Source organism: Carcharhinus amblyrhynchos, chromosome 1, assembly GCF_965287045.1.
Source record: "Carcharhinus amblyrhynchos chromosome 1, sCarAmb.v2.hapA, whole genome shotgun sequence".
NCBI classification, from domain to species: domain Eukaryota; kingdom Metazoa; phylum Chordata; class Chondrichthyes; order Carcharhiniformes; family Carcharhinidae; genus Carcharhinus; species Carcharhinus amblyrhynchos.
In genome coordinates, this window is record NC_137324.1 from 107,974,139 (window position 1) to 108,118,317 (window position 144,179).

The following is a 144,179-nucleotide window of genomic DNA, read 5'->3' on the forward strand; positions in this document are numbered from 1 at the left end:
CCCTCTACCTGGGGTTGGAAATATATCAGGGTTTTGCGGTCTTCTGTATCGATGATTGGCAGGGGTATAGGGGGTGAGTTTCCCAATTCCCTGTTTCCACCTCCCTCTTCATTACGCCAAACCAGGTCTGGGTCCGTGTGGATCGGGTTCATCATTCTGTGTTTTGAGGGCTTGGGGGTGTCTGTTCATCTGAATTCCCGTTCCCACACGCGAGCCATTTTGCGGATGGCCCAGGCTTATCATCAGGGTCAAAATTCTCACAGGCTTTCCGTCTCCCCTCGGTGGCGTGTGCTATCAGGGTCTGAATCCATGTGGACCGGTGGTGTGCATTTAATTGGACTCAATTTAATTGGCCAAAAACCACAACAAATTGGTTCCATAGTCAACTAGCATAGGCTGTTGGGTGCTCCCTTCTCTTTTGTTGGCAGTTGTTTAAGCCTTGTACCGGGTCATCCCTATTGTAGCATATGGCAGCCAGAACGGTCTTCATTTCTGGTAGAGTTCCCCCAGCCACGTTCTGGGGTTCGGGTAGGGCGGAACGGATGGCAGGACTTAAACATAACTGAATGAGTTTAACTTCTTCTGCCTCATCTAGGCCGTTTAAAACACGATATTGGGTGACCTGGTCAAAGAGAGCATGTGGATCCCCGGAGGCTTCAGATACTCCAATCACTTAAGCTATGTCAGTGAGCTGTGTCATGGTGTATGAAGTTACATAAGTTACATTGTGGTTTTGTCCATCCTGTCGACTGGTGGTGACCTGATTCATCAGTACAGGAACCGGATTAGTGACTGGGCTTATTGGGAAGGTAATAGGACTAGGAGTTGAGACTGAGTTTTCCGAGATGGGGGCTGGATTAGGTGGTGCCATTGGTTTAATTACTGGGAAGGGAGATGGGAGTCCCCAGTGACGCTAGTTGTTGTGTGACTGCAGGCATCCTCTGCTAAATCCCCCCATTCTACCCCTGGGTCACTATCACCAGTTTCAGTGGTGTATGCACACGTTACACCCCTTTTTATGGCTAGTTGTGATTTTAAATCTTCCATCTCGTGCAAGCATTTGGAGTGGTCTGTTGCGCGGGCTGTATTTGCTTTTCCCGCTTGGTGCAAAATTTTTACTACAGCCTGCAAGTCGCTGTATTTACGTTTAACTTCCTCTACCTGTTGCAGCGCAGCCTCTCTCTCACTGGCACCGCGCTGTGCCTTTTGGTAGGCTTTATCACATTGAGCCTGGAACTGGCTCACGTGTATCATATTAATCTGGTTCCTTTCCTGTGCCAACGTCTGCTTCCAATTGTTGTACGCACGTGGTAGCACTCATTGAATCCTGCTTAGTTGGGTTACCCAGGCTTCTCTGTCCCGTTTAACCTGGATAATCTCTGCTTCTCTACCAAGGAGCTGTTCAAGACAACCAGCAATTGCAATCGCCTTCCTAAGCTTGGGAGCCTTTTACCCATTTCCTTATGGGCATGATTCCAACAATTCTCTCCCAGATCCAGTTGTGGGGCGTTACCCCACTGTACACATTTGGGCCACTTATGGTTCAAATATGAACGGAGAACTTCCTCCCATTCGACATGACTGGCCGTAATTATTTCCTTTCAGGATTCACCACTTGAGTGTAGGTAAGCAATCGGGGTAGGGGTCCGGTTTTCAGTAAATTCCCTCCCATAGATTTTACCCAAATTCTCTTGACTATCTCAGTTCTAACTACACAGTTTGTCCACCTTGTATTACAGACACTGGGTTATTAGTCGAATCTGTATTAGTCCTTCACTCACTTAAGACTGGCCATCACATGGGGCAGCCTCCCCTCTTAATTCAGGCTCAGATGGAGTGTTGGAGAATACCAGGTTGAAGGTTCGACTTCAGAGAAATGTATCACTCCTTATCGAAGGACCGTCTGGGGTGCCAAATGTTGTACCTGTTAATTCTCAGATACTTTCAATCAGTTTGCTTACTCCAAGGTTTTATCCTGGTGCCCTTATTTGCAAGATGGACTAAGGACAAACACAAGTAAAGGTTCAACAAGTTTATTAAAAAATAACACTAATAACCCTTAAATTACCCACATAAAACAAGAGGCTACCCCAGATTCAAGTATACTACCTGCCAAAATGGTTTGGTTAAAACTGCAGGCTCGATTCTCTGAGTCCCTCTAGTCCGTCATCATGAAGGTGAGTCTCAATGGCAGCTTCTTCCTTCCTTCATTCTCTAGTCAGTCTTCCAAAAGGTCAAGGTCGTCTCCCTCGTCGAGTCTTCGCTGCTGGTGTGTCTGAAAATGTGTGTTACTTTTCCAGCAACTTCTCTAGCTTCTGGCCAATGAGGTCCCAGGAGGGGGTTCCAATACCAGTGGGTTTCTTGATGTCTGACTGACAGGACACGAGGGTCCGCCACCAGGTGTCCATCTCCATGCTGTTGCTTACATGTAACCTGTTATCAGATAAGCTAACTGCAGGAACTCGCGGTTACAGAAAGTGCATTTCAATGGGGTGCAATGATCTCCTGCTAAGCATCAGTAGGGTGCAATGACCTTTGATGGGTGATTGATGGGTCAAGCCCAGACATGTTTGTGCATTTGTGCAATTGGCCTGCCTGAGGTTTGACTGTGTTTGATTTTTAATATGCCCAATTCTTTAATTTAGGATATCCAATTTTATCAGCCTTAACACTAGGCCCTGTTTATATTACCACACACTGGGTTCAAAAAGGCAACTCATCACTTTTCAAGGATAACTATGAATGAGCAACAATGCTGCCCAAGCCGGTGACGCTCACATCCCATGGAAAGAAACACAAAAAGATTTGATGTCTCTAATGTATTAATTTGTTACATAAATAACCTCTCTGTTGTGCAAAGTAAAACTGTAACCCAGCAACTCCTAACTCTTCCATTCCACTTGGAATTAGTTTCACAATGATTCCAACTGACCGATGGTTTATTCTGTTACTAATTTTAATCTTCCCCAGAGTAAGCAGCAATTAGATTTTGCCTGTTCTCAGAATAAGTGCCATCAACATTTGTTCAATGAAGTAGTATTCTTTTTCAATACCTGCATTATGCTCTTTCAATAATGACTAATAACTTAATTCCCTCTGAATAGTGATAGCTTACCCAAAGCTGTATACAGGCAATAATGGCATAGCATGGTTTATTGCACATTGAGACACTTTAACGTTGCTTGCATAAACATGTGCATTAATGCTACCATAGTTTAACACCATATTGTGCTTTCTTCTTACATTTCAACATGACTTCCTTTCTAAAATACTTCATTGGATGTAAAACACTTTGGGATATCCTGAGGTTGTAAAAGGTATTGTTATATAAATACAATTTTTTTTGCTTTTATGCAAAATATTTTTATGTTATTTAGTGTCCTCTTTCCAAAATTATGAGTTCAGAGCTTCTTTGCAACAAGGAGTTGTTCTGATTTAGGTACCCAGAGTCATAGAGGTTTACAGCATGAAAACAGGCCCTTTGGCCCAACTGTCCATGCCACCTTTTTTTAAAACCCCTAAGCTAATCCCAATTGCCCACATTTGGCCCATACCCCTCTATACCCATCATACCCATATAACTATCTAAATGCTTTATAAAAGACAAAATTGTACTCACCTCTACTGCTACCTCTGGCAGCTCATTCCAGACCCTCACCACCCTCTATATGAAAAAATTGCCCCTCCGGACACTTTTGTATTTCTCCCCTCTCACCTTAAACCTATGCCTTCTAGTTTTAGACTCCCCTACTTTTGGGAAAAGATATTGACTATCTATCTTGTCTATACCCTTCATTATTTTATAGACCTTTATCAAGCCACCCCTCAGCCTCCTACGGCTCCAGAGAAAAAAATCCCAGTCTATTCAGCCTCAAGAATAATTTACAAAGCCCTCAACTGGTGCTTGGTTGATTGCTAATTTGCAATCCAAAATAAGCTAATTTCATTTTTGATGCTAAAAAAAAGTAACTGATATTGTCATGGTCAGATTTTAATTCTCATGTTATATGCCTTTATATACCCTGCCTTTGTTGGTAAATTGGCAAGATGCAGAGCAGAACCATGCAACTGTTTTATTTTCTTGTAGTAAATAATTTACCTCTTTGGTACTGAATGGTAGTATAGGTTTGTCAGGTAAGTGTACATGTCAGGTTTATTTGCCTGTACTGTGAGTCTTTTCTACTGAAATTAGTGCCTGTGGCTAAAATGGTGTCACCATATCCTTTGCCTAATTAGCAATTTCTGACACAAAGCACAATTTTACTATAGAAAGCTTTCATTCATTGAGAATTTTTGCAGCTCTGCAAGTTAAAAGAGGCAGAAGAGCCCTACCAATCAAGACCTTGTGTAAGTTTTAGGCCTCATTCAGACAGGGCGAGGTTTACCAACACTGGTTACAGACCTTCCTGGATGTTTGATCATGTGATCCTGCAATGACATCTGCTCAAGGGCTAGTCTCCAATGCTTTTCTCAACCTTCTCTATCACTTATCCCTGGGCCCCATTCCCAATGTTCCTCTGTGCTCTAGCTCTCAAACCCCTAATTGCTGATTCCCTTGCTGATTAATCAGTCATCAATTATCTCATATTGGTTTTATAAGACCAGCAAAACCAAATTCTAATTATTTACCATTTTGCCAGAGTTAGCCCACAGAGGAGATCTTCACTTTTATTTGGAAAGTAGTAAGGAATTGGTACACTAAAGGCAGGACACCTGACCCCCACCAACCCTACTGTGCCTTCAAATAAAATCTTTAACTTTTGACAATTTATAATGCACTTTGCTCATTAAAGCACTAGCCATCATGATTTTTTTCAACTATTTATCAATGATTGGAAAACTGCACACAGCAGTTGCCTGAAATCCCAATCCATCCATCGGATGGGTAAGGCTCCCTGTGGCAGTTGGAAAATGATCCATTTAGCATGAGTTTCGGGATTCACTGAACACAGCCAGAGTAAAGCTTCTTTAAATCATAAATCTCAACCCCAACCAAATAAAGAACACTTTTTGTAGCAGAATTCTTTTATCAGGTATGTCCAAAGTAAAATTGTAATTTAGTACTCATCAGTACCAAGCTGAGTCATTTTGCCTGCTGGTCTATATCTATTTGATTTGGTTTGTTTTATTGTCACATATACTAGTACACAGTGAAAAGTATTGTTTCTTGTGCACTATACAGATAAAGTATACTGTTCATAGAGAAGGAAACGAGAGAGTGCAAAATGTAGTGTTACAGCCACAGCTAGGGTGTAGAGAAAGATCAACTTAATATGAGGTAGATCCACTCAAAAGTCTGACGGCAACAGGGCAAAAGCTGTTCTTGAGTCTGTATGATCTCAGACTTTTGTATCTTCTTCCCAATGGAAGAAGCTGGAAGAGAGAATGTCCGGGTGCGTGGGGTCCTTAATTATGCTGGCTGCTTTTCCGAGGCGGCGGGAAGTGTAGACAGAGTCAATGGATTGGAGGCTGGTTTGAGTGATGGACTGGGCTTTGTTCATGACCCTTTACAGTTTCTTGTGGTCTTGGTCAGAGCAGGAGCCATAGCAAGCTGTGATACAACCAGAAATAATTTCTATGGTGTATCTGTAGAAGTTGATAATAATTGTAATGGACGGCTAATTTTCCTTAGTCTCCTGAGAAAGTCGAGGTGCTGGTGGGCTTTCTTGACTATAGCATCCACATGGAGGGACCAGGACAGGTTGTTAGTGATCTGGGCACCTAAAAACTTGAAGCTTTTGATCATTTCTACTTCGGCTGCATTGACGTAGACAGGGATATGCTCTCTACTACGCTTCCTGAAGTCAATGACTATTTCCTTTGTTTTGTAGACATTAAGGGAGAGATTATTGTTGTTACACCAGTTCATCAGATTCTCTATCTCTTTCCTGTACTGTGTCTCGTCATTGTTTGAGATCCGATCTACAGCGGTGATGTCATCAGGAAACATTAAAATCGAGTTGGAGGGGAATTTGGCCACACAGTCAATGTTATATAAGGAGTACAGCAGGGGACTGAGGACAGAGCCTTGTGGGGCACCGGTGTTGAGGATGATCATGAAGGAGGTGTTGTTGCCTATCTTTACTGACTGTGGTCTGTGGGTTAGGAAGTCTAGGATCCCGTTGCAGAGGGAGGAGCCAAGCCCCAGGCCATGAAGTTTGGAGATGAGCTTCTAGGAATAATGGTGTTAAAGGTTGAGCTCTTGTCTACGAGTAGGAGTTTGACATAGGAGTCTTTGTTATCTAGGTGTTCCAGGGTTGAGTGTACTGCCATGGGGATGGCATCTGCTGTGGACCTGTTGCGGCAATAAGCGAACTGTAATGGACCCAGGCAGTCTGGATGGCAGGATTCGTGCCATGACTAACCTTTTGAAGCACTTCATAATGACAAATGTCAGAGCCACTGGATGATAGTCATTAATGCACGCTGCCTGGTAGTGGGATGATGGTCATCTTCTTAAAGCAGGTAGGGACCTCAGATCAGTGTGAAGAGAGGCTGAAGATGTCAGCAAATACCCCACCAGCTGGACTGCATGGGACCTGGGTGCTCATCCGGGTACCCCATCTGGGCCAGTTGCTTTAGTGAGAAAGGTGCTCTGAGGTCGGCAATGGTGACCTCCGATACCGGTTTGTACAAGGCTTCCGGGATGGAGGGTGCGCTCTCACTGACCTCTTGCTCAAAACGGGCGTAGAATGCATTGAGCTCATCGGAGAGGGGTTCATTGGAACCAGCGATTTTACCTGCCTTCATCCTGTAGCCTGTTATTTCTTGCAGACCTTGCCTTAGTTGGCAGGAGTTTATGTGGCTAGCCTGGGATTCTAGCTTGGTCCAGTACTTGGTCATCCTTGATGGATCTCCTTAGATCATATCTGGCTTTCTTGTATAGGTCAGAGTCGCCTGACTTGAATGTCTCAGACCTGGACTTCAGCAGGCAGTGGATATCCCTGTTCATCCATGGTTTCCAGTTGGGAAACATGTGGATTTGCTCCTTTGGCACAGTCTTCTTCAAATTTACTCATGAAGTCAGTATATACTAGAAATGGGTCAATATTCTCAAAACCTGCTTCACTTTGGATTAGGTCCCTTTCCCCTAATAGCTCTATTAGTTGCAACTACTGGAGAAACTGTTGGATGACAATCTTCAGTTCGCCTGTTTCTATTCTAACTCAGTTGGCTAGATGACAGACATGTGATGAAAAATGTTAATGGAACAGGGTTGATTCCTATTCTGGCTGAGGTAGTTTTGGGGCCAGCCTCCTTGTCCTGCTGTGAAGTTGCTGGTGTTGGACTGGGGCTAACACAATAAGAAGTCTCACAACACCAGGTTAAAGTCCAACAGATTTATTTAGTAGCAAAATCCACTAGCTTTTGGAGAGCTGCTCCTTCATCAGGTAAGTAGGAGTTCTGTTCACAAACAGCATATAAAGACATGAACTCAATTTACAAAATAATGGTTGGAACGTGAGTCTTTACAGGTAACCAAGTTTTAAAAGTAAAGAAAATGTGAGTGGAGAGAGCATCAAGCACAGGTTAAAGAGATGTGTATTGTCTCCAGACAGGACAGTTAGTGAGATTTTGCAAGCCCAGGCAAGTCATGGCGGTTACAGATAATGTGACATGAACCCAAGATCCTGGTTGAGGCCATCCTCATGTGTGCAGAACTTGGCTATCAGTCTCTGCTCAACAACTCTGCGTTGCCGTGTGTCGTGAAGGCCGCCTTGGAGAACGCTTACCTGAAGATCAGAGGCCGAATGCCTGTGACCGCTGAAGTATTTCCCAACAGGGAGAGAACAGTCTTGCCTGGTGATTGTTGAGCAGTATTCATTCATCTGTTGTCGTAGCGTCTGCATTGTCTCCCCAATGTTCCATGCCTCAGGACATCCTTTCCTGCAGCGTATCAGGTAGACAACGTTGGCCTGGTTGCAAGAGTATGTACCGTGTACCTGGTGGATGGTGTGCTCACACGAGATGATGGCATCAGTGTCAATGATCCGGCACGTCTTGCAGAGGTTGCTGTGGCAGGGTTGTGTGATGTCATGGTCACTGTTCTCCTGAAGGCTGGGTAGTTTGCTGTGGACAATGGTCTGTTTGAGGTTATGCAGTTATTTGGAGGCAAGAAGTGGGGGTGTGGGATTGGCGGGATGGCTTTGGTGAGATGTTCGTCTTCAATGACATGTTGAAGGCTCCAGAGAAGATATCGTAGCTTCTCCGCTCCAGCAAAGTACTGGACGACGAAGGATACTCTGTCCTTGTCCCATGTTTGTCTTCTGAGGAGGTTGGTGCGGTTTTTCATTGTGGCGCATTGGAATTGTCGATCGATGAGTCGAGCGCCATATCCTGTTCTCATGAGGGAATCTTTCAGCATCTGGAGGTGTCTGTTGCGATCCTCATCTAAGCAGATCCTGTGTACGTGGAGGGCTTGTCCATAGGGGCTGGCTTCTTTAACGTTTTTAGGGTGGAAGCTGGAGAAGTGGAAGTGAAGTGCTGAGGTGACCATGCTTGATGGAGATGCGTGTGTCCAAGAGTGTAACTGATTCTGGAGAGTAGTCCATGGTGAGTCTGATGGTGGGATGGAACTTGTCAATGTCATCATATAGTTGTTTCAGTGATTGTTCACCATGAGGCCAAAGAACGAAAATGTCATCGATGTATCTATTGAATAGTACAGGACCTTCAAACGATGTAGTGGATGCCTTGGTGGTTATTTTCCAGACGTCGCTGGATTCCGGGGAAGTGCCGGAAGATTGGAAAACGGCTAATGTTACGCCGTTGTTTAAGAAGGGTGCCAGGCAAAAGGCAGGGAATTATAGGCCGGATAGTTTAACGTCTGTTGTAGGTAAAATGTTAGAATCCGTCATCAAGGAGGAAATAGCAAGGCATCTTGAGGGGAATTGCTTGATAGAGCAGACGCAGCACGGTTTTGTTAAAGGGAAGTCGTGTCTGACAAGTTTACTGGAGTTCTATGAGGATGTGTCTAGGGCGGTGGATAAAGGAGAGCCGGTGGATGTGGTCTTTCTTGATTTTCAGAAGGCGTTTGACAAGGTACCTCACAAGAGGTTATTGCACAAGGTCAGGGGACATGGAGTTGGGGGTAGGGTGTTAGCGTGGATAGAGGATTGGTTGTCAAATAGGAGGCAGAGAGTGGGGGTCAATGGGTGCTATTCGGATTGGTGGTTGGTGACTAGTGGAGTGCCCCAGGGGTCGGTGCTGGGGCCTCAGCTTTTTACCATTTATATAGATGATCTGGAGGAGGGAACCGAGTGTATGGTGTCGAAATTTGCTGATGACACCAAGATTGGTGGAACGGCAAATTGTGCGGAGGGTGTGGAGAGTCTACAGAAGGATCTAGATAGGCTGGGCGAATGGGCCAGGAAATGGCAAATGGAATTTAATGTTGGCAAGTGTGAGGTGGTCCACTTTGGTAGGAATAATGGTAGGAAGGATTATTACTTATGTGGCGAAAAACTGCAGCAGGCGACGGTGCAGAGGGACCTTGGGGTCCTTGTGCATGAGTCGCAAAAACCCAGCTTGCAGGTGCAGCAGGTGGTCAGGAAGGCGAATGGGATGCTGGCCTTCATAGCGAGGGGGATTGAATATAAAAGTAGGGAGGTCTTGCTGCAGCTGTATAGGGCATTGGTGAGGCCACAGCTGGAGTACTGTGTGCAGTTTTGGGCACCGTACTTACGCAAGGATATTTTGGCCTTGGAGGGAGTGCAGAGGAGGTTCACTAGGCTGATGCCGGAGTTGGGGGGGTTGAGCTATGAGGAGGCTGAATAAACTAGGCTTGTACTCGTTAGAGTTTAGAAGAATGAGGGGAGATCTCGTTGAGACGTATAAGATGATGAATGGGATGGATAGGATAGAGGTGGAGAGACTCTTCCCGCTCAGAAAGGACAGTAGGACTAGGGGGCACAGCCTCAAGATAAAGGGGGGGCGGTTTAGAACGGAGTTGAGGAAGAATTTCTTCACTCAAAGGGTGGTGAATCTCTGGAATTCTCTGCCCGTTGAAGTGGTGGAGGCTGCCTCGCTAAATATTTTTAAGAAGCGGGTTGATGGGTTTTTGATAAGAGAGGGGATTAAGGGTTATGGGGAGAGGGCGGGAATGTGGAACTGAGCCACAACAGATCAGCCATGATCTTATTGAATGGCGGGGCAGGCTCGAAGGGCTGGATGGCCTACTCCTGCTCCTATTTCTTATGTTCAATACACTAGATACATCAATGATATTTTCTTCCTTTGGAAGAATGAACACCACTCGACAATCACCAGGCAAGAGTGTTCTCTTCCTGTTGGGGAATACTTCAGTGGTCACGGGCATTCGGCCTCTGATCTGATTGGTTCCACTGGTCGGCACAACATCGAGGGCCGAAGGGCCTGTACTGCGCTGTAATGTACTATCTTCAGGTAAGCGTTCTCCAAGGCAGCCTTCTCGACACACGACAATGCAGAGTCACTGAGCAGAGACTGATAGCCAAATTCCGTACACGAGGACGGCCTCAACGGGGATCTTGGGTTCATATCACATAATCTGTAACCGCCACGACTTGCCTGGGCTTGCAAAATCTCATTAACTGTCCTGTCTGGAGACAATACACATCTCTTTAACCTGTACTTAACCCTCTCTCCACTCACATTGTCTGTACCTTTTAGACTTGATTACCTGTAGATTCGTATTCCAACAATTATTTTGTAAATTGAATTTGTGTCTTTATATGCCCTGTTTGTAAACAGAACTCCAACTTACCTGACAAAGGAGCAGTGCTCCGAAAGCTAGTGGATTTTGCTACCAAATAAACCTGTTGGACTTTAACCTGGTATTGTGATACTTCTTACTGTTTTTGCCCTGCCCCAGAGAGTGGAAGGTGATGATAAACCACCACTAGGAAAAAAAAACAGCCAAGTTCAGATGGCTCAGATTAAAACTTCAGTGGGCAACAAGCCAACGACCTGCCTCTGGACAATACAAACATAAGAGAATGATGAAATAGAACTGTACACAAATTGTGGTGTGTCAGTCAGTCACAGTTCGTTTAATGGCATTGTAGGCAGCAGATACATGGGAACACCAACACCTGAGAGTTCCCCTCCAAGCCACTCACCATCCTACTTTTGAAATGTATCACCATTCCTTCCCTGTTGCTGGGTCAAAATCCTGGAATTTTCTCCCTAGCAGCACTGTAGGTGTACCTACAAATGCAGAGACTGCAATGATTCAAGAAGGCAGCTCACACCACCTTTTCAAGAACAATTAGGGGTGGACAATAAATGGGAGAGAGGACCTGGGTAAGAGACTGTGTCAGAGTCAGCAGTGCAGAATGGCCTCTATGATTCTATTATTAAATCATCCTAGCCCACACATCTTTGGCCTCTTTGAAGGTCAAACCAAATAAACAAACTCAAGTTTAATAAGGACAAAATAAAAGGGGCAGCTCCCCAAACGGAAGGGGAACAGCCCGAACAAAATCAAAATTCAAAGGAAACTTGAAAACATCAAATTAAGATGTGATTAAGGTCAATAATGCACCACAGCCCCGGCGGTGCCTACAGGCACGGGAGGCATCAGCTGTGCCTGTGGACACCACATGCTCCCGCTCTAGGGACACCTGGCCGCAAATGTAGCTGTGGTAGAGGGGCAGACAGTCAGGATGGATAGGCCCCTTGATCGCCTGCTGCCTGGATCTGTAAATGGCACGTTTCACCAGGTCCAGGAGCAGGTTCACGAGGAGGTCACCGTCCCTCCCCTTCCCTTCTCCGCACCAGGTGCCCATAGATCAGAAGCGTGGGACTGAAGTGCAAACAAAACATCAAAAGAGGGTTCTTCAAGAAAACAAAAAGTGAGTGCAACCTAAGACACAAAACATAGACATGGTCCATGGACTCCACAAGGCCACAGAAGGGGCAAGCTTCCAAGCCCGTGAACCCTACGATTGTGTGGAACTGCTGCATGCATCACCCTCCATTCCAGGTCCCCGAAGTAATTGGGGGAGATTTCTCCATAAAGGGACCTCCACCACCTGACGGCAACAAGGCCTGCCAAGGTGTATCCGGGCTACAGGCGAGGATGCCGTAGTGGAAGGACTGTGGGAGGAAACTGGAGCATCGGGGGGCAATCCAGGGAGACATGGGGGCAATGTGCAAACTCCACAGAGTCACCCGATTCTGGAATTGAACCTGGGTTGCTGGCATTGAGCAGCAGTGTGAAACTTGAAAACATCAAATTAAGATGTGATTAAGGTCAATAATGCACCACAGCCCCGGCGGTGCCTACAGGCACGGGAGGCATCAGCTGTGCCTGTGGACACCACATGCTCCCGCTCTAGGGACACCTGGCCGCAAATGTAGCTGTGGTAGAGGGGCAGACAGTCAGGATGGATAGGCCCCTTGATCGCCTGCTGCCTGGATCTGTAAATGGCACGTTTCACCAGGTCCAGGAGCAGGTTCACGAGGAGGTCACCGTCCCTCCCCTTCCCTTCTCCGCACCAGGTGCCCATAGATCAGAAGCTGTGGGACTGAAGTGCAAACAAAACATCAAAAGAGGGTTCTTCAAGAAAACAAAAAGTGAGTGCAACCTAAGACACAAAACATAGACATGGTCCATGGACTCCACAAGGCCACAGAAGGGGCAAGCTTCCAAGCCCGTGAACCCTACGATTGTGTGGATTCACTGTGCCGCCCAATGTTGGGATTACACGCATTGAATATGTGAGGACAACTTTGTGCATACAAAAGGAGGATGGTCTATATAAGATTTACATATATGCCTTAGCAGTCAAATATAAAGTTCACAACTTCTAAAGAAAATATAGATTTCAAAGGGCCTTTATTTACCCGACCTCTGATGGTAGAAGTTTGTCATACAATATGTATAAACTGGAAATATACAATAAATTAATATCTACAGAGAATTTGTACACAATGCCAAAGGAACAGACAGTGCTACATACAGTACTTTTCATAAGTGCGTTGCTTGCTTTCATACCTGAATGGAGGAAAAAATAAGTGCACTTGTTTCTGTACAATTAAGTTACACTATTACTACATATTTTTGTAAACTAGGACTTCGCCTCCATACTTCTACATCACACAGAAGTTATAGGAAACAACTTCTACTTCAAGTATTAAACTAGGAGCAAGCGCATTCATTATCAGTCATATCAACTAGTACATCACTAATCGCACAGTAAAATTCTCAAAAATATTTGATTGGCACTTGAGCCACCAAAAGCTTGTACAAAAACAAGTTATTGTACCAAAGAATCCTGTTTGAGGTAATTGCTGCTAAAAAGTAAGAGCACAGCGGTTCTGAAAGAATACAAGCATAAAACCTGTAATATTTATAAATTTTAAAAGTATACTTCCTCAGTTGGCACTTTTTTCTTTTAAAAAGCTCTTTTAAATATACATTTTGATAATGTAACTTAACTGATTTAGACACTCTCCAATCAGCTGGAGTGACATATGAAAAATTGCTGATAACTATGAGTGCTAACACATCTGTTACTCTCACACAGCTTTGTGAAGATTGGAGACGAGGGAGGGGGTGGAATTGGCAATGGACGGGAAAATATAATCAGTGAGAGCAGCAGACTATTTTAACACTGAAAATTGATGATATTAGGAATCCCAATACCTGAGGTTTAAAGCTCAGTCCTCTAAATCTGAAATCCCTTAAATGATCATCTGTTCACTGAAATTAAAACTGTGCACCACAAGAAACCCCTGTGACAGTCAACTAAACTTAACTAGTGAATAATTTAAACTTTGGAGCAAAAAATAAATTTACAGGGCTTTCCAACTCTGAATTAAAAAAACTGCTATTCTAGCACTGTAGATAAAGGTGAGTAACTTGGATGCATTCCTAATAATGACATCCACTTCCATCTTTCCCTTTTTTACAAATAACTTCTACTTTCCCCAGATATTTTATCAATATTTTACAATCAAAAGAATGGATATTAAAGAATTTAATTTCCAGAGACTATGAAAGCTAGTTTTGAAATATCAGCAATTTTTGATAAAAAGACATGGTTATTGTCAATCATGCGAAAGAGCTGTGTGGACATTTTTTTATATATAATTTCAACTTAAATTGAGGGCAAATAAATTTTTAAAAGGAATTTTTAAACTTCCAACAAGAAAAACTGACATTAGAGCAGTCAATTTATTGATTCTGCACTTTGAGCTGAGGGAGCCATACTTAATGTACCAATTCTCTAACCTGTGCTTCTTTCGAGTGCACCAACATTGAATTTATCCTCATATTTCTGCCAATGAATATGGATAGCATGCAAATGTTCCATTTTTAGCAATGAATAGTCAAAACAAGCTTCATAAAAAACACACACTATCTAGCCTTACAATAGTTGTGTTGCACAAAGGGAAGTACAGAGCATCCCTCAACCATCTGAATTTGATTACAGAGGGCTCTGCAGTTCATCTGGTCAATCACAAACTGCTTTTGAATGTGTTGAAGGAATTTAAGTGACTGTTTTCAGTCTTTGAAACAGAACATGCAAATGCAGATTTTCATCTCTCAAAAAGATGCTAGGTGATTTATATTACCACATCATGCAATTAATTTCAATGCTAATAGAACTAGCTCTAACAAATAGAAAATTGCGACAAGTTTTGAATGACAAGTACTTACTCCAAAGGAATTTTTCTCTGACATTGGGTGAAGGTACTAGTAAGAATAATGCCAAATTACAATTTTGAGGGAGGGGGAAGCAATACCTCCAAGTTATATTACAATGCAATACCCCTGTAGCTTATAAATTAACTTGAGACTTTGCTTTTAAAATGACCTCAATTTGGGCCAGCTAAAAGCACAAACATATATTAAAAAAAAAGTCACAGTTCTAAAATGGGGATTGAGTTTGAAAACAGAAATTTTGCCACTTGGACTGATGCAAGACGTCTTGAGGGAAGAATTCTCCTTCTATGTCACTCTGTGGGGAATTGCTTAGGCCATCTTCACAACAGCTCATTTCTTCACATGAATCCTCACTTTAAAAAAAAAGTGAATAATAGAAAAAATTCAGAAGATAATCAAATTCAGTATTGTAAGCTATCTTTCTAGATATAAAAGAAAATAATATATTTTAGCACAAAAATGTTTCAATATCAGTAAACCACAGCAATTTACCTTTCAGTTTCATTGAAGCAACCAGCTTCTGGGATAGTTGGTAGTTCAGGAACACTATAATAACTATTCTGTAAATGACGGGCTGTACGTCGAGAAACAATCCATACTAGCTTCTTGTTATCAGGTTTGCAGCATTCAGGTGAAGAGTAGTCAGCCAAGCATTTTGATACCAATTCACACCAATACATTAGGTCAGAATGACTAATCTGAAAGACAATATTACTATCATCAATTTTATTTGTCAATGTTTTTAAGATGGCAGCAGTTTGAGAGGATGCATCATGTGGACAGAAAAATTAAGCCTCTTCAGTAGTGATTGGCAGTGCAAGAGCATCCTGGTTCAGTATAGTTATATCAGAGGAAGTGGTGGCTTAGTGATACTGTCACTGGACTAGTAATCCCAAGTTCAAAGCTCACCACGGCAGATGGTGAAATTTAAATTCAACAAAAAGTCTGGAATTGAAAGTCTACTGATGACCATGAAACCATTGTTGATTATAAAAGCCAATCTGGTTCACTGGTGCCTTTGACTCCAAATCCACAGCAATGTGGTTGACTTTTAAATCGCTTAGCAAACCACTCAGTTCAAAGGCAATTAGGGGTGGCCACAAATAGTGGCCCAGTCAGAGATAATCAATACCTCACTCCCTTCTCCGAACGAATAAAAAAGGCTGGCACTTGAGGGCATCCTGTGCATTGGTTATTTCCCCCCCTCCTATGGATTGGTTCATCTGCCAGTACTGTACTTGTGAGCACATGTCCCAGGAGATGAGCAATGCCAAGTTGGAAATGTTTGCCTGCATTTGCTGGCCAATCTCCTTGACCTAGAGCATACCAGAGTAGAGGAAAAGCAGATACCAAGATTGCATTTTGCCTCAGCTACCTTGCCAAAACACTACTAATGCCTGATAGAGGAGACATTTTAGAGGACATAGTTATCTTACATATCTGTGCAGGAGAGGGAGCAGTCTTTAGCTGTGATGCTGTTGCTGCACTGACATAATATGGATTGTAGTCTTATTGATGTAATTCTCTTTTTTTGGTTTGGTTATGTACAAACAATTGTGTCGCTACAAGTTTCCATCAGGACAATAAGTCTATTAATTACTTGATAATGGATCTCACTGGAAATAATGCCCCATTTGTTCCATGTTGCATTGATTTGTGCATTAGAATCACAATACACAGGTTATTGCCCTTAAACAAATTGAAAAGAACTCCCGAATATATTGTGATTCAGTGGCATTATATAATTGGATCCAAATGGTTGAGTAAATGCGGTTTAACAAATATTTTACACTTGTAGCAAAATTGCCTACCACAGGTTTAAATTGATGATAAATTAAAACCATTGCCTACATAATCATATTGCAGTGCATTTTTCTTTAGACATAGTAACGTAATACTGTCATGACTCTGAATCAGACAATTGTGATTTTTCCACAATGAAATTTATAAATGCAATGGGATGAGGGAAGAAATAATACATTGGTTTTCATGTCTTTACTTAGCAGTTTCTGCAGATGGTAGCAGCTCTCACCTCCAGCCTACTTAACTAATCAAAATGACAGTGTTCTAAACAAAGGAAACATGCTAACCCAATTAACAGAGAGAAAGAGTGTAATTCTGAAAAACACATCTCCCAATATACCTACTTTGGAGTGCTTTTGAATGCGTAGTATGATTTCAAACAAGTCACTAGATTTCAGGTTTTCAACTTCAAGGGTCAGAAGGGACAAGGCCAATACAGATGGCTGCAAAGGAAAGGAAATTTTAGTCTAAACTTATCTTTACAACACAACAGAAGATACTTCAAGTGAGCTTGAAACTGGGATTACACATTGCATTTTTAATAGTATTACAACAACCATTAAACTTACTTTAGCCCTAGTAAACACAAATCGACAGTTGCAGGCTTTTAGTTGTGCTTCCAATCTGTCAAGGATTAGAAATTTTATCCTACAGAAAGAAAAATAGAAATATTAAAAATACATAATAAAACCCTAAAGATCTACTTCGTCAATCATGATCTTCAGCCATCTTTGAAATGTGTGGTCATATTCAGACACTAACAAACAAGCTTTGTTCTAACATACATGTCAGAAAATTGGAGCTGCAATCTTTTGTACACATACATGAATGTGCACAAAAGATCACATTCCAATTTTAATGATACACACTGCTACAAACCAAGCTTTTAAACAAAAGCAGAAACTTTGACAATGAGTATGGTGTGAGAATTTTAAGAAAGTAAATTAAGTTTTGGTTGAATATATTACAGGCTAATCCTATTATTAAAGATCAGATACTAACCCTTCAGTTACATGGCAGTGTGCCAGGGCATGATACAGGTGTAGAAAATGCAAGGCGGTGACAGCCTTAAATTCCCCTTTTAGTTTTTCATTAACAATCTTTTCCATCCGCTTGAGATCCGACACTGTAAACTTGCAGTGGCTAATCCGGAGTAAGTCATGGGCTGAAGGGATATTACATTCTTCTTCAATGGTCTTTGCTGCGATATGGAAGACACTTATTCCTAGACATGGTAGGTGTTTTGGTCGCACCTATAGAAACAAAAAACAGGCAATTTTTTAAAAAAGATTTTAAAAATATGAAAGCAACTTAAAAGCTTAGGAGCTTATGAGATTAAATCAATTTTAGTCAAAAATACACATCCAAATGTTTAAAATTCTCACCTTCATCAATGACAAAAATCTATCCAGTAGGTTAACTGCTAAAACAAAGGTTTCAGTACTACAGCCGAAGAATCTGGTCAAACTCCGGAGATCTTCCACCTTGGCATCTCTTAACTTTGGGGAGACACAATCATCATTCTGTGAACCAAAAAAAATTCAATGGTCTCATCTGTCATTCAATCAGAATCAGACTTAGGAACAGATAAAATTTCTGGTGTTTTTTTTAGGTCAGATTTGAATGGAAGTTAAATGCAGTACTCCAAAACAATTGAAGTATTATTTCTGCTGATAGAACAATTATTACCGAGTATATACTGATTTAAAGTTTTGAATCAGGAAAAAAAAAGACTGACAGATACCAGGTCTGAACACAATAGTGAAGCAACTGCACAACAATTAATCATATTCTTAAGTTTAAAGTTTATTTATTAGTGTCACAAGTAGGTTTACATTAACACTGCAATGAAGTTACTGTGAAAATCCCCTAGTCGCCACCCTGCGACGCCTGTTCGGGTACACCACGGGAGAATTTAGCATGACCAATGTACCTAACCAGCATATCTTTTGGACTATGGAAGGAAACCCACACAAACACGGGGAGAACATGCAAACTCCACACGTGACCCAAGGCAGGAATCAAACCTGGGGCCCTGGTGCTGAGAAGCAGCAGAGCTACTTAAAGCTTTCAATCTTTCACCAACTCTACATTTTTTGGTTTTAAACTCCTATGTTAAATTCTAGATAAGTGGGTGAAACATCAGCAACAGTGGACTTAAAGGATGCATCCTTGCTTCATGGCACACCATGGTCTAGCAGGATACTGCACCCTCCCAAAATCAAAGGCAAACTAACTTAGATTTACCATGTATCCGCAAAGTATTTATTTTCTTTTCCACGCTATGGCAGGCCAAAGGAAAAAAACATCAATGCTCAAGAAGATAAATAAACGGCGGAAAAAATTTCCTTCTAATGTGCATATTCGTTACCTCCAAGGTTGCTTCGATTGCATCAAGTCCACTGGCCCTTGGTAGGAACTTGGATTCCTGCTCCAAGTACTGATTTATCTGTTTCAGTAGCTTACGAGCTTCGTTGTTTTGCTCATAGGATACCAAGTCTTTCATCTTTAACAAAAAATAAAAACATGGAATTACCAATGCTTAGAAGTTTACACAGTAGCTGTAGCTTTTTTGAAAGACGTCTAGGAGTGGCAGAAATTGGTCATTGAAAATTAAGCTTATAAATATTAACAGCTTTTCTTTGAGCACAGCAAGTTTATTCAGTAACTAAACCACAGACACCAGTTATGATATTTGCTCAGCTGACATGATCCATTAAACAGCAACAGCAGTTAAAAGGCTTTACAATTTACTCGCGGGGCTCCTCATTCAGTTCATTATAAACAAACTCCCAGACCCCCCCCCCCACCCCCTTCCCCCCTTTATCAGTGTAAAGAGCCAGATCATTCTCACTTTCCCCCTCAGACCCCTCTCCCTCAACATCAATGTAATTCTCAGATCCCTGACTCTCCCCAGTTGATCAAATGTAAACACTCACATTTCCTCCTATTTGAACTCACCGTTGGGCCGATTAAAGCAGCTCTCGGATACCGTTAAAATCCGGAGTGAGGATCGGACAGATCATCCGCCCTCTCCCTCAGGTTCCCCCTCGCTCTCTATCCTCCTCTCTCTCTGTTTCTCTCTCCCCTCTCTCTGTTTTTCCTCTATCCTTCTGGTTTTTTTTCTATTTTCTTTCCCTCTGTTTCTCTCTCGCTCTGTTGTCTTTTTCCTCAGTTTCTCTTTTTTTCCCCAAACTCTGATTTCTCTCGCTGTTTTTCTTTGTGTTTCTTTCTCTCTATTTTCTCTTTCTCTCTTTGCTCCTTCCTCTGTTCCTCTTTCAATGTCGGATATTTACTGTTGTCAATGACATCACTGAGGCGGAGGTATTTTTCTGACTCAGTAAAATGGTTCTGCCCCTTTGCTCTGTTGTTTTCAGATTGACTCACACCGCACTCTCCGGCAGCTCCTGAGAGGGCGGGGGGGGCGGGGCTTAACTTCCCTCACTCACTCACAGGCGATTACGCTGCGGGACTATTTTGTTGATTATGTGCTGCGGAGGCGCACTCCACTGGCGGCGCCTCACTTCGGTTAAATGTCCAGCTCTGATTGGTCCATTCGAAAAGGCCGCCCAAATTACAGCGTTCCCATTGGGCGGACAGTGCGAAACCCGATTGGCTGGCATTAACTAGGCAGCGTTCCGCCATTGGCTGGAGGTATCACAGACATAGCGCTGATTGGTGGAGCCTGAAAGAGCTGCGGCTTGCTGATTGGTGGAGAAGGTCTTTTCCCAGGGTGTGTTGGTGGGCAGAATCCAATTCTGAATGGAGGGAAGAACCAGACCCAAAACCCAACACTGAGATTTCAGAGAGCAGCAGACACAAAATCTAACACTGAGTCTCCAGAGTGCAGTCATGATGTGGAGATGCTGGTGTTGGACTGGGGTAAACACTGTAAGAAGTCTGACAACACCCGGTTTAAGTCCAACCGGTTTATTTAATAGTAAACTCACTATTTTTCGAGGTTTCCCTCTTCGTCAGGTGAATGGAGAGTTCTGGCCTCAGACAGAGCATATAAAGCACAGACAGTTTACAGATTACTGATTAGAATGCGAATCTTTACACCTAACCTGCTGTTCAAGTCCTAAAGTGGCCGACAATGTGAGTGGAAGGAGCGCTGATCACAAGTGAAAGAGATGTGTATTGTCTCCAGACAGTACAGTAAGTGAGGTTTTGTAAACCCAGGCAAGTCACGGGGGTTACAGATAGTACGACATGAAACCAAGATCCCTGTTGAGACCATCCTCGTGTGCGGAACTTGGCTATCAGTCTCTGCTCAGCGACTCTGCGCTGTCGTGTGTCATGAAGGCCGCCTTGGAGAATGCTTACCCGAAGGTCAGAGGCTGAATGCCCATGACCACTGAAGTGTTCGCCAACAGGAAGGGAACAGTCTTGCCTGGTGATTGTCAAGCGATGTTCATTCATCCGTTGTCGTAGCGTCTGCATGGTCTCCCCAGTGTACCATGCTTCGGGACATCCTTTCTTGCAACGTATCAGGTAGACAACGTTGGCCGAGTTGCAAGAGTATTTACCATGTAGCTGGTGGATGGTATTCTCACGTGTGATGATGGTATCCATGTCAATGATCCGGCATGTCTTGCAGAGGTTGCTCTGGCAAGGTTGTGTGGTGTTGTGGTCACTGTTCTCCTGAAGGCTGGGTAGTTTGCTGCAAACAATGGTCTGTTTGAGGTTGCGTGGTTGTCTGAAGGTTGCCAATGTTGTCTACCTGATACGTTGCAAGAAAGGATGTCCCGACGCATGGTACATTGGGGAGACCGTGCAGACGCTACGACAACGGATGAATGAACATCGCTCGACAATCACCAGGCAAGACTGTTCCCTTCCTGTTGGCGAACACTTCAGTGGTCATGGGCATTCAGCCTCTGACCTTCGGGTAAGCATTCTCCAAGGCGGACTTCACGACACACGACAGCGCAGAGTCACTGAGCAGAGACTGATAGCCAAGTTCCGCACACATGAGGGTGGTCTCAACAGGGATCTTGGGGTTGTGTTGCACTATCTGTAACCCCCGTGACTTGCCTGGGTTTACAAAACCTCACTTACTGTACTGTCTGGAGACAATACACATCTCTTTAACCTGTGATCAGTGCTCCTTCCACTCACATTGTTGGCCACTTTAGGGCTTGAAGAGCAGGTTAGGTGTAAAGATTCGCATTCTAATCAGTAATCTGTAAACTGTCTGTGCTTTATATGCTCTGTCTGAGGCCAGAACTCTTCATTCACCTGACGAAGAGGGAAACCTCGAAAGCTAGTGAGTTTACTATCAAATAAATTGATTGGACTTAAACCGGGTGTTGTCAGACTTTTCACTGTTTTCAGAGTGCAGCAGATACAAAACCCAACAGAGATTTCAGAGTGCAGCAGATACAAAACCCAGTACTGAGATTTCAAAGTGCAGCAGACACAGGTCCCAACAGTGAGATTTCAGAGTGCAGCAGACACAAAACCCAACAGAGATTTCAGAGTGCAGCAGACACAAAACCTATCACTGAGATTTGAGTGCAGCAGGCACAGGACCCAACACAGATTTCAGAGTGCAGCAGATGCAAAGCCCAATACTGAGATTTCAAAGTGCAGCAGACACAGATCCCAACACTGAGATTTCAGAGTGCAACAGATACAAAACCCAACACTGAGATTTCAGAGGGGAGCAGATAGAAAACCCAACACTGAGATTTCAGAGTGCAGCAGACACAAAACCTTTCATTGAGACTTGAGAGTGCAGCAGGCCCAAAACCTATCACTGAGATTTGGGTGTGCATCAGACACCAAACCTGTTACTGAGATTTGAGAGTGCATCAGGCACAAAACCGAACACAGATTTGAGAGTGAAGCAGGCACAAAACCTGATACTGACATTTGAAAGCGCAGCAGACCCAAAACCTGTCATTAAGATTTGAGAGTGCAGCAGACACAAAATCTGTCACTGAGATTTGAGAGTGCAGCAGACAAAGAACGTATTACTGAGATTTAAGAGTGCATCACACACAAAATACTCACAACCCACACCCTAATATAAGATTACTGAGTTACACATTGTGACATCCCTTGTAAAGTGAAGGGAGTTGGAACTAGAATTTTGAGATGATTTCTGAGGCAATACATTTATTATGGGCAATATATGCTATCTATTCATTTACACAATGAAAACAGAAACTGCTGGAAAACTCAGCTGACTTAGCAATGTCTGTGGGGAGAGAGATAACATTTTGAGTCCAAAGGGTATCTTTGGGAGTCTATTCTATGGACTCATTTTGCCAGTCTTCACAGTATTTTGCTTTTGTCTATCTATCTAATCATTTAATTGGTTTACAATGACTTCCCTAGCATTTGGGTCACCAACACTTCAATATAACTCTGGAATCTTCAGGATTTAAAAATAATCATAGAATCCCCACAGTGCAAAATGAGGTCATTGGCCCATTGAGCCTACATCAACTCAATCCCACCCAGGCTCTATCCCCATAACCCCATGTACCTTAAAAGAGGCCATAACCCCATGTATTAACCCTGCTAATCCCCCTGATACTAAGGGGCAATTTAGCATGGCCAATCAATCTAACCTGCACATCTTTGGACTGTGGGAGGAAACTGAAGCACCCGGAGGAAACACACATAGACCTTGGGTGAATGTACAAATTCCACAAAAACAGTGACCTGAGGCTGGAATTGAACTTCAGTGAGACAGGAGCGCTAACCACTTGTATTAATCTCTAGAGAGAAATAGGGCTATTTTTTTCAATCAAGTGTTTTTATAATTTTCCTTTAACATTTTTGCTTATTATAGAAATATTGATGATGGGGTATTAACTGTTTAGCTTTGCAGGACGGTGGGAGACAGTAGATTGTATGATATGTTCCACCAGGGTTTCTTTGTCAACAAGATAAAAAGGAACAACTTAAACCCAAACTAAAAATAATATGGAGAGCATGTTCATTTTTCTTTTGTCATTTGCAGGATGTGGGCATCACTGTCAAGGCCAGCATTTATTGCTCATCCCTAACTGCCCCTAAGAAGGTGGTGGTGAACTGCCTCCTTGAACCTCGACAGTCCTTACGGTGTAAGTGCACCACAGTGCTGTTAGGGAGGGAGATTACCCCAGTGGGCAGCAATCCTCCCAGTGGACAGTGATCCTCTGCTGTCAACAATAAACCCCATTAGACAATAATTCTTACCAGTGGTCAGTAACACCCAACAGTGGTCAATTTTATTTTTGCAAAAATATACTTTATACACAGGATATCTGAAACATACATTACAAAACATTTCAAATTGACATGACAAGAAAGTGGAATGATATTGACATTTTGTCCAGAGTTCAAGATGCTTTCAGAGGTGAGGGATGAAATTGCTGGGCCTCTGACGCAAATCTTTGTCTCTTCTTTGGACACAGGTGAGGTCCCAGAGGATTGGCGCATTGCAAATGTAGTACCGTTGTTTAAGAAGGGTCAGAGGGATAACCCAGGGAATTATAGGCCGGTGAGCTTGACTTCAGTTATAGGCAAGCTAATGGAGAGGATCTTCAAGGATAGGATGTATGAACATCTGGAGCGCTGCAATCTGATCAGGGATACGCAGCATGGCTTCGTTACAGGGAGGTCGTGCCTTACTAATCTAGTGGAATTTTTTGAAGAGGTGACAAAAACGGTTGACGAAGGACAAGCCGTTGATGTCGTCTATATGGATTTCAGTAAGGCGTTTGACAAGGTCCCTCATGGTAGGCTGATAGAAAAGGTGAAGGCTCATGGGATACAAGGCCAGGTATGTAGATGGGTGGAGAACTGGCTTGGGAGGAGGAGACAGCGAGTAGTAGTGGAAGGCTCCTTTTCCAATTGGAGGTCTGTCACCAGTGGTGTGCCGCAGGGCTCGGTACTAGGACCTCTTCTATTTGTGGTATATATTAATGACTTGGAAGAGGGGGTAGGTGGTGTGATCAGCAAATTTGCTGATGACACTAAGATGGTTGGATTGGCGGGTACTGAGGAGCAGTGCCTGGCAATGCAACAGGACATAGACAGGCTGGTAGATTGGGCAGATAGATGGCAAATGGAATTTAATCCGGAGAAATGCGAGGTGATGCACTTTGGCCGGAATAATGTGGAGGGGAGTTATACGATAAAAGGTAGAACTATCCGGAGTATAGATACGCAGAGAGACCTGGGGGTGCAAGTGCACAAGTCCCTGAAGGTGTCGGCGCAGGTGCAGAATGTGATGAGGAAAGCGTATGGTATGTTAGCCTTCATAGGAAGAGGTATAGAATATAAGAGTAGGAGTCTGATGTTGCAGTTGTATAGAACGTTGGTTAGGCCTCACTTGGAGTACTGCGTCCAGTTCTGGTCGCCGTACTACCGGAAGGATGTAGAGATCCTGGAGAGAGTGCAGAGGAGATTTACCAGGATGCTGCCTGGTATGGAAGGGCTGTCTTACGAGGAAAGATTGAATGAACTTGGGCTGTTTTCCCTTGAGAGACGTCGGCTGAGGGGGGATCTAATAGAGGTTTATAAGATTATGAAGGGGATAGATAGAGTAAACGGTGGTAAGCTTTTTCCGCGATTAGAAATGGATAGAACGAGGGGTCACGGGCTTAGGGTGAGGGGGGCTAGGTATAAGACAAATATTAGAGGGCAGTTTTTCACGCAAAGGGTAGTGGGGGTGTGGAATGCACTGCCGAGTAAGGTGGTGGAAGCGGGCACGCTAGGGTTGTTTAAGAGTCACTTAGACAGCCACATGAGCGAGCTACATATAGGGGGATATAGTAGGCCTTACTAAACATTGCAGGCTTGGGAATACGTTTTGCCTCAGGGATGTTAGTCTTTGCCTGTTTAATAATGAATTTTTTTGTCTCCACAGGCATTTAAGTCCAGCAAGGGGCATGCATACGGCAGGTTGTAGTGGGCTGCTCTTGGATGTTGCTTCGGGAGTTGCCTATTGCTTCATGTCGTTAGTGTGCTTAAACTGGACCATCTCGAGGGCAACATGACAGCTCAGAGACTATCTCTGTTACTGTGCGGACACATGGATTTGGGCCTGTGTCTGTGGGAGTTTGCACGTTCTCCCCGTGGTTGCGTGGGTTTCCTCCGGGTGCTCCGGTTTCCTCCCACATCCCCAAAGATGTGCTTTTAGGCTGATTGATTGGGTACTAAATTGTCCCTAAATTGGACCTCCCTGATCCTCGCACATTAGGCGTAGACTAAAATCATGAATAGGTCACTGAGACAGTGGGACGGCGGCGCGGGCTCGTTGGGCCGAAGGGCCTGTTTCCCGTGCTGTGTTGTTCTTTGTTCTTTGTGCTCCAATTCAGTAATGAGAACAGTACAAACATTTCAATATTTTTGTTACAGAGTACAATTCTGCTCAAACTATATACATTGGTCATGTTGCATTCAGAGCTACTTCAATACAGTTAGATATGGTTAGGATTAAGTTCACAGTCCAAGGGTTTACTTGGTTACTAATCCCTTGCCCTTACAGAGTGGTTTTTCCCAGTTGAGCAATTGTGGCGGCTGCCCCAAGTTTGAGTGCATCCCTCAGCATGTAATCCTGGGCCTTGGAATATGCCAGCCTGTAACACTCGGTCGAGGACAATTTTTTGCACTGTAAGATCAACAAGTTTCAGGCAGACCAAAATGCGCCTTTCATTAAGTTAATGATCCTCCAAAAGCATCTGATGTTTGTCTCGGTATTTGTCCATGGGAACAGCCCATAGAATACAAAGCCCAGTATCACAGAGCTGCACAGGATGAACTTTGACTAATGCCACTGCATCTCTCCAGACATCCCCAGTCGACAATCAGGCCCTAGTGTATATGATCGCCCCCTCACCTCCAGCTGATAGTGACACCAGTGTATATGACCCCCACAGGATAGTGACACCCTGTGTATACACCACCCCGAAGTGGACAGTGACACCCAGCATACATGACCCCCAGTGGATAGTGACACCCAGTATATACCACCCAAATGGAAGTGACACCCAGTGGATAGTGACACCCAGTGTATACAACTCCCCAGTGGACAGTGATACCCAGTGTATATGCCCCTGTGGATAGTGATACCCAGTGTATATGCCCTCCCAGTGGATAGTGATACCCAGTGTATATGCCCTCCCAGTGGATAGTGATACCCAGTGTATATGTCCTCCCAGTGGATAGTGATACCCAGTGTATATGCCCCAGTGGATAGTGATACCCAGTGTATATGCCCACCCCCAGTGGATAGTGATACCCAGTGTATATGCCCACCCCCAGTGGATAGTGATACCCAGTGTATATGCCCACCCCCAGTGGATAGTGATACCCAGTGTATATGCCCACCCCCAGTGGATAGTGATACCCAGTGTATTATGCCCTCCCAGTGGACAGTGACCCCCACTGGCCTGGACTTTACTTGTTTACAGATATCGCATTGCATTATGGGAGCTCAGACCTCAGAACTCCCCCATTGAGTCTGTGTCCTGGTGCCGGGCTAAAGTAGCGCCAGTGAATATTTCGCCTTCCCGGCTGTCGGTGTCGGCTGCCGGCTGCAGTAGCCTGTCCCTGGGGTTTGGGGCGATGTTGGGGTGGGCGATGGCGGGAGGGACAGGTGTTTTGTTGGTTTTGGAGGTGTGCGCGGATGTATGCGGGCGGGTGAGGCGGTGGGTCCGGCTCTTTTTGCGGGTCTCGGCCTGGCGGGGAAGCGGCTCCCGGGCGGAGCGGAGCCCGATGTGAGGAGCGGGGCGGCACCGAGCGCAGCCCAGGCCCGGCACACAACACCTTCCTGCTGCCGCCGCCACCCAGCACCGACATGGAGCAGTGAAGCGAGGGGCGGGCAGCGGGTTCATGGACCAGATGATCCAGTCCGACTGTCAACATCGCAGCTTCGCAGGAGAGGTGAGAGAGAGAGAGGGGGGAGGGGAATCGGGAATGGGGAATTCGGGGGGGAGGAGAGGAGGAGGAGGAGAGGAGGAGGAGGAAGGGGGCGGGGAGGAGAGGGTGGGGGGGGCGGGGAGGAGAGGGTGGGGGGGGGCGGGGAGGAGAGGGTGGGGGGGGAGCGGGGAGGAGAGGGTGGGGGGGGAGCGGGGAGGAGAGGGTGGGGGGGGAGCGGGAGTGGGGAGAGGGGGGAGTGGGGAGGAGAGGGTGGGGGGGGAGCGGGAGTGGGGAGAGGGGGGAGTGGGGAGGGGGGAGGGGGGGAGCGGGGAGGGGGGGAGGGGGGAGGCGGGGGGAGGGGGGAGGCGGGGAGGGGGGGAGGGGGGGGGAGCGGGGGGGGGGCGGGAGGAGTGGGAGCGGGGGGGAGGGGGGGGGAGCGGGGGGAGCGGGGAGGGGGGGAGGGGGGGGAGCGGGGAGGGGGGGGAGCGGGGGGAGCGGGGAGGGGGGGGAGCGGGGAGGGGGGGAGGGGGGGAGCGGGGAGGGGGGGAGCGGGGGGAGCGGGGAGCGGGGGGAGCGGGGAGGGGGGGAGCGGGGGGAGCGGGGAGGGGGGGAGCGGGGGGAGCGGGGAGGGGGGGGAGTGGGGAGGGGGGGGAGCGGGGAGGGGGGGGAGCGGGAGTGGGGGGGAGGGGGGAGGGGGGGGAGCGGGAGGGGGGGAGAGGGGGGAGCGGGAGTGGGGGAGAGGGGGGAGCGGGAGGGGGGGGGAGGGGGGGAGCGGGAGGAGTGGGAGCGGGAGGGGGGGAGCGGGAGGGGGGGAGTGGGAGCGGGAGGGGGGGAGCGGGGGGAGTGGGAGCGGGGAGGGGGGGGGAGCGGGGGGAGTGGGAGCGGGGAGGGGGGGGGAGCGGGGGGAGTGGGAGGGGGGAGCGGGGGGAGTGGGAGCGGGGAGGGGGGGAGCGGGGGGAGTGGGAGCGGGGAGGGGGGGAGCAGGGAGGGGGGGAGCAGGGAGGGGGGGAGCGGGGGAGGGAGGGGGGAGGGAGGGGGGGAGCGGGGGAGGGAGGGGGGGAGGGAGGGGGGGAGCGGGGGAGCGGGGGAGGGAGGGGGGGGAGCGGGAGAGAGGAGAGAGTGGGGGGGAGGAGAGAGTGGGGGGGGGGCGGCGGGGGGAGGAGAGAGTGGGGGGGCGGGCGGCGGGGGGAGGAGAGAGTGGGGGGGCGGGCGGCGGGGGGGGAGGAGAGAGTGGGGAATTCGGGGGGGGCGGAGAGGGGGGGGAATTAGAGGAACTGAGGAGGGGGCTGGGGGTAGTGAGAAAGGGAGAAGGGGGGTGGAGGAGGAGGGAAAGGGATAGTGGGTGATCGGAGGGATGGTGGGGTGAAAGGAGGTAATGTGGGGGAATTGGGGGGAGGAGGGATAGAGAGGAATGGGAGTGGATGGAGGGTTTGTGGGAATGGGAAGTGGGTTAGGAGGGGATACTAGCAGGGGTATAGGAGTGAGGGGAGAGGGAATAGGAAAGGAATGGGGGAGTAACTTAGTAGGAGTCAAGGAAATGAGGGGATGGTGAGGAAGGGGGGTGGAGGTGGATGGAGGGGTGGAGAGAGGCAGGGAGGGGAGGGGAATGAGTGGGGAGTGGGAGGTGAAGGGGAAGGAATGGGAGGAGCGGATGAAGGAAAATGGGCAAGGGGAGAGCAAATGAAAAGCGGTGAGGGAGGAAGGGGATGTGGAGAGTTTGAGGAAGAATGGTGGGTGAGAGGGAGGGGGAATGGGTAGGGGGGAAATGGGTTTAAGGGATGTATGGAGAACACATGGGTAGAGTGGTAGTGCGTGGAAGGTGGAGGGGACAGGGAGAGCAGTGTGGGTGGGTGGTGCGAGGAGGAGGAAGTGGAGGGTGATGGAGAGAAGTTCACGGGCAAGAGGAAGAAACCATGGAGGGGGTCGTGCTTTGGGAGGGGGAAGTGGAGTTGTGCAAAATGAGGGACTGAGTGAAGAGGGAATATGGTGGCGTGGATGAAGAGAGTGGTGGGGTGTGGAGGGGGGAAACAAGGGAGACAAAGGAGCTGGGGGGAATTGAGAAAGGGTAAAATCAAAACGCTGCAAGAGCTGGAGGATGGAGACAGTGCTGGGGAAGAGAGCAGAAGTGAGATGGTGGCACACTGGATTGAAGTGGGAGATAAGGGTTGAAGGTATGGTGAGAGTGGAATGGAAGTAAGGATGGTTGGAAAATTCTGTGTCTGAAAAGGTGTAACTGTGCCTTGATTTGTAGTTTAATATAGATTGCACAAGAACTTTGGAAAGATTCAATCAATCATTTGTTAGAATCCAGTATTAGTTGAGCCACAGCTTCCAATTTAACATTTTGAGAACCAAAGCATTTGTCTATCCCTTACCTATCTATGCTGTTGATGAAATTTCTCTCTCCCCAGGTACTCTTTCAGGCTGGACCAGCCTTATCATGACCATGGTGCCTTTTTTAGTTTTAAGCTGATTAGCAGACCACACACCCTTTCCGTTACAAACGTTGCTTACTTTCACCTCTGCTGATGAAATCTTTATAATTGCCTTTGTTATTGCTAGGATCAGTGATTTCAATGGATTCCTCCTATGTTCCTAAAACTCTTGCATGTATCTTGTTTTGTATTAAATCCTGTTTGTTATGTTACCTTTTTCCATCTCGCCCACATTCTGGTCTTTTGTGCATTGCTCTCTCCTCAACTGCGGAGGAGGGTGGAGTTGGTCTTCAGCTGACTTGATGCTGTTGTCTGGACCTTTTGTTCTTTTAAAACCTCCTCATACAACTCATCTCTAAGCCAGCCTTAGGCATTTTATAAATAAGAACATAAGAAATAGGAGCAGGAGTAGGCCATCTAGCCCTTCGAGCCTGCCCCGCCATTCAATAAGATCATGGCTGATCTGTCGTGGCTCAGTTCCACTTTCCCGCCCTCTCCCCATAACCCTTAATCCCCTCTCTTATCAAGAACCCATCAACCCGCTTCTTAAAAATATTTAGCGAGGCAGCCTCCACCACTTCAACGGGCAGAGAATTCCAGAGATTCACCACCCTTTGAGTGAAGAAGTTCCTCCTCAACTCCGTTCTAAACCGCCTCCCCTTTATCTTGAGGCTGTGCCCCCTAGTCCTACTGTCTTTTTTGAGCGGGAAGAGTCTCTCCACCTCTATCCTATCCATCCCATTCATCATCTTATACGTCTCAATGAGATCTCCCCTCATTCTTCTAAACTCTAACGAGTACAAGCCTAGTTTATTCAGCCTCTCCTCATAGCTCAATCCCCTCAACTCCGGTATCAGCCTAGTAAACCTCCTCTGCACTCCCTCCAGGGCCAAAATATCCTTGCGCAGGTGCGGCGCCCAAAACTGCACACAGTACTCCAGCTGCGGCCTCACCAATGCCCTATACAGCTGCAGCAAGACCTCCCTACTTTTAAATTCAATCCCCCTCGCTATGAAGGCCAGCATCCCATTCGCCTTCCTGACCACCTGCTGCACCTGCAAGCTGGGTTTTTGCGACTCATGCACAAGGACCCCGATGTCCCTCTGCACCGTCGCCTGCTGCAGTTTTTCGCCTCGTAAGTAATAATCCTTCCTACCATTCTTCCTACCAAAGTGGACCACCTCACACTTGCCAACATTAAATTCCATTTGCCATTTCCTGGCCCATTCGCCCAGCCTATCTAGATCCTTCTGCAGACTCTCCACACCCTCCGCACAATTTGCCGTTCCCCCAATCTTGGTGTCATCAGCAAATTTCGACACCATACACTCGGTTCCCTCCTCCGGATCATCTATATAAATGGTAAATAGCTGAGGCCCATGCAAATTCTTATTCCACTTCTCAGTTGCCCTTTACACCAGCCCTCCGAGCTCTTCCCTGAAAATTTGTCCAAAGCCTTGTCATCCTTCCCATCCTCAAACTAAATCCTGCTTGTCCATCATCCTTGCTTTCACTGACTTCTACTGTCTTTGTGCTTCCAGTTCAAAATCTGCAGTTTCCTCCAGTCTGAGCTTATAGCCATCGAACTTGAACCTCTTGTCATGTATCCTCCTCCAATTCATATTTGTAGATTCTGCTCTCTCTGAAATTCCACTTCCAAATCTCTTCATCTTGACAACCATCTTCTGTCTGTTCACCCTTGCATGAAGCACCTTGGATTATTTCTTATATTAGAAGATGCTATGCAGATGCTGTTTTTTTTTCCCTTCTGTATTGTGATCAGATCTTGGCGGCGAGAATGCAAGTGCTTGAGTAGACTGGAATTCTAAGAAAGAATGTCATTGATTATCTTTAACTGTGTGCCCCATGGCTCATGAGCAGTCTGGGGGAGTCACCCTGTATTGTTTCATGAGTTTGTGGGTGATGTCTAGGTAACATGCATTGCAATTATTTACTTATGCAAATAATTGCAGAGGCAACCTAAGCGATGCTCCAACATTCTGCACCTACCTTCTTTGCCAAGATCAGGAGAAATGCTTTTAAGATGGCATAACTTTTTCATTTCACCTTTTTTAGACAAAAACAAATATTGCAGATCTGGTTTTAGTGACCAGCAACCAGTTAGAGAGAATTGCTAACAAAAGATAATGTGTACAAATCTACTGTATAAATTACCGTAACAGTTTTGGTAGTACTATTGAAACATAGAAACTAGAAGCAAGGATAGGCCATTCAGCCCTTTGCGTCTGCTCCACCATTCATGATCATGGCTGATCGTATTCCCCCCATATCACTTGATCCCTTTAGCCCCAAGAGCAATATCTAATTTCTTCATCAAATCAGACAATGTTTTCGCCTCAACTACTTTGTGGTAGTGAATTTCACGCATTCACCACAGGTAAGGCAGGGAATTATAGGCCGGTTAGTTTAACGTCTGTTGTAGGTAAAATGTTAGAATCCGTCATCAAGGAGGAAATAGCGAGGCATCTTGAGGGGAATTGCTTGATAGAGCAGACGCAGCACGGTTGTGTTAAGGGGAAGTCGTGTCTGACAAATTTATTGGAGTTCTATGAGGATGTGTCTAGGGCGGTGGATAAAGGAGAGCCGGTGGATGTGGTCTTTCTTGATTTTTCAGAAGGCGTTTGACAAGGTACCTCACAAGAGGTTATTGCAGAAGGTAAGGGGGCATGGAGTTGGGGGTAGGGTGTTAGCGTGGATAGAGGATTGGCTGTCAAATAGGAGGCAGAGAGTGGGGGTTAATGGGTGCTATTCGGATTGGCGGTTGGTGACTAGTGGAGTGCCCCAGGGGTCGGTGCTGGGGCCTCAGCTTTTTACCATTTATATAGATGATCTGGAGGAGGGAACCGAGTGTATGGTGTTGAAATTTGCTGATGACACCAAGATTGGTGGAACGGCAAATTGTGCGGAGGGTGTGGAGAGTCTGCAGAATGATCTAGATAGGCTGGGCGTATGGGCCAGGAACTGGCAAATGGAATTTAATGTTGGCAAGTGCGAGGTGGTCCACTTTGGTAGGAATAATGGTAGGAAGGACTATTATTTACGTGGCGAAAAACTGCAGCAGGCGACGGTGCAGAGGGACATCGGGGTCCTTGTGCATGAGTCGCAAAAACCCAGCCTGCAGGTGCAGCAGGTGGTCAGGAAGGCGAATGGGAAGCTGGCCTTCATAGCGAGGGGGATTGAATATAAAAGTAGGGAGGTCTTGCTGCGGCTGTATAGGGCATTGGTGAGGCTGCAGCTGGAGTACTGTGTGCAGTTTTGGTCACTGCACTTACGCAAGGATATCTTGGCCTTGGAGGGAGTGCAGAGGAAGTTTACTAGGCTGATACCAGAGTTGAGGGGGTTGAGCTATGAGGAGAAGCTGAATAAACTAGGCTTGTACTCATTAGAGTTTAGAAGAATGAGGGGAGATCTCATTGAGACATATAAGATGATGAATGGGATGGATAGGATAGAGGTGGAGAGACTCTTCCAGCTCAGAAAGGACAGTAGGACTAGGGGGCACAGCCTCAAGATAAAGGGGGGGCGGTATAGAACGGAGTTGAGGAGGAACTTCTTCACTCAAAGGGTGGTGAATCTCTGGAATTCTCTGCCCGTTGAAGTGGTGGAGGCTGCCTCGCTAAATATTTTTAAGACGCGGGTTGATGGGTTTTTGATAAGAGAGGGGATTAAGGGTTATGGGGAGAGGGCGGGAATGTGGAACTGAGCCACGACAGATCAGCCATGATCTTATTGAATGGCGGGGCAGACTCGAAGGGCTGGATGGCCTACTCCTGCTCCTATTTCTTATGTTCTTATGTGAAGAAATTCCTCCTCACCGCAGTTCTAAAAGGTTTCCCTCATATCCTCAAACTATGACCCCTTGTTCTGGACTCCCCCACCATTTGGAACATTCTTCCTGAATCTACCCTGTCTAACCTTATTAGAATTTTATAAGTTTCTATGAGATCCCCTCTCACTCTTCTGAACTCCAATGAATATAATCCTAACTGATTTAGTCTCTCCTTATATGACAGACCTGCCATCCCAGGAATCAGCCTGGTAAATCTTAGCTATACTCCCTCTATAGCAAGGAAATCCTTCCTCAGATAAGGACACCAAAACTGCATACAGTACTCCAGAGGTGGCTTCACCAACACCCTATACAACTGCAGCAAAATATATTGTTCTGTAACGTAATCTATAATGCTGTCAGGTGCCATATCAGTAATTGTCAAAACTTCTTGTTGTAACAGAACCTCCTTTATCACTGGATTAACTTTTCAGCTATGTTTTTCCAATTTTCTTCTGGTGTCATTGGCTACTATTTCTTCTGTATTGAGCAGGCTGAGCACAGAGCAGCAAAGTGGTTTGTAACTTGCTGCCATGTATAGACCTCCATCATCCATCGGAAAGCTAGTTTGCCAGAAATGAAAATCTCAGTTCAGATGAGGCAGGCTTCACAGTACAACTGACAAGACAATTACAGACCTGTCGGGTAGAAAGCTCCCCTAATGGCTGTGAGTAGCTGACATCCACATGAGTGCTTACAACAGTAGTTACTGGAGCCAATGGTTATATTTTGCATTGTTAGTATTCTTGTTAAGAAATTAAAAATCTTGCAGCATAATGGTTGCTGTAGCAGCACTAAAGTCACGTTTAACCCTGGTGTCTGATCAAACCACATCTTGTGTAAAACACAATTCGATATTTGCACGTTATGTTTAGCAGACATAATTAGAGTTTGTCGTAGCGGTTTCTGAATGCTGACAAGTCTTCACTATTAGCTGTCCCATGGAGCTGTTTTTAAAATAGAATTGAACCACCTAAAGTGCAAAAAGAATTTGGCATACAGATTTATTAAGGGGATTTCTAATTTCTCAATTCATGCCAAACCATCTTTAAAATCTGGCAATCAGTGATATTAACAAATATTATCCAAGATATGCAAACATGATGGCATTGCTACTAGCTGTACTTTGTTAACTTGCATTAAACATTGTCTATTATGATAGCTTGTTTATGGAGATTGTAACTCACTCCATGCCCTAAATAAAGTTGAAAATCTTATTTTGCAACAAAAATGTGAACATGCTAATTCGTTTTTGCATAGTTTTTTTCTTTCTAGAGAGACATCATTTAAATCAGGGCAAAGTATTTTTAATCTGATGTTAAACTGGACTGTGGAAACTTGGTGCAATAGGGTTGACCAGTTTAAAAGCAAACTACCTGCAGAAAGCTGAATGAAGGAATTGAAATAGTTTCCTCACTTGCTTAGTAAATATTAGCTGGTGTGGCATAATAGTGGTAGGCAGACTAGATATTCCAAGGTTTGATAAACAGAAATTGCTGCTCTGAAATTAATCTTGGTTATCTAGAGCTGGGGGAGGGTAAACCTATGTCTTTTTGGGGCTATTGATTGAGATCTGTATATACATTTTAGGCTTGACTGGGATGCATTTAATCATCACCTTACCCAACAACATTTCCTGTCTACACCAAAACATGCCTCTAAGTCAAATTTCTCCTTTGATAATTGCACACAAAGCTAAATCTGGTGAAATGAAATTGGGGAGAGAGTCCACCTGTAATAATTCAGTCCCCAATTCAAAGTTGTCAATTCTAATGCTTATTTTTGCATTTCCATTGTAAATTCCTATTTTCGTGCTTCCAGTCTAAGTAAACATTTAACACATTGATTACATGTATAATAGAAATGTAGGAATTTAAAATGGAAAAAAGTTATCAAGTCATACAGGTATAAGAAATCATACTTGCTGTTAAGTTTCCATTGTAGAACCACTTCTTGCAACAGGCTACAAGCCATCTCCCATAAAAGCTGGAGTTTTGACTCTTTATACTGCTGAGAGATCCTGCAAAGATGGAAGTGCTGGGAAAGTCAACCTCTTTAGTTGAGTTTTGGGAACTACTTGTGGTAGTTATGCTGCCTGGTTTACCTTGGGAGCACAGCTGTCAGAATTTGGGACTGTCCCAGCAATGAGTAGGGAAGGTGGGTAATTTTAGTTGACTATAATTCACCAAGCAAGGAGATTGTTGTGGATGCTCATTTGTGTTTTCACTTTGTTGTGGATCACTTCTTTGCTCACTGTCCCACCAAATTTCACATTTTATACTTAAATTTCCAGAAGGCAGTTGATAAGGTACCACATCAAAGGTTATAGCGGAAAATAAAAGCTCCTGGTGTAGGGGTAACATATTGGCACGAATTGAAAATTGACCAGCTAACAGGCTTTTAGAATAGAATTCCCACAGTATAGAAGAAGGCCATTCAGCCCATTGAGCCTTTACTGACAGCAATCCCATCCAGGCCCTATCCCTGTTACCACACACATTTATCCTGTTAATCCCCTTGATACTAAGGGTCAATTTACTGTGGCCAATCAACCTGACCCGCATATCTTTGGACTGGAAGGAAACCGGAGCACCCAGAGGAAACCTAAGCAGACATGAGGAGAATGTGCAGACTCCACATAGACAGTGACCTGAGGCTGGAATTGAACCCAGGTCCCTGGTGCTGTGAAGCCTCCATGCCAGCCACTGGTGCTGCCTCTGGTTATCGTGTGCCACAGAGTTCAATTTATATAAATGACTTGGATGAAGGAATTGAAGGTATCACTGCTAAGATTGCTGACAGTGCTAAGATTGGTAGGAAGATAAATTATGAAGAGACTATAAAGAAATTACAAAGGTACGTAGGTTAAGTGAGTGGTCAAAAACGTGGCAAATGGAGTATAATATGGGCAAATGTCAAATTTGGCAAGAAGAATAGAAAAGCTCTATCTGAATGGTGAGAGATTTCAGAGTTCTGAGGTACAGTGGGATCTGGGTATCCTGGTGCGTGAATCACAAGGTCTGATGTATAGGTACAGTAAGTAATTAGGAAAGGTAATAGGATGTTAATGAGAATGGAATTGATGACAAAAGTAGGGAGGTTGTATTTCAATAATACAGGGCATTGGTGAGACCACATCTGGAATATTCTGTACAGTACTGGTCTCCTTATCGAAGGAAAGGTGTAACTGTGTTAGAAGCAGTTCAGAAAGGATGCACTAGACTAAAACCAGGAATGGGCAGATTGTCTTATGTAGAAAGGTTGAAGAAGTTACGTTTGTATCTACTAGAGTTTAGAAGAGCAAGAGGCAACTTGATCAAAACCTTCTTGTGGGAAATAGTTAAGGTGGATGTGCAGCAGAAGTCTCCTCCTGTTGGAGACTCTAGAACTGGGGCTCACCCTTTTAAAAATAAGGGATCGTACGTTTAAGATGGTGATGAGAATTTTTTTGTGTTGTGAGACTCTCACTCTTCCTCAAAAGGCAGTGGAAGCTGGATCTTTGAATATAAGGTAGAACTAGATAGATTCTTAATTAACAATGGGGTGAAAAGTTATTGGGTGTGGACAGGAACGTGAGGTTGAGGTTATGGTCAGATCGGCTATGATCTTATTGAATGGCAGACTGCTCAGGGGCCAAGTGGCCTACACTTGCTCCTAATACGTATCATAAAAAGGCTAGGATCCCATCTCCTGACTCAGCCTGTCTGCCTGTTTACAAGGCACAAGTCAGGAATGTGATGGAAAAGAAGAATGGGTCAGGTGACCTGGGACGTTGGATGGCGCTTGCCTGGAGTCTCTTATGCAGACTTTGCTCGGATTAAGACATGATGATAAATTGTTCGTTAGTTTACCACCACTGACCTTGTGGTTATTATTAGTCCCAATAACAGACCACATATCTAATATCTGTTGACGGGATGGAGTCATGGCCCACAGACTGCAATTCACAAGAGAGGGAGAAAGATTGACAATGTCGCCTTGGATTCCAAAAATAGTGGGAAATGCCAGGGTATGAGGGCAAAATCAAGGGAACAGGCTAGTCATCAAGAAGGAGTAGCCGCAGAGGGGCTCAGACAGCATTTAGCGTTGCAGCAGTACTGCCAGGAAGGCTGAAGGCAGTGGTCACAAAGGGATCTTGCCAAAAGGAGCACCGAGACTATTGGAGGAAAAACAGTCGCAAGGGGACTCAGATGTAGGGGAGTATATAACATATGCCAATATGAAATTCTATAAAATTGGATTCTAAATAATTTGTTGGAATTTGTGTACATTAAGAAAGTTCCATTGCAAATTTATTTGGCTTACAATTCTCAAATGACTTGCATTTTGCCAATGAGTAAGTTGTGAGAATTTACAATTGAACATAATTGAGTATAAATTAATACAACAGGAAATACATTATGAAACTGTCTTATGGTAAATAACATAAGAAATAGGAGCAGGAGTAGGCCATCTCGTCCTTCGAGCCTGCCCTGCCATTCATTAAGATCATGGCTGATCTGAAGTGGATCAGTTCCACTTTCTTGCTTTCTCCCCATAACCCTTAATTCCCTTGTCTGTCAAAAACCTATCTACCCGTGACTTAAATATATTCAGCGAGGTAGCCTCCACTGCTTCAACGGGCAGAGATTCACCACCCTTTGAGTGAAGAAGTTCCTCCTCAACTCCAATCTAAACTGCACCCCCCCCCCCCCCCAACTCCAGTTGAGGCTGTGCCCTCTAGTCCTGCTATTCTTTCTAAGCGGGAAGAATCTCTCTACCTCTACCCTATCCATCCCCTTCATTATCTTATACGTCTTTATAAGATCCCCTCTCATCCTTCTAAACTCCAACGATACAGACCCAGTCTGTTTAGTCTCTCTTCATAGTCCAACCCCGTCATCTCCAGTATCAGCCTAGTGTACCTCCTCTGCACTCCCTCCAGGGCCAAAATATCCTTGCGCAAGTGCGGTGACCAAAACTGCACACAGTACTCCAGCTGCGGCCTCACCAGTACCCTGTACAGTTGCAGCAAGAGTTCCCTGCTTTTATATTCTATCCCCCTCGCTTTAAAGGCCAGCATTCCATTCGCCTTCTTGATCACTTGCAGACTGGGTTTTTGTGACTCATGCACAAGGACCCCCAGGTCCCTCTGCACCGAAGCATGCTGCAGCTTTTCGCCCTTTAAATAGTAATCCCTCCTACTATTATTTCTGCCAGAGTGGATAACCTCACACTTGCTAACATTATACTCCATCTGCCAGGTCCTTGCCCGCTCGCTCAGCCTATCCAGATCCCTCTGCAGACTTCCCACACCCTCCACGCAATTTGCTTTACCACTCATCTTCGTGTCATCAGCAAATTTCGTCACCCTACAGTCAGCCCCCTCCTCCAGATCACCTATGTAAATGGTAAATAGCTGAGGCCCCAGCGCCGATCCCTGCGGGACTCCACTAGTCACCAACCGCCAATCAGAATAGCACCCATTGACACCAACTCTCTGCTTCCTATTAGACAACCAATCCTCTATCCACGCTAACACCTTACCCCCAACTCCATGCACCCTGACATTCTGTAGCAACCTTTTATGAGGCACCTTATCAAACGCCTTTTGAAAATCTAAAAACCCCACATCCACCAGTTCCCCTGTCTACTGCACTAGTCACATCCTCATAGGAATCCAATAAATTTGTCAAACATGACTTCCCCTTAACGAATCCGTGCTGTGTCTGCTCTATCAAACCATTCCTTTCTAGGTGCCTCGCTATTTCTTCTTTGATGACGGATTCAAGCATTTTTCCAACTACAGATGTTAAACTAACTGGCCTATAATTCCCTGCCTTTTGTCTGCTGCCTTTTTTAAACAATGGTGTAACATTAGCTGTTTTCCAATCTTCCAGCACTTCCCTGGAATCCAGCGAATTTTGGTAAATAATTATTAAGGCACCCACTATCACCTCTGCCATTTCCTTCAGAACCCTGGGATGCATTCCATCCAGTCCTGGGGACTTGTCCACCTTCAGTCCCATTAGTCTATCAAGCGCTACCTCTCTAGTGACAGTAATCGCATGCAGGTCCTCAACTCCTACCATTCTTCTATCTTTAATATCCGGCAAACTATTCGTGTCCTCCTCCGTGAAGACCGAGGCAAAAAACTTATTTAAGGCCTCAGCCATTTCCTCATCTCCCACCACTAAATCCCCCCCTCTCATCCTCTAAGGGTCCAACATTCACTCTAGTCAGCCTTCTCCTCTTTATATATTTGTAAAAACTCTTACTGTCCTTTTTTATATTTAGTACTAGTTTAGCTTCATAGTCTATCCTTCCTTTCATTATCAACTTCTTACTCATTCTTTGTTGATTTTTTAAACCTTTCCCAATCTTGTAATTGCCCACTACTTTTAGCCACTCTGAACGCATCAGCTTTTAATTTAATACTCTCCTTTATTTAGTTCGATAACCACGGCTGGTTATCCCTTCTCCTACATTCCTTCTTTACCATCGGAATATATTTCTGCTGAGCATCGAAAAAGATCTCCTTAATAATCCTCCACTGTTCCTTACCAACCAATCTGTGCGCCCAATCTACATTTGCCAATTCCTGTCTCATCCTATTGTACTCCCCTCTGTTCAAACAGAGGACACAGGTTCGGGACCCTACTTTCTCATCCTCTATCTGCATCAAAAACCATACAATGATTGCTTGTCCCAAGAGGATCCCTCACAATAAGATCACTAATTCTTCCTGCCTTGTTACACAACACCAGATCTAAGATAGCTCACTCCCTCGTAGGTTCCGTCACACACTGTTCAAGGAAACTATCCCGACAGCATTCCAAGAACTCTTCCTCAAGCATCCGACTTGGGTCAACCAATCAATATGCAGATTAAAATCCCCATAATTATCGCCATTCCATTTTTGCACGCATCATTTATTTGCTTGTTTATAGCCCGCCCCACCTCTAAGTTGTTATTTGGGGGCCTATAGACCACACCCACCAGCGTCTTCCCTTACTATTCCAAAGTAATAGTATGGTCTCCTAGCTTAGAGGACTGGCAAAGGCTGTGCCCTCACTGAGTAAATTTAAACTACTACTGGTAGAGCCTTTATTACATTCCTGACTAAAGAAGTACATGAAAGCTGCAAGCAGCGTCACATTGGACAGTTTTAGGATTGGTGCAATTGTGGAAAATGATTGTCCACTATAGTATACTGAAAATCAGCCATTTATTTAAGATTATAAAGAATCAAGATTGGAACAATGAATTACATATCCACCTATGGCAACGGTAGACTACAAACAATAGAACAAAGGAATTTGTGACTTTGGTGCAGTACCCATATTAGACAAACATTCCTCACTTTCAGTGGCGATTGAGGAAGAAGGACAGCCCATTCACGATTTGAAAGCTCCCCCCATTATTTGCTTGCTCCGATGGTGGATGGCGGGGCGGGGGGCGTCTCCTGCATTTTAACTAGAGCAGATTCTAAACCATGAACAGCTAAAGGCATTGTGTTGTCTATGTATGTGCAGTTCACAATGGGCAATGTTGGAAAATACTTCTACCTGAGCTATGAAGCATTTTATTCTCATTGCAGAATTTAGTGTTTCAATATGGAATGTGATTTATAAATTGATTGCTTAATTAGTCTTAATTTTATTTTCCCTGGTTAAAAATTACATTGAGCAGAATGTACTTTTGGATGTAGAGTGAAGCCTGTATAGACAGACACGCTCCAAGACAGGTTGCATAAACAGAAAATGCTGGAAATACTCAGCAGGTCTGGCGAGTTGTGACTTTTCTTTCGTCTGTTCTGACCTGATTTGTTTTTCTCCTCGTGTGCTGCCAGACTGGTTAAATATTTCTATCAACTTCTGCTTTCATTTCAGATTTCCAGCATCCACAGTGTTGTGTTTTTGTTATTGAAGAAGTCGTCCAGTTTTATAGCACAAAAGAGGCTCTTCGGCCTGTCATGGAGCAGTGCTCCGAAAGCTTGTGGCTTGTGCTACCAAATAAACCTGTTGGACTTCAACCTGGTGTTGTGAGACTTCTTGCTGTGCTTACTCCAGTCCAACGCCAGCATCTCCACATCATGTCTGCACACCTGACCATAAAGAACTTATCTATTCTAATCCCATTTTTTGGCACTTGATCCATAGCCTTGCATGCTATGGCATTTAAAGTGTTCATCTAAATGCATCTTGATGTTGAGGGTTCCTGCCTCTACCACCCCTTTTTTTTGGGCGGGGAGATCACATTCCCACCACCCTCTAGATAAAAAAAGATTTTTGTCACTTGCCTCTTACTTTAAATCTATTCCCCCCCCCCCCCCAATTATTAAGAGGAAAAATTCCTTCCTATACCTCATAATTTTGCACACCTTAATCAGGTTCACCTCACTTCTGTCTTTGCTCGAAGGAAAACTTAGCCAGCCTCTCTCCAAAGCTGAAAACAGTCCAGCCCAGCCAACATCCCGGAGAATCTCCTCTGCACCCTCTCCAGTGCAATCGCATCCTTCCTATAGTGTGCTGACCTGAACTACCCACAGAAATCTAACTGTGGCCTAATGTGTGTTTTATACAGCTCCACCATAACCTCCCTGCTGTTGTATTTAATGCCTTGGTGAATAAAAACAAATATCCCACATACCTTCATAACCTCCTTATCTACCTGCCGTGCTGCCTTTAGGGATCTGCATCAAAAGCTAAGGACTAATTGTCATGATATAAATAATGGGTGCTGCATTACAGTCACGTGCTAAGCATCAATGTATCAATCTATGAACTACGTGAGAACGGCAAGAAGTACATTCAGTGAAATAATTATTTCTAACTTATGGGAACCAGAAAAATAAAATGCAGTATTTTGCTTTTGGAACGCAATAAACGCATACTTGAATAATGATGAAACAAGATGCATCAAAGTTTCTTGTCTTGCACTCATCAGGACGCTAACCAGTATAAGGGGAAAACAATTGTATGAAAGAGAATGCAAATTCATAAACGGGCTGAATGTCATCACTGTAGCTGTTTTAGGCTGCTACTATGCAGTAGAAAAATGAGTAGTGTTCACTACTAACGGGATGTTGCCAATGACATTTTGCCTATCTCATGAGTGATGTGGCATATGAATTTCAGTCCTGGTGTGATGCTGGGTATTTTGCTAAACATCCCAAAGACTGCTAGATTGTATCAAGCAAAAATGTACCAGCTATTGTTCGCAATAGATAAGGTACAGGCACATCCAGTGAATCCATGCTTCCAAAACTCAAAACAGTGATGGAAACATTTGCTAAGTAATTCTCAGTCTGCTAAGAATTATGCTGACAACCAATTTAAGATTCAGTTGGGCTTGCATGTGCTGAAGCTGCATATATTAATAAGGGCGGCACGTAGCACAGTGGTTAGCACTGCTGCCTCACAGCACCAAGGACCCAGGTTCAAATCTGGCCTCAGTCACTGTGTGGAATTTGCACTTTCTCCTCATGTCTGCTTGGGTTTCCTCCCACAGTCCAAAGATGTGCGGGATTGGTTGATTGGCCATGGTAAATTGACCCTTAGTGTCAGGGGGGTTAGCAGGGTAAATGTGTGGAGTTATGGGGATAGGGCTGGGTGGGACTGCAATCAGTACAGACTCGATGGGCCAAAGGCCACCTTTTGTATAGTAGGGATTCTATTCTGTGATTCTAGTACGCAGCGCCCTACTCTTTGCAGACAGAAACGTACACGCGTTGCACCTGTTTGAGCTAAACAAAGTAAGTGACAGCCACTTCCTGAAACATTCCTGATAAATCAGTGCGTGCCTTACCAGGGTCAAACTGCCTGGTTTTAAAATTTCAAACAATGCTTGGCAGTTAACTGTCAGTCACCATTTAATTGATGCATTCTCCATACCAATGCCCATTTCTGCCAATCCATTTCCACTTGCCAACCAGTCAGCATTCTCTTCTATAGTTTAAATTGTTGTTTTCACCTTTTACTGGTATTCTTGCAAAGTGTCCTGATGGTTACAAGCCAAAATGCTCTATGTGTCTCTTTTCAGCAATACTCAAGTTCTACACTGCCAAACAACCAAAGGTATACTTATTGAGTGACCCAAATAAGATTCATGATAAATTTGAGAGAACTCTGAATCCATGGACAAAAGAAATTACAATGTCTGAACAGCCTTCAAAGCACCAAGCCCTTCAAGTCTATATGCAGCACTGCTTGAGGCAAAACAGTTTACTATATTTGGAACTTGCACTGATTCAGCACCACAGGTGCTTGCCCTTCCTTTCTGAATCATTGGGATCAAATGCCTCTTGAGGGATAGAGTGCTTTCTCTGCCACTATAGAGTGTCAGTCCCCAAAATGTAGACAATTTCTGGGGTTTCACTGTCTACCTTAAATTTGTTTGTATTTAAGTTTATTTTGTTTTATATTTTTCTTCACAATGTTTTGCCCTAACCACCTTCCACCACTTGGAGATCATGACTTTCTATGTGAATCTGGACTAAGTTTATTTAATGATCAAAACAATCTCAAGTGAGTTGTTGATCCTGTCCTTGCTTATATTTTCGAATGGGGTCACTGGATAGCACAGTTAGGAACAGGTTTCCTCTTCCCTTTGCACCCAGACATGTTGGCTGAGTAGTGTTGAGGCCAGTCATGTTACTGCCTGCATGGGTTAATGACTTTTCTTTAAAGATAGATACATACATTTAGATTTTTGTGAACTAAATGGCTCAATAGTTTATAATTATTCATAATGAGGAAATGCTCTAAGACTATAGTAGAGGATGGCACTATGGTTAGCACTGCTACCTTATGGCGCCAGGGACCTGGATTCGATTCCCGGTTTGGGTCACTGTTCTGCAGAGTCTGCAGGTTCTCCCAGTATCAGTGTGGGTTTCCTCTGCGTGTTCCAGTTTCTTCCCACGGTATGAAAAACATGCTGGTTAGTTGCATTGGCCATGGTATATTCTCCCTCAGTGTACACGAACAGGCACTGGAGTGTGGCAACTAGGGGATTTTCACAGTAACTTCATTGCAGTGTTAGCGTAAGCCTACTTGTGACACTAAATAAATTAAGTCAAATATAAAAATGTTTTTCTACTCACTTTTGTGGTTACTATCTTAATTTTAAAATCTATCGCTGCAACTTGGAGAGCATAGTAACCTAGAAGGTTGTAAGCTTGAGTCCCAGGAATATTAGAGAGTTTTTGTGATTCTTTTTGTTTAAGCAATTAAATGAAATAGTATGTAGAGCTGATTTAATTGTTGGTAGAAAATCACTAACTAAAGTCATGATTGGCAGGTTTGCTCCCTGGATAGGATTACCGGTCCAATCCTGGTCTTTGTGGAGTTAGCTGATCTTGACTGGGATGGTATGAGGGATATTCCTTTTGTCCTCTTTTTTGGAAGATAATTAAGAACAAGGAAAGGGTGGATTTTTCCTTTCTGCACCTCTAGCATCAGCTGAGGATGGATCAGTATTATATAGGGGACCTATTGCGTTCAGTTGTAATTCAGTAATGGATTGCTGATGGTGGAGTAATTTGGTCATGCTCTGGTACTAGTAGATTTTGTTTCTGTAGCTTCAGGGAAGCAGGAAGAGAAAAAAGTGTTCCCATAAATTATTATTGGGCTATATCTATCGCAACTATTTTTAAACACACTGAGATAATGGTTCGTCATTTATCATTTGTGTCAACTGTGTTTCAGTTGGTAATACTGGGATGCTGGCCTTCATAGCGAGGGGGATTGAATATAAAAGTAGGGAGGTCTTGCTGCGGCTGTATAGGGCATTGGTGAGGCCGCAGCTGGAGTACTGTGTGCAGTTTTGGGCGCTGTACTTACGCAAGGATGTCTTGGCCTTGGAGGGAGTGCAGAGGAGGTTTACTAGGCTGATGCCGGAGTTGAGGGGGTTGAGCTATGAGGACAGGCTGAATAAACTAGGCTTGTACTCGTTAGAGTTTAGAAGAATGAGGGGAGATCTCATTGAGACGTATAAGATGATGAATGGGATGGATAGGATAGAGGTGGAGAGACTCTTCCCGCTCAGAAAGGACAGTAGGCCTAGGGGGCACAGCCTCAAGATAAAGGGGGGGTGGTTTAGAACGGAGTTGAGGAAGAATTTCTTCACTCAAAGGGTGGTGAATCTCTGGAATTCTCTGCCCGTTGAAGTGGTGGAGGCTACCTCGCTAAATATTTTTAAGACGCGGGTTGATGGGTTTTTGATAAGAGAGGGGATTAAGGGTTATGGGGAGAGGGCGGGAATGTGGAACTGAGCCACGACAGATCAGCCATGATCTTATTGAATGGTGGGGCAGGCTCGAAGGGCTAGATGGCCTACTCCTGCTCCTATTTCTTATGTTCTTGCCTCTAATGCAGAAGGGTCTGGGTTCCTCATTCCAGGACTTGAACATAGTCAGCAAGGTGGCTGCTCCAGAACAATACTGAAGCCTACTCGTGACACTAAATAAATTAAGTCAAATATAAAAATGTTTTTCTTGGTGGTGCCATCTTTCAGATGAGAGGTTAAGTCAAGGTCCCATCTCCTCTTTCAGGAGAACTTAAAGCATTCTGGCATTATTTCAAAGAAGAGCAGGTGAGTTATCCCCAGTGTTCAGACTGATGTTTATCTCTCCATCAATATTGCAATAACAGATTATTTGGTAATTGTCACCTTTGTTTAGCAGGAGCTTACTGTGTGCACATTGCTTCATTTCCTACAGTACAATAGTGACTATGCTTCAAAAGTGCTTTTTTGGCTGTAAAGCATTCAGGGAGTCTTATGGTTGTAGGAAGTGATCTATAAATGCAAGTTCAGTGCACATCAGTTCAAAACGTGTGTAGTCATTTTTATATTGATTTAACTTTTGCTCTTAATTTGCAGGTAGCTGTATCCATTTGGGAGGTTGGCAAATCCAAGGGGTATCATGAAGTTTTCAGGACCCTTGGAGAGCCAGAGGCTGTCCGTCCTTTTGGAGAAAGCAGTCTCTAGGGAAGAACAGATGTGGAAGGTGTATGTGCCAAAATACCTAACCAATCCGGTAACTATTACGTTGTTGAATTAGCTTTATGTAATATGAAGCTCTTGGGAATGCGTGTTTTTAAAAACAAAAGTGTATTTGGTAGGATAAAGCAAGAATGAATGTGGGTGTGTTCTTTAAATATCATAAGCAGTTAATTGCTAGTATAAATCCTGCTTGACTATTAGCAAAAACCAGCTGAGTTCTCCGTGTAAAACTATTTTCCAAAAATAGCTTTTCATAATTTCATGAGGGGATATGTTTACCTACTCTGCAATATATTTCAAGGTTGTTTTAAAATTAAGAATGCCAAAGAATATTGTTTTCTAGGGGTGGTGATGTGCCATAATGCTCTAGTAATGATAGTATTCCAGTTGCATTGACACTTTAAAGCGTTTAAGTGTTAGACTCATTTCATTTTCAATATAGCTGGGACACTGCAAGTTTCCATCTCTCAACAATCTGACTAATTCACAGGCTGCACCTAACATTTTGGGAATTCACATTCACTTCTTTCCTAGTACTTATTGCCCATCTCTTGTTGCCCTTCAGAAGGTGGTGATGCCCACCTTGCTGCTGGAGAGGGAGTTTCAGGAATTTGACCTAGTGACAGTTAAGGAGAGGATCTAACCATCACCCATGACATTCAGTGGCATTACGATGGCTGAATCCCCCACTATCAATATGCTGCAGACTACCACTGACCAGAAATTGAACTCGACTAACCTGGTGGTGACATTCCGGGTATTTGTCCTTCTAGATGGTAATTGTTGGGGGTTTGGAAGGTGCTGCCTAAGGAACCTTGGCGAGTTCCTGCAGTGCATCTTGTAGATGGTACATGCGGCTACCATTGTTTGTCAGTGGTAGAGGAATTAAATATTTGTGAAGGGGTAACAATCAAGCAGGCTGCTTTGTCTTGGGTGGTATTGACCTGGTTGAGTGTTGTTGGAGATGCACTCGTCCAGGTAAGTGGACAGTATTCAGTTACACTCCTGATTGGGCCTTTTGGTGATGAAGTTTTGGGGAGAGTCAGGGTCATAGAATCATAGAATGTACAGTGCAGAAGGAGGCCATTTGGCCTATTGAGCCTGCAGCGACAACAATCCCACCCAAGTCCTGTCCTATCCCTGTACCCCACATATTTATCCACCTAATCTCATTGACATTTATCTGCAATTTAGCATAGTCAATCAACCTAACCCTCACATCATTGGGAGGAAACCAGAGCACCCAGACACAAGTAGAACCTGCAAACTTCACACAGACAGTGACTGAGGCCGGAATTGAACCTGGGTCCTTGGTGCTGCGAGGCAGTAGTTGGTAGCCAGAAAAGGTGAGTTAATGCTGCAGGATTCCTAGCCTTTGACCTGCTCTGTAAGCCGCAGTATTTATGTGGCTAGTCCAGTTCAATTTCTGGTCAGTGGTGGTCTACAGGATGTTGATGCTGGGGGATCCAGCAATGATAATACCATTGAATGTCATGGGATGATGGTTAGATCCTCTCCTGTTGGAGATAGGCATTGCGTGGCATGAATGCTATTTGCTACTTGTCAACCCAAGCATGGATATTGTCCAAATGCAGCAAGATCTGGACATGAACTGCTTCAGTATCTGAGAAGTCCTGAATGGGGCTGAACATTGTGCAGTCATCAGTGAAAATCCCCACATCTGACCTTACGATGGAAGGAAGGTCATTGATGAAGCAGCTGAAGATGGTTGGGCCAAGAACACTACCTTGAGGTACTCCTGCAGTGATGTGCCAGAGCTGAGATTATTGACTTCCAATTGCAACAGCCATCTTCCTTTGTGCCAGGTATGACTCCAACCAGCAGAGAGTTTGCCCCTGGGTTCCCATTGATTCCAGTTTTGCTAGGGCTCCTTGATGCCACACTTGGGCAAATGCTGCTTCGATTTCATATTCGGCTCTTGTTCATATTTGAACCAAGGCTGTTATATGGTCAGTGTGACATGAACCCACTATTTGTAATCTCCACGACTTGCCTGGGCTTGCAACGTCTCATTTACTGTCCAGTCTGGAGACAATACACATCTCTTTAACCTATGCTTAATGCTATCTCCGCTCACATTGTCTGCACCTTTAAGATTTGATTAGCTGTAAAAACTCACATCCTAATCAGTATTCCGTAAACTGCGTGTCTTTACATCCCCTGTTTGTGATTAGAACTCTCCACTCACCTGACAAAGGGTCAGAGGCCCGAAAGCTAGTGGCTTTTGCTACCAAATAAACCTGTTGGACTTCAACCTGGTGTTGTGAAACTTCTTACTGTCTTTACCCCAGTCCAACACTGGCATCTCCACATCATATATTCCTGGAGCCCTTGAAATGCCCTGATCACTTCTAGAGGCTTTCCTGTCCCTGGAAATGCTGGCTGTTACAGTTGCTGCACAGATTTCTAGCTTTCAGGTCTTTTTAAATTCTTGTCACCATTGCTGCTAGGCAAATCCTTGACACCATACCCATATTAACTTCAGTGCTCCCTCTGGGTGGTATTACTGATTTATGAAGGGGGAGGGGGAATCTGCTCTGCTGAACTAATTCTTACTCAATATGTCGACTTACTCTCTGTCCAAAGATGGTGTCAGACCTGTTGAGATTTTCCAACATTTTCTATTTTTACTTCAGAATCCAGCATCTGCAATATTTTGCCTTTATCTTTGCCTGCAAATCTGACATTTATAATCCTCCACTCCAACCCCCTCCCACCACCCATTCCAGCACATCCCTGCATTGTGTAAACTAAAGCAGGTGCTTTTAAGAATTGGGAGGTGAAGAGAACTCTTAGAGAAGTGTAAAATGGATAATGGTAATTGTTGTGTTGCGACTATGGGGTACTTTTGGACAGATGAGTTAGATTGAATGGCTTCCTCATTTACATTTATTTTTGACATGCTTTACCTATATGTTGGGCTTAATCTTGGTTTCAACCTAATCTTGGTTTCAACTCTCTAAAGTTTTGCCTCGCCTCAGATTTCACCCAACAGTTGATGGGATTATTGTGAGCTGCTGTAATGAGGTGGTTTATCTGGCCACAAATTATATTCCATGAGCATTGCCTGTGCTCCTCTATTTTGTGTAACAGGAGCTTTGCCTTTCATGTGACAAGGATCCTACAGTGATGCTCTATCCCCAGATTGAACACTGCATCTTGCGATCTGGCTGGACACAAAATAGTTTCCTGTGTTTTTTTTTTAAACCTTATAAATTACGCTCAAGTAATCTTTTGCTTAAATGCAAACTCTGGTCTATCATTTCTGCCGAAGTGAAACTTTCAAGGGATAAGATATTTTACAATGTTCAGGTTGGTTCCAAGGGCAGTATATTGTTGGATGATCTTTTGAAACCTTTCTTAAAGATCAGAAATGTAAATTAATAGCAGCTTCTTTTTTCGTGCAGCTTAGAGTTGTGATCTTTGAATTCAGAATTTTGTAATTGACTTCAATCACAGACTAAATCACATTCCTGAGTAGCAGTAGGAGTTGTATATAGATTTTCAGCTGATATTGTTTTGGATTCAGTCTGGTGATTAAGTTGAAGTTTCAATGGAAACTGGTTAACTATTTTATTCCAAAAAGTATAATTTGGGATTTTAAGTACTGAGATGAAAAGATCGCAGAAAAATGATTTAATAATCTCATATACTTGTTAGTACTCCACTTTCCCTCCTTAGATTAGTGTTGATAGGCTGACAATAGGTTGATAAGCAGACAAAAGGCAGGGAATTATAGGCTGGTTAGTTTAATGTCTGTAGTTGGAAAAATGCTAGAATCAGTCATCAAAGAAGAAATAGCGAGGCACCTAGAAAAGAATGGTTCGATCGAGCAGACGCAGCACGGATTTGTTAAGGGGAAGTCGTGTTTGACGAATTTATTGGATTTCTATGAGGATGTGACTAGTGTGGGAACCGGTGGAAGTGGTGTTTTTAGATTTCCAAAAGGTGTTTGATAAGGTGCCTCACAAAAGGTTGCTACAGAAGGTTAGGGTGCACGGAGTTGGGGGTAAGGTGTTAGCATGGATAGAGGATTGGTTGTCTAATAGGAAGCAGAGAGTTGTTATCAATGGGTGCTGTTCTGGTTGGCAGTTGATGACTAGTGGAGTGCCGCAGGTGCTGGGGCCTCAACTGTTTACCATTTATATAGATGATCTGGAGGAGGGGGCTGAGTGTAGGGTGACGAAATTTGCTGATGACACGAAGATGAGTGGAAAAGCAAATTGCGTGGAGGGTGTGGAAAGTCTGCAGAGAGATCTGAATAGGCTGAGCGAGTGGGTGAGGACCTGGCAGATGGTTATCCACTTTGGCAGAAATAATAGTAGGAGGGATTATTATTTAAAAAGCGAAAAGCTGCAGCATGCTACGGTGCAGAGGGACCTGGGGGTCCTTATGCACGAGTCGCAAAAACCCAGTCTGCAGGTGCAGCAGGTGATCAAGAAGGCGAATGGAATGTTGGCCTTTATAGCGAGGGGGATAGAATATAAAAGTAGGGAGGTCTTGCTGCAACTGTACAAGGTACTGGTGAGGCCGCAGCTGGAGTACTGTGTGCAGTTTTGGTCGCCGCACTTGCAGAAGGATATATTGGCCTTGGAGGGAGTGCAGAGAAGGTTCACTACGCTGATACCGGAGATGAGGGGGTTAGCCTGTGAAGAGAGACTGAATAGACTGGGTCTGTACTCGTTGCGGTTTAGAAGGCTGAGGGGGGATCTTATAGAGACGTATAAGATAATGGAGGGGATGGATAGGGTAGAGGTAGAGAGATTCTTCCCGTTTAGAAAGGATAGCAGGACTAGAGGACACAGCCTCAAGATAAGGTGGGGGGGGGGGGGACAGCTTAGATCAGAGTTGAGGAGGAACTTCTTCACTCAAAAGGTGGTGAATCTCTGGAATCCTATGCCCGTTAAGTGCTGGAGGCTACCTAGCTGAATATATTTAAGTCATGGGTAGATAGGTTTCTGATGGGGGAATTCAGGGTTATGGGGAGAAAGCGGGCAAGTGGAACTGATACACTTCAGATCAGCCGTGATCTTATTGAATGGTGGCGCAGGCTAGATGGCCTACTCCTGCTCCTATTTCTTATGTTCTTATGAAATGGCCAGTGGATTGTTTATTGTAATGAATATTAGCATTTTCAATGCAGTCTCCTTTTTTGATGTGCATTTATGCCTTACTTGAAGGAATGGGTGATTAGGGATGGAAATATACTTCAAGGTGATAGATTTCAAGAGGACCTAGACAAGATACTATAATGGGAGACATGGCAGTTTAAACTTAACACAGTGCAAAATGACATGTTTTAATGGGAAGAGGAGAAGCAGTGTATGTTACAGGGTACAATTGTAAAGAGGTATCGGAACAGAGAGAAATCTGTGTGCATAAATCATCAAAGTTAATAGGGTAGATTAAAAATGCATACTGAAAGCATGAAAGTTATAAAGAACCCTTTGTAAAATATTGGGGTCATTTCTGGCCACCGCTATTTAGGGACAATCTGAAGGCCTTGGATAGGTGCAGAAAAGATTTTAAAAAATGTTTCTGTGCCTGGGGTAGTCCTCAAAGCAAAGAGGTTTGAGAGGAGATTTAATACAGGTACTCAATCATGAAGAGTCTAAACAGTGTCGATGGAGAGAAATTATTCCCATTGACAGTTGGGTAGAGAACTCGAGGGGACAAATTTAAGGTAGCTGGCAAACAGAACCAATGCTGGCATGAAGAAAACAGTTTGAAACAGAGAGTGGTTATAATCTGGAATGAAGGATAGTGGAAACCTTCAACAAGGAAGTCAATAAATACTTCAAGGAAAAATATATTACAAGGTGACTGGGAAAAGATGGGAGATGTACATACCTGGATTGCTTTTGCAGAAAACCAGCATGAACTCAGTTGGCTGAATGGCCTCCTATGTTGTAACCATAAGAATAAGAAGAAATAGGAGCAGGAGTAGGCCATCCAGCCCTTCGAGCCTGCCCCGCCATTCAATAAGATCATGGCTGATCAGTTCCACTTTCCCACCCTCTCCCCATAACCCTTAATCCCCTCTCCTATCAAAAACCCATCAACCCGCGTTATATCTTATTGGACAATAACTTGGCAATATTTGAAAACTCACTTAGTGGATGGAAATAATTTAGTGCAGCATAAAATCTGTCATTTTTGCTCAACTAGAAATATTGTATTTTCTTTTGGACATTTGAATGACTGTTTTAAAAGAAAACTTAAATGGTCTTTTGCTTTCCAAATTTACTCTATATAATCTAAACTTCACCTGTAGGTAACTGGAGAATTGAAGGTCATGTACTTTCACTTTCAAATGCCGCTTTAAAACTCGCCTCTCCAGTTACACTAGTGATCGTTTCCCCCGCCTTCCTCCCATACTTGTACTGTGTTCAGTTAATCTTCATTCTTTATAAAGTGCCTTGTGGTATTTAGCTACATTTAAAGGCATGAGGCTGTGGCAGATTAAATGGAAAAACGGTATATACGAAAATCTTGTGTGCTCATGTTGGGAACCTAGCCTGGACTACCTATTGATCTTGGCCACAGGACGTACATAATTAGCCAGTGGTGTTTAATATCTTGTTTTGTAGTAGTAAATATTGTCCCAAAAATTCTGTTTCTTAATGTAAATGTAATGCCAAAATTAATTGTGTTTTTTATTCAATTTGAAAATTAAGAGCCATGAGGTGAGCATTTGTCCTCTTCCAAAAGCTTGGTAAATCTTCTCTTGCTTGTTTTACCTCTTTGGTACTGCCTGAGTTACTGGAATTGCTTATTGATACTTTGACTTTGATATTTAGATATATCTTTGGGCGTGCCTGACAGCAAGGAAAGAAGATTGCGATGAGTTTAATGGTAGAAGCTGATTAAAATGTTTTAACTCAATTTCCTGGTAATATTGAAGGCTGACAGGTGGAAAGGGTTGTGATATAAGGAAACAGTTCAGGGGCTGCTGGGAAGACTGTAGGAATGTTTGTGGTGCTTGAGAAAGTGGTAGGTAGGGGAGGGGGATGCAGTTTGCAGCTGCTAATGCTGGGCTACTGAGGAAAGCACTTTTCCCCAAGTGCTGAATCTGGCTGCTCCCACCTTCCTTTATTTACTAGGCTTCCCTGAGTCCTGTGAAACCTTTCCGCCCCAGAATACTGGGGAGGCTCAGTCATTGAGTATGTTCAAGACTGAGATTGATAGATTTGTAGATGTTAAAATAATCAAGGGATGTTGTATGAAAATGGTGCTGAGATAAAAGATCAACCATGATCTAATTGAATTGAAGAGCAGACTGAAGGGGCCAAATGGCCTACTGCTATTTCCTATGTTCCATCTTGGAAATGTTGAATTTGATTTGCTGGCAAAATCTTTAGGCACAAAATCTTGTTCAAACACCATAATTTCAGTCCTGCATGTTTAACTCCTAAAGCTGCTATAGTTAAACTGTAAGTAGATCCATTTGCAGTGGCTTGGGTTCAGGTCTCATCCCTCCACTTGACACATGCTCATCCCATTTGTGGTGGACAAATATTTGATAGTAACAGTGATTCTGTATAATATGGCTAAGAAGCAGATATCCTTCAAGAATGGCTTCATAATCTGAAGCATAGCCTTTTTTGAAGATACGATCCAGTGTCCCTAGCAGTATGCTACCTCCCTGCTACCGGGGTAAAGGACATTGGAATTGGTGGGGGAAAAGAATACTTCGGAAAGGGAAGATTGATTGAGGCTCATAAGATTGAGGGGTCTGACCTGGGTGAGTAGAAGCAGCTGTTCCCCTTGGTTGAGGGATCATAGTTTTAGCACAAGGTGCGGGAGATTTGAGAAAAAAGATTCACCGAAGTTGGTAAAAATCTGAAATGCACTCCCTGGGAAGGTAGGAGAAACCTTACAACCTTCAAAAAAAAAATTTGGATGAGCACTTGAAACATCATAACACTTAAAGATATGGGACAAGTGTGGAAAAATGGGATTAGCGTGCCTTTAGTGGTATTTATTGTTGGTGCAGACTCAATGAGCCAAAGAGCCTTTTCTGTGCTGTCTGACTATGACTCTAAAGACTATCCAAAAATCAAAGCCAATGAATTAGATAGTGGAGTTCAGAAGAATCTCCCATACTCTGTGCACTGCTGAGAGCCTCGGTGTGAATAGCATAAGAAGTCGGTGGGTGGGGCCTACTCCTGCCTGGGAGGCTGGCAGCACAGTGCTGAGTGGGCTACTGCACATGCACCCATCTGCCAGTACCCAGATTGGCACATTCACAGTGGCCCATCTGTTGGCCTCCCGATCACCGGAACCCATACCCGCCTCGGCCCAATCTCAACCCCCGTCCTCCCCAATGGCCAGCTCCAATTGCATCCCTCCCTTCCCCATTGATTCTGATAGCAGAGTGGCAGTGGGATACCTGTCCCCTTGGCGCTGCCCTACACCTACTGGACAGTGCCAAGATACTCCTGAGCATAGGCACTTTGCCCCTTGGGCAGTGTTGGGGCAGGCTTGCAGTACAAAGGGGCAAATGTTTTGGGGGGGGGGGGCACCCACGCTACCTGACTTTCTGGGGGGCCCCCTGATTGCTCCCCCCCGCCCCCTTTACTCCAGTGGGGTTGAGTCACTACTAATCCCTGCTGGAGTAAAATATTCCTGGCAGGGGTGAGATGCTAGTGCGCCCAAAAATTTCAGTCCCGGACCCTTTAATTATGTTTAAATGATTCCTTGAATACCTAATGCTGAACTGACAGTGCTGGAGGATGCGCTCAGAGCCGGATGCCCAGCAGATTGCGCTAACTAGGCGCTGCTTAAATTCTTGGCCCGCTGAACTAAAAAAGATTAGCGCAGTGGGATGAGAGAATCACCTTAACCGTGTAGGTAGATAAGCCTTTAAAAAGAATAGCAACTGGGTTTAATAAATACAGGGTGCAAGATCAAAGATTATTTTGGTATAATTGTAATGTATAGGTTATATTTATTAAATATAGAATGCAGTTTGGGTGTTTTGTTACAGAAATTGTATTAAAACTGTAGGGCATATATAGCATTGTTCCACCAGAATTTGAGGGATAATCACCTAGAAGGGACTTGGTGACTTATTTCTGCTGGAGTTCAGAGAGCAAAATGGATGTTTTTAAAATTGTGAAAAAAACTTTGATAAAGCAGGGAATTTCTTATTTCTGTTGGGCAGTAAATAACAAGATTGATTTCAGATTACCACTGAGATTGAGGTTAAGGTTTGTGAGAAACTTTGCACAGGATTGTTTAACATTAAATACTTTGCCACAAAATGATTGTGACAATTGTCATTGTGTCAAGTGGAAATAGATAAATATTTGGACAGTAAGATGTGTGGTTATGGTGAGAGATCAGGTTGATGGGATTAGCTTTTGCTTGTTCCAACAAAGAGGCCGCTACTGCTCTGTAAACTATGGTTATACCCATTGCTTATGAGAAGCACAAGTGTTTTAATGTGATATATACAGTGAATGGTAAAACTTGAGTTAAGTAATCAACATCTTTAATCTTGTTTAGCACTGCCTCCCCTAATTGTTAGCTATTGCATTCATACTAAATCAGTCTCACTTTTAATGAGGTATGTGCAGTTGATTTGAACTTGCTTGAGGACCTGGTATTACCTGAAATCAGGAAAGCCTTTTAGATTATAAGTGCCTGGAATAGTCACTGCACTGAAGTTATAATGTAGTTGATTATTAACTGACTTTCTGAAATAGCCTAGCAAGCCATTCAGTTCAAGGGGCAATTGGGGACAGGCAATAAATGCTGACCCAGCCAGCGATGCCCACATTTGATAAATGTATTTAAAAAAAAGTGCCTTTGTAATACCGCGATAGGAAATGTAATTTGCCTGATGTGCGGTGAGCATGGCATACGTAACTGGGAATTCTCAATGCACTGAATTATATTGTCAACTACTCTTAATAATTTGTGACAGAAAAGAAAGACTTGCATTTATATAGTGCTTTGCACAACAACTGGATATCGCAAAGGCTTTACAGTTGGTATTTTCAATGTTGTAATGCAGAAACATGACAGCTAATTTGCACAAGACAAACTGTCAAATGGCAATGTCATAATGACAAGATGAACATTTTTTGTGTGCATTTAGAGAGATATTGGCCAGAACATTAGGGTAACTCCTTGCTGTTTGAAATAATATTGTGGGATCTTTTACAACTATTTGAGCTGGTAGGTGGGGCCCTTAGTTCAATATCTCCTCTGAAGAATTGACATCTCCAACAGTGAAGCATTCCCTCAGTACTGCACTGAAGCTTCAACCTTAATTATTGTGTCCAACCCGTGCAGTGGGACTTGAAGCTTATGACTCAATGAACTCATGGTGGACAAAATAAACAGCAGTGTAAGTTATATTCCAGAGCATCTGTTTGCCATTCTGAAGAAATTTATTATTTTGAGGGAAGTGGATTCATTTGGGTGTTGGAGAAAATTATGCCATGTCCCAGTACTGCTTGTATATTTGATGTCATAATGTGTGAAATGTCTTATCAATCCTAGTCTAATTAAATTCCTTTTAGTTACAAATACATTTTGTAAACCAGCATCTGTATGGAAATCCTCTTAACTGGTTTCTGTTTGCTTCTGCAGGATACAGATGTCTCTCCAGCACAGCGGGATGAGGTGATTCAATGGCTGGCTGACTTGAACAGCAAATTTCACTTTTATCCAGAAACCCTCTCTCTTGCCATCACTATTTTGGACAGGTTTTTAGCTCTGGTAAAGGTAAGGACCTTGTATATCATTATGAAAGCTTTTTCTTGCTTTCTGTTTATTTCTAGAAGGAAAATGATTAGATTTTGTTTTCAATAATTAGTGTTCAGCTTTAGTTCATGCTGTTACGACCATCCCCAGGTGAGATTCCCCAATTTGTCACCATCCAGCAGGGACACCCCTAATCGTTACAAACCCAATGAGATAACCAACAGAAATAATCTTGTCCCAGTTTTCCACTGGGAACCTTTCATAATACGAGTCCCTCTTCAGAACTATACATACAAACCCAGCAAATCTTCAACGAAGTCCATCTTAATAAAATTGCAACTTAGTGGAGAAACCGAGGTGGCAGCCCATAGTATGTCCAAACATGGATGTGTTTATATTGCCATCTCTTTTTAAAGTTAGTGGTTGTGCTTTTTATTTTAGCTCTTTATAAACTTACCTTTTTAAGTTGTCGTAGGCCCAGCTGACCATAGGCACTGACTGGTGGTGATTTAACCTGAGGATCACCACACCTCTGGGTGAGGAGCAAGGTTGAGAGGGTGGGCCTTCATGAATAACCTCAGCCAGTACGGAAATTGAACCTGTGCTGTTGGCGTTGCTAACCAGCCAACTAAGCTAAACCAACCCCCATAGATGTATTATGGGGAACTATGAAGGAGAAAGGAAGAAAAGCTTATGCTAATTATGTTAGATGAAGAGGAGCTTATGTAGAACATAAATACTGGTACAGTGCATGTGGCCCAAATGGCCTGGCTGTGCTATAGCTCCTATGTGGTAACGATGTGCTGTTGCAGAACTTTTTAAATGCCTTTGTTGAATTTTTCTAAATGTTACATGGGCAGTGGCATTTATGTAAACATAGGGTATTAAAGCATAAAACTTCAGCCATTGCCATATATGTTAATTGTCGTGAACCACCCTGGTTTTATTTCTAGTTTTACTTGGTGTTCTGGATGATCTGTTGACTGCACTGTAGTGAGCAATTGAAAATGTAAATTAGATTCCTGACACAGCTCACGTAACCACAGTGTAGTTTGTTAGTTCTTGGCTTTGAACATACAAAATGTAATTTGTGACTTCAACCACAGAGAAAAATACATGACTGGTGTACTGTTTAATTCCTTAGAATTAAGAATTTGAAATAAGTACTCTTTAGAGTTTTGAAGAATTAATTTTACCCTTGATTTTCAAGGCACGTCCAAAGTATCTGTGGTGCATAGCCATCAGTTGTTTCTTCCTGGCAGCTAAAACCAATGAAGAAGATGAGGTTGGTAAACTACTTATTATTTTTAAATTGGCAAAATTTATTTTATTTCTTTTTACCCTGCTGTCCCTTCTATTGTTCCCAAACCATTCAAAAAAATGTTGTATGCATTCAGAAGCCTTGTGTTTTTTTATTGACTGTGCAGCTGAGATTGGGAATTTACTATTTGCAATGCAGCAGGTCATATCTTACTATTTTATGGCAGATCAAATTGAAATCCATGCATTTTAGTACCTAAAGACTGTTCTGTGTAAACAGTTAAATGAAAATGATTTAAGCAAGCTTTTGAAGACGGATTATTCTACCTTGATCTGTAGCTAATGCTCTGAAGCCAGGCTTGAAGGTACAGCTTACAAATCTAACCCTGAATCTCTTCTAAGAGTATCGCTCCTAGAAAATGTCTTTTGTAACATTAAAACTAAAGGCCATTGATGCTTATGTTGTCGTTGTTTATGTTGTTTCATAATGATGCTGTGTAATGTTTGTTTTCATTGATCACAGAAATCATAGAAACCCTACAGTACAGAAAGAGGCCATTTGGCCCATCGAATCTGCACCAACCACAATCCCACCCAGGCCCTACCCCATATCCCTACATATTTTACCCACTAATCCCTCTAACCTAAGCATCGTAGGACACTAAGGGGGAATTTTAGCATGGCCAATCAACCTCACCCACACATCTTTGGACTGTGGGAGGAAACCAGAGCACCTGGAGGAAACCCACGCAGACATGAGGAGAATGTGCAGACTCCACACACAGTGACCCAAGCTGGGAATCAAACCCAGGTCCGTGGAGCTATGAAGCTGCGGTGCTAACCACTGTGCTACTGTGCTGTCCAAATTTTAATTATCGTTACCTTAACTTTGCAGTATAACAAAGTATTCAGTATTGTTTTTACATTTGTGACTAGACCAAAAACCTGTACCATTGTGACAGCTTAAAAATGTGAAATTGACCTTCAGAGATGCCTCAAGATGCGTAGAAAAATCCTACAGGCTTATACTGAGCAGTGAAGTGGATTTCTAATGCTTTGCAGGAATTGGAAGATACAAATGTTGTATTATTTTCATCTGCATCTGTTTATTCTGGTTTGATGCATACTTGGTATTTATAAAATCATTCTCTTGTACTTCTCTTCTACAGATCATTCCACCTCTAAAGGATTTGGTAAAGAACAGCAGTTGTGGTTGTTCATCTGCAGATATTCTGAGAATGGAGAGGATTGTATTGGATAAACTGAACTGGGATCTGCACACAGCAACACCTTTGGATTTCCTTCATATTGTAAGTATGTAAGACTTTGGGTAAATGCATTTGAGTAATTATTCCAAAACTCCATCAATTTCATACAAATACTTTGTGACTGTTTAGGCAATTTATCTACAAGAACACCATTCCCCACATTGAGGAGGAGGTTGGACAAACTTCAGCTGTACCCATAGTGTGTGTAAACTGGTTTAGTGTGCGTATGCCTGTTGTTGTCATAGAAATATACTTTCTCCACTAAAAGTGACTTCACAACTTGGAAAGTAATCTAGAATGAAGCCATGCTGTGCTGCTGCATGATCTAACGTGCTACAAGTTTGTTTTCATATGTCTACCATGTACACTTATTTCAAAATAAGTATCTTAGAAAATTGCTGCATTGTCCACAGGTAATTTGGTCATAGTCTTGTGCTGCTGCAAAATGGTATATTAAGCTGCAAGTGCCAACTTTCCTGCCAACAACACAACTTCTAAACTATAGACTGAGGGATGAAACATTCATCAACATTAAAATTACCACTGAGGCATTACCTCAGTAACTGTTTACCTAAATGCACAATAATGGTTCATACTGCACCATAAAGGAATAGTACAAGAGACATTTGTTCCACCCCGTCCTTGCTTCCATGTATTAAAAGGACTAGTTTCTGCTTAACATTACATGGATATATGACACAAACAGGCCACTCAGCCCAGCCAGTTTATGCTGGTGTTTAGGTACCACGTGAACCTTCCTCTGACTTTCCACTCCCAAGGATGAGATTTTCTGGCCTTTCCTGCTGATGGGATTTTGCAGTCCTGTCGGTGGAGAGTGCAAATAATGGGAAATCCTGTTGACAGCAGCAGGACCATAAGATGCCACCGCTGGCCAAAGGTGGGCTGCCTCAGCCACTGCAAAACACATCGCAGAGGGTGTCAAAAATCATGCCCTAAATCTATCATCATCTACCTCCCTTCTCCTTCATGTATTTATCTAGATTCCCCTTACCTACATGGGAATTACTTACTTCAACCCCTCTGTGGTTGCACATTAAAGTAACAATTGCATTGTTGGAGTGATTGGGCAAAATGTTTTGATTTTGATTTATTATTGTCACATGTATTAGTATACAGTGAAAAATATTGTTCCTTGCGTGCTGTACAGGCAAAGCATACCGCACTTAGAGAAGGAAACGAGAGAATGCGGAATGTAGTGTTACAGTCATAGCTAGGGTGTAGAGGAAGATCAACTTAATGCAAGGTAGGTCCATTCAGGAGTCTGATAGCAGCAGGGAGAAGCTGTTCTTCAGTTGGTTGGTACGTGACATCAGATTTTTGAATCTTTTTCCTGATGGAAGAAGGTGGAAGAGAGAATGTTTAGGGTGCATGATGAGGTCCTTAATTATGCTGGCTGTTTTGCCGAGACAGCAGGAAGTGTAGACAGAGTCAATGGATGGAAAGCTGGTTTGTGTGATGGATTGGGCTATGTTCACAACCTTTTGTAGTTTCTTGCGGTCTAGGGCAGAGCAGGAGCCATACCAAGCTGTGATACAACCAGATACATGGTGAGAGTCATAGCTGACATGCCAAATTTCTTCAGTCATCTGAGAAAGTAGAGGCGTTGGTGGGCTTTTTTAACTATAGTATCGGCCTGGGGGGACCAGGACAGGTGGTTGTTGAGCTGGACACCTGAAAAACACTTGAAGCTCTCTACCATTTCTACTTGGTCCCCATTGATGTAGACAAGGGCATGTTCTCCTTTAGGTTTCCTGAAGTCAATGACAATCTCCTTCGATTTGTTGACATCAAGGGAGTGATTATTGTCACCAGTTCATCAGGTTGTCTCTCATTCCTGTACGCTGTCTCATCATTGTTTGAGATCTGACCCACTACGGTGGTGTCGTCGGGAAATTTGTGGAGGGGAATTTGGCCGCAGTCATGGGTGTATAAGGACTATAAGGGGGCTGAGCCTGGTGGGGCACCAGTGTTTAGGATGATCGTGTGTACTACTTCTAGATCCTGTAAATTACAACTGATGGTAAGGATCCTATTTCCGTGATGAGTTAAGCACCAGGATTTAAATACTGTCTTCTGTTGGGTTTAGGTGCCTATCCATAAAACTTGGAAATATTTATGTATTAATACTTGAATTTCATTGTTGGTTGTGGGGGGGGCGCGGTTGCGTTGTGGGGCTCATTTCTGTTCCCTTAACTTACTATGCCAAGCAGCTGAAAGAGAGCACAGCAGGCAAGGGAATGACCTGGCTTTCCAAAGTCTGTTCCACCCGCTTCCCTCTCAGTATTCCTACAGATGTTATTTATAGAATGTTTATCTTATGTGTTTATTTTCTCTGCCATTCTTCCTGGTGCATTTTGACCACAGGAGAGCTTGTAGAACTGATAGTAGCTAAGTCGTGCAGAACGTGAAAGGCCTAGTTTTAATTGGTATTGAATCAGCTAATCTAAAGACGGGTAGCACAAAAATCTAACAGCATCAGTGCCCTGCGATGAGGGGAAAATATGTCTCTCTGGCAAGTGGAGGATCTATGATACTTGAAATCTGTGCATTTTCAAGTTTATTTCTTGCTTGAGTATCTTGTAACAATGTTTTCTTTGTCACTGTGATCTTTTTAAATGTTTGTTTAGTTTCATGCAATGGTGATATCCAGCTGTCCCCAGTTACTCAGCAACCCGCCTAAGATGACCCCATCCCAACATATTGCACTCCTTATCAGGCAGCTACAACAGTGTGTGGCCTGTCACCAGCTTCTGCAGTTCAAGGGCTCTACACTTGCACTGGCGATCATCAGTCTCAAGCTGGAAACATCAATTCCTGATTGGCTAGCTCTCACTATTGATCTGCTGAAAAGGGCGCAGGTATGAATTAATTTCTTCACTTAAGAGATCATGAATCTTTCGAATTCTCACTAAGCTGTGAATTCTTGGTTGTTGTGTATATTCAAGACTGGTTGATATGTTTTTGGATACTTAGAGATATGGCGATAATGCAGGAAAGTGGAAAATCAGCCGTGATCTTATAGAATGACAATGCAGGCTTGAAGGGTCAACTGGCCTTCCCCTGCTCTGATTTCCTTGTTCTTATCCTCCCTGTGGAATGCAAGAAAGGGAACGTAGAATTTACTATTGACTGCAACTAGTTCAGTACAGAACTATTCAATTGCTTCAGCACACAGGACCATTACAGTTAAGTGTAATCGCCAAACAATTTTGGATAAAATCCTAAAATGTCTGCTAAAGCTAGATGCACTTTATTAGAATATTAAATGTACTGGGATTAAGAGTTTTAAGGTGTGTTCATTGCTGCAACTGCCTGGAAATGGAACTCCTTTTGAGAGGGCGGAAAGCAATGTTTAAGGTTTCAAATATCTAAAATTATTGTGGATTGATTTTTATGTGACAGTAATGTACCAATTAATTATGGGCCTCTTGGCTTTTTTAACATTGATATTCAAATAACTTTTTCAGATCGATAGCTTACAGCTAATTCGTTGTCGTGAGCTTGTGGCTGGACACCTATCCACATTTCAGGCTTCTCTACCACCCAATGCGGTGTACATCTACAACCCCTGCAAGCAAACCATGGTGCTATGTGCTAGGGGAGCACATAGATTATATTCCTCTCCTACCACAGAGCCAGCGTTGGTTGTCAAGGACGCCACCAAGAGAATTGGCAGTACAGCAGCACCCTGCCGACGCCTGCCTGTTTCCTACAGCTTCAAGCAGGCCTCGGCAAAACGTAAAGTAGAAGAGATGGAAGTGGATGACTTCTATGATGGCATAAAGCGTTTGTACAATGAGGACGGCAGTCAAGAAATTGTGGGGATGGATACTGTAACCTCTAGCTGTGGCACAAATCTACAGATTAAAGAGAGCAGTATCTCTCCATGTCCTCCACTTCAGCCAGTTACAGTCATCTAACTGGCCAAAGTGGCAAAAGTTTAAGACTTGTGCTACTTTTAGATGGAAGAAGACAGTGTTGAAGGGCATACCTTACCAGGCTGAAATGAAGTGAGCCAAACATTTTCATGCTGCTAATTTTAGTCTAACCATTTATTCAAGCACTCAAAAAGTATGAAAAAGAATATACTAAAAAAATTTAAAAGACCCAAAAACTTGAACAAAAAAAGTTGTAGCAATTTTAAAGTTTTCTCTCGTGTTGTCAGTATAATTGCATCTATCTCTAAATCTTTTCTGTTCTTGTGCCGTCTGTTCTCCCTGTTCCCAGCCCACAATTCGCTGTGACCTATTCAAATTTTACAGCCTAGTTGTTGTTTACTTACCGTCCAATTTCATCCTGTAGTTCCTTGTGCTTAAATATGTTTGTGCATGTTGTCTTACATACACTGACCTTTGCTGAAGAGGATTTTTGGAGGGGGAGGTGGTATTTTTGTAACTCTTCAGGAGATGTGATGTGAAGCAAAAATTGTTAAGTAAGCAAATTTTCTTGAGTGGCCAAGCTTCCCTTAACTGCCCAAAAGCTGAAATTGCTGGAAGGTTTTGGTTATGAATGAGAGGTTTTTAACATGGCTGAATAGCTCTGTAAATTTGTTTTATAATGGAAACAGCACTTTTGAGTTTTATTTCCTTTAATTTGGAAGATCTTTTGGGTCTCCAGGAAATGTATTTTTTTAAGGATTGATTTTATGTGAATTCTGAGCATTTTGTAAATTAATACTCTAATCAGTTAAGTGAAGTGGTGCATCACCATCTAGAAGATGCCTATTTATTTTCCTTTAATTGAGTTGTGCCATTTTTGGGAAACCATGAACTTGCCATAAATCTGCATCAGTTTAGTTTACATAAACCTGAGTTTTAAACTTTTATACAAAACAAACTTCAGTTCACATCAGAGTGGGTTTTATTACCAGGAATTCACATAAGATCAAAAATTCTAAATGGGCAGTTATTTAAAATTAAACCTATTTTAGCTCCACTATGCTTTAACTGATTCTGAATGTGGAAAAAAAGTAATCGTTATTTTTTCCCTACCTGTTTCTTAAATCATCTGACTCTGGGCACAGTGCTCTCTCTCTGTAGTCTGAATAAGGTACTGCATTCTTTGAAAAAGTGCGGTTGTACTGCTGAGGTGCTTCTGGCAGCAATAAAGTTGTCCTTGATTCAATATTTTTTTTTGCTTTCTTTTCAAATACAGAATTCTGTTTCTAAAGTCTTGTATTTAAACCTTTTACATAACTACTTTTAGTCACATTCATCTCCGTGCTCACTTCTTTGCACAGGAGTCCATTCCCTACTCAATGGATCCTTTCAATCTTCCTCTAGCCTGCTACCTGCTGCTGATCTTATTGAGAATTGTTGGCATAACCTCAGTCGCCTCAGTTTCTCTCTCCTCTCCAACCTGTCTCCTTCTGAACTTGCTGCACTCCATTATCTCTAGTCTAACTGTGCCTTAATCAAACCTGTTGACAAGGGTGGTGCTGTTGTTGTCTGGTGTATTGATCTTTACCTTGCAAAGGCTCAGCTCCAAATCAAACACTTCCTCCTATCTCCATGTGGGCATGACTCCATTACTGAGCATCAATTTTTTGTTTGTTACACCCTGATCAACTCCATTTTCCCAAACCCTTCAACCCCCTCCCACAGCACTTTCCTATGCAGTTGCAGAAGATGCATTTGCTGCCCCTTTACCTCCTCACCATCAAGGGACTTGCTACTTTCATGTTAAGCAGCATTTCACTTGCACCTTCAATTTGGTCTGTTCTACTCACTGTTCTTAATGTGGCCGTCTCACTTTGGGGAGACTAAGTGCAGACTGGACGACCACTTTGCAGAACACAGAAGACCGCCAACCTTCTTAGTCACTTGCCCTTTCAACTCAGCATCTTGCTTTCGGGCCGTGGCCCTCCTTGGTCTTCTGTAATGCTCCAGTGATGCCTAATGCAAACTGGAAGAATGTTGACTCCACGGATGCTACCAATCCAGCTTTTTTTTTGTATTATGTTGATTATTCTCAAAGAAATGTACCAATAGTTAACTGACATGAAGCAACTGCATTGTCTACTTTTGGCCTACGTTGATAGCAGATATCTTTCCCTATTTCTGAGCAAAATACTGTTAAACTCAGGCAGCTGTGTCTAATGTGATTTATACACAAAACTTGTCATGCAGATACACATCAATGAAGTAAGCCAGTTCCTTTGAACAGAACATCTGCCACCACAGACATCGTGGTATGCACCACCTACATTGGTCACTAAAACACAACGGATTCTGAAAAAAAAATCCAGTCACGAACCTTGTGGCTGAAAGGTATTGAACGTTAACTAAAATACTGAGTATTTCCAGCATTTCCTATAGCTCTGTCCATAAGGGAAATTCAAAGATCCTCTTAACTGGTACATGTGAGTATTTAGTTAAAGTGGGAATTTGTTCATTTGACAATGAATTCCCTTCTGTGAGGACTTTTTGTTGAGTACTTACTGTAAACAGAAAATAATGGCTACAAAATTTTACTGCCACCCACAGGAAATTTAACAAATAGAGCAATTCTAAATCTTAGTGTTGGGAATTAGACATCCATGGTTCAGCTTTTGGCATATGATTGCTACTTAGTTAAAGGAACTAATACGCATGTTTCTAAGGGAAGGGCTCTAGCGACTAAACTCTGGAGTTTGTGCATCACCTGGGGGGGGGAATAAGGAGAGTAATACATTCAAGGTAATTAAATGGAGAATATAAGTTTAACCAATTTATTGGAGTTCTTTGAAGAAGTATTTCCTTTGTAGATAAAGGGGAACTGACGGATGTACTGTATTTAAATTTCCAGAAGGCACTTAATAAGTTGCCACATCAAAGGTTTTTGTGGGAAATAAAAACTCATGGTCTCGGGGTGTTGTTCGCCCATCATCATCGATGAGGACCTCGACACCATTAGTCATTTTGAGGCTGAATGTGGTGTGTCCGAAGATGACTGATCAGGCCAGTTTGGGCATGGAATGTCCTGGCACATATTGGACAAACTTGTGTAGGCACTGTACTTGTTACGCTGGTGGCTCTGGACTTGCGCAGCTCGCACTTAAGTTGTGCTTCAGCAGTACACCTTGCTTCGTAAGCTTGATAGCCTTTGCGAATGAGGCAGCGCCAGGTAGGGCAGTCTTGTGCCAGCATTTCCCAAGTGGTCGTGTCTATGTTAAGTGACTTCACGGAGGCCTTGAGTGTGTCTTTGAAATATTTCTTCTGCCCTCCATATGAGCATCTTCCAGCAGAGTTCCCCAAAAAGGAGCTGCTTGGGTATGCACTCGTCTGCCATACGGATGACATGACCAGCCCACCGGATCTGCGCTCTCATCAGCAGTCTGTGGACTGATGGTAGACTTGCTGTAGAGAGAACTTCAGTGTCTGGTACTTTGTCTTGCCATTCTGCAAAGACAAGTCATTTGGAAATGATTGAGTTGTCTTGCATGCCTTCGATACTCAGTCCACATTTCATGGGCGTACAGGAAGGTAGTGAGCACCGCGGCACTGTAGATGTTCAGTTTTGTGCTGATTCCTCGACGTACCCATACAGTGGAGCACAGTCTACTGAAAGCAGAACTTGCCTTTGCTATTCTGCAGTTAACTTCTGTATCAATAGTCACTGCTTGGGACAGGGTAGTGCCAAGGTAAGTGAACTGATTCATTGCCTGTAGTTTCTGCCCTTTGTGATGATGGGTTCTGTGTACGGTGCATGAAGAGCAGGCTGGTGCATGACTTTGGTCTTTTTAATGTTGATGGTGAGTCCAAAGTTGTCACACGCTGTGGAAAATCCGTCCGTACTGACTTGCATCTCTGGCTCCGAGCCATCATATAGGACGCAGTCATCGGCAAGGAGAAAGTCTCAGAACAGTCTCCTTCACTTTGGAAATAGCTTAAAGTCTCGTCAGGTTGAAGAGCTTCCCATCCACTCTGTATTTGAGGCTGATGCAGCAACACTGTCCTGGAAGGCATCAATCAATGGCAGTAAACATGTTGAACAGTGTGGGTGCGAGCACACAGCCATGTTTGACGCCATTGGTGACTGGCATTGTCTCAGAGGATTCTCCGCCATCCAGTACTCTGGCCATCATGCCATCATGGAACTGGCGTACCATCTGAATTTGGGGGGCAGCCGAACTTTGACATGATCCTCCGCAGGCCTTGTTGGCTTAGTGTCGAAGGCTTTTGTGAGGTCAACAAAGGTTGTGCACAGCTTGCGATTTTGCTCCTGACACTTCTGAAGTTGGCGTGCAGCAAAAATCATGTCAATAGTCCCGTGACCTTTGCAGAAGCCGCACTGTAACTCTGGAAGCAGGCCCAGCTCCAGATGAGTGACCAGATGATTTAGCAGGACTCATGCGAGGGTTTTTCCTGTGATGGAGAGCAGTGAGATTCCTTGGTGGTTGTCGCATACTTGCCGATTGCCCTTCCTGGAAGATCAGAAGGATTTTGGGGTCCGAGTTCATAGGATGCTCAAAGCAGCTGCACAGGTTGAAGCTGTGGTTAACAAGGCATATGGTGTACTGGCCGCCTTCAATTGAGGAATTGAGTTTAGGAGTCAAGGGATAATATTGCAGCTATATAAGATCCTGGTCAGACCTGACTTGGAGTACTGTGCTAAGTGCTAGTTGCCTCATTACAGGAAGGATATGGAAGCCATTAGAAAGAGTGCAGAGGAAATTTACAAGGATGTTGCCTGGATTGGGGAGCATGCCTTATGAGGATAGGTTGAGGGAGCTCATCCTTTTCTCAAGGGTGAAACTCAGTGAGTTTCTCTGAGTACAGGACCAGCAGCCTTGTAGATCTCTGTGGGTATGGCATCTGTCCCCTGGGGCTTTGCTACTGGATAGCTGGCTGACAGCTTTCGTGACTTTGGCTGCTACCGTTGGGTCATCTACGGCGCTGTTGATATCGACCTGGGGAATCCTGTCTATTGCCTCATCGTTAGTAGATGACGGTCGGTTGGGGACGGCTTCAAAGTGTTCAGCCCGTCTCTTCAGGATCTGAGCCCTGTATGTAATGAGTTGTACCATCTGTACTCAGGGGGGAACTCCCGAGAGATTGAGGTCCATAGAGAGTATTAAAGGCTTCATAGAACCATTCCAAGTTGTTTCTGTCAGCATATCCCTGCATTTCATTTGCCTTGTCACTCAGCCAGGCATCCTGCATTTTACGCAGTTTATTCTGGACTGTCCTGCATTTTTCTTGGCAGCTGATGATGGGTTGTTTTGACAGGCCCGATGACGATGGTGCTTTTCAACAAGTAGAGCCTGTATCTCCTCCTCATCCTCATTGAACCAGTCATGCTGCTTGCGGGTAGAGGGCCTGAGCGTCTTCAGTGTAGATGTATGGACAGCATCCCTGAGTCATCCTCAGTGCTGCCTGTGAGGTGTAGGGCAGCAAGCTTGATTTCTAAGTCTTCGGCTAGTGCTGAAGCTATGCTGGGGTTCCTTAGCTTGGCCGCATTGATTCTTTTCATAACCTTCTGATGCAGAGCCTCATTTTAGAGACAGAGCCTGTGATCTGTCTGGCAGTTGGCACCACACGTGGCCTTGATCACTCTGACATCTTGCCTGTCTTTTCTCTTGACGATGACATAGCCGATAAAATGCCAATGCTTAGCGTGGGGGTGCATCCAAGAGGTTTTGTTTTGGGTAGGCAGATGGAAGATTGTGTTAGTAATGAGGAAGTCGTGTGCTGCACAGGCTTTCATTTAAGAGTAGGCCATTACTGTTACACTTGCCCAATGACTCCCTGCCAGATTGCAGAGTCACACCCTACTCTTGCATTGAAATCGCCAAGCAAAATCAGCTTGTCAGGACTGCTCATTGCTGATAGTAGGGCGTCTAGTTCTTTATAGAACTTGTCTTTCATCTCGTCCAGGTTGTTCATTGTGGGGCATAGGCGCTGATCAGGGTGGCTTGACTTCTGTAGCAGAAGCTGTAATGTCATAAGCTGGTCGTTCACACCCTTGGATAGACTAACAAGCTTCCGAACAAGGTGACTCCTGACGGCAAATCCAACTCCAGTGTCATGATGCTCATCGCTACCACGACTGCTCCAGAAAAAAGTGTATCAACTTCCAATTTCAGTCAACTGACCTACATTGGCAAGATGAGTTTAACTCAGGGTTGCAATGTCAGTGTTGTATCTTGCAAGGTCTCTGGCAACTAAGGTTGTTCTTTCTGGTCTGTCTGCTGTAGGTTTGCCCAAAAGTGTGTGCACATTCCAAGTGCCAATGGTGTGTGGTGTCACCTTCTGTTTTGCTTTTGTTTATTCAACTGCAAGATGGGATCCTGGCCAGGGTCTAACGAAGCAGGCAATGTGTAGGGCACCTTTTCTAGCTCCTTCCTCATTCTTTGGAGGTGAGCAGTGCGTTCCTGAAGAGGACTGCTCAGTTGTCCAGGTACACACCGAGTTTCATTGCTGCTTCAGTCAGCGGAAAATGACCATTAGACCTGAGCTGCCTCTGTGCAGGTCTGTGACTACAGCTCCCAGTATATCTGCACCTGCTGCTTTGTCGCTTGTGATGATGAATTAAAGGGAGAGTTGCACAGCGTCAGCCACACTCTGTTCCCAATTCCCATCTAGAGCCAGTGTCAAGACAGCTGGAGATGGGACCAGGTGCAGTGGATGACCAAGACATCTGTGTGTTGTCTTGCTCTTTGCGTTCCATGATGCTTGCAGAGACTGCCACCTTGACCGTTGGACCTTTGTGGTCTCATCCGCTCAATCTGCCAGAGTCTGTCATCATATGCTGGGATAGACATCTCCCTATCTCACTGAGCTTAAGAACCCTTGGCTACCCTTACCTGGTTTAGCTGGCTTGTCAAAGCCGTTGCCCAGGTTGTGGCATGCAAACAGCTATGGGGAGCCACAGGTGAGAGCTGAATGCCAGGTGAGGACAAAGGGTGGACAAACTGCCCTGAAAAGAACATGTTGGCATGGATAGAAGATTGGTTGGCTAACAGGAAATTGTAGGTATAAATTGTTTTTTTTTGTTGACAAGATGTAATGAGTAATGTGTGACAGGGATCAGGGCTGGGGCTTCAACTTTCTACAATTCTTGTTATATCCAGGGTGGTAGGATGTGCAACGTATGCTGCAGTTTGCACCATTAGTTAAAAAGTTTAACTCACTTACCTTCACTACTAAAACCAGAATAAACTTTAACCAAGGTTCTTTCAATCAACTTTTATTGTAAAACAATTTGCACAAACTGGTACACACAATTGCCCTCAAGAAGTCTATCATTTTTTACAGAGGCTCTAGCATACAACTGGATGACAAATGAATACGCTATCTGCAGAAATGGACTTTGGAGAATAGGTTTTATAATAGGTTAACAATTGCAGGGTTTTTATGCTGCCTGTCTACTTAGAGCTCCCTCGTGTGAAGTTGGAGGAGAATATCAAGCTGGATCAATTCTTTGCATCTCTGCATTTCAGGTTACCAAATTCGTACAAGTTATACTCATGATGATCTGGCAGCAGATTGATACCTACACACAATTTCGAGCAGGGAACAAGTGAGTTAGGGTGGTCTTCCTTCTGATGTATTCTTCAAAACCCTATCTGTGCAAATGAGGTAAATGATATTTAATATGTTATGAAGATTGGGGAGGAAAGAACAAATGCAAAAAGGTTTCATGATGTGGAAGGATCCTTGTGGCAAAAATGTGATTCTTCAGCCAGCTAACTACACCAGGTTCTCAAAATCTCCCTATATCATCAACTGAAATATTTATTTTTCTCTCTAGCACTGCTTCCTGACATGGTAATTTTAAGCATCTGCTGTGTTTTGCTATTGATCCAATTTCCATAATTCTTTTGCTGGAGGTCTTTATTTATTTTGAGGCAGTGGCATGAAAATACTTTCCATTAGGATAGTAGGCTCTCAAAAAAGGTTAACTTGGAGTATATTTTACATCATTTTCACCATTCAATAAATGTTACTTTTGTGGTCAATGGCCAAAGCAACTAGAACTAACATAGAATTGAACAGGGATATGTGTATCCAGGATACCTAAAATGGACCCCAAGGATGACCTGTATTAACTTTATTGGGTGCTGTGACCATCCTGTGACCCCATTTGCTGAAAGCCAGAGAACATTCCAGCAGGGCTGGGAGAAGGGGATAAAAATAGATATCTGGAGATGACTTGACCAGCCTGCTGCGACTTGTGATGAGAGGATGTGCAAGATCCATTTTCATACCAAGACGATCCTGAGTTCATCTGTTGACACAAGCTCAGTGAATTGAATCTAACGACCCTGTCATGTTCACCAAAGTGAGTAGTATGTATGTTTTAGTTTGGGGGAAAGTTAATTTATTGCATAAGAGTTGCTTCTTGCACTTATGTATTTTAACAGAACCAAGTTTGAACCACAGTTCTTTTCTTCTAAAGTAAAAGCACCTGGTAAACGTGTTTTTGAGTAAGAAACTGGCCGCTATGTCCGCATAGAATATTTCATATGGTTTAAAAAAACTAATTCTTACTACAATAATTTACATTTAAATTGAATTTTTAATATGAAACAATACAATGATCATGAGCAAACACAAATTGATATTTGCCCCATTATTAGGGTAGAAGAACAAAAGCTTGGTCAGAGGAGTAGGTTTTAACAATATGTTCTAGAAGAAAATGTTTACAAAGGGAATTCTAGCACTCAAGACTTGGGTAACAGAAGGCATGGCCACTAATGGTGCACCGATTAAAATCTGGAATGCACTAAATGTTAGAATTGGAGGAGTGAAACGTTTTTGGAGTATTGTGGCATTGATAGAGGTTACAAACACAAGGCAGTTAAGACCATGGCGTCGTTTGAAAGCCACTTGAAGAATTTAAAATCGATGCTGCAGAGAAGCAGGCCCAAGAGGATTTTTACTTAAGGCTGCTGTTAGATCCACATTAGATGCTTTTACCTCAGGACAGTGATAAAAGTACGCAGTATGTAATACTCAAAGAAAATTGCACATTATCTTTAGGTACTTCAACATATCACATTTCCTTGCCTACTTTTAATGAACAGCCAACTTAAAGACTTTCTGTTCTGTATATAAATCACTATATCATTTGTTGTTTTCAATAGATCTGAAACTTTGTTTCTCATGCATTATTTGCCCAATGCCTTGAGATAAAGCCAGTGTTCTCCTCAACCGCTCTTCATATGACAAACCCTGCATTCTTGGGATCATAGTTATGAACTTCCTCTGGACTCCTCTAAGGCCAGCCCATTCATCCTTAGATATGGGGCTCAAAACTGCTGACAATATTCCAAATAGAGTTTATAAGAACATAAGAAATAGAAGCAGGAGTACACCATCTAGCCCCTCGAGCCTTCCCCACCATTCAATAAGATCATGGCTGATCAGATAGTGGTTCAGTTCCACTTACAAAGAACAAAAACATCCTGGGAAACAGGCCTTTTGGCCCAACGAGTCCATGTCGCCATTTTAACATTAACAGTCCCCCCTCCACCCATGACCCTTATCTATGCTTATGGCATCCACATTGAGGGAAACTAATTTAGGAGAGTGGCCTAGTACTTCGTGTAGTTGTGTGCGCTTAAACCTGGACCAGCAGATGGACACCACAACAGCTCAATGACTATCACTGCTAGCTGTGCAGATACATGGATTTGGGCCAGTGTCTGTGGGAGTTTGTGCATTCTCCCTGTGGTTGCATGGGTTTCCTCCCACATCCCAAAGATGTGCTCTTAGGCTGATTGGTGTACCAAATTGTCCCTACACTATTCTCCCCTGAATCTGGTTACAATAGGGTACCATTTGCATACACACAGGGCAAGGTAGGTGTAGGAAAATGCTTTGTTAAGATAGCAGCGTGGGCTCATTGGGCCAAAGGGCCTGTTTCCTGTGCTGGGTTGTTCTTTGTTATTACCTCCAATCAGCCTAATAGCACATCTTTGGGGTGTGTTACTTGTAAGTAACTCAAACAACTCCAGCGTGCCTGCCTCCACCACCTTGCTTGGCAGAGCATTCCATACCTCCACTACCCTCTGTGTGAAAAACCTCCCTCTAATATCCGTGTTATACCTCTCCCCCCTCACCCTAAGCCCGTGGCCCCTCGTACTGTGTGTCTCTAACATAGGAAATAGCTTACCACTGTTTACTCTATCTATACCTTTCATAATCTTATATACCTCTATCAGATCCCCTCTCCATTGTCGTCTTTCAAGGGAAAACAGCCCCAATTTGCTCAATCTTTCCTCATAACCCAGTCCTTCCATACCAGACAACATCCTGGTAAACTTCCTCTGCACTCTCTCCAGAGTCTCCATGTCCTTCTGGTAGTAAGGCGACCAGAACTGGACACAGTACTCCAAATGCGGCCTAACCAACGTTCTATACAACCGCAACATTAGACTCCAGCTCTTATACTCTATACCCCTTCCTATAAAAGCTAACATACCATAAGCTTTCTTCACAACCTTCTCCACTTGTACTGCCACTTTCAAAGATTTGTGCACTTGCACCCCCAAAAACAAAGCAAAGAACAACTCAGCTCGGGAAACAGGCCCAACGAGCCTGCGCCGCCATCTTAACAAAGCATTTTCCTACACCTACCTTGCCCTGTGTGTTTGCAAATGGTACCCCTATTGTAGCCAGATTCAGGGGAGAATAGTGTAGGGTCAATTTGGTACACCAATCAGCCTAAGAGCACAGTTTTGGGGTGTGGGAGGAAACCGGAGCACCCAGAAAAAACCCACGCAATCACAGGGAGAATGTGCAAACTCCCACAGACACTGGCCCAAATTCATGTATCTGAACAGCAAACAGTGATAGTCACTGAGCTGTCATGTTGCCTGTCAGATGGTCCAGTTTAAGCGTACACTAACAATGTGAAGCACTAGGCAACTCTCAAAGCAACATCCAAGAGCATCCCTCGCACGACCCACTGCGTGTATGCCCCTTGTTGGGCAACAAGGTGGACTGAATCACCTGTGAAGTAAAAGAAAAGACATCAATAAACATGCGCAATGCCTTCTGGAAATCTAAAAACACTGCATTCATCAGTTCCCCTCTGTCAACCGCACTCGTTACATCTTCATAAAAGTCCAGTAAATTTGTCAAACACGACTTCCCCTTCATGAATCCATGCTGCGTCTGCTTGATTGAACTATTCTTTCCCAGGTGTCCTGCTATTTCTTCTTTAATGATGGATTCCAGCATTTTCCCAACTATGGACGTTAAGCTAACTGACCTGTAGTTACCCACCTTTTGTCTACCTCCTTTTTTAAAGTAGTGTTACATTAGCTGTTTTCCAATCAGCTGGCACCTTCCCAAAGTCCAGCAAATTTTGATAAATTACAACTAACACTTTTGCTATTACTTCTGCCATTTCCTGGGATGTATTCCATCTGGGCCCGGGGACTTGTCTACCTTCAGTCCCATTAGCTTACCCAGCACTACCAGTTTAGTAACAGTAATCGTTTTAAGGTCCACACCCCCTACAATCCCATGACTGTCAATTTTCGGTAAGCTATTTGTGTCTTCTACCATGAAGACTGACACAAAAAACTTGTTTAAGGCCTCGTTTCCCATTATTAAATCCCTCTTCTCGTCTTCTAAGGGTCCAACGTTTACTTTAGCCACTCTTTTCCTTTTTATATATTTGTAAAAACTTTTACTATCAGTTTTTATATTTTGTGCTAGTTTAGTTTCATAATCTATCTTTCCTTTATCGCTTTCTTAGTAGTTCTTTGTTGTTTTTAAAGCTTTCCCAATCTTCTAGTTCCCCACTAGTTTTGGCCACTCTGCGTGCATTGGTTTATTTCCTCAGTTATCCATGGCTGGTTATCCCTTTTCTTACATTCCTTCTTTATCACCAGAATATATTTTTGCTGAGTACTGAGAAAAATCTCCTTAAAAATCCTCCACTGTTCCTCAGCTGTCCTACCAACTAGTCTGCGCTCCCAGTCTACATTAGCCAATTCTGCTCTCATCCCATTGTACTCCCCTCTGTTCAAGCAAAGGACACTGGTTTGGGACTCTACTTTCTCACGCTCCATCCATATTAGAAATTCAGCCATATTGTGATCACTCATTCCAAGAGGATCCCTTATAGATCTACCCTACCTCCTTTTCCTTCCTGTCTATCCTTCCGAAATGTCTGATACCCCTGGATATTCAGTTCCCAGTCCTGGTCACCCTGCAATCACGTTTCTGTAATGGCCACTAAATCATACCCATTTGTACAGTTGATGAAGGGCCGTGGATGTCATCTGTATGGATTTCAGTAAGGCGTTTGACAAAGTCCCTCATGGCAGGTTGGTGAAAAAGGTTAAGGCTCATGGAATACAAGGATAGGTAACTACTTGGGTTGAGAACTGGCTTGGTCACAGGAGACAGAGGGTGGCAGTGGAAGGGTCTTTTTCTAGAGTATAGAGTATATTGAGTATAGAAACACAGAGGGACCTAGGTGTGCAAGTTCAGAAGTCCTTGATGGTGGTAGCACAGGTGGAGAAGGTGGTGAAGAAAGCATATGGTATGCTTGCCTTTATAGGAAGGGGTATAGAGTATAAAAGCTGGCATCTGATGTTGCAGTTGTATATAACATTGGTTAGACCACATTTAGAGTACTGCGTCTACTTCTGGTCGCCACACTACCAGAAGAACGTGGAGGCCTTAGACAGAGTGCAGAGGAGGCGTACCAGGATGCTGCCTGGTATGGAGAGTCTCAGCTATGAGAGATTGGGCAAATTGGGGTTGTTCTCCCTGGAAAGATGGAGAACGAGGGGAGACCTAATAGAGGTGTATAAGACTATGAAGGGTATAGATAGAGTGAACAGTGGGAAGCTTTTTCCCCAGGTTGGAGGCGAAGATCACGAGGGGTCACAGGCTCAAGGTGAGAGGGGCGAGGTATAACTGATGTTAGAGGGATTTTTTTTATTACACAGAGGGTTGTGGGGGCCTGGAATGCACTGCCAATTAGGGTGGTGGAGGCAGACACGCTAGGGTTGTCTAAGACTTACCTGGAAAAGCACGAGCAGACTGGAGATGGAGGGATACAAAAGAATGTTCTAGTTGAAGATCAAGAGTCTCAGGATGTTCCTGGGAATTAACAGATTCCTATCAGCCATCCAACAAATTTTAAGGCTCACCTTGTCACTTACGTTGGAGCTATTGGGGATCTTCCATTAATGTCTGTGTAGCCTGTTGTACGTCTCTTTATGTTTATTGATGTCTCCTTTTACATCCACAGGCGATTTGGTCCACCTTGTTGGCCAACAAGGGGCATACACGCAGTGGGTCGTGCAAGGGTTGCTCTTGGATGTTGCTTCGAGAGTTGCCTAGTACTTCACGTCTGTTGGTATATGCTTAAACTGGACAAATTGACAGGCAACACGACAGCTCAGTGACTATCACTGTCCGCTCTGCAGTTACAGGGACCTGGGTCGGATCTCTGGCTTGGATCAATGTCTGTGGGAGTTTGCACATTCTCCCCGTGCTTGTGTGGGTTTTCTCCAGGTGGTCCAGTTTCCTCCCACATCTCAAAAACGTCTTTTTAGGCTGATTGGTGTTAATAAATTGTCCCTGAATTGGATCTCCCTTAATCTGGCACACATATAATTCCCTAAATTTGCACCTCCTTTATTGTGGAGTCCACTAGAGGTAGACAAAAACGTCGACGATCGACGAAAGAGTTGAATAAGGCACTCAGTGTTAAAATGGGCTGCATGGGCTTGTAGGGCCAAAGGGCTGTGCTACAAGTGCTGTGCTGTTCTTGTACTGATTTGTGCCATCAACTCATTTTCTTTGTTTCGAATGCTATGTGCATTTGGGTAAAGTGTCTTTATGCTAGCCTTTATCAGGACCCAATTTGTTAGTTCATTTTTGTGACTGCACACTCTGTCCCTACCTGTTACAAACTGGTTATCCTTCCCCAGACCATCTCCCTCCACTGCATTGACCACCTCTCTTCTCGTGCTCGTCACCTCTTTTACTGTGCCTGAGCTTAGATTCCTGCCGCCTCTCTGTCCTATTACATGGTCTGGAAACATTACTAATTGACCAGAGCCTTATTCAGTCTCAGCAGCATATCCCCGTTCTTGCATGCTAGCCCTTCAAAAATGAACGCCAACATTGAATTTGCCTTCCTAATGGACAATTGAACCTGCATGTTAACATTAAGAGTCCTCAACCAGGACTCCCAAGTCCCTTTGTGTTTCAGATTTACAAAGCCTTTCCCCATTTAGAAAATAGTCCATGTCTCTATTCCTCCTACCAAAGTGTACACCTCACACTTTCCCACATTGTAGTTGGAATACAACCCTTGTGCGTTCTCCTAGCCTATCCAAATCATTCTGCAGCCTTATCACTTTCTCAACATTACCTGTCCCTCTACATATCTTTGTTTCATTTGCAAATTTAGCGATCATGCCCTCAGTTCCATCTTCCTGATCATTAATGTATATAGTCAAAAGTTGTGGTTCCAACACTGACTCCTGTGGAACACCACCCTGGTTGCCATCCTGAAAAGTACCCCATTTATCCCCACTCTGCCTTCTGTCAGCCAAACTTCTACCCATGCCACTATCTTGCCTCTAACACCATTGGCTCTTAGCTTATTTAGCAGCCTCCTGTAAGGGATCTTGTCAAATGCTTTCCGAAAATCCAAATAAATCACATCCACTGGCTCCCCTTTGTCTAACTTTTCCACTACCTCCTCAAAGAATTCTAATAGATGTGTCAGACAGGACCTCCTTTTGATGAAGCTGTGCTGACTCATAAGAACATAAGAAATAGGAGCAGGAGTAGGCCATCTAGCCCTTCGAGCCTGCCCCGCCATTCAATAAGATCATGGCTGATCTGTCGCTGCTCAGTTCCACTTTCCCGCCCTCTCCCCATAACCCTTAATCCCCTCTCTTATCAAAAACCCATCAACCCGCGTCTTAAAAATATTTAGCGAGGCAGCCTCCACCACTTCAATTCCAGAGATTCACCACCCTTTGAGTGAAGAAGTTCCTCCTCAACTCCGTTCTAAACCGTCCCCCTTTTATCTTGAGGCTGTGCCCACTAGTCCTACTGTCTTTTTTGAGCGGGAAGAGTCTCTCCACCTCTATCCTATCCATCCCATTCATCATCTTATATGTGTCAATGAGATCTCCCCTCATTCTTCTAAACTCTAACGAGTACAAGCCCAGTTTATTCAGCCTCTCCTCATAGCTCAACCCCCTCAACTCTGGTATCAGCCTAGTAAACCTCCTCTGCACTCCCTCCAAGGCCAAAATATCTTTGCGCAGGTGCGGCGCCCAAAACTGCACACAATACTCCAGCTGCGGCCTCACCAATGCCCTATACAGCTGCAGCAAGACCTCCCTACTTTTATATTCAATCCCCCTCGCTATGAAGGCCAGCATCCCATTCGCCTTCCTGACCACCTGCTGCACTCAGCTCTATTTTACCATGCATTTTGAAGTACTTCACAATTTCGTCCTTAATAATGGACTCCACGATCTTACCCACAACCTAGGTCCAGCTAACTGACCTATAATTTCCCAGCTTCTGCCTCCCTCCTTTTTTAAACAGCGGTGTTACATTAGCGACTTTCTAGTCTTTTTGGATCTTCCCTAACTCCATTGATTCCTGAAAGACCACCACCAATGCCTCCACAATCTCCTCAGCCATCTTCTTCTGAACCCTGGAGTATAGTCTGGTCCAGGTGATTTATCCACCTTCAGACCTTTCAGCTTCCCTAGCACCATCTCTTTGGTGTTGGCTACTACATTTACCTCTGCCTCCTGACTCTCAAAGTTCTAGCATTTTACTGGTGTCTTTTCCATGAAGACTGATACAAAGTACCTATTCAGTTCCTCTGCCATTTCTTTGTCCCCCATTATTACTACTTCTGCCTCATTTTCCAGCAATCCAATGTCCATACTTGGTTCTCTCTTACCTTTTATATGCCTAAAAAAAACCTCTTGCAATCTTCTTTTATATTACTAGCTAGCTTACCCTCATGTTTCATCTTCTCCATTCTTTTGTTAATTGTCCTCTGCTTGCTTTTAAAGGCTTCCCAATCCTCTGGCTTCCCATTATTCCTCACCTCACGGTATGCTCATCAGGATCAGCCAGCCAAGAAGACAGTGGTACAACACACAGATTAAAATTTCCCTGCCTATTTCCTCATCATTGGTGACAGTGATTCATACCAAATAGAGAATTCCCTCCCCCCAGAAAGAGGACAGGCCCTCCATATTTTGATGATTTAGCCTTGGGGGTGGGGCAGGGATTATGGGACTAATTAAGAAAGTCCAAAAAATATTTCATTATTGATTATCAAATAATTTAACCAGTTGAAGTTGAAATAAAAATAAATCAGAAATTGAATTCTTTAATCAAACTTTCAATACAGATGGGGGGAGGCAAAAAAAGCAAAACATCTGCCCTAAAGTCCATTAATCACATTATGATTAGAATGAAGTGGTTTAAAATCAGTTTATTTTCTTACAGAACTTCACTTTTCACAGTCTCCAAATCAATGGTTAAAATATATAGCTGGTTACCGAAAAGCATACTCTACTAGATCATTGTACATCTGAAGAACTGGTATAACTGTAATAAGTCAATTTTCATCCAAGACCACCTCAGCATTACAGCATTCTTGTACTTTTTTGTAATATTTGCATTGACTTCCTTCGTCAGGATAAATGCTAGTTATTTGTCAATTTAACTCTTGGTATTGAATTCACTTTAAAATTTCCTTTTTTAAAATATATTAACGTAGAAATAGTCTATTATTTACTGTGTTAAATCAGAACGTAATTGCTCCATTAATGCCAAGTTCATAAATGGGATATTAAGTAGGCTAAAGTAAAATCCAGATATTGTAAATGTTTCCTTTCACAGAACCTAAAAACAAGCTTTTCATTGGATACGCATTAAAACTTATAACAAAGATAATAAAATTGTAACTTGGTACATTATAAAAACCTCAGTCTTCCTTGATTATCCCCTTTTCTGAAAGCTTTGTGATAAAAATATTAAGCGTCAACATTGTGATGCATTCAAGGGTCGACCAGTCTTTCCCATGCTAATTCAATTTTGTAGAGGAAAGTCAGTTATGATTGACTAAAAACAGACTTTGTAATCAATTGTTTTAAGAAGTTTGTTAGTTTAGGTTTACCTGCATGTATGCATTGGCGAAGAGTGAGAAGAAAAAGTGCAAGACTATAAAAAAGGTTGAAATGCTGTGACAAGAAGAAGAATTGTTAGTGACAAAACATTTAGTACACAGTCTAATCTCTGATGTTATGAAGAATGATTATACAAATAATATATAACACAAACTCAGGAAAGGTCAACTGCTATAAATATTGCACTGTCTCATCCTGTTCCTGTCACATGTAGATTTTATTAGGATATTTCTCCATGCCAAAACTATAAAATACTGACATATTCAACATGCTACAGTACAAGAAATGTGACCAGAAAGGAGCTGGAATAGTGATGACCCAAGAAAGAATTCTTCTGCGTGGTGTGTGAATACATTGTAGCTCTTCTAAAGCTTTAGGAATCTCATCCAGTGGAGAAGGGAACAGGCAGCAGAACAACTAGATAAAGAAGCTACAGAGGAAAATTAAAAGAAAATTTCAGTTAAACAGGTAGCAGGTAAAAGGAGGGAAAAAAAAAGGGGAACAGAACCGAATGAACAAACACGAGTACTTGAGATGGATCTGGGAGTGTTATGCACCAGTGCAATATCTTGAAGGAAAGACAAGATTAGGAAATTAATATAATTGACAACTCGCCCTCCTACTGAAGATTCTTAAAGATACTAGCCATCATTTGATAATTGTGAATTCAGATAGCACCAGCAGAATATTCATCTGCAGCAGACATCTGAGCAGAGCCCAACCCCTGTCTCCATCTGCCAACCACACTTGGATAGTGATCACGAGTAGGAATATCTGACTGATATTTCCGTTCCTGACTGATGAAGGAAAGTTGCATAACCTCTATTGCTATCCCAAATGAGATAGCAAACTCAGCCTTCAGATTTACATGGCTCGAGTATGCACTAGGCAATTCAGTTACTGGGCCACTGGAAGCTGTTTTTTTAAAAAACTGACAAGTACACAGATTTGTATTTCTCCTAATAAATTCTATTTTTTAAAATCACAAATGGGTCTCCACATTAACACTTTTCCACACTGTGAAGAAACCATCTTTCCCCAACTACAAAGGATACTGTATGATGGCACACCACTGAATATGTTGAACTTCATAAATATCCAACTTCTAGTTTCAAAACAATTAGGAGCACATGCAAGTTTGCAGAAACAATAGATTTGACAAGGCAATAATGCTTTTTGCAAGTTTGCTCAGTAAGCTGCGTACAATAAACAACTTATTGACTCAACAACAGTAAAAGGACAGATGGTAGCTTGCATTGAAAAAAAATTAAACATTTCAATAAAAAAAAATACATGTGGGCACGATGTATTTACTAAAGACGCAGGATATTCAGATTCTGGTTCCCTATCGTTAGGAGGTTATTACAATAGTGTCATGTGCACTTGTGGTTATCTTGTGTAATATTTTGATGCTACAAAAATCATTTATCACACACCTCACAGACAGGTTATACAAAACAGCCATTTGAATAACCATGCTAGCACCATTATATTTATATGTGCTATAGAATACTCAAGGGATGTGTATATAACCAATAGCTAAGTATTTTATAATACTATCAAAAAATTAACCGTTATTACTTCATGACCACCTTATAAAACCTAACAGCAAATAAACAATTAGCTAAATGCACATAATTCTAATCATGCCTTATACAAATTTGTTAGAAACATACTCAAGGATTCACTAATTCGCCCCCTCCCTCCCACCCAAATCCCGATATAAAATCACAAATAAGAAGCATAAAAAGGCATATAAATACATTTTGTTACATAGTATATGTTGTTCACATCTTAGAGCAATATAGCGATATAGAAATAACTGGTCACGGCACACATATGTATGTAATGGTGCATCTTGGAGAAAAAGCAACAAACATGTTTAGCAACAAGGTGATTACGAGGCTGCAATTCATACAAAAATGCATAGACACCAAGCTGAACTTTACAAAATTCCCAAGTGTTTACTGCATTAAAGTGGAGCACAGTCAATGCAAAAATAAATGTGACATCTTGGTGAGCAATTTATTTGGCAGAGCAGAAAACAAAGTAGGAGACAAGTGTGTAAGTGGCAGCTGGTAGAACACTTCATAGTGGTGAAATCAGACAGTAGACTGGCTGAGATGTTTTTCTGCTGGTGTTCTGAACCCTTCGCTCATCAAAATTGGTCAGTTCAGAGGCCAGAGCACAGGCAACCAATCTTTTGGGCTATATATTCATCGCCAAGAATACAAAAGTTCCAACTGCCATACTTACATGCATAGGTGAAAGAACAATCCAACTAGATTTGTGGGATATTAGTTATTCCGTGCAGAGCCAAGGATTACTGTGAAAACAAGGTAGAAAACATACAAAACAAAATAAAACTGCTGCTAGGGTAGTCAGCTAAACATGGCCCAGGAAAGATGTGCAGTTAAAAGCATTTTGTTTTGATTAACACATCCTCAAGATTACAAATTAAGGACTAATGTTAAAATTTTGCTTACCAATAAGTCAGCAATAGAAAAATTGGTACATATTGAATCTCATTGCTCCTTCATTCCCCAACACCACCCCTCCCTACCTGTTAAAACAGGAGTTATTGCTATAGTTTATTCAGCAAGGTCAGAAAAGGGTGGTGTGTGTTAATACAACTTGAGAATGATGTCCCAGGCAGTCATTTAGAGGAGCAACAGACTTGGATATTCTTCCTCTCTATGTCCCCATATAATCTCATGCAATATTTGGCTAGAAACTGCAGTGAAGGTGGTCCTACCCAATTGAGATAAGCTGAAAGATGTCATTATTGAATATGAACCGGAGCTACTGAGTTAACCAAACGCAGTACAGTTGATATTCAATGACGTATTAACATTGTAAAGCTTGTCAACATTGAAATTAAGATATACTCAGGTGAGTACATTCTCAGATGAAAATTCAAACCCAAGGTGAAACAATTTCAAGATTACTGAATATCTTTCACAATGCCAACCTGCCCCCCACCCCCGGTAAAAAATCTTCGGTCTAAAAAAGTTGTTTTTATAATTCCTATGCACTAAAACATGACAAACATCATTCAAGAGGATAGATCCAATTTGTAAAGTGTTGAACTTTCACAAGTTTTAATGTGCAAGTGTTCTAATAACAGACATACAGTTAACTGCACTGATGATTGAAATACAAATGCTGAAGGTTAAAATGTAGATTGGTGTTAAGACTGCTCGTGCACATGCCAAGGTGGGTGTCAACATCTCCCTTTCCCGAGCCATGTTTGGTTGGTAAGCAAAACTGAAGCCTGCCATAGAAAGGTTTGAAGCTGTGCAACTCTGCTGTAGTAATATCAGTCCTTGTTTAAAATAAGGAAGAGGCACTGCCAAGATGAGAGAGAGCACAGACTAATCCAGAGCAGCCACAGAAGAACAATCACCAACTTCCCCTTGGAAAGGCATCACAGGAGAATCTATCACCCTTCAATGGCATCAAAGTGTTAAAAGGAACAACTTTAACCTATGGAATCAGCACACTTTAACAGCAGAGACAGATATAACTTTAAATATCTTATTAATGATAACTGAAACATGTTTCAAGGAACTTGGAAATATGTTTCATTTTAGATGAATAGGAACAGACTTTTTTGTTTCCTAAATAGGCTGCTTCTTATGGCAGCAATAGGCAAAGCAAAAAAGTACATAGTAACCAGTAAACTAAAAATCATCTTTCAGATTTAGTTCCTGTAACACTCCTGAATGGAAGAGAGGTCGGGGAGGTAGCTACGATATCCTGATGTGCATCGCTTCTCCCCACCCACAAGGCTGACCACTTCCCTGTCCTATTATGTTAGCTTGTTTCCAAAGCACTAAAACTACACACCCCTTCTCACTGCCCACCCAGATACCAGTTTGTTTTCATTTTAAGTCGTGCCCTTTCTCCATTTCATGGAATGCTCTTGAAAGGATTTTCCTATATGAAAGATAATTGTTAATGTTTTCTGAATTTTTTTTAAGATGGATGGACATTCTGATGCCAGACACGTTACAGCTAAGCAGATGGATAGGGTGACATCCTTGAACTTGCCAGGGTTGCTTATGTGAAGCTTGCACTGCAATTAAAAAAGGGGAAAAAATAAAACACACAATTAGAAATGATACCTCATAAATAAATTCATTTGTTACATTCCAATACAGTTCCAAAAGCAATGATTAAAAACAAACTTTTTTTTATAAAAAGCTGCATTTAATTACAACTGCAAATAAGTAACTCATGCATTATAGCAAATCATAGGAGTTTCAAAAAAAATGACCACAAAGCACAGGCAGTTGGGAGATAAATTACACACCCAACCTAAATTCAATGAAGAATGGAATCATCAAATATATTGCCCCACTCATGCTACCCTCCCCAAAGTGATCTCTTAGGCCAATTAAAATAGCATTGAGGTTTGGAAACTTAAGGTACAACTATGTTCATGTAGTTTCAAGCTGGTGTTTCACAGGCCATGACATTTTAAAAGTGATCCCTTTATGTGATGAAGTTTTTCCACATTTAAACCACTTCCTTGGAGAATAAGTCACAGTCTCTCCACTGCCATTGTCCTAATCTTTTACGTGGCAGAACGCTGTTCCACAACTCAAACAGTGGAAACTCAAACCTAATCAAAGCCTAATGCTTTAAGTTGCACCTATTCCCACACTGTTCCTGGCAACACCTGTCCCTAAAGAGTACACACTATGAAAAGCAAGTTCTGCGTTTGTGGTGGTGTACAGTTAGTTGTTGGATCACTGTTCTACTGAGTTGCCCAATTAAGATTTGAACGGTTACACAGCTTGCATTAGCTATCAAGGGAATCCTGTCTAGTGATAGGTTTGGTCATAATACATGCTGTACTGTTGAACTTGAGAGTTTTTAATACTCAGTATAAAAATCCCTCAATACCTTAAGAGGAAAGCAAAGTTGCAAAGGTAATTGTTACTTAGGAAGCAAAAAAAAATGGAAACTTTGGCCCAAAATTTCCAAATGCATTTTAGTGTGTCCACATCATTTAAGTTGGAAATGCACTAGAATACAGTTCAACTACAATTTAATTGAATGGCTCGAGGAGCTAAATGGCTTATTCCTGAACATATGTTCTAAAGTTAGAAATGGGCGTTTTGAAAAGCTTGGGAAATGTACCATGCTCTCAGTTTCCAGGATCCACTTTACAGATGAACCTTCAACCAATGGGCAAGGTATTAAATGAGTACTTTGCAGCAGTATTCACCAAAGAGGATGACTTGATGGATGATGAGTCTGGGAAAGGTTGTGTAGATAGTTTGAGTCATGTTGAGATCAAAAAGGTGGTAGTACTGGGGTTTTTGAGAAACATTAAGGTAGACAAGTCCCCAGGGCCTGATGGGATATACCTCAGAATACTGAGAGGTGCCAGGGAGAAGTTTGCTGGGGCCTTGAGAGAAATCTTTGTATCCTCACTGGCTACAGGGGAAGTCATGATGTGGAGTTGCTGGCGTTGGACTGGGGTAAACACAGTAAGAAGTCTGACAACACAGGTCAAAGTCCAACAGGTTTATTTGGCAGTAAATGCCACTAGCTTTTGGAGCACTCCCACTCACCTGACAAAGGAGCAGCGGGCACTCCGAAAGCCAGTGACTTTTGCCACCAAATAAATCTGTTGGACTTTAAACTGGTGTTGTGAGACTTCTTACAAGGAAAGTCCCAGAGGATTAGAGAATAGCCACTGTTGTTCCTTTGTTTAAGAAGGGTAGCAAGAATAATCAAGGTAATTACTGGCTGGTGAACCTTACATCAGTGGTAGGGAAATTATTGGAAAGAATTATTTGAGACAGGCTTTATTCCCACTTGGAAATAAGTGGACGTATTAGTGAGGGACAACATGGTTTTGTGAAGGGGAGGTCGTGTCACGCTAATTTGATCAAGTTTTTTGAGGAAGTGACGAAGATGATTGATGAGGGTAGGGCAGTGGATGTTGTCTACATGGACTTCAGTAAGGCTTTTGACAAAGCTACTCATGGCAGACTGATGCAGAAGGTAAAGTCGCATGGAATCAGAGGTGAGCTGGCAAAGTGGATACACAAGTGGCTCGGTCAAAGAAGACAAAGGGTAGCAGTAGAACGGTGCGTTTCTGAATGGAGGGCTGTGACAAGTGGCGTTCCTCAGGGATCAATGTTGGGACCTTTGCTGTTTGTAATATAATATCTGAAGGAAAACGTAACTAGTTTGATTAGTAAGTTTGCAGACAACACAAAAGGTTGGTGGATTGCGGATAGTGATGAGGACTATCAGTGGATACAGCAGGATATAGATCAGTTGGAGACTTGGGTGGACAGATGGCAGATGGACTTTAATCTGGATAAATGTGAGGTACTGCATTTTGGATGTTCTAATACAGATAGGAAATACACAGTAAATAGCAGAACCCTTAAGAGTATTGCTAAGCAAAGGGATCTGGGTGTACAGGTACACAGGTCACTGTAAGTGGCAATGCAGGTGGAGAAGGTAATTGAGAAGGTATGCTTGCCTTCAATGGCCAGGGCATTGAGTTTAAAAATTGGCAAGTCACGTTGCAGCTTTATAGAACCTTAGTTAGGCCGTGTTTGGAATATAGTGTTCAATTCTGGTCACCACTCTACCAGAAGGATATGGAGGCTTTTGAGAGGGTACAGAAAAGATTTACCAGGATGTTGCCTGGTATGGAGGGCATTAGCTACGAAGAGGGGTTAGAGAAACTTGGTTTGTTCTCACGGGAACGACGGACGTTAAGGGGCGACCTGATAGGAGACTACTAGATTATGACAGGCATGGATAGAGTGGATAGTCCGAAGCTTTCTCCCAGGGTGGAAGAGACAATTACTAGGGGGCACAGGTTTAAGGTGTGAGGGGCAAGGTTTAAAGGAGATCTACGAGGCAGATTTTTTTTTATATACAGAGAGTGGTGGGTGCCTGGAACTCACTGCCTGGGGGGAGGTAGTGGAAGCGGATACGGTAGTGACTTTTAAGAGGGATCTTGACAAATACATGAAAAGGATAGGAATAGAGGGATATAGTCCCAGTAAGGTAGGGGGTTTTAGTTAAGTTGGGTAGCATAGTCGGTGCGGGCTCGGAGGGCCGCAGGGCCTGTTCCTGTGCTGTAATTTTCTTTATTCTACCACACATAGCATCCAGATCAGCAAGACAGCATGTCCTGCAAACTTGAAGATGTTGGAAATGTTTTGAAAACCCTTTTTCAGCCCTCTTTTAGACAGGCCACTAGAGTTATATTCTCCCCTCGCCTTGACTATGGATGGTGATAGATTTGCAATCATATTCTGATCCACCCACATTCCCTTTTTTCTGTTGAGCACGTGAGATGGTGCCCATTGAGCAAGACTACTTTGGCTGACTCAGTGGCAGAAGTTCCCAGTCCACATGTCCCAATACTGATTTCAGCCTTGTGTTTTCAGTCCCTCAGATTGTAAAGGAGGAAGTCAACAGAACCTCAGTATTCTCTGACTATAAAGCGTATTGTTCGTCTTCACAACTGATGCGTGTGTGGTGTGTGCTCAGAAATGCATGAGTTCAATGCACAACATTTAATAATTAGAGATCAATTCTTGATTATTGGAGAATTTTTTTTTAAACACAGTAGCTGGTAACGCGGGTTTCACCGCCTCACATGGGTACAATCCCATCAACACAAAAAGCACAGAGTATGTAAGTTAATAACTTGATTGGTCTTCACAGCCAAGCTAGGTTATGTTGTGGACAGACGTCCGAACACGTACTTTCAAATAGGATTCAGCAGTTAGCCAGGGAAGACCCAAAGAGAGAGCAAAGAAGAGCCAGGGGAAGACATGAGAAGTTTTTGGCTGGTAGGATCAAGGAAAACCCTCAAGTATTCTATAGGTATATCAGGAATAAAAGAATGACTAGGGTAAGATTAGGGCCAGTCAAGGATAGTAGTGGGAAGTTGTGCATGGAGTCCAAAAAGATAGGACAGGCGCCAAATGAATATTTTTCTTCAGTATTCACACAGGAAAAAGACAATGTTGTTGAGGAGAATACTGAGATACAAGCTATTAGACAAGATAGGATTGAGGTTCATAAGGAGATGTTAGCAATTCTGGAAAGTATGAAAATAGGTAAGTCCCCCTGGGCCGGATGGGATTTATCCTAGGATTCTCTGGGAAGCTAGGGAGGAGATTACAGAGCCTTTGGCTTTGATCTTTAGGTCATCATTGTCCACAGAAATAGTGCCAGAAGACTGGAGGATGGCAAATGTTGTCCCCTTGTTCAAGAGGGGAGTAGAGACAACCCTGGTAGTTATAGACCATGAGCCTTACTTCTGTTGTGGGCAAAGTTTTGGAAAGGATTATAAGAGGATTTATCTGGAAAGGAATAATTTGATTAGGGATAGTCAGCACGGTTTTGTGAAGTGTAGGTCGTGCCTCACCTACTTTGAGTTCTTTGAGAAGGTGACCAAAGTAGTGGATGAGGGTAAAGCAGTTGATGTGGTGTACATAGATTTCAGTAAAGCGTTTGATAAGGTTCCCCATGGTAAGCTATTACAGAAGATATGGAGGGGCATGGGATTGAGGGTGATTTAGCAGTTTGGATCAGAAATTGGCTAACTGTAAGAAGACAGAAGGTGGTGGTTGATGGGAAATGTTCATCCTGGAGTTCAGTTACTAGTAGTGTACCACAAGGATCTGATTTGGGGCCACTGCTGTTTGTCATTTTTATAAATGATGCAGGTGTAGTAAGTTACTTGATAGTGTGATTGAGCAGAGAGATCTCAGTATCCATGTACATAGATCCTTGAAAGTTGGCACCCAAGTTGATAGGGTTGTCAAGAAGGCGTACAGTGTGTTAGCTTTTATTAGTAGAGGGATTGAGTTTTGGAGCCATGAGGTCATGTTGCAGCTGTACAAAACTCCAGTGCAGCCACACTTGGAGTATTGCGTACAGTTCTAGTCGCCGCATTATAGAAAGGACGTGGAAGCATTGGAAAGGGTGCAGAGGAGATTTACCAGGATATTGCCTGGTATGGTGGGAAGGTCTTACGAGGAAAGGCTGAGGGATTTGAGGCTGTTTTTGTTAGAGAGATGAAGGTTAAGAGGTGACCTAAAACGGGCACATAAGCTTATCAGAGGATTAGATAGGGTGGACAGTGAGAGCCTTTTTCCTCAGATGGAGATGGCTAGCATGAGAGGGACACAGCTTTAAACTGAGGGGTGATAGATATAGGACAGATGTCAGAGGTAGGTTCTTTATTCAGAGTAGTAAGGGCGTGGAATGCCCAGCCTGCAACAGTAGTGGATTCACCAACATTAAGGGCATTTAAATGGTCATTGTATAAACATATGGACGATATTGGAATAGTGTAGGTTAGATGGGCTTTAAATTGGTTTAGACAGGTCGACGCAACTTTGAGGGCCGAAGGGCCTGTACTGCACTGTAATGTTTACATTCAGCAATCAAGAATGGCACATATACCCCTCTCCAGGCAGGGGATGTCAAGGTCAGCTATAGCGCTTCCACTTCTGTCCCAGATCAAATCATGGATTGATATGAGATTTAGTCAGAAAACTGCATTTCCAGCCTCAAAACCCAGAGATGCTTTCGGAATCTCTCTCAAGAGATGTCAGTCATGGTAATAAGAAACATCTTAGGAATAAGTATCAATGTCAAAAAAAAAGAAATTGGAATGGATAGCTTACAATTTAATCCCAATCCTTTGGAAATATTTTAACATTAGGGACTTTGAATTGCCTGCGAATTACTCATTTTGTCTGGAGGAGTGAAGATAAGTAGCAAATGACAGCCAGAGCTAATCGATCCTACAACTAATGGGTCAGATCTAAGCTCTGCCTCCTGCCACATCCACCTGTGAATGGTGGTGGACAATTAAACAACTATATTAGTTTATGGTCCTGCAGATTCTAACCAGCAGTCAAACAACCAAGAGCCATCTGATCAGGAACAAAAGGGATCTAAATCATTGGGCTGAGAAATAACAAATGAAATTCAATATTGAGCACAGCAAAGTGATTACTATAGCAGCAGATCAGAGAATAAACTAATTGGCAGTAGTCTACAAGATGTAGCGCAGGAACAAGATTTGGGAGTATTGTCAACAGATCACTGAAGCGTGCAGCAGCAGTAAATAGGATCTTGGGTTGTATAATGCATGAAACAGAACACAAATCACACGATGTGACAACGAGTCTATATATGACCGTGGTCAACCTGGAGCAATGCGCGCAGTTCTGGTTGCCTTAGTGTAGGAAGAATATCATAACATTGAAAAAAGATACAGTAAGATCATTTAGATTGAGACTATGAGTGCTTTTAAGAAGTAGGACCGATAGCAAAAATAACTGAACAATCGGACAGTGAACAATGCATTCTGCTTTCAACTCTGGGCTAGCCAGTTGGACTAATGTTTTTCTCTCTATATTTACACATGTTCCTAAGTTATTCATCTTGTATTAGTTTACAATCCTGTAGATTCTAACCAGTGGTGAAACACTGATTCTATCCCTGACATGGCATAACGTTAACTTATAAATGCTAGAAGCTCCATACAGGCATTATAAAACAGCTCAAATGCACTTGTTAGAAAACAAACACATATGGAACCGTGCAACAGATCATACTTAATAAGTTTGCTTAATCAATGTGCAGTGTAAGCAATACAATGATAGCGTTAGTGATTGAAAGTTATGTTAATGGTATAGACATGCAAAAGCGACACAAAGTGCTGTCCACACACCATGGAACAATATTGTGGTAAGTCGAAGCACCTGTAAAAAGTAGGTAGCTGGAGAATCACCTGTAGATAGCTGCACCCCACAACTCTTCATCTGACATTGCCCAAACTATACTAGTGATAGGAAATGGGATCTTTCCTCAGACTTTTCCCTACTGTAAACTCCATATGAAAGGAATACATTAAATTGCCAAATCTATTAGATGCCTATTCCTGCGATTGGAAAGTACACAAATTACAAAATTTATGAAGTATTGTCATTGATTATCAACATTCATAAGCCATATGCAGGAAACACGGAAATAATTCAAAACTTTCTCCTGATTTTTCCAGCCCTATGAAGTAAACACTTTAGGAGTTTGTAGGCCACATGCTTGATTGTAGTCGTAACTGAACTTCAAAAATAATTTGACATTAATAAGATATCAGCAAGTAAGCAAGAAACACTGCCTTCTTCAATTTAATAATTATGGCCGATAAGGTGAAAATCTGTCTTTACAAAACATACATCAAACATACCACCAATGGTTGAAGTTACTGAAAGAATCTATATTCAGTAATACATTTACACTGTTACTAATATAGTAATATTTCTGATGAGAAATACATTTTGTTTTGTTTATGACTGCACAAAAATGCAAGAATAGACCAGGCAGGCCTTTGAGCCGATTTCACCATTCATTTCTGATCTTGGATTTCAAGTCCACTTTTCCAGCCATTCCCCAAATCCTTCGATTCCCTGAGACACTAAAAATCTATCCATCCCAGTCTTAAAAGTAGTCAACAATGGAGCATCCACAATCTTTGGGGTAAAGAATTCCAAAGATTCACAACCCTTGGAGTGAAGTATTTTCTCTTCATCTCAGTTCTAAATAATCAGCCCCCGTACCCAGAGACTCTGCTCCCACGTTTTAGATTCCTTGAGCAGTGGAAACACTACCTTGGTGTCAACCCTTTCAAGATCCTTCAGAATCTTGAGTGTTTCAATGAAATTGCCTCTCAATCTTATAAACTCCAAAGAATATGGGCCCAATTTACTCAGCTTAATCATAGGTCAAATCCCTCATTCCAGGGCCAATCTAGTGAACTGTTACTGTACCACTGCTGATGCGAGTACATCTTTCCTTAAATATGGATATCAAAACTGCGTCCATTGGGCGCAATTTTCCCAAAAGAGTTGTCCCTGGCAGGAAAATTGGTGTGATTTCTGCTGGGTGGGTTGACATGATCCAAATCACAATCGACCCACACGTAGACATTTTTTGGAGTTCAGGGTGATTCCTGCCAAGAAAGCGATGTGCAGGACCTAAAGATGCCGGCATAGCTGGTTCCCAAGGATGCCCCAATCTCCAAACAATCCTATAGACTGCTGACTTCATGTTGCAATGGTGGGTTGGTGAATATGTGAAAATACACAAATCATGTAATGGCCCATCTCACAAGAATCTCTGGTCATAATGTGATTTGCACCTGGGCACACGGGACCAGAGAATCGCCCCCATTATTCTAGATGTGGTTTCACCAAAGCCCTGCACAACTGTACCACAACATCTTTATTCCTGTACTCCGGATTCCTTTGTAATTAAGGATGTGCCATTTGCCTTCTTTGCTAGACCTGCATGCTAACTTCCTGCACTCCCTGAGCACATTACTTTGGAAAGAAAACATTGTTTTTATCTGCAAAGTGAATAACTTCACACTTAACACATTATATTTGATCTGCAATTTTATTGCCTACTCAATTGAGCAGTGTCTATCCCTTTGCAGCCTGTGTCCTTCCTCCCCCCTCCCCATCCCCCCCCAACAGCTTACTTCTACACCTAACTTTATATTATATACATTACTCTCTCCAACTCGCTTTCTCTTCATCTATTATTAATAGATTATAAATAGCTGAGGTCCCCCACACTAATCACTGCTTCATTCCACTAGGTACAGACCGCCAAATTCAAAATGCTTCATTTATGCCCACTCTGTTTTTTTTCCCCATCACTAATTCTCTATCCATACTAATATAGCACGCCCTGACTCCATGTGCGCTTACCTTGTCTATTAACCTTTCCTGTGGCACTAAGCAAATGCCTTTTGGGAGACCCAGGTGTACTACATCTACTGGTTTGCCTTTATCTACCCTACCGTTTATCAAATAATTTGTGAAACAGAATTTCCCTTTTATGCAAACATGCTGACATGTTCTGATCATACTATATTTTTCTAAGTGCATTGTTAAAACTCCTTCAATAATGGATTCTAGCATTTTCTCAGCATCTGATGTCAGGTTTCTCTTTCTCTCCTTTCTTGAAAGTGGTGGAACAATTGCTAACTTCTAATCTTATGGGACCATTTCGAAATTTAACAAAAATGGAAATTCATGATTAGCACATTCATCTCTACAGGTATCTATTTTAGAACCCAAGGGTGTAGGCCATCAGGTCCCAGGGATCAGTCAGGTTTTAGTCTCGAGTTTCTCCAATTCTTTTTCAATGCCAATATTAATTACCTCAATATCCTTACTCTTATCAGCCCCATGGTAACGCTATCTCAGGTATGCAACTTGTGTCTTCTACTGTTAAGAAAGACACACAATATTTGTTCAATGTCCGTGCCTTCCTTTGTTGTTAGGTCAAAAAATCTGAAATTCCTTTCCTGACAGCACAATGTGTGTACCTACCCCACAAGAGCTGTAATGGGTTCAAGGAGGCGGCTCATAACCACCTTCTGAAGGGCAACTATGGATGGCCAATAAATGCTGGCCTTGCCAGTGATGTCCACATCCCATGAACAAATAAAAATAAAACTTACCCCATTCAAGTGGTTACTTCTGATGTGAGAGCCTTGGCCTCATGCATGAACAGGCCAGTCAATAATGGAATGGCAAGTCAGATTAGTCCTCACTTGACATCTACAAAGCCTGTCAGTAGTTTCCTGGCTGAGACCCGCTAACCTCTTAAGCGGATAAGAACATTAAAGGATTGAATGACAAATCTTCTTGGCTCTGTAAGGCGCAATGCCAAGCTTAAGAACTGCATTCAGTAAGCCATCTAGCAGCTTTTTGTAAGTTTCTAATGAAGAATGTAATAACATTGTGGAAACTTGGCCAATTGCATGGCACAGGTTTGTGCACAAAATAAGTTCACAATTTAATTCTAGTAGCATTCCGATTCCCCATTTGAATTTGAAATGTTAGCCACACCACTTTGGAGCAGCATCAAGCAGAGGAAAGATGTGGGACTAGTTTTACCTGGCTGTCAACAGCATACACCTGGTGGTTAGTCCAGGTCAGTTAAAACTGCAGCCAAGATCATTCACCTAGCAACTGTATTCATGTGAACAGATGCTCTATTTAGAGGTTTGTAAAAAAAACAAGCTCAGAGTGAATTTGTTCTTCAACAGAAAACAATTGTAGAAATATACCAAGTATATTTGGTATACATTTGGAGAAAAACACCTCAGGGACTGCAGGGTTTTCCACTCCGTGACCACCATTTATTAAACTGGTTTCTGATTTCAAGTAATCCAGCTGTGATCTCTGTATTTACATAACACCAAAATGTACCTATTACTACAGTTGGGTAGGTCTTCACTTTGTGCAATAGTGTAAAATGGGTGCCTGCAATTTCAGCTATTAAATCAATAAAAAAAAAATGGAGATGATGCATGACAAGTTGCTGACTTGCTACCATCTGATCTACACTATCACGCAAAAAATCAATATCTACCCTAGGATGTAGGAACTCAAACTCTTGCACAACTCTTTGCACCTAATCAGTTTCACCTCATGTTTGACCCAAAAAAAGTAATTTTCTCATAACCTATTATTGCCAAATTGCAGAAAGAATTTGATAACTGGTAGTTATCAATCCTCTTCTGAAAATGCCCATCAGCCCTGAACAAAGACCAAGGGACTAACCCAAAAAAACCATGGAATACTACACAACAAACACTTTAAAATTTCTCACATTTTTCACATGGGGTCATACAGATGAATTCAATACTAAATTTTACAAACTGCTCGAACTTAATTCTCAGTTAATAACATACACCAAAACTTTAAGATGCAAAGTTCAATCTCTCCTATGAGTTTGCTCACTTTCTAACTCTTGTTGCATTAAGATGCTCTAATTTCAGCATTTAGAAAACAGACTATTGAAGCTGTTAAACAAGAATAAAGTGGAAACAATCCATAGAATATTCAGGCCTGCCTCTTACCATACAAGGCATAGCGAACCAACACAAGAACATTTCTTAAACCGTGTATTTATGAGACCTACCTGGTAGCCAATTTTAACACATATCTAATAAATAAATATTACTATTTCTAGCCATTTGAGGTTTTGTTTTGCTCCCTTTCCTTTTGAAGATTGAAATCAGATCAGGAGAGTTCTGTAGAAAGATATAAATATATGAAAGAAGTAAAGCAGCATTTTAAATACATTGAACACTGACGTACTTCTTCTTATCCTTGTCCTTCTTGGTTGTTTGGGAAGCTTGTTGAGCCTGTGATTGAAGCAGCTGAGTTGCTGCTTTCCTCTTGTTGAATGCATTCATTTCATCCTCCAGGTCCTTCTTCTTATCTTCAAGTTTCTTCTTCTCATCTTGGTGAGTCTTCTTCAGGTGATCAAACTTCTCATGAAGCTGCGAACACATAACATACCATGCACTTCAGACACAGGCCTGCCTCATATGTACATCGAAGTGAAATGAATAGTTGTGACAAGGAAACTAGCTTGATGGATAATCATAAGCATGTAGTGTACTGTATAGACAAGTGATCCAGACATCGTGAATTCAAATCTCACCATGGCAAGTTGTGAAACTAAAGTCAATATCATATGCAAATTAATAAAAGCAAATTACTACGGATGCTGGAATCTGAAACCGAAACAGAAAATGCTGGAAAATCTCAGCAGGTCTGGCAGCAACTGGAAGTTTCAAGTCTAGATGATCCTTTGCCAAAACTAAAAGGCATAGAAAGTGGGAGATATTTATACTGCAGGGGAGGAAATGAAAGAAATATGAGTCGTAGCCACAGAAACCAAGGAAAAAGGCTACTAACAGCTGTCCAAAGAGAGAATAAAGGGTGTAAATGGCCAAATGGGGTGGAGGGGGAATGGTTCAGAAGTTTTCTCTTTGCAAATTGTGGGCTACCACTAGAAAGAAAATGGAGCAGGATAAACAAATTTTCACGAGAAGGATTGTAAAAGGAAATCTCCCACCACTACATATCCACAACTCCAGTCCCTCACGGTGTGGTTGTTTTTTAATCCCCTCCCTTTGAGCTCAGGGTAACATTGAACGGTTAATAAATGTAACCTTGCCAGATTTATACACATTCCAAGACAAAAGGCCTCGCTATACTACACATTTGCTTTTTAAAAAAAGGGTTTCTCTTTTTCACTCCTGAAAGAGGCATGTCATGTTAAAGCATGATCTCTTAGGCATCAGTTCATCCAAGCAAACACAAGAATACAACACAAGAAATAGAAGAGTAGGCCATCAGGCTCTTCAAGCCTGCCCTGCCATTCAACACGATCATGGCTGATCCATGCTGGCCTCAACTCCTTTTTGGTGCCTTTTCCCCTTTAACCTCCTATTCCTCCATCTATCAAATACTTACCCGCCTCCACTTCAAGTATTTCTAATGATCCAGCCCCCACCACCCTTTGAAACAGAGAATTCCAGAGATTCACCACCCTCTGTGAGAAGAAATTACTACATACCTCAGTTTTAAATGACCAGCCCTTTACCTTGTAGTTATGTCCCCTGGTTTGTGATTCTCCCACTAGTGAAAACATCTCACCATCTACCCTATCAAGCCCTCTCAGGATCTTATATTTTTGAATAAGGTCATTTCTCACTCTTCTAAACTCCAAGGAACACAGGCCCAGACTATTCAGTCTCTCTTGATAGGACAACCCTCTCTTCCCAAGAATTAGTGTGGTAGATCTCCTTTGAACTGCCTCCAACGTTACTATATCATTTTTAGGTAAGGGGGACCAAAACGCTGTACAATTGCAACAGAAACTCCCTATTTTTAAACTCCAACCCCTTTCTGTGCAAGGCCAGGCAGCAAGTGGTATTAGGACGTTGGTGAAAGAGGCATCACATTTGAAGAACATCTAGTCTTCACATGCAATTTCCAACAGGAGATATTGGATACCTCACAGAAGAATTAACTTTGCAGTAACCTCATTACCCCAATTAAACTTGGGGAAATAGCACAAATCATGTACTTTGCTGTCCTTTGCACCAAGTCGTGACTGACTAGAAACTTCAGTGGACCATAAATACTGTGGCTAGAAGAGCAGATCTGACGCTGAGAAATAAGGTGAAGCCTGTCCACCATCTACAAGACACAAGTCAGGAGTGTGATAGAATACTCTCCACTTGCCTGGAGCAGTGCAACTCCTGCATTACACAAGAAGCTCGATACCATCCAGGATAAAAGCAGCCCACTTGATTCGCCACCTCATCCACCACCTTCATCATTCATTCCCTCCACAATCGATGTATAGTAGCAGAAGTGTGTACCGTCTACAAGATACACTGCAGAAACTCACCAAGGCTTTTTTATTAATATCTTCTAAACCTGTACCATTTGCCACCTAGAAGGACAAAGGCAGCAGCTGTATGGCAAGACCACCACCTGCATGTCCCCTCCAAGTCATACACCATCTTGAATTTGAAATATATTATTGTTCTTTCATTCTTGGATCAAAATCCTGGAACTCGCTCCCTAACTGCATCGTGAATGTACCTGCATCACACGGTGTGCATTGGTTCAAAGCAGCTCACCATCGTCAGTGTACTATTAATCACAGTGTATGGAAATTATCTTAAGGGAATTGGGGTTAAACATGCAACACTGATTGTCCTATAAATAGAAACAGCTGGAACACTTTGGGTGGAGATCTTCTGGTAGGTTAGTAGGATTGAGGAAGTTGAATCTAAAGGACTAGTCTGGATTGATTCTTCTACCACAGCCATTTGTTGTGGCTAACAATCATTGTTTCCTCAAGGGAAATTAGGGTTAGGCAATAATTGCTTCCTCGCCATGAATAAAGAAGTTAATAATCCATTTAATCATATTTGTACTTAAAATTGATATTAGAAGTGTATTAATAAATCATTCAGGTCACTGATTTGCAGCTTGGTTAATCAGTTCCTTATTGTGGAGCCAGATATTAAGCTTCTACAGACTTTGGCAATACATTGCAAAAATGCAGAATAGGTCACAACTTGAGTCTGAATATTGTGGGTAGTGGGATTTTGCCAACTCCGATTGACCCACCACCATTTCATGCTCGAATGAGCGTCAAGTTGCTGCAGGTGGGATCTCTGCCCCTCACTGGCAAGAAAGTCTCACCTTAGAGAGCTGCCGGCAAAATGACTGGCCAGCAGCTCTCTAGTTCCGGCAGCCGACAGAAGGAAAATACTTCAATATGCCAAAGCCAAAGCCCTGGGGCTGGACGACAAGGTAGGTTTTGGGGGGTCCTTGGAAATATCAATTTTAACAAAGAATATTTTGTCTATAATGGGATAGGAGTTTTCAATGTTAAATGTCATCCAATACAACTGCTGTCTAAGCGTTCATGACAAAAAAGCCCATTGAGTCCAGCTACAGACTCTGGGATTCCACTCACATTAAATTTTTTTAAAAATGTTGTGTTTCAAGTTTTTCAAAGCTCCAGCTCACTAGCAGCCTTTCCCCTATTCCCCTGATGAAAGGGCAAACCCCGAAAGCTTGTGGGTTTACTATCAAATAAACTTGTTGGACTTTAACCTGGTGTTGTGAGATTTCTTTCTACTTTTCTTCTTTGCGCCACTGATGGATAAATGGTTGCGTTTGGATTCTTCAGACTGTCTGACCAGTCAACCTTTCTGGCCCACTTTTAAGCCAATCGCTGTCCCCAGCACAACATACCTCTGCCCAGCGACAAACCCCTCTAAAATGATCCAAGAACAGTGCTCCTGTAGAATTATTCCCTTCCAGGACAATATTTTGCCCCCTCCATCCACCTCCCCAAGTACAAGTTCTACCTCTTTCTCAGCTTCTTTCAGCTCAGCCTCCTTCTCTTTCACCCTCGTGACGAACATCTGTCTCATTTCTTCCTCCTTTTTCTGAAGCTCAGTCAAGAATTCATTTCTCTTTGCCTCATAGGTCTCCTGTAGGCTAAGGTAGAAAAGAGACATATAGAAACGCAACTGATATTATTTTCAACCTATGTAAACATACTCTAAATGTGCACAAACGTTTTTTCAGGAAAACTACAAAATTTTTGCTTGGCTTTGTCCCGTACTATTTAATTAAGATATAGCTTTGATCCATCATAAATATAAAAAGATCCTTTGTCACTGAATGTTAAACACCACGATTTTAAAAATACATTTAAGTATCGTACTTGAATTGCTACTGAAAACGGGTCAGACATCCGGAAGTCGAGGCCCCACTGTATCTTGAAATTATCTCCATTTAACTGAGTATGATCCAGAACCAGCACTTCTGTGCTGCAGATATTTGCAATGTGCATTTGATCTTTTCAGTACCAATTCAAGCACATTGCAAATATCTGCAGCACAAAAGTGCTGGTTCTGGATCATACTCAGTTGAATGGAGATAATTTCAAGATACAGTGGGGCCTCAACTTCCGGACGTCTGACCCATTTACAAGAGAAAAGCAAAATACTGTGGATGCTGGAATCTGAACAAAATAGAGTGCTGGAAAATCTCAGCAGGTCTGACAGCATCTGTAGAGAGAGAATAGAACCAACATTTTGAATCTGAGTCACCCTTTGTCAGAACTGGGTTCCATCCAGACATGAAATTGATCCCAGTGGATTAAAATACACACTTGAAAGATATTTTCTATCTTTTATCCGCCTCTTCAGAACAAAGCTGTAAGCTGGGATTGAGTATTAAAGGCACTGATAGTCTGAAAATATTTCACAGTTCCAGAATCTAAGTTTTGTTAAGTTATTTGACTGCAGGGGGCACCACTGTTGAATGCAATCCTGTATTTGTCCAATATTCACACCCACAAGTAATTGGAACAGTATGACCAAATAGGAATCAGGGATCAATTGTCCCCTCTCTCGCAGAGGGATTCTGAAGTCACCATAATGTCCCTATCTGAAAGGTCCTTTCTGATCTATATATGATCAGCTTGAGGCTTTTATAGAATCCCTCGAGTGCAAAAAGGGGTCATTCGGCCCATCAAGCCTGCACCAACAACAATCCAATCCAGGCCCTATCTCCATATATTTACTATACTAATCCCCCTGACATTAAGGGGCAATTTAGCATGACCAATCTACCTAACCTGCACGCCTTTGGAGTGTGGGAGGAAACCGGAGCACCTGGAGGAAACCCACGCAGACACGGGGAAAATGTGCAAACTCCACAAAGATAGTCACCCAATGCCAGAACCGAACCTATGTCCCTCGCACTGTAAGGCAGCAATGCTAACCACTGTGCCACCATGCCACCCATATCTTATTTATAAAGCTCAATAATGCACCCGTATATAACCAGATAGACCCAAAAGTTATTCACATTCAGAAACACATTTTTAATATTCACCATAATAAACCCAGGGACAGAATCAAAACATTAAAAAACATCTTTTCTACTTCCCTCTGGATTTTGATGAATCGGCATTATATAATGTATATTTTAAAAAGGAACCCTATCAACGCTTTGCTACATTTCTATATGACATCACCCTCACTGTAGTACTTTAAAACTAGCTCCGTACCTCAAATTTTAAAACTAGCTCTGTACCTGAATGGCTTGCTGTCTGGGTCTGTGTCTTTAAATCCCATTTCCTCCAGTTTGCAGCGTCTGTACAGTTCATAATGACGGGCATGTGTCTGCTCCCTCAAATCCTCCATATTTACACGAATCAGCATTTCGCGGAGCTTCACAAAGTCGCAATGGTTTTCATTTTCCACTATAAAGCGATTTATTTTTTGAAATGAGGAAATAAGAAATATGAGGGGAGAAGTCGTCATTTTTTGTCAGCAAATGTATTCTTTGAAACAAAGTTTAAAGCATATAATTTCAAGTTCCTTAATGTTTCCACAAATCAGACTGCAAGATACCTTTTAGATTATATTTGTACATTGTACTGGTTGCTATCCTGGTTTCTGGGGAAAGGAGCTGGTGAGTGGGGGGGGAATTGCAGCATTTTTTAAAACTGCACATTTGTTTAAAGATTGTGTATGTGCAACTGATGACGCCCAGTCTCAAATTACACAAGGTACTGCAGCTACTGACATATACAAGTAATACATTCTACAAAGTAATCAAGTGTAATTAAAAGAATTTCATAATTAGGCCCAAACAAACCAGCTCTCTCCCTATGTTGTTTTACAAGGAATTTTTTTTTAAATCCATATGTTTCACTGTTGCATTTTATGCTGAAAAGAATTCAGCAATTATTTGCTACCGTCCATGCACATTTTTCAGTCTTGTTTCTGATACTGGAAGATGGTCAGGATTGTTTCACTGGTACTGTGTTTAACTCACCAGAATCTAAAGTTGATCATTTGGATGTTATTCACCTCCTACTCTGTAGACTTATTACTCAGCACAAAGCATCTCAGCACTATAATTTAGTGAACTGTTTCTCAGTTCAGTACTATAATAAATAGAAGCAAATTACTGTGGATGCTGAAATCTGAAACAAACAAAAAAATGCTGGAAAATCTCAGCAGGTCTGACAGCATCTCTGGAGAGAGAAAAGAGCTGCTATGTTTTGAGTCTGGCTGGCCCTTCGTCAGAGTTCTGATGAAGGGTCATCCAGATCCAAAAACATTAGCTCAGTGCTAGAATCCAATTTGGTATGAACCCCGTAAGGTAAAGGCAAATACTGAATTCTATATGATTTCACAGGCCTTTGAGAGGTACTGCTTATATGAAATTTGTGTTAAATGTAAGTATATCTGTGTACAGGGTGCACTATATTCTTTTCAGATCATCTCACTGAATATCACAAGTTCAATGCATGTAAAGAAGAATAAAGGGGTAAAGTTGCCATAGTCCCAGATGACCATATGGTGCACTCTCCCTCAAAGCGGAGAGCCGATTGATGGCAGTTTCACTATACCTCAGTCGAGACCCAGGTTGAGAAGGTGGGCTTTTATGAATAATTTCAGCTGGTATGGGAATTGAACCCTTGCTGTTGGTGTCACTCTGCATCACTGACCAGCAGTCCAGCCAGCAAAGTTAACCAAGAAGAATGGATAGGCTTTAAATACTATTTTACATCATACAAAAAGCTCAAACACAAACAAATCAAAAATTTAACATCTTCAGGTATAAAAGCTTTACTAGAACGGGAAAAAAGCTCTTTGGTTCCAGGAGTTTTTTTTTTCCCCCCAGAATAATTTTCCTGTGAAATGCAACAATATGCTCTTGGGGTGCCTGAACCACAGCCTGGTGACTGCTTTCCCTGGTGTGATTAGATGCCCAAATCAACACTTGCATTCAGCAGCAATATGTGGTAGCTGATCCAACTGAGACTGTACAGCAGTGTTCCAATAGGCTGCAGCCAAAAATCAGTTCTAAAAGCACAATGCATCAATGACATTTGTTCATTGCTGCGCATGATGACTGATCGGTTAACACAATTCGAAAGTATGATTAAGTTAAAGTGCTCTCTATCAATTATCGCAAAGAAATATATTTGGCAATTTTGCAATTGCTCTTCCTATCACGGAGCACATGAAACACAAGGAAGCCAGATTTTATTTTTAAAAGATGCATCTTCCTACTCATTCATACCCTGTACAATTCCCCAGGGATACTGCCGAGCTTTCGCCATTTTATTGCCAATCTTTATTTCTTCAGTGCTGCCAACAACGGCAAATGGAAGATGGCCCTGCAGAGAAAGGAACAAAGAGAAATAAGTTCTTCCTGCCTCAGTCTGTGACAGGCCAAAAAGGGACCAATACATTCCGTCCCTATGCTAATGCTTTTTTGACAATTCACTTTGCAAGTACAAAATCCAAAAAGGACAAAACTACAATGCCTAATTTTGAAATTTCTTTTATCTATTCTTTCATGGGATGTGGATCATTGGCTGAGCTAGCAATTATTACCCATCCCTCAAGGTGGTGGTGCTGAGCTTCCCTTTAATATTTTTAGGAAGGGTGTTCCAGGATTTATATTCAGAGACAGTTAAGGAACCGTGATAGAGTAGCGGGTGTTCCCATGCATCAGGTGCCCTTGTCCTTCTAGATGGTGGTAGAGTTTTCAGGTTTGGAAGGTGCTGTTGAAGGAATGTCAGTGAATTGCCATGAATACATCTCATAGATGGTACAGGTTCCTTCCAATGTATGTCATTGGTGGGGAGTTGGGTGCCAATCAAGTGGACTCCTTTGTTTTGGATGGTGTTGAGCTTCTTGCATGTTGTTGGGGCTGTACTTTTCCGGGCAAGTGGAGGGGGCTCCATCACGCTCCTGACTTGTGCTTTGCAGATTGTGGACAGACTTTGAGGAGTCTTGCCAAAGAACTCCAAATCTCTGTCCTGCTATTATACCCACAGTAGTTATTCAGTTCAGTTTCTGGTCAATGGTCACCCTTAGGATGTCGATAGTGTGATATTCAGTGATGATAATGCCACTGAATGCCAAGGAGATGTGAATCCATGCTTTCTTGTCTTCTGCAGTGTAGGGATTCTAACCAGAGCCATCTCTCTTTGTGCTAGGTATGACTCTAACTAGTAAAGAGTTTTCCCCCAGATTTGCACTAAATACAACTCTGCTTGGGTTCATTGATGCCACACTATCAAACGCCATGTCATTGTCAAGCGTGTTCACTCTCATTACACTCTTGTCCATATTTGTCCAAGGCTGCAATGGGGTCAGAAGTTAAGGGGCCCTGAAAGAACCCAAACTAAGTGTCAATGAGAAGATTATTGCTGAGTAAGTGCAGTTGAAAGCACTGTTAATGACACCTTCTGCCACTTTGCTTGATAAGAGTGTAAACCAATGGAGCTGTAATTGCCAGAGTTGGATTTGTCCTGCTGTTTGTATAAGGGACATACGTGGACAGTTTTCCACATTGCCAGGTAAATGCCAGTGTTGTAGCTGTATGGGAACAGTTCTGCCAGGGATGCATGAGTTCTGGAGCACAAATGTTCAAACAGGACAAATCCAACTTGGAGTGAATCAAACTTGCTGTAGGCAAGGTGAGAACCTCCAAAAGGAGGCTTAAATGGACCATCCACCTGGCATTTCTCGCTGAAGATGGTTGCAAATGTTTCAACTTTGTCTTTTGCATTGAAATGTTGGCTCCCCCATTCTTAAGGGATGTCGTCTCCCCCATGTAATCGTTTAATCTTCACCATTATTCACAACTGGATCTGGCAGGACTGCAGAGGTTAAATCTAATCAATTGGTTGTGGGATCGCTTAGTTCTGTTTATCACTTACTGTTTGGCATATAAATAGTCCTGCGTTGTAGCTTACTATCAAGTCACTTTTCCCAACCAGAGTACATTCTGTGCTCTTGCCACCTTCAGTGTTTCTTCAAATTGGTGTTCAACATGGAAGAGTACCGATTCATCAACTTAAAGGGGCAGGAAATGCTGTACATAATAATCAGCAGAAAGTTTCCCTTCCCATGACATCTGGGAGTCAATGGTAAGGATCCCAAGGCACTCCCTCCCAACTGTATACCAATGTGCCACTTTCTCTGGTTAGTTCTCTGTCACTCTGTTCTGCCAGTGGGACAAGGCATATCAAGGTGATGGTAGTGTGTGGGACATGGTTTGTAAGGTATGATTCCATGAATATGACTACATCAGGCTGTAGCACAGCTCTGCCAATTTTGGCACAAGCTCCCAGTTGTTACTAAGGATTTTGCAGGATTGATGGGACCGCTCGTCCCAAGGCAATCCATCCCAATGGATCAAGACAGAGAGTCGTAGAGATATACAGCATGGAAACTGGCCCTTCGGTGCAGCTTGTTTCCTAAACTGAACTAAAAGCATTTAGATGCACAAAATTAAAACGTACATTGGGTAAGGGAGGAAAGAGGGTAATATTTGACAAGTAATATCAAGACAGCAACTTTGTCATTTTGCATTACAAATTAGATGGCAAAAGATCAAGTAATTTAAATGTTAAAAAAATATATATTCCATAAGTAATTACAACCTACATTCATTGTTGAATTGATCTCAGCAACAGTTTCATCATCCGTTGGGAATTGGTAAATCTGCACACCATTACTGACTAATTCACTCATGATTTTGATCTTGAATTTATGTAGTTCACTCTTGGATATTGTGTCTGCTTTGGCAATGATGGGGATTATATTCACCTGTAAAAATAAAAATACATCAGCTCTTGTTTGATCAAAGGCCACATCCTGAATTCTATCGAATGATAAATTTATGTGTAAAGTTTTTTTAAGAAATAAAAGATACAACCTAATAAGTACGAAGTGCAGATGAATAATTTATTAAAATATAGAGTCACATTTCTGATAATGATCAGTGGCATCACAATGGATGGGTCACTCATTCTCTCTTGCACGTGTCAACACCCAGACTGATAAAGCAAGGTTTTCAATCTCTGGGAATTAAGGGAAATGGCAAGCGAATGGGAAACTGCACTCGACACAGATCAGCTCTGATATTTCTGAATGGTGCTGCTGGCTCAAGGGACCTTATGGTCTACTCCTGCTCCTTTTTCTTATGTTATTAAGCTCCCTGCCTCACCCTCAACCACCAATTCTCTCCTATTTCAGCAATCTTATTGCTGTCACAAAAGAATCATTGAATCCCTACAGTGCAGAATGAGAACTTCTGGTCCATCGAGTCTGCACCAACTCTCCAAAAGAGCATCCCATCCAGGCCCTCCACTCCATTCAATCCCCACATTTACCAAAGCTAATCCCACTTTACCTATACATCTCTGGACACTAAAGAGTAATTTGGCATGGTCAATCCACCTAACCTGCACATCTTTGGACTGTGGTAAGAAATCAGAGCACCAGAGGAAACCCACACAGAAACGGGGAGAACATGCAGACTCTGCACAGGCAGTGACCCAAGTGTAAGTCCAACCGATTTATTTGATATTCTGAACACCCATCTGGTTCACCAATGTTCTTTAGGGGAGGAAATCTGCCAGCCTTACCTGGTCCAGTCTACACGCAATTCCCCAGGTCCACATTAATGCGCCTGATCTTTAATTGCCCTCAAATGGCACAGCAAATCACTGAATCCAAAGGCAATTAGGGACTGGCAACTAATGCTGGCCTTATCAAGCAATGCCCACATTCCATGAAAGAATAAAGGAAAAAGTCTTATAATGGTGAACAAAGTTCAGAAAATAAAGTGCTGACTGGAAATAGAAGTGTCCGTATATAAAGTATTTCGTTTGGATGAGTGTTATGCAACAGTAGATGAAAGAAACATGATCAGTAGGAAAGATGCTGGTATAATCAGACATCTTCAAACTAGATTGCAGGGATAGGGCAGCACAGTGGCACGGAGCAGGGACACAGGTTCAATTCCCAGTTTGGGTCACTGTCTGTGTGGCGTCTGCGCATTCTTCCCATGTCTGTGTGGGTTTCCTCCGGATGCTCTCATTTCCACACACGGTCCAAATGATGTGCTGGTTAGGTGCACTGGTCATGCTAAATTCTCGCTCAGTATTCTAACAGGCGCCAGACTGTGGCAATTAGGGGATTTTCACAGTAACTTAACTGCAGTATTAACGTAAGCCTACTTATGACACTAATAAATAAACTAAACTTTAGTACGTTAGCTGGAGGGGATTGAGGCATGATTTATCTTGAATCCTGATGTGGAGAAGATTTCAAATGTTGATTTTAATTTTACAGAGGCAGAACGTCAACAACCATGTCTCATGATATTTAACCTTCACTGGCCAATTGTAAATTGTGTGAGATTAAAGACTTGCTGTGACACCACTGCCTGTCTGCAATAGGAACATCACCAAAGTTTCCATTGCTAGCTGGAGACTAGCAAACAATACAAAGGATTGTTTAACTATAATGCACAACTTGAAATTATTCTGGTTTCTCCACTCTGCTGCCTGTCAACAAGTAACTTGCATTTAGACAACATCTCCCACATTGTTCTCAGAGCGCAGTTAATTGACATTCAATCATTTGTCCACAAAACCACAAAGTTCCACAAATAGCAATGAGTTGAATAACCAATTAATCTCAAAAGTTCTTCAAAATTTGACAGTCTGCATCCTGTCCAAAATTAAATTATACTTGGCCACCACTCAGTCAGAGAGATATGCTTTTGGTCCATCTTTGCATCCCCAAATCTTGTCCCCACATCTTGAACCCTAGTCCATAGTTTTGACTTTCTCCACAACATCTCTGCAACCTTGTCCAATTCTCAGTCCTTGGAACTTGGTCTGCTTTATTGCTCCATCTGTTGAACTGAGATAGCTTGGTTACAATCCCTGGAACTGGCCCCACTTTCACATTCTAACTTCAAATGTTTGCAAAAAAAAAAGACATTTTGACCAATCTTTCTTCATATATATATATGGATCAGTGTTTGTTTCTTTTTGTTTTTCTCTCTGCACAGTTCTAGAAGATTTTTCCTATGTTTCATACGCTCAGGCTTTTCCCATGTTATACATGTTCAGGCAAGGACATTTAATCCTGTGAGTAAATATCCATAAGTAGAAAAGCTGAGAGGCATTCAACTGTTTTATTTACTATACGTACAGTTGATCTGGTTCCCTTAAACCAATTTCCACCCCTAACCCCCAGAAAGGTCCCTTGCTTTATTCTCCCCCAGTATTGAGTTAGTCAGTCTCAGCTGGGACAGTAGTAGAGGCACTAGCAATCACCAGAATGTTGCTGGACTTTAGTCACAGACTACAGATAACTCTTGAGATGCCACTCAACATCAGGATCACATTTGGCTTTGAATGCACAAATAATCTTTTGATGCTTACTGCCTAGCTGAGAGTGGCAGCGGGGAGGGGGGGGTGCTGTGTGTGTGTGTGTGTGTGTGTGTGTGTGTGTGTGTGTGTGTTTGTTTTTGTGTGTGTGTGTGGGGAGAGAGATACAAGCCCATGTGTAAACATACCATGCCACCTGAAAAAACAGGGAAGAACTGGAGTGAGAGTGTGAAGCTTAAACTTGGTGGGAACAATCAATAAATCCCTACATTGCAGAAGGAGGTCATTCAGTCCATCAAGCCTGGACCAACAACAATTCCAACAGGCCCTATCCCATAACCTCATGCATCCACCCTGCTAATCACCTGATACTAAGGGGGTAATTTATCATGTCTAATCAACCTAACTGTGGGTTTCCTCCCACATCTTTGGACTGTGGGAGGAAACCTACACAGATGTGACCCAAACCGGGAATCAAACCCGAGTCCCAGAGCTGTGAGGCAGCAGTGCTAACCACTGTGCTGCTCAACGAGGAACAAAAACATCAACAGCTTGCATGCAAAGCAATGCCAATAGGGGTATCTTTATTTCTACTGGTCTGACCAAATATGCAATTAAAAAGTCACGTCATTCATGCAAAGTAAGAAATTTCAGAGTGTGAATTTTCAGAATCAAGAAAAAGTTTAAGAATTAGTGGATTGCCCCAGACAGAAAAATACAACTTTCTGAACACACAAAATTCTAGGAATATAAATTTCTTGTAGTCAGGCAGGAAGGCTTAAATTTTAACATTTTAAAACCATTGACTGAAATCTCTTCCTTGTAACTCAGTAGAAAAATAAAGCTATTCACTGTACTCTTCTTGATCCATCTGTACCAATAACTTCATGCTAGCTGAGCTAGTAAATGCAACATCTAATAAAAAAGGAAGACTTGTATCATGCTTTTCATGACCACTGGACACTTTACACGCAACTGATTTGCCAGCAAACTCCCATAAGCACATTGTGACATTGATTGAAGAATAAACAGCAGCAAGGACACCCTAATTCTTTTGAAATAACATCATAGGATCTTATACACCCACCAAAACAGATAGATGGAACCTGGATTTAATGTACCATCTGAAAGACAGCTCCTCCAACAGTGCAGCACTCCCTCAGTACTGCACATCGTCAGCCTTGATTTTTGTGTCCAAGCTCTGGAGCAGGACTTGAATCTGGAGCCCTGTGATCTACAGCTGGCAGACAACATGGACACAGAGAGCAGGAAGCTCCCAAACTCCTTCCCGCCTCCCTGCCCCCTCCAGTTTCTGCTCAGTCAGCCAGTCCTCAAAAAAACAAGGAACCTACATTTTTTTGTTTTTTTTTCCCCTATAGCATCTTTTCTCATTTCAAAGATGTTCACAAATGGTGAATTGATCTTAAAAGTCCTTTAAATATTTTTGGATTAAGCCACCTACTCTGTGGATTTCTGGCTAGTTGCTCACTGCCTCCGAGTTGGGATAATCTTTATTCCTTGCCACTGAATCCTATACATTGAAGGATTTTTACAGGATCTTGAAATAATCTCTAAGACATTGCCACCCAAAGTTAACCCTATTCATTTACCATAACTAATCTACAAGAATTTGACGCTATAGCATGTTCACTTTTCCAAATTCTTGAGCACGCATAGAATCTTGCAGTTTCAAAAATACTTCCTAAATTTGACATTTGCTCTTGATCTGTATTGCATCAAACTAAGCAACACTGATTTTGAATGGGTTGAGTTCAGTTACAATGCCAGGACCCCTCTCACAAAAGATCAAACAGTTCCACACATAAAAAATGGGCATGTGGCAGAGTTAAATTGAAGACAGTTAGTGATCCTGGAACTGCACCCCAGCACCTGGAGGGAAAAACAAAGAACAAAAGGCTCTCCCTACCTAACAGGCACACTGTAGGAAGGATGTGATTGCGCTAGAGATGGTGCAGAGGTTGTTGGCTGGACTGCAGTGTTTCAGCTATGAAGAGAGTTTAAGTTTAATGTTGGTGTCACAAGTAGGCTTACATTAACACCGCAACAAAGTTGAAGTGAAAATCCGTCACAAGGTTGGTTAGGCTGGGGCTGTTTTCCTTGGAGCAGAGAAGGACCTGATTGAGGTGTACAAAATTATGAGGGACAGAAACACAGATGAATGTTTCCCCTTAGTAAAGGGGTCGATAACCAAGGGACATAGATTTAAGGTCACGGGCCAGAGATATAAAGGGGGTTTGAGGAAACGTTCTTCCAGCCAGAGGGTAATGGGAAATCTGGAACTCAGTGCCTGAAAGGGTGATAGAGACAGGAACACTAATAACATTTAAAAAGCATTTAGATGAGCACTTGAAATGGCAGCTACGGACCAAGTGCTGGAAAACGGGATTCAGAATAGAAAGGTGATGGGCCAAAGGGCCTTTTTCTATGCTGTCAAGCTCTATGACAAAAGAAAGTACAGATCGTTTTTGAACCCAGCAGTCCTTGAAGGTCCAACAACATACTGTAAACATCTGGTGACTCCTCAAAAAGAAACCATTTCTGAAGGTGGTGACAAATGCCTAATAATTCTGCAATTTTGTTTCTATCGTTGCAGATTCACGTTTTGGGATTAGCTACTGTTACACTAACAAGAATGATACTTACAGTTTGAGTGACATCACACCCAAACGGTAATATCTTGATTATCCTGAACACGCTAAATTCACTATTTTCATCGATTCAAGAGCGGGATTGATGGATTTATCACTTCATCCTTTTTGCGCCACTGAACTAACTCCTAATCTTCACCAAAAGAAACATCTTTCCCCTGAACCCACACAGGCACTGCTCTGAAATTTGCAGTTCAATTGCCAGGATTGCAGATCAAGCTACAAAAGAACCAGCTAGTGCCCAACTTCCAGTCAGCTCAAACTGTGGAGTAACCAGGTTTGAGAGCTGTTTGTGACATGCGATATATACAGAGTAAACTAATTTATCTGACACATTTCAAATACAAGCTTCTAGGAAACAATCTTTCATTTTGGACAGATAAATATTGCACTAAACAATACTCCCATAAAAAAACGCTACTTCCTTTTAAGTAGTTATAATAGAAAACACTAGTATCTACATCCTTTTCAACAACACTTGCAAGGAATGAAGAGGAAGCATGCCAAGGAAATCAAAAGAGCATGGGATCTGCAGCAGGAAATGAACTACCCCATCACTTTGAGCAAACGTCTTAAAAACTACCTTATTTGAATTATGTTAAGTCTGAAAAACAACTCTAATTAACAAGTGGAAACTCAAGGGTAGCTGCATTTTGTGATTATCTTTTGAACAACAGCCTCTCTAGAGAGCTAACCGATTTGTCCATGAGTGGAAACATTTGTGAGCAGTTTACCACATGTGAAAGATTTTTCATCCACATCACATCAAAGCAAGTAAAACCTTCTTGTGGAGGAAGATGAAAAGGTGGAACAAGTTGCTCATAAACAGCAAGTCAAACAGAAGAAGACTAACTGATCGCAGGGAGGAATTAAAAGGACTGGAAGCATTAGGAAGAGCATTCCAGCAACAAGGCCCATGATAGGCATGATGCGGAAATGGTACAGCAAGGAAAATCTGTAATATCTCAGCAATCTGGTGTTAGAAAAGGACTTTTAAGAGTTTGCATCAATTGTAAATCAATCAAGTGTAATTTGTTTGCTAAGAAAAAAATACTGGTCCATGTGACTAGACAATCTTTGGCCCGGAGCAATACTAACAGGAAGCAAGCTAAAATAAATAGTCACTTGGCATCATCAAACCCAAGTATTGCTGGAAACAAGAGAGACATGCTGTCAAAGCTTTTCATCTTACACTCAGATGCAAAATGCCAAATTTCAGAGGGAACATCAACTTTACAGTTGGTTAAAAAGTCAGATCGGATTGGTCAAAATGTTGCCATGGTGAACGCACCAGGGTGATACTGTCCCCCCTGTTTTTATTTAATCAAAAAAGCTGCCCCTTATAATTGTACACTTTGCAATAATGTCTCCTCTCAGTCTCCTCTGCTCCAAGGAAAACAGCCTCCCCCAGTCTATCCAATCTCTCTTGATAACAAACTCTCCAGCCCAGGCAACATCCTGGTAAATCTGTTCTGCACTCTTTCCAGTGCAATCACATCCCTCCTATGATGTGGATTCCAGAACTGCACACAATACACTTGCTGTGGCCTAACCAACATTTTATATGGTTTCAGCATAACCTCCCTGCTAATAAAGGCAAGTATATCATATGTCTTCTTAGCCACTTTATCCCAGACAACTACATATGCATGTATGTGTACAAGAAGTGTTGTCACTGGAGGAATTCAAGATCCCACTTTTAGAGGAAAACATCTCTTTTGAAAACACAAGAGGCTGGTTAGAATCTAGAATGTACTGTCTGAGAGTTTTGTGGAAGCCAAATTCACTTACGGTTTTCACAAGGGAATCAGATGGATGCAACTGATGCAAAAAGATTTATCAGTTATGGGTGGGTGTGCGGGCGGAGTGGGGTGGGGTGGGCAGGGCAGGGTAGTGGGATGTGACTAGCCAAATTACTCTTTGAGAGCCAGCATGCAGGAGGGGCCAAATTGCCCTCCTCTGTGCTTCCCAATGGTCCTATAATATGGGTAGTAGGAGCTGGTGAAATGTCCAATTGGTCAGTATTGAAAGATCAGAGTGGGTCGAGTGGGTGAAGGACCTTAGATTTATATGAAGCTCAAGTAAGAAATCAAGATTTAGAAGTATAGGTGATGGACTGATTTTCTCCTACTAATGTGAAATATGCTGAAAAGATTATAATCTCACCATTATTCGCTGCACGCACTGGAGGAGTGACAGGAGATACCAACCCAAGTCAACCATGCATAATGACAAAGTCAACAAGCAGCAATGAGGAATGGAGGCATGAGGCTTTGGAAAGTTCTACTGGACTTCCAATCAGCTGGCACAGATCTATAGCATTTTTTCTCTTAAACTGTTCCTGTTTGACAGGTCTTCAGAGAGTTGCAAAGTTCTTACTAAACGATGTAGAAGTTACAGCTTCTATCACGATGACAAGAACTCTGAATATAGATAATATGAAACAAAACTTTTTTTCTTCAAAAAGCCATCATTGAGGAATAATAAAGATAGTTATGCTGAATTCAGTTGCTATTGGAGTTGGAAACAAATAGTTTTGGCAAGGATTTCTATAATAGCTCACTGAATCATATCTGTAACGTAAATGCTACACTGAGAAGAAACTCAACTTAGATTTATATGGCAGTAAATGATCCCAACATGCTCATTATCAAATAAAATTTGACAATATGGCAATGAGGCACATCAGATGATATTCAAACTAATGACTAAAAGCTTAGACAAAGAGGGAGATTTTAAAGGAGGGAGAAAAGAGGAAAGGTTTGTGGAAGGAATGCCAGGGTTTAGGACCAAGGCAGCTGACACTTTGGTTACCAATGATGAACTAACTAAATTGGGGAAGCAACAGAGACCAGAATTGAAGAAAAAAAGATAACTCAAGGGGGCTGTTGGAGGTTACAGAGAAAGGAACAAGGTCAATAGAGTTTTGGAAACACAGATGAGAAGTTTGAAAGAGAGACATTGCCAGACTCCGACAATGTAGGTCAGCAAGAGGGGATAGCTGACCAGGATGGGTATGAATTAGGATTCAGGCAGCAGAATTTTGGCTCACATTTGGGAAAAGTAGGATAGTGAAGTTAGTTAGGAGTGTATTGGAATGGTTAACCTAGCAGTAACTAAGACACAGAAGAGGTTTTCAGCAGATGAGTAGCTGATAATAAATACAAATAAATATTTAACGCCTACATATTTCTTTTTAGAAAGTACTCTAAAATGAACTTAAGTGCCCTGGATGCAGTTTACATTCCTTGTGCTAAATATTCATTCAAATGATAAACTACAGCAAATGGATGACAGGCAGTTCTTGTACATGCGACACAATTTGTTCCTGCAAACCACGTCAAAAGTTGAAATGCAATTTGGAACAGATTTCCCCACAGGAAAGGTGTTAAAAATGGGGCACTGGCTCCATCAGCAGGCATGGCAGCAACTCCACTGGCAAACTGAGACCTCATTTTCCACGGGTTTCAATGTTCGTCCTAATGCAGGACACAGGGATTGTTCTCTGTACTCAGCCGCAGGTGTGGAAGAACTCATTGTAATCATTGAGATATCGGCCAGCAGGAAAAGGCAGGATTGGGACTGGCATGGGACGGCACAATGGTTAGCACTGCTACCTCTCAGCGCCAGGGACCCAGGTTCAATTCTGGCCTTGGGTTACTGTCTGTGTGGAGTTTGCATCTTTTCCCTGTGTCTGCATGGGTTTCCTCTGGATGCCCCAGTTTCCTCCCACAATCGAAAGATGTGCAGATTAGGTGGATCGGCCATGCCAAATTTCCCCTTTGTGTCCAAATATGTGTAGGTTAGATGGATTAGCCTTGGTAAATGTGGGAGGTTATAGGGATAGGATGGGGAGAGTGCCTTGGCAAAATAGTCTATCAGAGAAATAGTGCAAATGCGATGGGTCGAATGGCCTCATCTGCAGTGCAGGGATTCTATGATCTATGAAATTGTAGCCCCAAAGACAGTTTTCTGGTTACCAATTTAAAATAGGTAGCTGAATACCCTGTATTAACCTCTAAAAAGCAACGGAAACAAGCTAGGTAATGTGGTCAAAGAGATCAGTTTAACAGTGACTTAAAAAATGTAAACAATTGCCCATACATACATTCAGAAGTGCAATCAGCATCTTGTTTAGAGATTTGACAATCTCACATTATTAAGAGGGAACAATAGTCAATTACCTTGCTATCTAATTTTTTCATCGTAACAAGATCAAGGGATTTCAGGGAGTGTCCTGTGGGTGCAATGAAGTACAGACAAGCGTGAATTCGAGAGTCAGGATAGTTGTAGAACGAACGTCTGATTTTCAACTCTTCCTGGAGGTAGGCTTCAAACTGTGCATCAATGTATTCAACAATCGGCTTGTAGCTGGAACGCAAACAAGGGCTATGTTATTTAGAAGCATATGAAAAAATTCATGAAGTAAAATATAGGCATTACCTGGATAATTAACCAAATCAAACATACAAACTGGCTTAAGTCAAATTGAAGGAACTGTCTGCGGCTTTTATTTAGAAAAAAAGCTAAAACCCAACTTAATTGGAGCAATTGCAAGATGGGGAACCGCCAGTGAGAGGTGGGGGAGGACGAGGACGAGGACGAGGACCCATCAACAAGAGGGAGGACAAGTGAGCAACAGGAGGAGAAAAGGCAAGTGAAAGAGGAGGAACAGTGAATGACAAGGAAATGATTAGCAAGTGAATGGGGTTAACAAGAGAGACAGGATAGGTAGTGAGTGAGAAGGATAATGAGATAAGAGGGGTGGTGGAGATAGCAAGAGAAGTAGAGATAATAGAAAGAGAGATGGGGAATTAGTCAGAGCACAAGAGAGGGGGAGAAAAGCAATTGAGAAAGGATGGATAGTGAGTGAGAAAGAGGGGATTGAGAGAGAAGGTTGGCATGAGACAGAAAGAGGCAGAGAGCCTAAGGGATATAGTGAAAGGGGAGGTAGGTTAATGAGAGAGGGAATGAAGGCAAAAGAGAGAAAAACAGAAAAAAAGTGCGAGAAAGGGTAAATGGCAAGTCAGAGACAGAGAAAAGGGAAATGTTCCAGACACAAGAGTCCTACTATTGGCTTCATTCCAGATTACTATCTAGTGACAACTGTGGAAAGTTTTGATTTGTAAACATCTGATGATTTGAAACCACTGTTCATCAGGATACTCACGACAGTAATTGTGTGTTTGTGAATTTATGAGTAAGGCACCGGAAGAGCGTCACCATCATTGAACTACAACATAGAATTTTAATGCTGCATTTCTAATAAAAATTGTTATAGAAAAAAAAAACTTACCTGTCTTCCTTGTTTATCTGGTCTCCAAATCCTACTGTATCTACAATGGTCAGCTTTAGTCTGACGTTACTCTCTTGCAGTTCATAGCTGCTTGATTTTAACCGGACACCAGGTTCGGTGTGGGATGCTTGTGTATTTTCAAATTTAGTGTTGAACAACGTGTCCATTAACGTTGATTTACCAATACCAGTTTCACCTAAAATATTAAATTAAAACAAATGCTTTTCAATTCATGTTTTACTCTTGGACTAATCTGTGAAATAGTAAAGCAGAAGTATATTTAGGGATTTTAACAAACTATGCACAAAAGATAACAGTGACTGAACCAATCTAAGATTCACAGCTGATTTTTACTTAAAACAAGGTAATCAATGGTCATATAAAAAGACAAAACAATTTTTTTTTTAAATTCTTTGTGGAAGAGGGGTATCGCTGACCGAGCAACATTTATTGCACACCCTTAGTTGCCAACCACATTACTGTGGCTCTGGAGTCACATGCAGGCCAGACCGGTAAGATTTCCTTCCTAAAATATTTGTGTGAATCAGATGGGTTTTTCCAACAATCGACAGTGGTTTTGGAGTCATCAGTAGATTCTTAATTCCAGGTTTTTTTTTATTGATTTCAAATTCCACCAAATGCCATGTTGGGATTAGAACCCAGGTCCCCAAACATTAGCTGAGTTTCTGGATTATTAGTTTGGTGATAATACCACTAGGTCATTGTCCCTTCTCAGATTAATGCTTGATGCAATCATTAAACGTCTCAGTTCTAAACACTCTAGTCCTTCTCCAAGATACTTGAATCAAGCAGAAGGCAAATGAAAATATAAGAAACAGGAGCAGGAATTATCCACGCAGCTCTTCATGCCAGCTCCAACAATTTAAAAGGGCTGGTCTTACCTGAACTCCCCGCAATATTCCCATATTCTAATTTTATTAGCATCCAAACACCTATCAATCTTGTCTTGGATACATCCATCAACTGAGCTTCCACAGCCCACTGGGGTAGAGAATTCCAAAGATTCACAATCCCCCTAAATGAAGGGATTTCTCCTCATCTTAGTCCAAAATGCCCCCCATTTTCCAATGCTGACACCACTAGCTCTAGACTCATCAGCCAAGGGGAAGTCCCTCAAAAATGTCACATGTTTCAATGAGATCATCTCTTATTTTCCTAAATTCTATAAGCCCAGTCTAATAGATCTATCCCATCGTTCCAGGAATTAGTCTCATGAACCTTTATTGCACCTCCTCCAAGGTGTATTCTAATATTAGATATAATGTGGCACACTCTGTATTATGTGGGATCACAGGTCAGATAGCGCACGTCAGAGGAGACTGTAATGCTACAGGTGCCTAATAGTTGTGTTCATGTCATAAAAGTGTGTTATTGTTAAAGTTAGTTCACAGCATTAGTGTTGGTCATCCTGCATCATAAAACAAGGCACAAGGCTAGAGCATCTTCCTCAGGTAAAGACACCAAAACTACACACAAATGTTCCAGGTTCGGTCTCACAAAGGCCCTATAATGTTTGCAGTGAGACTTCTTTATTCTTGTACCCCATTCTTTCTGTGATAGGGAATAATATAACATCCACTTTCCAAATTTCTGCGATTCACGTGCAAGGAAATTCAGGACACAATAAATACTGAATTTTGTCAGTCTCTCACTACTGAAAAAAATGTTCTGCGTTTTTATTTTTCCATCCAAAAATCAAAACCACAATCTATTTGCTCTTGCTCAGTTACTTGAACCTGTTTTCATTCCTTTGCAGCCTTATTTCCCATTTTGTAACAGTAAACTTGGATACATTACACTTGGTTCCTTAAGACATGGATATAGATGGAAACAACTGAGCCCCAAGTACTGACCCTTATTAGTTACAGAATGTTAACTTGAACAACGACCCATTTACTCCTACTGTTTTTGTCCATTAACCGATCCACAATCCATGCTTACATAGAACACCCAACCCAATGAGATCTCATATTTTTGTAATAATCTGTGACACCACTTCAAATTCTTTTTGGAAATAGGAAGTCCTCTATCAAAGATCTTAATAATGTACAACAGGCCCACAGCAATATGGTTGACATTTAATTGCCTTCTGAAATGACCTAGCAAGCCAGTCATCTTGAAGATACTCTCCCCATTGTATTGTGTGGCACTACCACCTTGCCACATGCGATCAATTTCAAACAGATCTAGAAACTGAAAATTGGGCATGCATACAGTGCTTATGGACCATCATTAGCAGCAGAATTCTATATAACCACATGTTACTCATGGCCTGGCATACCCTCCACACTACTGTTACCATGAAGTTTTGGGGGGGTGGGGGGAGGAGAAGCGTGAAGGATTCAACAATGGCTCAATGATGGATACAGGAGGGCATGCCAGGAGCATCACCAGAATACCAAAAAATGACACCAACCTGCAATACAGGACCACTTGCACACCAAAACAGCAGAAGCAGCACTGCATAACAGTGCTAAGCGGTCCCAAAACCAATAGATCAGAGGGGACTATATCATCATCATTCCTTCATTGCCGCTGGGTCAAAATCATACAATACCCTCCCTAACAGCACTGTGGGTGTACTAACACCACATGGACTACAGTGGCTCAGGAACGTACCATCTTCTCAAGAGCAATTAGGGATGGGCAATGAACACTGGCCTAACCAGCAATGGCCACAACTCATGAAAGAATAAAAAAGATCCAAGCTCTGCAACCCTGCTGCCACATCCAGTTGTAAATGATAGTGGACAGTTAAACAAATCAGGAGCTTCTACAAATATTCCCACCCTCAATGATGGAGGAACCCAGCACATTGGTGCAAAAGATAAGTCTGAAGCATTTGCAACTATCTTCAGCCAGAAATGCTGATTGGATGGTCCATCTCGGCCGCCTCCTGTGCTTCCCAATATTAGATGCCAGTTTCTAGCCAATTCTATTCATGTCATGTGATATCAAGAAATGGCTGAAGGCACTGGACATTGCAAATAGGCCCTGACAACATCCCAGCAATAGTTCAGATCATGTGCTCCAGAACTAGCTGCACTCGCAGCCAAGCTGTTCCAGCACTGCTGCAACACTAGAATCTACCCGGCAATGTAGAAAATTGCCCGAGTATGTCCCACCCACAAAAAGCTTTGTTTCAATTTGTGAAGGACTTTAATTGAACATGAAAGGACAATTTGCCCTGGTTGGGGATCAGTGATGTAAGGGTCAGAGTAAAATCAGAACAGAGAACAATGACAGAGGTTAGGAAAACTTCTATACGTAAGATTGTTGAAGCATAAAGCAAGCTACTTGAAGAAAGTGGATAGGTATTTGAAACGGGGGAAAATGCAAGGTTATGGGGAGAGAGAAAGGCAATGAGATTACTCTTCGCTTGCTCCAGAAAATAGCTAGAACAGAAATGATTGGCCAAAAGGCCTTGTTCTTTTTGTAAGTATGAAAGGTTTTTATTATACATGTGGGGGAAGGGGGAGGTCTGTCTAATCTTGTACAGAGAGGAGTTAGGATAAACTGAATAGCTACTAGCTTGTGATCTTGCAGTAAAACTGATTTTAATCGGCATAACATTTCGCCACTACTTTTTCCTGAAATAAAGAATCTTTTTGTTTTCTTTTTCACGCAGATTCTTTAAATTGTCACACACAAAAATGGTGGAAATAGATGAATATTACAAAACAGAGCAATCTGACAGGCTGATGCCAAACGAGAATATATTTATTGTTTTCTTACAAGGTCTTGATTGTTCCATTAATATGAATAGCATTGATTGGAGCTATCCAAGCATCTTCCTCTTTATTCCCACAGCACTTCCAGTGATTTCCCATTCAAGCTCGGAATCAATTTGCACCCCATTCCATTGAAAAATATATAGTTTAAAAAAAATACAACATACCAATTCCTCTGAGTTCCACAGTGACCTGAAACTTCCTGTGTAGGCTGTGCACAAGTTTGTCTCTGGGTTACTGTGCATGGGCAGCCAGGCACAAAAAAATATGAAGGGCCTGTGCATTTAAGCAAATTGCCCAGGAACTACAGGAAAAGAATGAGAGGGTACATCGATGAAAATGAAACACAGAGGTCAGTTCTTTGTATTGTTGGCCTACTCCTCGTCTTAAACAAGACCATTTTACTCCCACAAAAGCAACATTTGAACAAACCCCACGAGCACTACGTCAGCACATCACTGACAAAGCAACCACTGTGTGTGTGTCAAGTTCACTGAGCTTGTGATCAAATTGTGGTGCAAGGTTTCAGCAATTTGATCAAGATGATTTCCATACATCATACACCATACGAGGCTCACTTGTATTTGGAGCAATTTTGCAAGGTAATTCCTACATCCAATTTGTGAATCAAGCAGTCCAGTATTCCAAGCAATCTTCAATTCTAAAATATATTAGGCAGTAAACAAAATTCTTGACAAATGCATTGTTACAACAGACAAAAGTCGAAACATCTGCATTTTATTTTAAACACAACACGTACCACTCTGATGCATACTAAAGTAACCAAAATGAAGTCTTCTCAAATTTTATACTGGCACTCAACTTGCTGGCATTAAGTTTATTTTCTTATCAATGGAACAAAATTTTAAAACATGTTGAAGTCCAAGACAAAATGTAAACTTAATTTACCAGAGTTTTAAAATTGAAAAAAGATCCTGAAATTGAAAAATAAATTCCTAACCATGCGCAATGTTTTTAATCTTAATCTTGTGATCCCCATAGAGACCGATAACTTGTTAAAGAACAAATGAATTCCCTAACGATTGATGGAAACTTTAATTTTTTAAAGATTTTTACTGTAACAAACAAACCAAAGCAACAAAAACTAAATACTACCTAACAGGCAACTAATGCACTGAACTGAAGAAAAAGGGTATTTTCACATAACCAATGCAATAGAGACATGTCTTATAACTTATTTTGATGTTCAGCACACTTCTGGTGGATATACAGCATTACAAGGTCCAGTCCCGAGATACTCCCAGTATTCTAGCAGGCTCACTTCTACATGCTCTTCCAAATTAAATCTTCTGTCTCTTTCGGAAATCATTCCACTCTGCCCCAGTAAACAGACTTCCATCAGCAGGACACAGTTTGATGACTCCTTGCTCCTTAAATCCTCAGAAATCCCATGTGTTCTGTTGTCTTCTTTTTGAGTAAAGAACAGCTCTCACCAGCATCCTGCTTGGCTGCTAACAGAAGCACATCTCACTACTCTTCACAACAGCTGCATTGTTGCTGTGTCTCTGTATCCACAAAAGAGTTGTCTTTTGTATCAAGTTGTAAAAATTGTCACTTGATTTTTTTTTAAATAGTTTGACGTTTCCCATGACAATTAAATCATGAGCCTGTCTCCGGCAGAGGTTTGGAATTCTATTCGGAATATTCTGTTTCACTTTAAGTTAAAAGAGATAGTTTATGAAACAAAATTTTCCTTAAGAATTTTGCTCTGCAGTTCAAAGCCAAGTTGAAATAAACATTTTAAAATATGTGCATAGCTGAGAGCCTCACACCAAGTTTTTCTATTTATAGCAGATTTTACTGCCCGAGTGGTGAACTGTAAGGTTACATTTTATATTAATAGAATCTGAACATCTCAGAAAGCAGCCATTCCTGTCATGTTTGTGGTAGCTCCCGGAATGAGTAATTCACTGAGAACTACTCCCCTGGGCTCTCTCTTTTTTCCACATTCTTCCTTTTCAGATAAGAATCCAATTCCCTCTTACATTCCTGATTTAACCTGCTTCCACCACATTCTCAGGCAGTGCATTCCAGATTCTGATCATTTGCTGTGTGAAAAGTTCTCTCATGTTGCCACTATTTGCTTTACCAATGAACCTATATCTGAGTCTTCTGCCTCTTAATACTCCCTACCTATTCTCTCCAGACCCCTCATGATCTTGAATATCTCTTTCAAATCTCTTCTCAACCATTCCTCCTTCAAAGGAAAGTTATAACTTCTCGAAAGTATCTCCATGAATGCAGTTCCTCATCCCTGGAACCACTCATGAATCTTTTATTCTCTCTCTCTCTAATGCCTTCACATAATTCCCAATGGGCAATGAATGCTGGCCAGCCAGTGATATCCATTACCTACAAATGAATAAAAACAATTGTGGCATCCAGGACTGGATGCAATTCTCTAGTTGTGGATGAACCAGTGTTTCATACAGGTTTAGCTTCACTCCGTAGGCCTAACTTTTCAGAATGGTGAGTGCTCAGCACACACCATCCTGAGAGTCAATGGAGAATTCACTCCTCGTGCCTCAAAACAGGCCGACTGCCATTTTATGCTCAATACAGCACTGATTAGCAGCAGGCAGGACTTTTGTCCACCCTTGGATGGAAGAGCAGGGGTCCCTGGGGAACTCTACTACAAACATCCCTCCAGTTTGAAAAGCACCCATTAACCACCACTGACTTTTGTCACTCAGCCAATCTAATATCCATGTTCCTATTGTCTCTTTCACTCCATGGGTGCAAGTTTGCTCACAAGTTTATTGTATGACACTTTATCAGATGTTTTCTAGAAGTCCATATACACCATATCAACACCATCACTCGGCAACCCTCTGTAACCTCGTCAAAAGACTCAAAACATTAGTTAAACACGTTTTGTCCTTAACAAATCCATGCTGCCTTTCCTTGACTAACTCGCATTCGCCCAAATGATTTTGTCCAGAATTAATAGGGTGGGATTTTCCATCCCACCCAATTAGGAAACAGAGTGGGTGGGATGGAAAATTTGATGGACCAGCAAAAGGTGCTTTGACATTGGGTGAGAATTTCTAGTCCCACAGTGGATGGGGCCGGAAAACCCCACCCAATCGGTTCTATAAACTTCACCACTGAGGTTAAGCTGACTGGCCTGCAGTTACTCAGCTTATCTTTACACCGATTCTTTTGAACAAGGGTGTAACATTTGCAATTCGCCAGTCCTCTGGCACCATCTGAGTCCAAGGGAGACTGGAACGTTCTGGCCAATGCCTTTGCAATTTCAATTCTGGTTCCTGGTCTCTTATCAGCTTTTAAGTACCGACAGCCTATCCAATACTTTCTCCTGACCAATATTAAAAACACAAAGCTAAAAATTAAATTTGTTTCTAAAGAAAACATCACCCAGAGTAAGTTACTTGGTAGATAGGGAGCCATTGCTATCTACCAATAGTTCTGTTTTTAGGTTAGTCTATTGACAGGAAAATATACAACTTCTCTTGTGTCTTGTACAACAAGTATAAACCACTTACTAGAATTCTAAAGAAAGAGTTCCAAGACAAAAATGTGAACAATAAGTTTGCTATGCTCCTGGTCCTGGGTGGGACATAAGGCTGCAAATAAATAATAGTGTAACCAAAAATATTGCATCACCAACAACATTGACAATATTCTCCATCATGCTTCCAATATTCATATCTCAAAGTAGTGATTGTTTCAGAAATGGTCATTTTTAAATGCACATCAAGCTAATTAAAATATTTACTGAAAAAGTTTTTTGAACCAAATTGTCAATGGAGTTCAAAAATTCCAATTTCTTCTGAATACAAAAGGACAAAATAAAATTTTGGATTTTTCTGCATGTTTTATTGTTCAACAAGCTTAAAATTTAATCCTTGTATAAACTCTGGCAAAAGAAAATTCCACCATGGACAATTGTCATTCAGGATAAATGTAATAGAGCAGCTAACAGTTGTGTTGATGCATTATACAGCAATTTATGACTCTATTTCCATCATCTCAAATGGATCAATTACTGTGTTTGGAGAAAGAGGATCACTCTGCAACAACAGAGGGTAGAATCAACCTTGCCTGCCCTTGAATATATACTGGTTACTGAGCAGCACTGGCAGATGTCAGGGAGCAGGTTTAGTTCAACCAGGAGAATTCTTTTTTTTTTAAAGCCACTTTTTATAAAATGAGAAAGGAGTCTCATACTTGAATAACTTACTTTCACCTGCAGGATCACATGGAAGTTTGATATTTGCTTAAATACAAGCTTGCAGTGTTTCCAATGCTAATTAGTAATTTCTACACACGAATTTCAAACTGCTTCATGCAGAGCAAAACAAGTGACGTGGTTGGCTTCAGGCCATTTTTCACTCTCTACTGAGCTCTCGTGATTATGAATAAACTAAACTCAGTGAGAATACTGTTTTTTCTAGGCCACCAGGGTCCATGTGATGCTCCGCAGACAACGCGTTACTAATGGACAAAAACAGGAGTCCAAGAATGTAAAACATTCTCTGTTTTTTCCAACAGGACATACCTCCTAACAGAAACCTACACACAGGCTGGGTGAAATAGCCTCTGGAACAGCTTTAATATACAAGCTTAGGACCAGTTTGCATTCAACAATTTATGAACTCAGTAAAAGTTATGAAGTGTTGTGTTCAAGTATGCAAAATGTCATTTTTCAAAATATTTTAATCTTCAGAATCCAGTAAAACTAAGTGGTTCAAATTCTGTGCTCCATGCTGTAACATGTCAATAATTGAGTTGTTTTGTCTGCGGAATCCCTTTTCAGAAACCCAAATTATTTTGCAACTAATGTACTGATTTAAATACTTTTAACTGCCGATTCAGAATCATCCATATGGAAATGGGCAATTATTTAATAGTCTGTTACATATATTTTCTTTAAAACTTCACTGCACCACAGTAAAAGAAAGAGAAAGGAATGTACAAGGAATTGTCAAAGAGAAAGTTGGCAATCTCACGTGCAGCTAATAGCGGCGATCTCTCTCCTGCTTTGTAATACTGGAGGTGGAGGGACAAAGAAACAATGAAAATTAAGCACTTTAATAGATTATATAGTCTATCCAGCTGCATGTTTAAATTGGCAATTCACTACACATTGGGTTCACCAGCTGAAAATCGAGCGAGAGAAGCTGGCCGCAACTGAACAGATTGCTGCTTTACTGAGAATGGTTCTACACTAAGCCGTGTAAAGTAGGTCATTCCTAATGCAATTCATTCACAGGAAAATAGCCATTCCCTTGATTATTATTCCATGTACTTTTCATCCCTTCTTTCTTTTTTCCTGACTCCCTAATTATATGTAACAGTTATTCATTTAAAAAAAAAGATTTTTGACAAAATGATCTGAGAATTTGGCTCCTGATGCTAAGGCTGCAAGAATTGTCCAACCCTGGGTTCTCTTTTAGCAGTGGTAGGCTGCCTGCTTAAACTGCTGCAGTACTTTTGGTAACAGTGCTCTCACAGTAGGATCAGGTAAGGAATCCCAAGACTGTGACCTGTTATATATTACTATATTCATATTGAAACAGATGTTGATATTCATTTGACTTTATTTGGCCAAGTCAGATATCCAGACCAACTCTTCCAGTGTAACAGTGTGGATGTAGAATCACAATGTTTCCAGCACAGAAGGATTGCATTCAGCAGTCGTCTTCATGCTGGCCCTTTGCAAGGATAACTCAACTCAGTCCCATTTCCCTGTCGCCCAGCAAATTCTCCCTTTTCAGGCTCTTAGCAATTTCTCATTTGAAAGCCACTCTTGAACCTGCCTTGATCACATTTTTAAGCAGTGCTTTACAGATGTTAACCATTCACCACATGAAAAAGCTTTTGCTCACCTCACCATTCATCTTATAAATCAGTGTCTTCTGGTTCTCAACCCCTCTGAAAATGGGGACAGTCTCCTTCCAACCTAGACCGTTCCTGATTTTGAACACCTCTATTAAATTCTTCTTGATCTGCTTTTCTTCAAGGAGAACAGTGAGAGCTTCCCCAATTTATTCTCATTACTGGCCCCTCATCTCTGGAGCCATTCTCATACACTTTTCTCCTGCATCTTCTTCATACCCTTGCAAAAGTTTGGTACCAGGTTGAACCGATTCATCATAACTTCTTTGCTTTTGTACTCATTCTTCTATTTATGGAGCTCCAGATTTTGTATGCTGTCTTGAATATCTTTTTAAGCACTTTCTCAACCTATCCTCCTTTTTTTTCTTACCAAAATGTATCACTTTTTGCACTTAATTTAATCTGCCTTCTGTCCATATCTTATTTGTTGCCTACAAAGCGTTCAAGTTCTGTTAGAATCTGAGGTCAAAAACTTTCAAGTGCAAATTGAGAGTGCCGCCTCAGAGTCAAGATGACACTTAAAGACACATTAATATAAAAAAGACATGTATAAATAAATATAAGTATTTTAATGACCCAACTGAAAAGATTGCAACACATCAGTGACTCAGATCTTCAAATTCAATATGTCCAATTGCTTGGACTTGAAATTAGGACTTCAAATGTAGATTTTTAGCGTGTTACCATGAAGAAGTTCCAGTATAGCGGCATACAGTCAAACTTTTGACAGGTTAAAGGTGAAGAGAACTGTTGGGGTCAAGTATTTAACTGTTTGAGAGTTGTGCAATGCATTCCAAACCTTCCAAACTCCCAAAAAAATCCACAACGAAACCATTAGGCCGGAATTTTACCCTACCGCTCACCATAGGAATGGAACGTGCGGGGGTTGAACCATGGAAAGGTCTGTTGATCTCGGGTGCGATTTTATGGTTTCTGGATGAGCGAGGCTGTAAAATCCTGCCTTTAAAGTTTACAGATTACTCAGGCAGAGACAGTTATGCAGACAAGCAGCGTAGCCAAGGAGATTCCTTGAAACAAGGTTGCATTCCAGTATTTGGTGCCTGAGTTGTTTCAGGATTACTCCACAAGCTGCTTTACTTCCCTCCTAATTGGTATTTTTGCTAAACATAACAAAAAGTGCTAGGTTAGGAAGGCAAGAGATCTCATAACTAATCTAAAACAGCTCATAGAATCCCTAGATTCCCTACAGTGCAGAAGGAGGCCATTTGGCCCATTGAGTCTGTACCAACCACAATCCCACCCAGGCCCTATTTCCATAACCCCACATATTTAATCTGCTAATCCTCTGACACGAAGGGGCAATTTATTATGGCCAATCAACCTAACCTGCATATCTTTAAACTGTGGGAGGAAACTGGAGCACCCGGAGGAAACCCACACAGACACAGGGAGAATGTGCAAACTTCACACAAGTCAGTGACCAAGGACGGAATTGAACCCGGGTCACTGGCGCTGAGAGGCAGCAGCGTTAATCACTGTGCCACCATGCCGCCCAGGTTCACTAAGTAAACTGAGAAACAACAGGAGGATCTCTCAAAGTTATGACTTTTATATAAACATTTCAGATTTCAGGGATGGAAAAGATAAATAGATCAAACCATCCCGTTGCAAACACTGTGAATGTTATGGTTGACTCTGTGCCCCAGAGAGGACTGATTGTCACAGAAAGTGCCTTGTATCATCATCACTGATGACCAGTCTGTGGCATCCTCTCCACTGTTCATGCTCCTTAATGTGACATAAATCCTGAATAGTTAAGCTATCCACAACTGCCCCTTTTGATTTACGTCAGCTGGAATTTTCTGGCTGCACATGCTCAGCCACATCTCCTTTCACTGCTGCAGGCCCAGAAAATGCTGCCAGTGCGAATGGCCAGAAAATTCCAGCCCCCATCTTTCAACTTCAGAATCATTAGCCAAATACTCACAGTGACACATTGCACACACTGCTACAGAATGCCTGCAACAGACTGGTTACAATGATATTCCTGTTTTTCCACACCCAATGCCTCTCTAACAAGGTTGACACTTCAGTATAGTGCTACAGGAATGTCTCTTCATTGCGCTGTTTTCGGATATGATGCTAAACCAAGACCATGTCTGCCAAATCACAACAAACAGAATTCACAGCAGGTTAAGGATTTTCCTAGTTTCATGGACCACATTCATTCTTCAACCAGCAACACAAATACCACAAGTGGATAGTTATCTCATTTGATAGTTAGGGAATGTAAATTGAAGTTCCTTCTTTCATGCTTTCATATTGTACTCACCTACACAAAGAATATTAAAGCAAAATCCTTGCGTTGTTGACTTGTTGACTAACTGATCTGGAAGGCTGTCAAATCCAACATGACCAGCAAGATTCAAGTTTCGCAAGTCTTCACTGTGTGACTGCAAAATGAAGAAATAATAGTCACAAAATTGGTTTCTGTAAAAAGCCAATGCTTATTGCCCAATTACACCACCCTTTGATGCTGCTTCTCTTCCTAAAGATACCATTCAGTTTATGCTTCACCTCTGGGAGTGAGGGTGTACCGAGCAAACCCTTCAGCAAGTTCTTGAGGCACAATCTAATATTGTGCAGATCAATGTGAACATCCAGCAAACTAACAATTGATTTTTATCTGACGCAAAATTAAATTAACATATCATGGATAGCAAGATTGTACTTTGATATGAACATCATCTTCTGTCCTATTCTACAATAGCTTCTGCACATTAAATTGCCTAATGAGTCAGGAGATTCTAGTTCAAAGTGCATTGAAAATCTCTACATCATGTTCAAACTATGGAATAAAATAATTGCCAAGTTCTCAACACATACCTGCAATATACTACACTATGATGCAGAGACGCCTGCGTTGGACTGAGGTAAGCACAGTAAGAAGTCTCACAACACCTGGTTAAAGTCCAATAGGTTTAATTGGCAGCATTAGCTTTCGGAATCTCATGAGCCTGAGACTCCGAAAGCTTGTGCTGCCAAATAAACCTGTTGGACTTTAACCTGATGTTGTGAGACTTCTTAATATACTACACTATACATATGCGGTCTTGTAAACAATCATTTACCATCTCAGATATAAAGCCCCAAGCAGGGGCTCAACCCCTGGTGTCTGTTGTGCCAGTTAGATCATGGCTGATTGGTATTTTAATTCCACTATTCCATCTTACCTCTACATCCAGTAAAGACTGAGTGATGAAAATAATCAGCCAACTGACATCTTAAAAGCTCCAATTAAATATTAACTATATCAACTATAGGGGAGGCAATGGCCTCAAGGTATTATTGCGAAACACTTAATTCAAAAACTCAGCTAATGGTCTGGGGAATCCGGGTTTGAATCCCGCCACAACAGATGGTGGAATTTGAACATACTTTAAAAAGAAATTTGGAATTAAGAATCTACTGATGTCCATGAAACCATTGTCAATTATTGGAAAAAAACTCATCTAGTTCATTAATGTCCTTTAGGGAAGGAAATCTGCCACCCTTACCCGGTCTGGCCTACGTGTGACTCCAGTGCCATTGCCAATGTGGTTGACTCTCAACTGCCCAAGGACTACTTGGGATGGGGCAATAAATGCTGGCCAGTCAGCGACATCCATGTGCCACAAATGAATAAAAATAAACTTGTGCCTTTCTAAACTATATTTTGGTGAATCCTACTGAACTTGGAACATCCTGGCTATTAGATATTTCTACAGCAGATGTTCCTTCCTGCCACACCCATCCACGAGATAATAAACATGTTGCATTCATTAAGAAAAGCAAGCGAGACACACCAACCAAGTTAAAGTCCCTTCTCTCTTTCTCCTCCCCCCACCCACCCACCCAACTCCCACCAGTTTTCTCTCGTATTATGACTAAATGGGCAGTCTTCATACACCAATCTACCTGATGAATGTTGCTAAGTTAAACAGTGCAAGCACCACCACTGCTCCATTGCTATATGATTTGGGAACTATGCGGTTATGTATATGCATACAGCGGTATCCAGAGTGCCACATCACTCACTACTGCACTACATTTTGTGTACGGAACTAACAATGCATCAGTCTGGTGTGATTGGAGAAAAGCATTCAAAGAAAGACCCAGTGTTTGAGTTTAAAATTATTTCGATCTTCTGAGAAATAACCAATCTTTTTAAAAGTTTATTTATTAGTGTCACAAGTAGGCTTGCATTAACACTGCAATGAAGTTACTGTGAAAATCTCCTATTCACCACACTCCGGCACCTGTTCCTGTACACCAAGAGAGAATTTAGTATGGCCAATGCACCTCACCAATCTTTTGGATTGTGGGAGGAAACTGGAGCACCCAGAGGAAACCCATGCAGACACAGGGAGAACATGCAGACTCTGTATAGACAGTGACCCAAGCCGGAAACGGACCCCAGTCCCTGGCACTGTGAGAAGCAGTGCTAATGACAATGTCCCATGTGTGGATCATGTTCTCCTCTAACCCATGTTCACAGGCTTTCAGCAAGTGCTGCAGGATAGTGATAAGCGTTGAAAACCTCAATCACTTGGATATTTTAGTTGGTCTTAATAAAGTAGCTGTATTTGGTATGCAAAATATTCATAATGGGATGTTAGTGTGTAATAATATTGTTCAATTGTATTGTAAATTGTGATAAACAGGTATTGTGCAGTAGAAAGTGGAAATTAAATTGATTACATTTGATGCTTACAGGGATTTTAGTTGTGTTTCAAAGGATGCCATGAGTTCTGTATTTATCATCTCCATCATCTCTTGTGGCACTGCACATGAGGAGGCAAGATCAAGGGCAATATTCAGGCAAAGTAAGGTTACAGGCTGAGATAGACCAAAAGCTTAGGCCTTGAACTTCAGTGTAAAAGGATGCCAACTCACAGTGGAGATTAAAGTTGTGCTTGTAGAAATGAACATTGTGCACAGTATTTGTGAACGAGGCGCTCGATGGCACAGCAGTTAGCAGTGCTGTCTCACAGGGTTCGATTCCCAGCTTGGGTCACTGTCTGTGTGGAGTTTGCATACTCTCACTGTGTCTGCATGAGTTTCCTCTAGGTGCTCCCGTTTCCCTCTACAGTCCAGAGATGTGCAGGTTAGGTGGATTGGCCATGCTGAATTGAGCCTTGTCAGGGGAACGAGCTAGGGTAAATGCGTGGGGTTACGAGGATAGGGCTTGGGTGGGATTGTGGTAGGTGCAGACTCGATGGGCCAAATAGCCCCCTTCTACACTGCAGGATTCTATGGGTTCTGTGAAAAGGCTGGGAAGTGTGGTTGAGATTTTTTTTTAATCTATTGTATAATGCTTTCAGAAGTGGAATAATTAAATACTAGAAAGGCATTGCTCCAAATTCTCAATTTGTGTTTAATCTCCAGAAAATTTTGATCCAAAATACCATCTCTTGATAAACTGGTTGCCATTTGTATGGCACAGCTGTACTTCACTTTGCTTGAAATTTATGGCCACAATTTATAAGAGTCAAGTTGTTAAGCTTGGCTGATATGTTCATCACTCGGCAATCTTTACTCAGAGCAGCTGCTCTTTTCATCTCTAATCAAGTAAAATATTCAGAAATTTGACTCTTGATCCTTGGAACACTGGGGAGTTGTGATATGAATAATCTTTAGGAGAATTCACTAAAATATATTTGACAGGGTTATTTACACAGATGCCTTTGGCTATTGTCCTTTGTAAAGCATCCCACACATCGCAGAATCCCTACAGTGCAGAAGGATGCCATTTGGCCCATCATGTCTGCACTGACCCTCCAACAGAGCATCCCATACAGGTCTTATCCCCGTAACCCTACATATTTACCCCACTAATCCTCCTTCTTACACATCTTTGGGACACTAAGGGGCAATTTAACATGTCCAATCAACGTAACCTGCACATTTTTGGACTGTGGAAAGAAACTGGAGCACCCAGAGGAAACCCACACAGCCACAGGGAGAACATGCAGACTCCACACAGTATTGGCATAGCCCATTTCATGCAGCGCTACACAGATTTCTGTTGATTCCTCAAGGAGAGCCACTATCTATATGGTGTTCTTCAATGAATTATTGCCCAACATCTGTCCCATGACAAGTAATGTAGTATGCATGGCATTACCAACCCTAATGAAACTCAAACCACACTCCCCCACGCAACCCACCTCACATTGGAGAGGGCATGGTGAGAGAAAGAAAATGAAATAGTTAACAAGGAATCACACAGCACAAAATAAGGTCCTTCAGCCCATCTGTCAGCTTTTTCAAAGTGCTGTACAGTTAATCCCACTCCATCAATCATTCCCCATTGGTGGCCAATTCTCCAGACTGATATCCAGAACCCCTAAATGGGGATAGAGAGGGGTGTAAACATGGTAATTCTCCTGTTTCCAATTGCTAACTAACTGAAAATGGACATCAGATTGAGGTCAAGACTAGAGTTGGTCAAAATGCTCTCTCCCTCTATTGAACAGTTTTGCTGACATTCCCATGTAAACCTAGATGGTGAATATGAGGTAAGAGGCTACCATGAGATGCCTAAAGCTATGAAAAGATAATTCAGCAAGACTCTTCCCCACAAGATGCCCCAACTCCTGGCCACCTGACCCTTGTACATAAGGAAATGGAATTGTACCTGTGCTCTACTTACTGGATTATGCTATTTGAATTTCATGGGGCTGGAAATTTGAAAAGGCCAGAAGCCTCAGTCATCTCTTAGCTGTGCCGCGGCAACTTGATTAGCACTGCTGCCTCACAACACCAGGCACCCAGATTCAACTCCAGCTTCGGGTCACTGTCTGTTTGGAGTTTGCACATTCTCTGCATGGGTTTCCTCCAAGTGCTCCGGTTTCCACAGTCCAAACATGCGCAAGTTAGGTTGACTTGCAATGCTATATTGTCTCTTTGTGTCAGAAGGATTAGCAGGGTAATGTGGGGTTAAGGGGATAAAGTCAAAGTCTGGGTGGCACTGTTGTCAATGTAGACTTAATGGGCCGAATGGCCTCCTTCTGCACTAGGGATTCTGTTAATGGGAGCATTTTATATTAGCCCCGGCACTCTAGGATAAATATCGATGTAGCAAACAAACAGAAAAGGCTTGGCCATCCTTAGTAATAGGCAGAGGCCATCTCCTTGCTATTTGTAGAAGATTCAATGACTTGGGAAAACCAGAAGAACAGGAAGGCTGACATCATGCCCTTTTTTAAAAAAAATCAAAAGGATGAATCTAAGTTAACCAGACACTTTTAAAAGCTTAATGATGAACCCCAGATAGCGGTTTCAAACCACTGCATGCCAGCACAGCGTTGTTTGAGCTGAAACTAAGGAACAAAGTTAATGAAGAACAGATGTACATACCACAGTGACATACAAAACACTTTAATGACCCTAATGTGACAAACAAGCCTGGAGGAATGTGAGCAGGGCCAAACTGAAAAGTACAGAATGGTCACATATGTTGCAATTGTTACTGCCAAACTCTAAATCCTCAAAGGCTTCCAACAAAAAAAGAGGATTTTTCCAACAGCCTTTCCAGGAGCTCTTGAAAAACTGAGTGAGACTTTTGATTTGCATTGTAAGCAATAAGAAACAGAAAAACCAAATCAAATTTAAGTAAACTATTCCTAGCAGGTTTACACTGGAGTTTATTCTGTATCCCCAAAATGAGTGTTATGGAGAAATTCGAAGATGATTAATTCACCTAAAAAGCAAAAGAAAATCATTCTTTTTCAATGTGGATCCTTTGCAATGTTTGATATTTGCATTCACAGCTTTCAAGGATTTATATAGCATTGAGGAGGAATTTCTTCACTCAGAGGGTGATGAGTCTTTGGAATTTTCTGCTGCAAAGGGGTGTGGAAGTTCAGTCATTGAGTATATTCAAGCCTGACATTGACAGAGTTCTACATATTAAAGACATTGAGGAATACAGGGATTTTGCAGGAAAACTTGGTTGAGGTAGAAGGTTAGCCATTATCTCAGTGAATGGCAGAGTGGTCTCAAAGGGCTGAATGGCCTGTTTCTGCTCCTACTTTTTAGGCTCTTAATATGTTTAGATTACATTTTAAGACTCATTATCAAATGAAATGCCAATTATTATTACTGTTCAAAACAGGTTCCTTGCTTCCAGTTATACTACATACAGGCTTTCATGAGTAGCAGTTTCATCATTGCTTCAGTTATGCAACCAGTGTGGAGAATCACTGGAACTGAATTCTATCTACCTCTTGGGGACTGCCTCATATCTACTACATTGTGGACTCAAATTTCAGATGGTACCTACCCCAAATCACTTTTTCTTCCTCTTGAAGATACTGTCTTTCACAAAGGTGCAGCTCCCAGCAGTGAAAAGATCTTCCCGATACTTCATCCAAGAGCTGCTCGTTCTTTTGTCAAAGCCATAGTTGGAATTTTACACCAAAGTGTTGGCCCCGCACCCCAGCTGAAAAGTCAGGGGTGAGCCCACCTTCAGTTGGCTGGGAACACCCACCACAATTTCAACTGTTATTGGGCCACTGATTGGAGATTAGGAGACGTGACCAAAAGCTTAGCAGAAGGATGGATTTTGAGGAGGTTGTTTCGGACATTAAAGAGAGTGAAATAACAGAGACATTTAGGGAGGGAACTGCAAAGATGAGTGCAGGTGGTTAAAGAGTCAACCAACAATTTTGGGTGGGGAGGGATGCACAAGATGTGGACCATCACTAGGAAGGAATTACTGGAAACTATGGAAGTATCAATAAGATTAGAGACAGGCTAATGTATGATGCACATTCCTAAAGGATGACAAAATAGGCAAAAGGCAACTACAAGACCCATATGAACTCTCCATCCCATTGGCAGTAAGCATGTGGATACTGGCACAATAGAAAGAAATAGAAGTGGCAATGTTTTTTGTTTTTAAGCAGAATGTGGTCAGGATCGGGACTGCACTACCCAAGATAATGGTGGAAGTGAATTCAAACAGTGGGTTTCAAAAAGGAACTGTTAATGATCTGAAAAGAACAGATTTGCAGGGCTGAGGAATGTGATTGCTCCTGCAGAGAACAAGTATGGACACGTCAGGCCAAAAGGATTTTGTCTGCTCTGCAGCCATTCTACAATTAGCTAGCAATCAACACTCAGTCCGAATTCAGAAAGAGAATCTGAGTAATTTCCTCTGTTTCTTCAAAGGAGTGACAAGTCAACTTCTCAAAATCCTATAACTAATAAAGGGACAATAGATCACATACATGACTGATGAATGGTGCTGAGACAACTAAAATTTAAGCTGAAAGATAACTAAGATTCTTCCAAGACTTGCATGAAAGAAGCTAGGTCTGGCAATGGATGGCTAGGCCAATTATATACTAATTCAGCTTAGTTTGCAGCCTCCAAACCAGAGAAAACAAACTTATGTACTGTACAGAGGGATGAAAGGGGAGGATATTTGTGGCCCAAAGTATTCTGCTCCTACGTTTAATTATGCAAGTTGCATTCTGGCAGCAATGATAGATGCCCAGGAAAAGCTTTTTTTTAAAATGGGTGAGTTAGAGAAAATAATTAAGAAAATTAGGGATTTTAAATACATCTATAATTGAACAAATAGTTGGTTGCTGAAGATGGTGAGGGAAATACATTTTAGAATTACAGAAAAAATTTTTTGGAAAGTTTTGATGTTTATATGAACCTCCCAAAATCTTTTCTGAATATAATACTTAGATTCCCAAAACGAAATGTTTCAACAAAAACACTAGCAATAAGTTGCCAGATCCAGTGTGCAACTATTCTGAAAATTGCTTTTTGTTGTTTACAAAAATGTCAAGCTTTTAAAAGAATAAGTTCCAACTCTAGCCTTTCCATTTTAGCTGCACAGTTTGTGACTGTGAGAAACTGGTACGATTTAACAAGCGGAGGGAATTAAATTGGTCTTTCCCCTGGTGTTTTTACAGCTGTGCTGGAGTTTGACCTAATATTTTCACTTCCCTATTCACAGTCTGTCATGTCTGTTCGAGCAGACGCTAACAGCAATAAAAAAAACACACTGCCTTTGTGAATGCTGCAGACACAGCATTTTTCCCTTGATTGTACATAGTTGTCAATTATCACTGTTAATTGTGAAGTTCATTCAAATATTACATTTGTTATTTAAGAATTTCTGAAAAAAATCTGCTCAGACACACTTCACAATTTGAACAGAATGTTTTGTTCCAGACTAATTCTTATTATAAATACAGCTAAGTGCTGATCATAATCCGAGGATTATTCACAATTTCGATCTTCTTCTGCACACGTGTATAATTTATTCAAGGAATTCGAAGTTTGCAGTAGAATAAAAAAGGCAACCAACTTTGGAGTTTTCCTCAGTTGGCAACCAAAGAAAGTTATGCTACAAGAATCAGAATTGAGTTGGTAAAGTCAGAACTGAAGCATTGGTTTTAAACATGTCAATTGATTGTGGCAGCCTACAAGGTTGGGTGGGACGAAAGGCAAAGAAGGGGAAAAAATATTTTGTCAAAGTTGCCTCTAATTGCTATTCAGGTGAAAGTGTGAACAGCAAGGAAGCCAGCAGAATTAAGATGACTCGCCAGCAACTGGGATTACATAGTGAATGAACTGTTTCACTCATTGAAGGTCACATTTTGGTACCTTGCCAAGTAGCAATCATGTAATTATTGGTCTTGAGAACAAGAGTATTGCCAAGATATTCTACCACTCAGAGTTCCAAAGCAGAGCCAGATTCACTCCTTATCCAACATCCGTACACCCAAGACTACCATCAAATTCAAGGGACTGAATGGCCTACTCCTGTTCCTAATTCTTATGCTCAGTCATTTGTTACAGAACTTGAGTACTACTGAGAAAGACACACGTTGCTGAAACTTTTCGTCTTGTACAATTTGTAAGAATATCAAATAGTAAAAGGAACAATTTATACTGCATGAAAAGAGAGTGCTGATTGATTGGCAGAAGCATTGCCACTGAAAATGCACCAATTAACTGAAAACTGACAGTTAATCGCCAAGCTTCATTTAAATTCAAAGCTTGGCGATTAACTGTCAGTTATCAGTTAATTGGTGGTAGGTCGGCTCTGGCTGGTCAAGGTGTTGCCCTGGAAAATAAACCAAGAATTGGCTGTCACCTATTTTGTCTAGTTGTCTAGTACATGTTTGGGGCAGCATGCCGGCACAGTGGTCAGCAGTGCTGCTTCACTGTGCCAGGGACCTGGGTTTGATTCTGGCCTTGGGTCACTGTCTGTATGGAGTTAGCATGTTCTCCCCATGTCTGTGTGTTTTCGCTGGGTGCTCTGGTTTCCTCCCAAAGTCTAAAAATTAAGTGGATTGGCCATGCTAAATTACCCAGCAAACTATGCAGCCTTCAGGAAAACAGTGACCACGACACTGCACAACCCTGCCACAGCAATCTCAGCAAGACGTGCCAGATCATTGACATAGATGCCATCAACTCACGAGGTACCATCCACCAGGTACACGATACATACTCTTGCAACTCAGCCAACATCGTCTACCTGATAAGCTGCAAGAAAGGATGTCCTGAGGCACAGTACATTAGGGAGACCATACAGACCGCTGTGACAATGGATGAATGAACACCACTTGACAATCACCAAGCAGGAGTGTTTTCTTCCTCTTGGGAAACACTTCAGCAGTTACCGACATTCAGCCTCTAATCTTTGGGTAAGCCTTCCCCAAGGCAGTCTTTGCAACACACAACGCTGAATTACCGAGCAGAAACTGATAGCCAAGTTCCGCACACAAGGACGGCCTCAACCGGGATCTTGGGTTCATGTCACTCTATCTGTAACCCCCAAGACTTGCCTGGGCTTGCAAAATCTCATTAACTATCCTGGCTGGAGACAATATACATCTCTTTAACCTGTGTGCTTAACTCTCTCTCCACTCACATTGTCTCAACCTTTAAGACTCGATTACCTGTAAAGACTCACATTCCAACCATTATCTTGTAAATTGAGTTTGTGTCTATATATGCCCTGTTCGGTGAACACAACACATTCACCTGATGAAGGAGCAGTGCTCCTAAAGCTTGTGGCTTGTGCTACCAAATAAACTTGTTGGACTTTAACTTGGTGTTGAGAGACTTCTTACTGTGCTAAATTGCCCTTAAGTGTCTGAAAGTGCAAGTTAGGTGGATTAGCCATGGTAAATGCACAGGGTGACAGAGATAGGATGGAGAGGTGGGTCCAGGTAAAATGCTCTTTTGGATAGTCGGTGCAAACGCAAATGGGCTGAATGGCCTCCTTCTAAACTATAGGGATTCTGTAGATGTTCTTTCTGTCCATAATGGACAAGGCCCTGTGTAGTAATACATGTAACTTTGTAAAAGCCATACACCTCAAAGACTGGCAGATAAACATGTCCTTTCAACTGTTTGCAATGGGCAAAGTACTGACTGTACCCAACCAAACTGGTTTGCATAGTATCCAATATTGGATGCGATTCCATGATTGGACAACATTTGCTAAACAGTAATGATTGTGTATATTTAATTTATCATCAGTTGTGCTCACAGTGCGGCTCACTTACACTCGCTAGAAGCTACATATATTCACACACTGGGCCCTGTTCTCTTCAGAAAAGACAATAAGAAGTCTCTCAACACCAGGTTAAAGTCCAACAGGTTTATTTGTAGCAAATACCACTCGCTTTCAGAACTGGCTGTTCCTTCATCAAGAACTCCCACCCAGCTGACGAAGGAACAGCCAGTTCCGAAAGCTAGTGGTGTTTGCTACAAATAAACCCGTTGGATTTTAACCTGGTGTTGTGAGACTTCTTACTGTGTTTATCCCAGTCAACGCCAACATCTCCACATCATGACTCTTCAGAAAACACAGGGCCTGATTTTATCTTTTTCATTCTAAGTGCTGAATTTGGGTGTAACGCAGATCCGACTTAGAAATCTGCTTTCAGGAGCTCCTATACGCACTCAGCCTGAAAAAAAAACATGGGTCCCATTTGCGCTGTGGGCGGGGCTTACGCGGCTGAAACGATTGGAGCACTGAACTGAGCACGAGCAGTTGGAAAAAAAATTGAAGAAGTGCGTCTGTGTCAGATCACTCCTGGGCTGCAGAAAGTGAAGTAAGCAGCCCAGGAACGAAAAGCAGGAGCAACGGCCCCCACACATATCACTGTTCCCCTTATACACCCACCCCTCGCTCTCCCTACCAGATATCCATCTGGCCTCCCCCTCACCAGTGAGCGATTGGGCCTGCACCCCCCCTAGAGATACATCTCACCCAACTCCCTCCTCCCCCACCCCGAGAATAGTCTGGCCTCATTCGCCCCCCCACAGGAACATCTGACCCGCCTCCCCTCCCAACCACCAGACGATTGGTCCTCCCCAGCCCCGAGATAGATCTGAGCCACCTCCCTCCTCCCCCCCACTACTGATCAGAGTCAGAGAGCCATTGGAAGCACTGAACTCGCCTCTTCAGCAGCTGGAGCGCCCGATTCAGACTTTTATTCAGCAGGTTCATTTCGGCGTGATTCCAGATTAGCCAACACGGTGGTAAAGGGGGAAATGCTGATAAAGTTGGGCAGGAAGTTCATTAATTCAATTGAAATGCATGCAAATACATTTAAATTGCTGTTGCGCCCATTTCGGGTGTGAATCGGATCGCCACCATTCCCGCGTTTCGGTAAAGTGACAATCTGCTTGGATGCGGGCGCAGATCATGTTAATGGCCTCACACCCACATTATCATGTTTTTGCGCCCGTGCAATGGTAAAATCGGGCCCGCAGTCACAATTTTCCATCCTCATTCACAGCTGGGATTTTCCAGTGCCACCGAAATTGAATGGAGATTTGGGGAAAAACACCAAATTCTCCATTCTCACTTGCAGTGGGTCCCACCACGTACGAGACCACCGAATCCCACCCAATACACCTTCTTTTTGGCAAGACTCAAATTCCTGTGTTCTTTCACTTCCATCAGGATTACTCCTTATCAATCAGTAGTTTGGGTCCAAACACTAAACCAAGGTGCTGAGACGAACCTTAACACCCCCAAACCACCATCCAGATGAGCACAAATGTACATCTCAATTAATATGTATTGTAACTGATCCCTAATAACGGACATAATAAGCATTCTTTTAAAGTTAATAATGGTGTCATAAACACACGTGGAAAACAAAACTTGATAATTACACTGTGAAACTAGGCTTTAAATCAATTTTCCAACTGACATTAAGTCAGGAGTTAAAATTGTGGATACTCAGAAATAAGGTTCCTTTAACGAAGTGAACTGACTTACGGAGCATGGTTAGGAAATTGACATCGATCACCAGCACCAAGTCGGGTTGCAAGCTTGCTCTCCATTCTATGATCAGTTAGTTAATAAAGACCATAAAATGTAGGAGCAGATGTAGACTATTCAACCCATTGAGATTACGGCTAATCTGACGTAATCCTCAGATCCACTGTCCTGCCTTATTCCCATAAACCTTGTGATTCCTTAACCAATTAAAATTTGGTAATAATCTCAAATGGACAGCAGGAAGAACGCAACAATTAGCCCCAAATTCCCAGGCTCAGGAGAAAAAAGGGGAAAAATTTTAGGAAGGGGTTCCTTTATTGATTTCTACAGTGTGATTCTGCTGAAAACAGGAAGACATCCGATGTCAGGCATGAAAATAAATGGATTGGCCAGAATGTTTGAACACTGACCAAACAGAGGATTTCACCTCAAGACAACAGAAAAAATTGACAAATCAGTTGTAAAGATAGACAGTAACAAGCTGTGAAGTTAAATAAATGACCAGACTTAAAAAGCAAATGTGACTTCCGCAGTTGTTGGATGAAGAGGCGCGCGCGGGGGGAGGGGGCGGGGGAAGAGTTTATAAACTCCTGAGAATTTCTAGCAATTGAACATTTTCACTCCCGCTGCTCTTTCACAATAGGGGGAAAATTAAGCAAGTTTTCAGTTCATCATCTGTAATTAATATGGACATATTCAAGCATTTTATATTTTCATGGACTACAAAGGCACACACCATTGACTCAGGGGCCACATGTAAAGTTTAAATCTATATTTATTTTCATGAAGCTCGAGCTGCCAATACTGTGTTCTAATTTAAGGTTTTATCTACCAGCGAGGCAACAACACAAATGGGAAAATACTTCCAAACTCACTGAGTCAAACAGGAGAAGACTGTGAATAAGTAAAAATACAAATAAAGCAAAATCTCCTGGACTTCAAATATCAATTGCATTGGAAAGGATGCACCAGACACGGATGCTGCCACAGATTGTACAATTGTTAATGGATGAAAAATTCATCTGCAACATATCTAAAGCAACATTTAGCATGTTTTTACTGATTATGAATTCATTTCAAGTAAAAACATAAGAAATAGGAGCAGGAGTAGGCCATCCAGCCCTTCGAGCCTGCCCCGCCATTCAATAAGATCATGGCTGATCTGTCGTGGCTCAGTTCCACATTCCCGCCCTCTCCCCATAACCCTTAATCCCCTCTCTTATCAAAATCCCATCAACCCGTGTCTTAAAAATATTTAGCGAGGCAGCCTCCACCACTTCAACGGGCAGAAAATTCCAGAGAAAAAAGAACATGTATCCTTGGAGCTCAAATACGGTAACATAGATGGCAGACAGACACATGCCTACGAATAGAGGTTTAGTGCCTCAAACTTCAGATCCTCTCACACTGTGGGTGACACAGTGGATAGCACTGCTGCCTCACAGTGCCAGGGACCCCTATTTGATTCCAGACTTGGGTCACTGTCTGTGCAAAGTCTGCATGTCCTCCCTGTGTCTGCACAGGTTGCCCCCCACAGTCCAAAAGATGCGCTGCTTAGGTACATTGGCCATGCTAAATTCTCCCCCAGTGTCTCCGAACAGACCACTAGGGGATTTTTGCAATAACTTCTTTGCAGTAAGCCCACTTGCGACATTACTAAATAAATTAAACAATTCACAGGCACCAATGGACTATTAGGTAAATTGACTTTCTTCACTTAAAGGCCCGGAATGTAGTCCATTCCTGTCATCCAATCTGCACAAAAACAGACACACAGCTATTACTGGCATTTCACAAGCTGTAACAGACAAAAAGGTGCCCAGGAGCCAGTCCCTGGAACACATCGTGATGACACTGATCCAGTGACATGACTGGAGAGAATGGCAAAGGGGGAAACAGAAAACTCTTCTGCCTTTTGAACATGGACATCGTAATTTAAACAATGGCACTGGAGAAAAATCGTACTGGTCAAAATTTATTTGCCAAAATAAATCTTCGACCCAAAATGGCCCCATTCGATGCTGATCCCAAGAAGTGACAGGCAACAGCTTTGAGGAATTTTCACTCGGCTTTTTCCGATGGTTTGCCCAATGCAATTTAATCCAGAATAAAAGCAAAGTATTATTCTTGCTGGAAATTGGAAATAAAAACAGAGAATGTGGGAAAAACTCAGAACGTCAGGTGACATCGGTGGAGAGAGAAAGTCTGAAGAGTCATACAGACTCAAAATACTAATTGTTTCATTCTCTAATTTAATTCAGAACTTTTGTTGCAAAGCGTCCACAGCTGTTTAGCTTTGACTTCAACCAGTAAAGGAAATGGAGTAAAATTAATTTAAATTTACTGGATAACACCTTCAGAAAGTGGCAGAATCTAACAAAGAATTGCAAGAATCACAGAGCCAACTTAATGCTTTCTGAATTTCCCATTACAGAGTGTTCTCTGGAATGCAAGTCTTCTACACTGTTTACATATTACGTAGATCAAAGAAGAATGAGATAATCAGGAATTTAAGTTTACGTCATTTCAAATTCCCATCATTCATTCATAAGTCCAGCTGTTCCATAAGCTCCATCTAAGCAGAAAGAAAATAAGGTAGAAGGCTGAGAGACCAATGGAAATTAGGCTAAATGGTACATAAGAACAAAGAACAGTACAGCAGAGGAACAGGCCCTTCGGCCCTCCAATCCTGTGCCAATCATGATGGCCTAATTAAAGTAAACAAAAACGTTCTGCCTTTACCTCGGTCCATATCCCTCTATTTCCTCCCTATTCATATACCCATCTAGATGCCTTTTAAATGTTGCTAATACGACTGCTTCCACCACCTCCTCTGGCAGCACATTCCAGGCACTCACCACTCTCTGCGTGGAAAACTTCTCCCGCACATCTCCCTTAAACTTTCCCCCTCTCACCTTGAAATTGTGCCCCCTTGTAATTGACACTGACACCCTGGGAAAATATGGAATATACACATAAAGGCAAATAGAAGTACAGATTTAGTCAGTAAACAGATATCACAAAATGCATTCATATAACACTTAAAATAATGAAACATCCACAGAGATCTGCACACCACTGCACTAACGTCTGAGGTTTGTGGTGCTAACCACCCATCAGCAGCTGAGTGTGTCTGCCACTGTACGTGAGCTTCAAAAATACATTTCCTCTGTCACTCTGAATTTTTAACCAATACAAACACCCAAGATAGCAGACTACTTCTAACTGTGGGCTTATATTTATTAACGAGTATCTAACACTGGCTGGCTCAAAGTCACATGTCCCCCATTCACTTCTGGAAATTGGCATCTGAAACTATTGTTCGATCTGCATTTTAATTTCTTGTTCACCGGTTTCTTGTTTGTTTTTGAGAGCTCGGAAAGGGCTATGTTTATCTCTTTCAAAAGGAGCAATTATTAAACAAAAATGGGACAGAGCAAAATGAACAGATAATAGGTGAACAAATGTTTGGTCAAAGGAGCTTCCTAGAGGAGCTAGCGTTAGAGAGGCAGAGGTTTGAGAGGAATGTCCAGAACATTAGGCCTGGGCAGCTGAAAGCATGCATGTTTAAATTTGGGATACCCAATACCCCAAAATTAGAGGACCCCATATCTTGGAGGATTGTGCAGGTGGAGGAGGT

General features: G+C 42.3%; 3 protein-coding genes across 5 annotated transcripts in view; 1 reads left to right on the forward strand and 2 right to left on the reverse strand.

The window, feature by feature from the left end:
• Positions 1-12,803: 12,803 nt before the first annotated feature.
• Positions 12,804-19,819, reverse strand: ccng2 (cyclin G2). Its single transcript, XM_080190533.1, has 8 exons — positions 19,418-19,819; positions 18,828-18,962; positions 17,842-17,979; positions 17,459-17,709; positions 17,026-17,104; positions 16,801-16,899; positions 15,146-15,351; positions 12,804-15,006 (listed from the first exon to the last, which is right to left on the reverse strand). The coding sequence occupies exons 2-8, from the start codon at positions 18,960-18,962 to the stop codon at positions 14,859-14,861; spliced, it is 1,056 nt and encodes a 351-aa protein (XP_080046659.1). The 5' UTR covers positions 19,418-19,819; the 3' UTR covers positions 12,804-14,858.
• Positions 19,820-27,110: 7,291 nt separating this feature from the next.
• Positions 27,111-64,998, forward strand: ccni (cyclin I). Its single transcript, XM_080190571.1, has 7 exons — positions 27,111-27,343; positions 46,466-46,622; positions 57,212-57,346; positions 58,536-58,610; positions 59,755-59,895; positions 62,502-62,732; positions 63,342-64,998. Exons 2-7 carry the CDS (start codon positions 46,509-46,511, stop codon positions 63,792-63,794), a joined length of 1,149 nt encoding a protein of 382 aa, XP_080046697.1. The 5' UTR covers positions 27,111-27,343; positions 46,466-46,508; the 3' UTR covers positions 63,795-64,998.
• A 15,300-nt stretch (positions 64,999-80,298) lies between these two features.
• Positions 80,299-144,179, reverse strand: part of LOC145343962 (septin-11) — an 85,983-nt gene continuing 22,102 nt past the window's right edge. The window contains exons 2-11 of one of the 3 annotated variants that reach the window (XR_013886823.1): positions 128,552-128,672; positions 116,624-116,819; positions 115,512-115,698; positions 105,918-106,079; positions 103,537-103,633; positions 101,533-101,701; positions 99,792-99,924; positions 96,202-96,386; positions 83,267-85,088; positions 80,299-81,440 (exon numbers count right to left, since the gene is read on the reverse strand). Coding sequence is in view for 2 of the 3 variants with exons in the window: in XM_080190545.1 (XP_080046671.1) it covers positions 85,073-85,088; positions 96,202-96,386; positions 99,792-99,924; positions 101,533-101,701; positions 103,537-103,633; positions 105,918-106,079; positions 115,512-115,698; positions 116,624-116,819; positions 128,552-128,672 (1,266 nt within the window). In the remaining variant the exon portion in view is untranslated. Of the gene's footprint in view, positions 81,441-82,725; positions 85,089-96,201; positions 96,387-99,791; positions 99,925-101,532; positions 101,702-103,536; positions 103,634-105,917; positions 106,080-115,511; positions 115,699-116,623; positions 116,820-128,551; positions 128,673-144,179 lie in introns of those variants that run through there. The other 2 variants (XM_080190557.1, XM_080190545.1) reach the window with 2 other exon arrangements.

Excerpts from the sequence above, each read along its gene's own strand:
- ccni (XM_080190571.1), top strand. The coding sequence starts at position 46,509 with ATGAAGTTTTCAGGACCCTTGGAGAGCCAGAGGCTGTCCGTCCTTTTG. Across the intron at positions 46,623-57,211 it reads CAAAATACCTAACCAATCCG|GATACAGATGTCTCTCCAGC; the intron begins GTAACTATTACG and ends TTGCTTCTGCAG. Across the intron at positions 57,347-58,535 it reads GGTTTTTAGCTCTGGTAAAG|GCACGTCCAAAGTATCTGTG; the intron begins GTAAGGACCTTG and ends TTGATTTTCAAG.
- ccng2 (XM_080190533.1), bottom strand. The coding sequence starts at position 18,962 with ATGAAAGACTTGGTATCCTATGAGCAAAACAACGAAGCTCGTAAGCTA. Across the intron at positions 16,900-17,025 it reads TTGTGTTTACTAGGGCTAAA|CCATCTGTATTGGCCTTGTC; the intron begins GTAAGTTTAATG and ends TTTCCTTTGCAG. Across the intron at positions 15,007-15,145 it reads TGCTTCAATGAAACTGAAAG|TGAGGATTCATGTGAAGAAA; the intron begins GTAAATTGCTGT and ends TTTTTTTTAAAG.